Source organism: Cebidichthys violaceus, unplaced genomic scaffold (assembly GCF_023349555.1).
Source record: "Cebidichthys violaceus isolate CVI_PGR_0920_01 unplaced genomic scaffold, fCebVio1.0.p SCAF_11, whole genome shotgun sequence".
Taxonomy (NCBI): Eukaryota; Metazoa; Chordata; class Actinopteri; order Perciformes; family Stichaeidae; genus Cebidichthys; species Cebidichthys violaceus.
Window position 1 is genome coordinate 8,791,440 of NW_027176274.1, and position 142,403 is coordinate 8,933,842.

Sequence of the window (142,403 nt, forward strand, 5' to 3'; positions counted from 1 at the left end):
ATCAAGCACAGCTGTGTAAAACAACAGGCTTTATGACATACCACAATTTGACAAATGCTAAAAACTACTTCTGCTGAAACTAAACTGCCACAGCCTGGTTCTAAAAAACATAAGGCTCGCAGGTGGTGGATGTTCAGAAACGTGGACTAATAGACGGAGATTTAATCTAAGATTTTTAAAAATGACAAGAGCACGATTTAAAAAGAGATTTACATGTTTGACAAGAAGAATCAAAATCATTACAGGAATAGCTCAACAGTTATGCTGCACTAATTCCCTTTCTTGCTGTGAGTTAGATGAAAAGATAATACCGCTCTCATATCTGCATGCTAAATACATATGAGAGTGGTATACTCGGTTAACTCATCTGAGCAGGAAGACCAGAAACAGGGAGAAAGAGCTAGCATGTCTGTATGCTAAGCTAAGCTTTTCATGTATAATGGATATACAACCGACCTAGTGGTCAGATCATACCTAATGGGAAGACAACTTCAGCATCATCCAGAAGAAAGCTCGCCAAAAACTATTCTTTCTACGACAGCTTAGAAAAGTGATGTGTCAAAGGTTGCAATGTTACAGTTCTACAGAGCAGTAATAGAATGTGTGCTTGCTTTCTCAATAACTGTATGGTATGGCCATTCTACAGCCCAGGAGAAAAAAACTGATGGACAGCTTCAAAAATGATTGGCCGTGTACTCCATTACTGAACTATAACACATCCGGATCCAGCAGTAAGGTTTGGAAATGTTAAAGGACTCATCACACCTCACCATTTCAGTGGCATGGTTGCCTCTAAAACTAAAACACAGCTTCACCACGACAGTTTCAAGACAGAGTGGAGTTTAATGGGACTGGACAATGTTGGGATATCCCATTAATAAGTTCTATTTAAACAAACTCCCAGCAGGTGGGAGGATATATATTAGGATACAAACTCATTAAGGGAACAAAATCAGTTGATAAGAAGGTAAGACTTCATTTGACAATATACACACTGTCACTCTCAAAGAAATCCTCCTGTTTATGAGCAGACCCATCACAGTCTGTTAAGAGAGGCCAAACGCCAAAAGCAGCCTCACAAGGGGGGAGAAATACTGCCCTCTATCAGCCGTGCTCATTTCTCCCCCACGCAGGAGCAAACACACTCGCAAACACACACACACACACACACACACACACACACACACACACACACACACACACACACACACACACACACACACACACACACACAGAGGAAAGCATGCGGGTGGGTCATGCGCACGTCTTTGACTCGGAAGTCTTCTGCGTGTCTTCCTCTTCCGTCAGAGACAGTGTTAAATAGAGGAAACACAATGGTCGGACTGTTCTCCAGGTTGTGTTGGAGGCTCAGCTGTGTGTGGAACATACTGTAGAAGACTTGTTCTGTTGGGAGGTGGGGGGGATTTTCCCAGCTTCCGTTGGATACATATGGAAAAGGATGTAAATGGTGGCTCCAAGTGGGTTTATGAATAAGAAAGGTCACAAAAGGGCTGTGGCGGTGACATAGATGGACAGCCCACTCAGCAGTTTTCCCTGCAGCACTTGTGGGAAGAAAATGAGCACATGATGGTTTCTATGAAGCAATAGCTGTACACAGCTTTATTAAGGCACCTTACCAGGCTATAGCGTGAGCCACCAACACACAGCTGAACTGCCGTTATAACCGGTAGGCAGTTTCCACTCTCTTAGGAAATGGGTGAAAATTACAGGGTCCCAAAACTGAAAGCAGTTCATAACAAATTGAAGCTGTAATCATGGGATTCTGACAGTGATATCAAAAGATTGTATAATGATCACTTGGGTGAATCTTAGGGTGTTGCATGCAGTAAACTCAACTTTTGCATGGTGTTCTCTGTACACTGGAGGACTTTGGGTTCATTTCTAAAAACCTTCATCATTAGAGCTCTCCTCCTATAACCAACCAAAACACTCAAAAACTGGTTCCCATGGCAACGTAAAGAACCTAACCTGGAACAGTTGGGGAACTGAATACAGTGCTACCTGTAAACACACAAGGACACACATATTCACGAGAACAATGCCGCAGTTTTGCTCTAAAATCAAGGTGCTGTAAATGTCAGATGTCTGTATCTCTTTCTGCCGTATCTATTTTGACATTTGCTGCTTCACAGAGAGCTCACATAATGAATAAAAAAAAAAAAAACACCTCTACATGGGAGAAATGGTGTATACAAAACAATCCATGCATATTATTTTACATGATTACACCATATACAGATGTTCCTGGAACCAGGGGCAGGTTTAAAAAGATTTCAATGGGGGAGCCAGACTGAGGCATTGTTTTAAAGGAGGGCACGTTTGTAAAAGGAGTAAAAACGTCAGGCCTGCAAACTCTAGTGGAATAAGAAAGGTGACAGTTCTGTGAATAAGGCTTTGCTTTGCAACAAATCCCTTTAAGCATGTTGCCGGTGGGCCAAACAAAGCTAAAGCAGTTAAGGAGGAACTACACAATAAGTTATCTCACTGTACACATCATCACAAATATTGTTGTTGGCATATGATGTTAATACAGGGGATTATTTCCAACAAATTCATACTGTGTCTAAAAATGTCAAGTTACTTTGTTTAATTACAACTATGAGGTCAAGCAGGGTCCTGGGTGAAGCTTCAGGCCAACAGCATTCCCTGCTTGAGGCTCTAAGCCAGTGTAACGGAGCCTCTTTATGGGCCTCAAACCATACCACTCAACCTGCTTGCACATGATTGGCTGCATGTAAGCGTTGCGGCCCGTGGCTCACTCTGATTGGCTGTTGGGAGTTTCGCCATATTCATTTCACCTGCTCAAGACCCATCAGAGCTATAATGTTCCAGCAGGGTTATATGGTGTTGATATGGGACAAGGACGGGGTCTGGCTGTGTGAGAAATGCCACCTGCTGTGCGCCTCAGCTGCCCATCCTTCCATGGAAACCACACCCTTGAGTGCCCACAGGGAGCACTGGCACACAGAGGTGAGTAACACTAAAGTTCACATCCGGCATTTAGCATTCAGGTTGGATATTACAGTTTTTTCTGTTACTTTAGTGTTGAACACACACACACACACACACACACACACACACACACACACACACACACACACACACACACACACACACACACACACACACACACACACACACACACACACACACAGAGAGACAATGAGCAACAGAAGGATATAGAAAAGGAAGAAGAGACAGAACAGCTGTTACATCTTCAAATTACTTCCCCCAATGAGAACTTGGGTACAAACTGCGACACTCATAATCATTATTTATAATTCATTAAATATTCACATGACGCACATTTAAGATTTCAGCAATTCATCAAACCCTGCTTAGCTCAAACAGCATCCTCAAACATCTGTTCAAACCAAATGTCGGCCTGTTTGTTAGAAGACCGGGATGGTTATCACACACAGACAGGTACGTACGAAGTTATCACAGTCAGCACTGAAATGGACCAAAACAAGTGCAGAATTGGAAACTTTATATTTTATTTTCTAATAACAGAAGCTGACTTCAACAAGCCAATGAGAACAAAGAAAAAAAAATGGTCTCAGTGGTTCAATTCAAGTAGGCTCCATGCCTCTCATCTTTAATCAATGAGCATTTATTTTAGCTCTTGGGCCAGGATCAAGCACAGCTGTGTAAAACAGGCTTTATGACATATCACAATTTGACAAATGCTAAAAACTACTTCTGCTGAAACTAAACTGCCACAGCCCGGTTCTAAAAAACATAAGGGTCGCAGGTGGTGGTTGTTCAGAAACGTGGACTAATAGACGGAGATTTAATCTAAGATTTAAAAAAATAACAAGAGCACGATTTAAAAAGTACTTTACATGTTTGACAAGAAGAATCAAAATCATTACAGGAATAGCTCAACAGTTATGCTGCACTAATTCCCTTTCTTGCCGTGAGTTAGATGAAAAGATAATACCGCTCTCATATCTGCATGCTAAATACATATGAGAGTGGTATACTCGGTTAACTCATCTGAGCAGGAAGACCAGAAACAGGGAGAAAGAGCTAGCATGTCTGTATGCTAAGCTAAGCTTTTCATGTATAATGGATATACAACCGACCTAGTGGTCAGATCATACCTAATGGGAAGACAACTTCAGCATCATCCAGAAGAAAGCTCGCCAAAAACTATTCTTTCTACGACAGCTTAGAAAAGTGATGTGTCAAAGGTTGCAATGTTGCAGTTCTACAGAGCAGTAATAGAATGTGTGCTCGCTTTCTCAATAACTGTATGGTCATTCTACAGCCCAGGAGAAAAAAAACAAACTGATGGACAGCTTCAAAAATGATCTGAACTATAACACATCTGCATCCAGCTGTAAGATTTGGAAATGTTAAAGGACTCCTCACACCTCACCGTTCCACTGTTTCCCAAAAACATAAAATAAATGAAGAAAAAAAAAAAAACATGACAAACCAATTAACAATAGGCCTGATATATAAATAATGAGAAGACTGAATTTGCTTAGCTCAAACAGCATCCTCAAACATCTGCTCAAACCAAATGTCGGTCTGTTTGTTAGAAGACCGGGACGGTTATCACACAGACAGGTACGTACGAAGTTATCACAGTCACCACTGAAATGGACCAAAACAAGTGCAGAATTTGAAACTTTATATTTTATTTTCCAATAACAGAAGCTGACTGCAACAAGCCAATGAGAACAAAGAAAAATTGTCTCATTGGATGCCTCTTGTCAGGTTTCACAAAACGACAGACAAGAACCCAATAGCACGACACAGAAAACAGTTCAGGTGTAGAAACCGGGTTTAATAACCAGCAGATGTCAAACCAGGTAGAAACCCGCGTGGCAAACAAATCCAGTGGGAGCAGGCAAAAGGGAAGGTCCAAAGTCCAAAAAGGTAGGTCAATACACGAACAATCAGGATCAGAACCAGAATGACAGGTTGCTGGATAGCAAGGGAAACGCACTAGACAATCTGGCAAAGAACTGAGGGAAAGGGACCGGTACATATACACTGAGGGGCTGATTGCTGATGAGGAGCAGGTGAGTATGGAGGTGGGGCAGGCCAGGTGAAATGAAATCAGCAATTAGTACAGAGCAGGAGGGAGTGGCAGATTCTGAAATGACATGAGTTAGTGTGGCAAAACAGGAGACAGACAAATGAAAAACTAAAGCCTGGCTGAAGTTGTGACAGAACCCCCCTTCTAGGGACGGCTCCTGACGTCCCACCGAGCTGGTCAGGATGGTCCCTATGGAAAGCTGAGATGAGGTCAGGGTCCAAGATGTTACGAGCTGGAACCCATGAGCGCTCCTCAGGGCCATAACCCTCCCAATCGACAAGGTATTGAAAACCCCTTCCCCGCGGTCGTGACTTGATGAGACGATGGACAGAGTAAGCAGGACCCCCGTCAATGAGCAGGGGGGGTGGCGGGGGTCTGGAGCTGGCTCTCCTTTACGGGTTTGATCTTGGAGACATGAAAGGTGGGATGAATTCTCATGGAGCGAGGAAGGCGGAGACGGACTGCAGCAGGGTTGATGACCTTAGTGATGGAGAACGGGCCCACAAACCTTGGGGCCAACTTCCTAGACTCTACCCGGAGTGGGAGGTCATGTGTGGACAGCCAAACCTTCTGACCAGGAGTGTAGCAGGGTGCAGGGATCCGACGGCGGTTGGCATTTCTCTGGTACCGGTTGGACGAACGCAGGAGAGCAGAACGGGCCCGCCACCAGGTGCGCCGACAGCGCTGGATGAACGCCTGGACAGATGGGACCCTGGCCTCTCGCTCCTGCTCCGGGAACAGTGGAGGTTGATATCCCCGAGAGCACTGGAAAGGAGAAAGCCCTGTTGCCGAGCTTGGAAGCGTATTGTGAGCATACTCCACCCACAGAAGCTGTTTGGACCAGGAGGTCGGTGTCTGGGATGCAATGCAACGCAAGGCAGTCTCCATTTCCTGGTTCATCCGTTCCGTCTGTCCGTTGGATTGAGGATGGAAACCAGAGGATAGGCTGACCGTGGCCCCCCAACAGCTGGCAAAACTCTGTCCAGAAACGAGAAGTGAACTGTGGCCCCCGGTCTGAGACAATATCACAGGGGAGGCCGTGCAGACGGAAAACATGATGTAACATAAGTTCAGCTGTTTCTTTGGCAGATGGTAATTTAGGCAACGGAACAAACTGAGCAGACTTAGAAAATCTGTCCACAATAGTCAGAATGGTGGTGTTACCCTCTGAGGGAGGCAGTCTGGTGACAAAGTCAAGTGAGACATGGGACCATGGACGATGAGGAATAGGCAGTGGCTGAAGAAGACCAGAAGGGGCATGGCGAGCAGTCTTGTGCTGAGCACAAATCTGGCAAGCGGCGATAAACTCCTTGGTGTCCTCTTCAATGGAAGCCCACCAGAAACGTTGCTTTAGCAGAGCTAGGGTGCGCCTAACCCCCGGGTGACAGGCAAGGCGAGAAGAATGTCCCCACTGGAGGACCTGAGAGCGGAGACTCACAGGCACATACAGACGATCATCAGGGCAGGCACTGGGAGCCGGGTGGTCGGCCTGGGACTGTTTTACCTTGTCCACAATGTCCCAGGTAACTGCGCCGATGACCACCTTAGTGGGGAGGATACTCTCAGGCTGTGTGGGACAGTTGTCTGACTGGAACTGACGGGACAGGGCATCTGGTTTGACGTTCCTTGTACCTGGGCGATAAGACAGGGTAAAATCAAAACGATTAAAGAATAATGCCCATCTGGCCTGACGGGAGTTCAACCGTTTGGCTGACCGGATGTACTCCATGTTTTTGTGGTCTGTCCACACCACAAACGGATGCTTTGCCCCCTCCAACCAGTGCCTCCACTCCTCGAGAGCCAGTTTGACAACCAGTAACTCCCGGTTTCCGACGTCGTAATTCCTTTCTGCTGGGGACAACTTGCGGGAGAAAAAAAGCACATGGGTGTAACTTTTGGTCCTCAGCTGACCGCTGAGACAGGACTGCCCCCACCCCGGAGTCTGACGCATCCACTTCCACAACAAACTGGTGTTCAGGATCTGGAAAGATGAGAATGGGAGCAGAAGAGAACAGTGATTTTAACTCCTTGAACCTCCTTTCTGCAGCAGAGGACCATTGGAAGGCTATCTTCTGGGAGGTGAGGGCTGTCAGGGGAGCTGCCACAGAACTATAGTTGCGGATAAACCTACGATAGAAATTGGCCAACCCAAGGAACTGTTGAAGCTTCTTCCGAGTGGTGGGAACCGGCCAATCCGCCACTGCTTTAACCTTGGTGGGATCCATATGAATACGTCCGACTGAAATGATGTATCCCAGGAACGACACCTCAGTGGCATGGAACTCAGACTTCTCCACTTTCACGAACAGCTGGTTCTCTAGGAGTCTCTGGAGAACACTGCGGACATGCTGCACATGTTCCCGTTCAGTCTTTGAGAAGATGAGGATATCGTCAAGATATACAAACACAAACACATTGAGAAAATCCCGGAGCACATCGTTCACTAAGGCTTGGAATATTGCAGGAGCATTAGTGAGTCCGAAAGGCATAACCAGGTACTCATAGTGGCCTCTAGGGGTGTTGAACGCCGTCTTCCACTCATCCCCCTCCCAGATGCGAACAAGGTGATAGGCATTCCTGAGATCAAGCTTGGTAAACACAGAAGACCCTTGCAACAGTTCAAATGCAGAAGAGATGAGTGGGAGGGGGTACCGGTTTTTAATGGTAACATCATTCAGACCACGGTAATCGATGCAGGGTCGGAGGGATTTGTCCTTCTTATCCACAAAGAAAAATCCGGCTCCAGCAGGGGATGAAGAGGGACGGATGATGCCTGCTGCCAGTGAGTTGTTAATGTAGTCGTCCATGGCCTTGGTTTCAGGGGCTGACAGAGAAAAGAGTCTCCCCCTTGGCGGTGATGAGGTCAATGGCACAATCGTACGGGCGGTGTGGGGGAAGCGATGTGGCCCGTACTTTGTTGAACACCTCCCTTAAGTCATAGTACTCGGATGGGACACCTGAGAGATCTGGGAGCTCATTAGAGGAAGAGGTGTTGAAGGCAGGTAGCAAAGCAGATTTCAGACAGACCGCATGACAATGTTCACTCCATTGTAGAATGGAACCAGTCCCCCAGTCAATATGTGGATTATGTTTTATTAACCAAGGAAACCCCAGGATGATTGGGTGCTGAGGAGTATTTATCAGGTGAAAGGTAAGTGATTCAGTGTGGTTACCCGATATGCCCAGATGAAGAGGAACAGTGCGGTGGGTTACTGTGCAGAGGAGGCGCCCATCCAGAGCAGTAGCCTTGATAGGCTCGACCAAGGGTTCCTGGTTAATACCCAGTTGCATGGCAAGACCACGATCCAGAAGGTTGGCATCAGCCCCGGAGTCAATGAGGACAGAGACAGCGTGCGATTGTCCGTTACAGTTGAGCTGGGCGTGAAGTAGTGGACGAGAGGGCATTTCAGAGTTCATGATATGGCTCACCAGCGCCCTCTGGATTCCTGGTGAACCCTGTCTTTTACTGGACAGGAAGACACATAATGACCTCCCTGCCCACAGTACACGCAGCAGTTCTCCCTTTGGCGCCGCTGTCGTTCAGCAGCTGACAGCCTGGTCCGGCCAAGTTGCATGGGTTCAACCGGGTCTCCAGAGGCACCGGCGGGAGGAGAAAACATTGAAGTGGGAGGTGACGATGGAGGACGTGGAAGGCTCCGGGGAGTACTGATCAGCGCTCTCTCTCGTCTCCTTTCTTGGAGACGCCCGTCGATGCGGATGGCCGTGGCGACGAGCGTGTCCAAATCAGTCGGAGGATCCCGAGCCGCCAGCTCATCCTTGATGCCATCAGAAAGGCCGTTGTAAAAAGCGTCAGTCAGGGAGGAAGCGTTCCAGTCACTCTCCGCAGCAAGTGTCCGGAACTCAATGGAATAATCAGTCACTCTCCGGTTCCCCTGAACCAGGTTTAACAGTCCATGAGCAACCTCTCGACCAGGTGTAGCATGATCAAACACCTTCCGAAGACCCTCAGAGAAGGCAGTCACAGAAGAACAGAAAGTCGACTGCTTCTCCCACTCAGCGGTGCCCCAGTCCCGAGCCCGCCCAGTAAGCTGGGTGATCATGAAAGCCACTCTTGACCTCTCAGTGGGACATGTGAGAGGCTGAAGTTCAAAAGTCAATTTGCACAAAGTCAGAAAAGAGCAGCAGGTACCTGGAGCTCCAGAAAAGCGCTCCAAAGCACTTAAGCGGGGTTCTGGACCCGGAACAGTGGGAACAGAAGGACTGGTGGGTGGTGAAACCGCTGGCGTTTGTCTGGGCTGTATGAGCTGCTGAAGCTGATTGCTCAGAGCCTCCAAATGTTGGTTGTGGCATGCAGAAGTCTCCTGGAGAGCCGTCACCATAGCGGTGAATTGCTTCTCATGATGGTGTAGGGCAGCAGCTTGTGCTGCCATTTCCTGCCTTATTTTCTCAATGTCGGCTGGGTTCATTTTTGGCCAGATTGTACTGTCACGTTTCACAAAACGACAGACAAGAACCCAATAGCACGACACAGAAAACAGTTCAGGTGTAGAAACTGGGTTTAATAACCAGCAGATGTCAAACCAGGTAGTAACCCGCATGGCAAACAAATCCAGTGGGAGCAGGCAAAAGAGAAGGTCCAAAGTCCAAAAAGGCAGGTCAATACACGAACAATCAGGATCAGAATCAGAATGACAGGTTGCTGGATAGCAAGGGAAACACACTAGACAATCTGGCAAAGAACTGAGGGAAATGGACCGGTACATATACACTGAGGGGCTGATTGCTGATGAGGAGCAGGTGAGTATGGAGGTGGGGCAGGCCAGGTGAAATGAAATCAGCAATTAGTGCAGAGCAGGAGGGAGTGGCAGATTCTGAAATGACATGAGAGTTAGTGTGGCAAAACAGGAGACAAATGAAAAACTAAAGCCTGGCTGAAGTTGTGACACCTCTCATCTTTAATCAATGAGCATTTATTTTAGCTCTTAAGTTCCTTCTTTACTCTCCTAATTCAATACTGACAGGTAATGCGTAATGGTCAGGTCACAAATAAAAACAGGCAGAGGACGCATCCCCTCCATCTCGTGATTTAGTATTAACAGAAAAATGCGAGACTTGGGACGGTCAGCCGGAGAAATCCTTCTCATCTCAGCCACACCTTCCACAGCTCCTCGCCGCTGCTCATGAGAGTCCCCTCGCTGATTACTTTGCTCCTGGTTGTAATGAGTGTAATTCTGCAGTGAGATAGTACTCGTGCAACAGGTTGCAGGGGAATATGAATGACAGCTGAGAACAATTTTAAAAATTGTCCCTACAGTTGCTGCTGTGATGCACATGCAAGCGTCTGTTTGAAGAAGGAGATTCTAACTCTTGCGGAGCTGAAACAGCGATCCCACAGGTCTGACAGACACACAATACATTTACACTCTCACATCTTATCTCACCGCTCCCTTAAGCTATCCCTAAGCTAATGCAGGAGAAAAATATACTCCACTTTCACGAATAAAGTTAATAATTGCTATACAAATCTAGGGGAAGGGCTCAAATTAAAATTCAGTAGCTTGAACAAACTTAAAATAAAAGCCAATACCTGACAAGTAGATCATTATTTCTAGAAGTGTCCACGGAGAACTTTCTCACTTGGCTTTTTTTTCTTCACACTTCATGAGCATTATTTAACACAATAAGGGCTCAGTCAAAGACAATTTGTTCTGCAACAGGAAGTCTGCTTCACTCTTAAGGAGACAGACGAACCGTAAGTCGGGGAGACACTGACATGCTTTTTGAGGCATAAAATCCTGGTGAAGAGACAACTCGTGGATGTGCTCCCCTCACTCTGCGAAAACGGATTGCTTTGCGCGATTCCCTCCTCGCAGACAGGTGAGGGGAGGCGTGAGGAGTTAGGAGGGGGATGCAGCGGATGTGGCTTTAGAGGGGAGCAGTGCAGCGCCTCCTGCCATCGCTCCGGACAAAACCAGAGTCTGAATTGGAGAGCTTCCCCTACACCCAGGATCAACTGGGGAGTATTAATGGATTCAGAGTGGATCAACTGATGGCTATCATATTTCGCTGTTTTGACCCAGTGTGGACTGACGACCCAGCTCACACATGTGCATGTGCCCCACTGTGGTGCATTGCAGATGTTTACACCCATGTCTTGGTTTTGTCTCCTTTTGCGAGAAAAGGGGTCTTGCAATCAATTTATCTTCCTCAAACAACATTAGGCAGCAAACTTGGATTTATATGAAGAACACAAATAATTCAACCTGCATTTATTGGGATGCAGCCTAATGGAGAGTAACACACGCGCTAGCACTCAATCTGAAATTCATCACCTGTTTATTTGAACACATGTTAAGTCAAAGATGATAATTAGAAGGCGAAAGCTCTGGTTTTGTTACTATCACGGGCTAAACAAGCAAGTAAACAAACTTGTATACTTTTCAGGAAGCTTTAAATGTGTTAACCCCACAACAACAAGGCTGTCTGCACATGCCTGACATTACTCATTGATCAGGCTCTGGGAGAGGGATCACGTTAGTCGCTTTGTCCACACCTTCAGCACCTCGTCTATTTGATAGTCAAACAACACCGCGTATCGTTTATGTAGCACCAGTATCAATAAACACCAAGTCACACTCTGTTTCCTGGTGTGGCAGAGATTCAGCCACATGCTTTGTTTAACAAGGAAGCTTGACAAGGGTGAGAAAAATTCTAATGTAAAAATAAGCCATCATTCAAAAGAAAACTTGAGCAAAAAGATTTTTAGGTTTGAGCAAACAAATTTAATTATCTTATCAAACTAAGAGTAATTCTTCCAATCAAACATAGACGATATAAATGTAAGAAGTATTCATAATCTACATCTATTATCTACATAATCTGAATTCTACATGAGGCTACTTATTTTCTCTAATGTTTCAAGAGTTTCATTGCATTGGTTATTTCAACATCAACTTATTTAACAGTTCTTATTTCTAACTCAGGTGAATAAAACAATTAAATAACATGTATAGAAAGAATTAACTCACTAATAATAAACTAAAAATAATTGATTCATTTTGAATAACAGTTGTCTCAGCACTGAAATACAATTAATTTAACATTAAGTAGCCTACATTATTATAACAAATCAAACGATTTGACAAACGATCAAAACAATAATTTTAGTAAAAATAACCCTGATAATTTAAAAATATCTATTTGAAATACTACTGAAAAAGTACAACCAATTATTCTGTTATAACTAATAAAAATCAAAAAGCTATTTTACTTCTGCTTAAATTACTTATATTAAAATAATGTGAAAGCTGACACTTTTAAACCAATTTGGAATATCAAAATATAAATTGTATCTAAGTGAAATAACATATGAAATATATATAGGACATCAAAACTTCAACAATTCAAAGCTGCATTTAAAAAGGCCCAATCTTTTAATAAACCCATTCAAAAACGAAACACTATTACAGCGAAAGTATAAAAAACAATCACAAGTTTTGTCTTTAAAAATATACATAATTTAATGGTTAATCCCCTTATGCCTAATAGCAAACATTACACAACAAAACACAAAACAGATGTATAAATAAACTGTAATCACAGCAAACAGCAGCTGAAACTACAACAGTCTCACAAAACCATAACCAGCAGGCCTGAAGATGAACTCACAAGCTGCTTCCTAAATAACAAAACAAAAACTGGTGATTGGTTCACTCCTCAAGCTCTGTATATAGAAACCATTCATCATTTTAAAATCAAATCCTAACAATACTTGTAATTATTTTATTATCTAAATCAAATAAATACAGCTACAAAGTATTCTAAACCTGTATTATTAAATATAAAAGTTATTTCTCAAAATACCTGAGACAACCAATGGATTCAAATTATATCTCTGAGATTGAAAATGTGCATCAGATAGCTCTATAAATTACAAAATTAGTAAATGTTGTATTTTCTGCAGGAGCAAAAAAAAAGTTTCTTTTTTTAATATTTCTGCAATAATAAACAAATGCTCTAATAATGTATAGCAATGACTGGAAAACTGTAGGGAGGCTTTAACATGAAATTCAATTATCACCGTGGAAAGCATAATCACAACATGGAGTTTCACCGCCACGTGATTTCGCCCACTTTCCACGGATTCAAAATGAACACCTGTACTTGTTAAACGCTGCACTCATGTCGACCTCACAGATATGGCGAAGAAAAAGGGGGCCTGTTCAGATCGTGCACACGCTTTCAGCGGCTCCACGCGGACATATACAGGCACATGTATGGACATTTGCTCCTTCTGATTCCGCCTGTAGCTGCGCAGCGTGCAGGGGCCATCATGGCAGCCATTATGAGGCTCTCCAACATTGCCATGGCCTACGTGCTCACTCACTGTGGGGAGTGGCGCGAGCTTCTATACCGTGTTGCGCCTCGCAGCTTACAAAAACGAGAATACAGCACATCAGCTCGATCATTTAACGTCTCAAACGTACAGATTGTTCTTTAGCACAGCAAAAACAAGGCGAAAGCTGTAACGCAGGAAAGGGGGAGGAACGGTGCTGCTAGCGCATGAAGTATGGGTCACGTGTTCCTCCACAAGGGGCTTGAATATTTACCTTTCTGTCACGCAATGTAGTCTTTCCTTAAAGCCAAAGGCATTGTTTTGAAAAAGGGTGGACCTATACGCGTTGAGTGTGTAGGCTGCACAGTCTACCACAAACTAAAGGCGTTTATTACGCATTATGCCCAGGGAGGAGGAGGGGGGGGGGGGTAATTATTATTTCCATGCAATTAAAAGCTCGTGGATTTCTTTTGTTTGTACACTGTGTGGGCAAGCTGACACAACAGCACAACATATTACAGTGATGGCGTGGAGTTCAGTGTTGACCTACAGATTTGCTCACAAACCTTCAACTCGCGCTTTCCTTGCACGCGCACACACAAGCTGTGTTTCTCACATACATACACGAGCGTGCATATAGCAACCATAGAGGAGCCTCAGCTGATTGGTATGCAACTCATCGTGCATTGCAGCGTTGCAGTCAATAATGAAACCGAACTTTATCGCTTACATACAGGGAAACCAATATATATATATATATATATATATATATATATATATATATATATATATATATATATATATATATATATATATATATATGCAGCAGCCATGACAGTCTGATTACAGTATATATGAGAGATACAATTAGCATGTGATTATTACATGTATGCAGTGTGTCTGTGTGTGTGCGTAAGTGCGTGCGTGTTACAGTGGGAAGGCCTTTCTGCAGATCACGCGATATGGCAGCAGCCACCGTGTGTTCTGCGGATGTTGGGACTAAATTGTTTCTTTGTCACCGTCTTTCTCTTTTGTTCAATCGCTGTGTAAATTACATTTACATCGCCAGGGAATAAAACAACAGCCTGGGTAAAAAACCACAAACATAGAAACCGAGAGAAGAGGGGAAATCTGCGCGCTATATTTCACAGCGGAAGCCTACAGGTCACACAGTCTGCCATGGGGCACAGTATAGGCGTATGACACAATGTGTGAATGCGCGAGTGTGTGTGTGTGTGTGTGTGTGTGTGTGTGTGTGTGTGTGTGTGAGAGAGAGAGAGAGAGAGAGAGAGAGATTGAAGGCCTACCTTAGTTTTTTGGGAACAGAGTAGTCTACCTCTATCACCTTTCCGTGTAATTCAACTTTACCTGTAGGGACGAAAATGACAGTGTAACATTAGCTGTGTGCCATGAAACCAACAATGCATGCTGGTAGGCCTACACAGCAACACTTTGAATCACTTCACCAAGTAGGTGCGTCCCCATTCAAACAGCTACAAAAAAAAAGTACAGTGTGCGCACGGTGGCTGATAAACTGGGTATGTTTGTGTTAAAACAACCACTGTGGGACATTTCGAGCGTCACAATTGACGGGAATCGGCGCCAAAATGAAGCATGATAAGCTTATATAGTGGATGGGGGGGGTGGGGGGGAGAGAGAATGGGCAGCCATGCTTTCCACTCCCACAACCCTCACAGTGCAATGAGGGGTATTTGTTTCTGCTCTCAGTAAAAAAAAAAAAATGCAACATCAAAGAAGAGATGGTTTGAAAGGAGAGTGACTTGTAGCCTACTCTTTCTATTCTAGGTAGGTGCTTCTTAATTCTCCGTGTTGACCCAGCCGGGGGTGAATTTGAAGCGCTCTTCGGCGAAAGCTTGAACACGGGTTTTCGTTATTATGAGTGGCCTGGCGCAGCACGGAATTAGCGTCTCACCTCGTCCCCCCTCAGCTACCTGTTTATTAGCTCTTTCCTCCGGACCCCCATGACCCACCTCCAAGACACCTCGTAAAAACATAGCCAGACATCAGAGGAACATGGATCTGACAAGTTTTCCGCGGTCGCTTCGCTCTGCTCTCTTCAATAAAATCAAGATAAAAAATAAGTGAAAAATAATTATGCCTACCCGAACCATCAGACCATCCCATACATTCCAGCGGGTGATTGCAAAGTAGCGCACTAGACCATCGGAATCTCCAAAATATAGATTATTGTGCGCGTTTATAGCGTTACGACGGCTCGTGTTTTCTTTAGGCAAACTGGCACTAAAGCCCCAAGTGTGTCCTGTGATCGATAAATGATCCATTTTTTTTGTTGAAGCGTGCATGGCTGAGCGTTCATCTAAACTCTGATGGCACACGGATGTGATCGCAAACACTGTCCCGAGCAACAACAAGAACATATTAACACAACATATGATTACTATTTCGCATTTTGGACACCCTAAGCCATGGTGTTTTTTAACCTGATCTTGCAGTTTGACTCGCTGTGAATTTCTTTCCCCTGTCACCAGCAGCATCACTTATCAAATCTACACTTACCAGAAAGAGTCTCTATAGCCTTTATGGCCGAGTTCTGGTCGGGGAAGTCCACAAAAGCATAGCCGGATTTCATTAGGACCTGGTCGGCCACTGCCAGATTCCTCTCCCCAAAGAGCTCCTTCAAGTCCTCGACAGTAACCGAGAGACTTAAATTGCCAACATATAGTTTGTTCATGATCTGAGAGGAAAAATCTCGAAGGGGTATCAGATCTTGAGAGTGAGAGGGTGGCGATATTTAAGAGAAGTAGAAAAATAAAAAAATAGAAATAAAATAGAAAATCTGACGGGATTAAAAAAAAACAACGCAGCAATTACCCCCCAGGAAATTACTAAACTATAGGCGACCCCCCAGCACCAACTCTGGCCCCGGTCTAACTCTTTTAACAGGGACTGGGGGGAAAAAAGTGTCGTTACGACGCTACTCTGGAGCCAACAAGCACCGCCTCTAAATAAAATCTCCCTTAAAAAATCACAAGAAAAAATGTTTGGAGGTGCATGTGGGATCGCTCCCAGTTCTCCAGCGTAGAAAGGAGTCTACATTGGGGTATGAAAGTGGCATGATGATCACTGGGTACATTCAGCGAAGGGATGGGCTTAAAGGAGGCAGAGAGGTTATTTCATCAAATCATAATAAGGGCCGTGCCTTGGGTCCCTCCAGGCAGGGGGAGTGAAAAAAAGGCTACCGTGTGGGAAATCAAGTCGTTGTCACTATACTTACAATGTCAGTGATGTCCACAGTTTGCCTTTTATTTATTTATGAGAGACACAGAAATATGGATTTATGGAGCTATGGACGCAGGGGGTCCAAACCCCGCCATGGATGACTGCACGAAATATTATCCTATAATAAAAACATCTGTGAACATATTTATGATTCTAGGATTTTGCTACATTTATAAAACTGTTCAAAAGAAAAACAGACAATTAAGGCTATCTTTTTTTAAACAATACAGAAAGTGAAACTTTGAAACAGCCAGTATTGTACATTCTGTCCTCGTGTAGAAATAACAATGAAATAAACAATATTGTTTTGCATCCTTATCAGGGGCCACGGATTAGGGCCTCCGACCCGCGTCTTTACACAATGTTATTAAAGGTGATGCCACTTTCGCTTTGCGTTTAGCCCGTGAATGGTGATAATGAATCCAATTGCAAAGTGTAAAACTTAGCAAATATTTATTTTAGATGCCGATAAGGAGACATGAGGGGATTCCTGGCCCTCGGTTTTATCTTTGCATGGGGGAGGCTCCCTCTATGCAATGTCACTCAGCCAGTCTGAGCTCATACTCCAGGCTACAAACATGGTATAGCGTCTTTTTTTGGTGATGTAGGTGTGCGCATGTGGGTGTTTGGGGAAAGCAACATAGCACCTAAGCTACAAAGTAAGGAAGGAGGATTTCAAAACAAAAGCTGAAATGTAAGGGGAAGGGCTGTGGAGCTGCATGGCGATGGGGTGGGGGTGGGGGGGCAGACTGCAGTGCTCATGCATGAATGTGTACCTACACCAGTTACCAAGGGGCGGAGCCTTTTGCCTACAGCACTTGAGTGTGTCTACATGTGACTGGAACATTACTGCCACCCCAGTGTAGTAGAGAAAGTGCCAGCAGCAGGAGTGACCGTTCCTTGCCTTGTTTACGTCAGTGTGTGAACAGAGGAATGTTCAAGCTGTGGCCTATTTACAAAACAGCTCTTTAGTTACTTTCCCGATGACATGCTGACACAGTTGTTGCAGGCCTCTCTGCTGTCAGCTGAGACTAATTCACAGTTCAAATAAATGACACGATCATTTTCTTTACTGCACTTCAAATTTCTATATTAATTTTTTTTTTTAAAACTCTTTTATTTGTAAATCAAACAATACCTAGTTATGGCATTACCTGCCTTTGCATAACCATTTATATAGCATTTACATTTTACTTTTTCTTTTCTAAGTGGATAAACACAAAGCAAATAAAATTGCATTGAAAATGTCCCCTTTCCTACTGCAACCACCTAAAATGACTTCCACTCAGAAAGGAACATTAAGCAGGACTGAAGGGGATGTGACATTCGGTAACAGCGAGCGACCTGCTGACCAAAACAAACAACACACATGTAGTCTAGACTTAAAGCAGCAGAGGGAAAGAAATGAGCTGATGCTGTTTCAAAGGTGCGGTCAGTTGTGTGACTGGTGTCTTTTCACTTTCCTCTCTATCGTACCTCTGTTTTACATTTCCTGTGTTAATGATGTAACCACCTTTTACTGTCTTAACAGAAAAAAATCCCTCCCATTCTAATAAACCAATAGGAAATAAATGTTCATGAATAAAATCATGGATAAAACACACACAGCTACATTCATAAAAACTGCTAAAAAGAGTGTGGATTGGATAACAGAACAATTCATACAGCAGCATAATAGCAAACTAGTGGAATTAATAATACAGTTTACATCTTCCTAACACGTCTGGTTGTACTATGGTACCCCCTGTGGGATCAAACATGGCCCAATAACAGTTTACACATTCCTATTAATATCTAGACTGTCTCAAAGGTCCATTCTTTTGTTGTGCAATAGAACGTGTAAAGTAGTTATTTACTTGATTTAGTCAAGTATTGCACACAAGAACAGAACGGTCAGTTTCACTGTTACCTTTCTTTGTTAGATTTCTTTCCTTGCCTGTATTTCAGGAAGAAATTTACAGGCAAAACATGTACTAAAACCTTATAAAGTACAAAAGAAAGAGTATAATTGACAATATTTACATTCAACTACATCTTATAGTGCATCAATATACTACAGGATACTTATTACATCTTAATTGCTAATACTATCAGACTTTTAGAGAGTTAGTTTGCAGTAATTAGTGTGAGCACAAATAAAATCCATTCACCTGCTGTATTGGGGTGAAGGGCGGAATTTCTGAATATTTCAAAACACAGACAAATTAAACAAAAGTGAGCTGCGTTGCTTGATCCCACTAGATGATATTTCTTTAAATAATTTTGTTGAATAGACCCTTTAACTACCTGAGACGTCAACAAGTCCTTCAGTTTATCATGTACCATGTGTGACCAGTAGGGGCAGACGTGACACTTGGCACATCTTGCTTCACCACATGTTGATTAGCAGTTTAAACGCTGTACTTGGTGAAACTAACTTGTTTAGCTGCATTTACTTATAGATTACTCATCCCAATAATTTTTTTCAATGACTATAAAAAGTGACAATAAAATAACCCATATATAGTTTAAACTTGTGCTTCACAGTGACATTTAGTAAAATAGATTTAGTTTCTGGTCGGGGAGTATTAGTCTGAAAATCAGAAGAAATTGCCATTTTGTTTCTCGTCATTGCTTGAATTACTGCAAGAATCAGAGCTGTAACTACGGCTAAGTGAATATGTAGTCTAATTTTAAACTGGAACTTTATAAATGCGTTGAGTTGCATTCATTACCAGCTGCAACAGCAACACAGTACTGTTTTCACCTTGTGAGTCTGTGCGTGCAATCATGGAAAAATGTGGTTCTGGAGACACCTATTGTAGCAGGAACTACCACGGAAGTGGTTTCAGATACTTTGCCAGGTGTTTCTTCACACCGGTGGACAGATTTTATCAACGCTGTCACAACCGTGCAAGATGCTGTGGCCAAACCTTACAGGTGTGTAGTTGAGAATTTGAGAATTGTTGTTGTCCGATCAAGAGTGCTAGAAGTGGGTAAGGAGCCACCGTCTTTTACTGTTAAAGTTGAGAGAACTAAAATTCTGCAGAAGTCAACACAAAGCAATGCGATAAGATGAAGGCTTTGTATCTTTGTGTTATAAACAGCCTTGCAGCAGAAAATGGTTTAACTGTAGAAAAGCCGTAATAAAGGACACGAGTCAAAGTGAAAAAAAAATGCATCTTCCTTTTAATCTGTTCAAAGATGAATGTTCACTCGTGTACAAAAAATACATTAATAAAAACATTAATATATTTTTTTAATGGCAGTTGTTGCCTATACATTTAAAATTAAAAACATGAGGGCACAGCTTAGTCGTGTCAAATGTCACTGCTTCAAAACTGATCCCAGTGTACATTTACTGGTCATTTATACGTTCGCAAACAGAAGTATGAAGATCTCCTTAAGAAAGAAGATCTATTGTGAAATCAATCACTCCACTCAGAAACATTTCCTGTCCGTCTGTGGGAGGGGCTTGACAGCAACGTTCAATAGCGACCTGTGAAACCAAAAAGTGATTAAACCCATTGCAACCTCTTTAACACCTCGATAAGAAAAGTGGATTATTTACTAAAGAAAGACTCACGGGGAGAATAAGACCGCGATCTGGACCGAGACCTGTAAGCCCCTCTGTAGTATGGGGACGGAGATCGCCTTCTGAAACGATACAAAATTAACATTTTAACAGTTCATTTCCTGTCGTTAATGTGAACGACTACCTTTAAACAATGTGAGGTATTCACCTGTATGATCTGTAGTGGTCCCTGTCATCATAGCGATCATAGCCCCCTCTGTCGTATCCACGGTCGTACCCGCGGTCGTATCCACGGTCATAGTCACGAGAGTTGCGACGAGGACCACGTGGACCACTACTTTCGCCGCCGCCGCCGCCACTACTACCACCTCCTCCTCCTCCTCCACCACCACCGCCGCTGCTGCTGCCTCCACCACCACCACTGTACAGAAGACACACAATACAACTTATTTAGATTTAAATAAACTCAATTTAAGTGCTCCTTCACATAATCTTATTTCTTCCTGACTGAGCTCGGCATCTGGTACAGTTTCAACAAACTAACAATACAGCTTCTAAGTTATATATCTATGGTTGTAAGGGCAGTATTCTGTGTTTATTTTGTAACTTTGATTTAGATTAATTAATTAAGACAAATTCTGTTTATGGCATGACACGTACAGGTCTTGAGGAAGTGATTACTCACCTCTGATGATACACTTCTAATATATTTGTCACTTCATTTGAGTGAAATTAAAGTAACCAGAGCTGAATCAATTCAATAAATGGCAGTAATATAAGCTCCTAATGGGCAAAAGTATTTCTTACCAGTAAGAAATTATAAGCAGAGCATATAAGATGCACCCTCAACAGCTCCAGTAATAGATTTTACAAAACCTGGTATCCATTTACAAACTATGTGAACAGCCTGGCTTGGAACTATGAACTCTTTACAGGTGGTCTATCATATTTATGCTTAAAACACACTAGGAAGCACATCTTTTTTGTGTGTGTGTGTGTGTGTGTGTGTGTGTGTGTGTGTTTGTGTGTGTATATATATATATATATATTTATTTATTTTTGGGATCTGTCTGTTTCGAATGCTGTAGTGTTGTTGTTTTTTCTTTACAATATTCTTTATCTTTCTGTAAATATTTTGTCCTTGAGATGGCTTATCTCAATGTCTTATCTGATAAATGAAAACACATACATACATATATATATATATATATATATATATATATATATAAATATATAAATAAAGCATTAAAAAATACTTAAGTATTGATCTTTATCTTTGACAGATTAGAACAAAATCTAATCAAACACTGAGATGCCTTACTATGTGGGCCGACCCATGTAGATTCCAGGGGTAGGGGTGTGAGGTCTTTTTGTAATGGAGAAGTCCACTCTGATCCTACGACCATCCAGCTCCATGCCATTGGCTCGTTCCTTTGCCTGACAGAGAACAAACGTACAAATTACTTCTTTAGACCCACAACATATTCCAGGAACACTTTTCACAACTCATGTTCTTATACCTCTTTAGCGTCACCGTTGTTCTCAAAGTAGACGAAAGCAAAGCCCCTGGAGCGCCTCGACTGCTGGTCATACACAATAGAGACGTCCGCCAGGGGGCCGTATTTAGAGAAGACGTCCCTCAGATCCCTCTCTGTGGTGTACAAGCTCAGGCCAAACACTCCCACGCAACCGTTTGGATCCGGATTAGCCTGCAATTTTAAAGATATGAAGATTCTGAAGAGTGCTTCATACACAAAACATAAAAGGTAATAGTGTTTAGGATCTGAGATGAATATAGTCAGACAAAGAGCACAAGCAAAGCTGACTTTAAAAAAGGGCCATTAAGCACTTACGCGATTGCCAATGTGCCTGCGGCGGTTGGACATCGGTGAGCGGCTGTGACTCCTGCGGCGGCGCTCTCCACTGTAGGACCGACTGTGAGACCGCCGATGATAGGACCTCGAGCGGGAGCGAGATCGGCTGTAGTGTCTCCGTGAGCCCCGATGGGAGTGAGACCTATGTAGACAGAATCACTTCCAACATTCACACTGGTTCTGTGGTTATTCATCTTCAGTTTCTCTACAGCTGCTTAAAGAGACACATATGCATCTATATATGCAACGGAGGATGTATAGATGCATGTGGAGTGTTACTAAAAAAAGTCACTCACCCTGATTTTGACCTGGACCGAGACCGAGATTTAGACCGGGAGTGGCGGGAGCCTTCTTTTGAGCGGGCAGGTGACCGGGCGGGTGACCGGCTTGCCGACTTCCCGGAGCCCCTTTGACTCACACTCCTGGACGCAGAGCGAGACTCCTGAACGAACCACACACACACCAACACACCTCTTATCAGAGTCAATGAGAGGACAAACTGAGAAATTTGCCTAAATAATTCTATGTAGTAATTAAGACTATCCTGTGAAAAATACAGAAAACAGGATAGTGGATTAGGAATGCAGGTAAATGCTATATGGTTGACATGGATAATATGATAGCAACATAATTACATTAAATCAATACAATTATATTGGCAACATGATGAAATAACAGGAATTTGTCAGTTGTGTAAAAAATTGCAATGATTTAAACTGTTTGTTGTATTCAATAACAAGAACATGCACGCATTTGACAAACAGACCAGAAATTTACTTAGCGCTGTGGCCTTATCCAGATTACCAACTTCATTTCTGTAACTTCATTACTTCACATTATTCTTCTTTCTTCAATTGTTTTACTTCTTCTTACTTCCCCCATCTCACACACTGCCCATACTTCTTCCCTCCTCATGTTTTAGCATGCACTCAACAATTGAGCTTCACACATCAGAGCTTCATATTATTGAAAATAAAGTGGACTTCTTCCGCACTTTCTTCTTAACCTTTATGGAAAAGAAAAGGATGAAGAATATATGACTACAATTAAAAACGGCACCCTCATTCAACTTAAGTGTTATTATATCTTATGACATGCATGGAAATGTTTCAGACCACACAATACAATCTTTTAATGTAAAGTTCAATAAATATTTCACATTCTGTGGTTCTATATTCACTGATATGTCATATCGACCACTCTTATTTAGAACCTTTAAGAGGCATCTTGGTTGTGTTTTTTAAATGTCAAACACGATAAACAGAACATTGTCTTAATTAATATGAGCTATGTTTACCTAATTTTTTAACTTACAATTCCTTTTGCAATAAATATATTGTGTTCAAATAGTTTATGTAAAGTGGCCTTTGAGGCATCCAAATGTACGCCAAACCACTGGATGTGTGTAATACTTACTAAACATTAAACCCCACTAACAGTGATATAACAAAAACAAAACAATTCGGACTAACTTATTACTTAACGACCTCAAGATGCTTCTGCCAAACAATTGTGTTAACTTGCATCATCAGCACAGACATGACAGACATGACATCTTGGGAGTAACACGGAATAAAAATTAATTTTCTTGACATACACACACACAAACACACAAATACACATTGTGACCTTGTATTAACCATTTACTTTAACTAAAACACTATGCAGCACGAGGGCTGAACGTGTGAGTTAATGCAAATAAATAAGAAGACATCTTGAGGCCGTTTGTAAACATATTGTTGCCGTAAGCAAAATGAGAGAAACCATAATATTCAAGTTCCAGATACAGAATGAGCCTTATACCAATATAAAATGGTAGAATTAACGTTAGCTATTCAAGATATTTAGCTCGTACGTCTGACTGCTTAAATAACGACATTTGCCAACGTAATGCTAAATGTCTTGTTCCAAATGATTCATTATTTGACGACTAACGGTTTGGGTTTTAATAACATGGTTGCGGCCTAGCTAACGTTGATCAGCGAGCGTTGGCCAGCTAGCTAGTGAGCTAGCAAAAGGGTGTTAGCAGACGTTATAATTTACAGTAACGTTACATTGGCTTGCCCTCATTGAGGTATCTAGCGGTCAATATAAATTAATCAAAAATAAAATTGACATATGCATGTTTCATAAACTAATCCAGTGATATTTTGTCTGGAGAGTGTAGCTAGCTAGCTAGCTAACGTTAGTCCACACAATGTGAAGACTGTTAACGTAACGTTAGTGTTTCTATTTCAGCTGTAACGTTAGCTCAATAAAAACGCTATAAAGCCTTCACAGAGCACATACGTACCCGCTCGCCGTAACCTTTGTCGTTATCGCTCATTTTTAGTGCCACCGAATATATTACAATGTCGGGTTTTTAATGCCGCGGTGCTAACCAGCTAGCTAGCTACACTCGCGAGTAACGCGTGTGAGTGTGTGTGCTGCAGCTGCTACTAGACTAGGGTCTGTAATAGAAACCCTCCTCCTCGATGCATGCAGCGGGCACATGAGTATGATAAGCAGTTACGCTACTTTCTTCCAAAATATACGCTTATAGTTTATCTAACTAATTTTATCCTCTTAAAGAGTTAGGTCTATATTGACTATTTGACTGTGTATATCCTAATAACATAGTAAACTACTGAGAAACATTGGGAATAATGGTTGGAAAGAGTTTTTTTGAGATTGTGATTGACCCTTGAGTGATTTACAGTCAAGCCTACTGTCAACGACAATGTCATCTAAATGAAAACATTAAATGCTAGTAAACTGTTGAAATGCAGTAGATGTACTTATTAAACCATATGAAAACAAGCATATCGACCATTTTAATTTCAAAGATAATCTAACTGCATGTTTTTTTGTAATTCTCCTTTTAGCAAGGGAGTACATAAATCAGAACATTTAGCCAATGTTATATTTAAGGGATTTTTGAATTAAAATAAATCATATAAACGATTATCATAATAATAACAAGCAATGTTATGCTTTTACACAGGCGCAATTAAGACCATGTTTTCAGACATTATTGGCAATAGGTATGCATGCCATTAACATCTGACTGCTAACTGTCTGTTCCTGCTATCTATTAGTGTATCTTTACCTTTCCTCCCTTTTCTCTTCCACTACGTTATTTAGGCAGTGAAGAGCAGAACATAATAACTGGATCCCTGTGGAAGGAGAGGGTAAGATGTGGCTTTTTGTTCCAGGGTAAGAGGACTTATAGCTATTGTAAGTGGTTGTAAGGTGACATGGGTACAGGAAAGCACCTAAAAACCAGAGGTGCAAATAACATTAGTTTCTGTTTGATTTAATTATTCTGATTTAAAACTCCTGACACCTTTCACAAGGTTTAGTGCAGTGGAAGGGTAAGGTACAAATATATTATTATCTTTTATTTTTTATTTAACCCTAAATCATTCCACATGGGTAAATGCACATATTGGATTCAATCATTTACAATCTGAACAGAAAAGGTTAATTCAGTAGTATGTACGTCCACCTGAAAGCAATGCCAGACATTCCATGGACAGAGATGTGACCAAAGATGTATAAAACAGACTATTCTCCATGCTCCATTACAGTTGCACTTTCTTTATTTTAAGTGAGCAGAAGCTGAGAAGGAGGCAGAACATGGAACAAACTGATTTAATGATCAGATACAGTGATCTAATTGGCAGCAGCAGGCACATCGAAACCTATCACAGTGCTGATTTTAGCTATGTTAGAGAAAAGCAGCTTTTAATTCTTACAAGCTCCTTTTATTTATCCTTATCTTTATCACAGATTAGTAGATTGTCCTCAGAGCTGACTGAATGCAATCTAAAAGTACAGACTAGAATGTTGATGAAGATGAAATTGCTATAAAGTAATATTGCCCATCTTATCTACTCAAGACCAGAAGTTACAATGAACCACTTCACACATCTGACAACAGAATATGACAGAATATAACACTCTGGATCTGGATCCATTTACTCATTGACACCTGTAGTGGGGATTAGAGAAAAAATGTAATCAATGATTTTGAATGAAAGAAAGATTTTCTTTCAGTCAGAATATGTGTAAATTCACCTACCACAGTTATATAGGACATTTATTTTATGAAGATCTAGGTTACTGGGTCCATCTCGCTGGCCAATGGGAATGTAAGGATCTGGTCTGGGGATTATTGTTGGTCCGCCATCTTCAGAGAAGGCATATCTGTATGAAGGATACATAAAGTATATGGTATTGTGACACCTCAGCAAAAACATGCAAAACCAATCATTATGTTGCCTCAAAAAGCAGCTCACCTTCCATAATGCATGACAGAGTTGTAGTCATATGGACTATTGAGATTGTTTGTTGCCTGTTTCCTGAAGTTATGAATGCGGTCTATCAAAACATAAAAGATACAAGGAAATTACTAACAAGGTAAAGAGAAGGCTTTTCTGAATGTAACGATAATGTTGAGAGGTCATCATTCATCCAAACCTGGCATGATGTTTCTCCATACAATTGAGACATACTGGTCTCGGTCTGAGCGAGACTGCTCATGTACAAAGCCCAGGGCGTGCATTAACTCGTGGGAGGCCACTCCTGACCACATGCACCCGGGAGTCTGCAGCGAAAGGACCTGGCTTCCTCCAGTCTGCCCCAGAAACGACCAACAGCTTTGGGTACATAATCAGAAAAAAAGCATGTTTCATCATCACAATGCAAAATCACCACGTAAGAATCACATACACAGTCAATTTCAAGACGTTTAAAAAGCCTCATGTCGCTGTCATGCTCACCCATATCTAGGCTGGATATCGAGGAAGCTGGCCTCATGAGTGCGTGGAACAAATTTAACACATGTTCCAGAGGCAATGTCCTGCATCCCAGTTTCTATGGTGATTCTGTCCATGTCGTCTACCACAAAAAAAAAAACACTTGAGTTCAACAGAAAGATTTGAACTCCCAGTGTCTTTTCAACACCTCTTAAATCTGTGTATTCATACCATATTGTGGAGAGAGCATGAAGGGAACATAAACAAATCCATCAACTGATTTTGGCCACAGACAGGCATTGCCTGGGCAGGTTATGGCACTCCGCACATATGAGGTGGCAATATCTCCCTCTCTGAAGGACAGTCCTCGGGGGGCTCGCAATCCTGATGGGAAACAATAACATTGAATTAGTCCAGGGTGTGCTAAACAACTTTTACCCAATTCACATGCTTACTTACTCCTGTTGACTTCCAGGATTTGATCCATTGCATTCATTTCATCGTGGTCTGTAAATTCATCTGAACACAAAAACAGACAGATCTTACATTCTTTCTCGATTTTCCAATATGTAAAGTATTATTATTTACATTCGCGATGAAGTGAATGTAAAACTTTTTTCAAAAGAGCCCACCTGAGTATTTCCTTTTCAACCTCACTTTTCCCTCATGTAACTCAGTAGAGTTCTGTAATACAAAAGTGCATTATAATACATTTTGATTGTCAAGCATGATGAGATTAAAAGGGTTTTTTCCTCTTAAATATGTTTTCTTGGTACTGACCTTAACGGGTAGAGTGTACGCCTGGGTCAGCAAGCCAAACAAAACACCCAGAAGGATCATGGTAGAATGCATTATTGTGTTTCAGACTGGTGTACCAGTTTCAGTCTGCAGTCCTCCGATGCAAGAGCTAAATGAATTCCTCCCCTCCACTGAATCTATATAGGCACTTCTCCTCCTCTGCTCTGTACTGATTGGGCACATGTTCTGCGATGAAGCATGATTAAGACCCCTTATCATCCAGTGTGTGTAATTTACTCAAGTCCACTGCTGATCCTTAACAGGTGGTCCTGATGCTGACCTGGACTTGGGCTCTGTACTTAGTGCATGTAAGATTCAGCACTTTCAGAAATGAAGATACTTTAAAGGTGTTTTTGCTGTTGGATGTGCTACAACTCAGCAGTTGCTATCACAAGAATAACTGTCCACCCAGTCCAACAGACCAGCAATTTGTGTCTGACTGTAGCAGCAACCAGTGATTTTGCGATAAACTATCACTTGATAACTGTCTTGACAACAATCATTTTGTCGCATAGGTAAATATATAAAAACAAACCCTTATCCATCTCCAAATAGTATTTCTATTTTTTATCAAGGGGCCAATTTGAAGGGCAATGACTGATAGAAGTTTATGAAACATTATAGTACTATAATATATCTGTATCTGAGTTAAGGGGGCATGGTTTCAAGTATGGATACATTTGTGTTCTTTATTAATCCAGGTATTTGTTTTTCCGGTCTTCCTCTAATCAAAACGTACTTCCATCTAGTGCAACCATGCATCAACAACTTTCTTTTACTGCAGTATTATGTATGCCAGCATGTATGAAAGTAGTATTACATTCTCTTCACATTCAAGTCATCTGTTACTGATTCATGAAATGACATGCTGTATACTTTATATTATACACCCCCGCTCACTGTCTCAGCCTGCTGAACATCAGCAACTTGTTTGAACAAACACGACTGCATGCACACAGGGTAAATGCTGATGAAAAGCTTGAATCAATCTTTATTGAAATTGTTTCTATGATTTAACATCGTTTTATTGTATTTAGCTTTCAGCAAATTCCTGTTTCAACTCAGTACAGTTTGGTTAGTTATCATCATTGCCACCTATGGAGACAGAGAGAGAGACAGAAGAAAGTGACATGGTTGGTATCATAAGCCCATTTTGTAATATGGATATTGGCTCTGAAATAGTTACTTGAGGTTAGTTTAGGATGTTTGTTACTGACCACATTTATAAAGCTTGTTGATTTTCATCTTGTCAATGTGGCTGAGAGCTGACGCCTGGCCCAGCCTGATGTCCTTGATGTTCTGGCTGTTCTTTGGAATGATGGTCGGCTCCCCGTCCTGAGAGTAGGCATACCTAAACATATCAATAGTATGTGTTACATCATAATACATACACCACAGTATAATATATTACTGAGGGATCTACATCAAATTATTACGTACATCCCAAAGTGCATGATTGAGCCGTAGTCATACGGTAGGTCCAGACTGTCAGTCTTGAATTTCTCAAAGTTCCTCAACCGATCTGTTGGAAGTTGGAAAATATTTCAAAGTAAATATTTGTGAGAATTACTTTTGATATGTGTTGTTGTTGATTTCACATTTTTGTTTTTAAATTGGTATAGAAATACAGTTAATCATAATTGTTCTTTAATTTACCATTTGTGCAGATCTTATTCCCCAATAACCCCCCCCCCCCCCTTTCCTGCCCCTTTGAAATTACCCCTCCAAATGTTTGGCCACATGATGGTGACATAGTTGTCCCGGTCAAAGCGAGATTGCTCGTGCACAAAGCCCAGGGCATGCATGAATTCATGGGAGATCACTCCAATGCGGAGGCAGCCGGGACTCTGAAGAGACACGGTCTGTCTTCCACCACGCGCACCAAGGTAGGACCAACAGCTGGATTAACACACACACACACACACACACACACACACACACACACACACACACACACAGCACACGTCATAAGATCAACTTCAAATGATAATTCTTTCTATTTAAAGTCTACTTATATTTCTAAAAGTTGCTACATTTCACATCTCTTCCACACAGAAAAACATTTTGCCAAAGGAGTAACATTTTAAAAGCAAAGACTCTCACCCGGACTTTGGCTGGATATCGACGTAGTCTCGTTGGTGAGTCCAAGGAACAAACCGCACACAGGTACCTTTCTCTACACTTTCCATCCCTTTCTTTATGAGCTTTGTCTCCATTTCAGCTGTATATTTGTATAGACAGAGCGGTGAGGAACAGACAATTTATAAATCATCAAATACAAAGTTAGGGAATTTCAAATAGTATCAGATTGTAATGTGTTACATTTGTAAATAACATACAGTATTCGGGTGAGAGCTTATATGCAACATAGACATGTCCATCCACGGACTTAGCCCAGAGGCAGCTACGAGCAAAGCAGACTTTGGAGCGTCTTCCAGAAGAAACAGCAATGTCTCCCTCTCTGAGACTGGTTGTGCCGTCTATAATTCGGGAAGCTAAGACAAATATCAGTGAAAATGAAAGAATTCTAGACATGGCAAACAGGAGCTCATTGATTGTGTAAACTGCAGAAGAATACAAGTAAATTGTGTGAAACCTACCTTGGAACTCATTAGCTTTAATGATTTCATCCATTGCTGTCCCATCATACTCTTCCCGTTCTGAAAAAAAAATTGCTTTTAGTCAGCGTGCTGTCTCACATAAACATTTAGATCCAATATAAATTGCATTTACCTTTATAGCCAACAGGACCCCATTTTGGGCTGAACAAAAATTTCTGCAAAAAGATGGACAAAGTTGTTTGCAATTCTGTTGCAATCTGCTGCTGAACTTGTTAAAATCGCAGTCCCACTCCAATCCCATGAATATTTACCTGAGCATGTACGGCCGATAGAAAGGTGGAAGCCAGGCACAAGAGGATAATCTGCTCCATCTTTGCCAGTCAGATATGTCTTCAGTGTTGCCATTTTACCTGCACAAACACCTACGCTTTATAGGTGTTCCAACTCTCTGTCCAGAGATAATACCCATGATTATATCAGGTAAATTACTAGGTTACTGTTATTTGTTTGTGAGTGAGTTTAATCCCCATATTAGATTGATTCTTTCATAAACAACAACTCCAACAGTAGGATAATGGGAGGTCTCACTGTGGGTAATTACAGCTCCACTTCAATGACTAGCTTAAAATGAAATGGTTTAATGTTTGGCACAGGTTTTTGGGCAATTTTAGGCTTTGGGTGTCTTAACATATACCAGGAGGGCTGTTTTCTCTCTACTGAACCTAAGCTCACCAACAGTTGACATGCTATGCTGCGCTGCTAAATTCAGATGAACAATTGCTATTGCAAAACACACTTGTTAATAACATTTTCTCATTTTAAATAGGTTGTGAAAAGAAGAAAAAAACTACCGCCCGAACAGGGACTTGAACCCTGGACCCTCAGATTAAAAGTCTGATGCTCTACCGACTGAGCTATCCGGGCTCTGGCATGTCCACCGGAAGTGCTCCATATAAAGCGGCGGAAGTGAAAAGGCCGGACTTGAGTTCGACTCCCGGTATATCCACAATTTCATAACTGCATCCACGTTTCCTCTCGCTCGCGTCTTGCAAGGAAACCATGCGAAGTAGGAGGAATCGAGGAAACACGTTTTAAGAGAAATGAGACGTCCATTCCTTGTAAAGCGTCACGTGAAGCGACATCTGTTTCTGATGATATCGGTCGCAGATCACAGATGGATCAGCTGTCAGTCGGCTTTAACAGCTGTAGAGACTTTTGACAGAGTTTGTCTCTCCACATGATCACAGTAATTATTTGCGTCTGTATGTTTTGAAATTCTGATTGTCATAATTAAATAACCCATAATATGATTATGGTTTCTATTGAACACTGGAATTAATTTATTGGGCTCAATGTTTCGGGGCATTTTGAAACGACATAACTCATCAAACCCGACACTCTGGAATGATCAGCCTCACGTGACTGAATGGAAATGACAGTAAATTATGTAAAACGTGTTTCGTCTCTCTAGCTCTCTCTGACTTTAATTGTATCCATAATAAAAGTTACTGAGGGAAATATCAGATCATGGAAAGAAATTTTTTTGAGGTCCTTTTGTTGTTCAGACCAAAACATATATATATATATATATATATATATATATATATATATATATATATATATATATATAACTCCAGTGATGTTGAGAAAAATCCTATAAATCCGACCCTGGTGGGAGGGACTAAAACTCAAGGAAAAGACCCAAGTGTGAGGGAAACGTGGATGCAATTAAGAGACTTGAGGTGTACCCTATAAATACTGGCAGAGAGTTTAGGAAACACTTTCGTTCCAAAGTACATCATGCACGCTTTTTCTGATCACACATTTCAGTCACTACACTGTTCTCCCACGGTAGGTTGATGCTCTTTCTCAGAAAACTAAGCCACGGCATGTAGCTAGCTGACGTTAAACGTTGTGACTCCTCTCACTCAGCTGCAGGAGCAGATCAAAGAGCTGCAGCATGCCATCCAAGAAAACACTCGCAGACTGGCCGAGGTCAGGCTAAAAAGACTCCGTGCTGAAGAAGAAATAAATCAATGGTAACGTTACCTGTATTATAGTCCGAGTTTTTAGCGTTGGTTTGGTTAACTTGAGGTGTATTGAATGTGGTCTCTCTGGATGAAAATGCGAGAAAAACACGATTTTGTCTCCAACTGTGGCTTTTCTGTGACGTAATTGCATACGTCACTCGGTGGTTATTGTTATGGGTATAAAATCATTGTTATAGTTTTAAATAACAAGCACGGACAAGCACACTATTGACTCTAGCTTTCATGTTCAGCTTTTTGTCATATTTGGCCCCCTAAATGTTTCATGTCCTTCAGAAAAAATCTAAAATAGTATCAATTTAAACAGATACCATCTGTGGAAGGAAGTACTTTGCATGACAACACTGAAGTTATCAAATTAAACAAATGTAGGCTACATTAAAGCATTCTTTGGACAAAGTTAAGGAGCAGCCAGTAAGAGGAGTGGCATTCGCTCAAGGCTACCACTATCCACTGTCAACAAGGGGAGGTTGTACAAATCCAAACTATGCTTAAGCAAAAAACTGTAAGACTCTTAACTTTGTAAGTTGTTATCAACAAGTCAAGATGAGTTGCAGGTCTTTAAACTTGATTTTTATTTGTTAATCGAGTGTGATTGAAGTGAGTCACCTGCTCTAGTGCCTCTCTGGTAATATGCAGCATGCTTACCAAATGTAAAGACACAGCCACATGTCAATTATACCTTTTTTTTCCACAACAGACATTTTTAGTTAACGTAGCAGAGAAATGGTCAGAATGATCTCCATGAGAAGGAAGTATTGGAAGTGTTGTTTCATGCTTTAAGGAACGGACCATGGATCCAAATGATCAACCTCAGTTACTTAGTGTCCCGACCAGTTACCCAACAGTTTCTAGCTTCACTTAAGGTTGACCAAACAATACTTTATAGACTATTCTATCATACAGTTATGACTTTGTTCAATTTGTATTTGTCTTATGATTCCTGTTCTCATTTGCAGTACAGTAGAAACTGTGCTGAGAATGGATCTGACGATGGAAAAAGGTAAAGTTGTGAATAAGTTGGTGCAACTGGGTCATCTGCTGCAAGCGGAAAAGCACCTTTCTGAAGAACTGAATGGACAAGCCTCTGTGGACAGGTTAATGTGCTGTGTTATGTGCATAGAGGGAGAGAGAGAGAAACTTTGCATAAACCAAACTTGTTGCCCTATCCAGAATGATTTCACTCTTTATTGTCTTTCAGCAAAGACAGGAATGATTTTCAGGAAAGAAGTGAGCGCATCACAAACAAAGCGAGAAGCCTTGCTGCTGAAATTCAGGAGGTGGAAAAGCATCTGGCAGAGACGAAGGCTCGTAATATGGCTGGTAAGCAGTGCTTGGAGCTTACTGATCTTGGATTTGAAATGCAGTAGTTTGTAATCTTCTGTCTTTCTTTGCCAACAGCACGAGCTTTGATCCAAGCATCAACTAACAACTCCAAAAGAAATCGAAGCAAACCCGAGTGAATCAAAAATGTAACATTTTAAAGATTACAGGCATGTTTGTTTATTTTTCAATGCATTTGATATTCATAATACATTCTGTATATGTTTAGTTTCACTTAATAAAATGTTTGACTTGATCTTGTCCCAGAAGCACTTGTATTTAATAGCCCAGCAGGAAGGCTTTCTGGACATGCATATCTGGTTTGTTAAAAACAAAAAGCAAGTGGTGGTACTCAGCTGTCACAGTGGCTGTCATAAATGCATGATATTGGTAAGGGGCTTGAATACTTACAAATATGAATATCCTTCATCTAAAGGGATAATTGGGACACTGATACACCTGTTTTGTTTGTCTGTCTAACTATTACAGTGTTAAAATCTACTCGTGTCCTGTCTTAATTAGTTGAGTGGTTGTTTCACGCAAAATTTGGCCATTAGTCAGAACCCCCCCCCCCCCATTCATTTCAGACACACAATATACAGTATATTTTTGTTTGAATAGTGACATATATAAACAGCCCTGTGCATAGATATAAACTTATATTGATGACTTTTTTCTCATTGTGCATACAACTGATTATTGCTTATAAGAAATAACCACCTTCCCTTTATAGCCTACTATTTAACAAGACAGGACAGAACTCGTGCAACGACTGAAAGGTCTATGGCCACAGAGTAAAGGTAGCAGTACCACAGCATAGAAATACTCTGTTACAAGTTGAAGTCCTGCATTGAAACAATAACTAAACATACAAAGGTATATTGGCATCACAATATACTTAAAGTACCGAAAGTAAAGCACTCATGGTGCAGAATTGCCCATTTCAGAATTACTGGATTGTAATTAGTGATGCATTATGTGTACAGAGTGGGGGTGAATTACTTAACTACTGGGTACCTTAACCTATAATAAATAAAATGTATTTGTTCATCAAAAATCAGTAAAGTAACTATAACTAAAGTGATCAAATACATGTAATGGAGTGTACATATCTGCTTCTGTAATGGAAATACTCAAAGTACAAGCCCGGTGAAATTGTAGCCTTCTTACAAAGTGAATGTACTTAGTTACTTTCCCCCGCTGCGGACCATAGACTGTGCTGTGGAGCCCTTCTCGTTGACGCTATATTGTCACTTCCTGGCTTCCGTAGGTTTGTTATGGGGAAGCGAGGCAACAACGTTAGCACTGCTTTCCGAAACATATTTTTATGGTAAGTTGTTTGCTATTTTTAAGTTAGCTAATTGTAACTTACACTAGCTGTAATATACTAAATTACCTTTTAGAAAAAGGTAGACTGCACACCTTTGTAAAGAAGATAATGGTTATTAGTCACTACTAACGTTACATGTGGCGTTCAAAGAGCAGTTAATGTTACATCAGCTGAGATAACGTTAGCTTTCACAATAGGGTAAAACTTGTTTATAAGCTGTTGCCATCTCATGACAACAATGTTGTAAGGGCTAGACTAAGCTGTTAACTGCAGACTAGTAGTCAATTATTGTGTCAATAATAGGTTTCTCTACTTGTTATGTCTTAACTTGGCAGGTCGATAAGGTCCAGAACATGACGACCATTGCCGAGTACCGCTCCATCTTTCATCTGACCCCAAATGACGAGGCTCTGAGCGGACTGAGAGAAGTGAAGTCCGTCCTGAGGCAGGCGGTAAACACTCACCCAGCCTCAGACGGTGAGTGTGAATTGTAGCTTTGGGTTTCTGTAGTAAAGACGGTAATTTTCTGTCTATTTGAAGCTGATCTTAATTGCCTTCCTCACAGAGTTGGAAGACAAATCCCCAGAAGATGACAGACAGCGGGAGTCCAGTCTGGTCAGAGAGGTGTCGGACAAGATGGTCTGCTCAGCCTGCAGATGCTCCTTTATTAGTCGTGAGGAACAGGTGACAACACAACAAAGTTTGCTCTATTAAGACTGTACATGAGCATGGGTCGCCACAACAACATTGTCTTTTATATTTTAGATGGAGCACTACAAGCTTGACTGGCATCGCTTCAACTTGAGACTAAAGATTTCGGGAATGCCACCAGTCACAGCTGAGGAGTTTGAACGGAAGACTGGAGCTGGTGAGGAAAACCGGAGTCCTACGCCTAAACGAGAGCGACCGTCTAGTTTGTAACACGTGTTCTTGCTTTACAGGAGACATGTCGAGTATCTCGGGCTCCGAGTCGGATTCAGAGGAAGAAGACTCGGATAGCGAGAGCGGAGGAACGAGCAGCAATGTCACCGGCACCGATAATGAGAGCTCAGCTGAAACCAGTTTATTTACCGGCCGGCATCCCAACAAGGTGGTTTTCCAGAACTCGTCCGGAGAATATCTGTCAGTGTACCGCTGCATTCTACAGGGACAGGTGAGGCTCAGCAGGTACAGCACGGTACAGTGTGTGATGTGTATGTTAACAGACGTTTTATTTATTTCAGTCAGATGATGAGCAAGAAGCAGGATCCTTCCTGAGAGCCGTGAGTATGAAGAGCGTGTGGGTCGTTCTCATGACGGGTGGAGGACACTTTGCTGGCGCTGTGTTCCAAGGGTGAGTGTGAGGGAACAGTTGTTTTGGGTTTGTTTGCTTTCAGGACTTTCGATTACTTGTTATGGCTGGAATTATAAGTGGAAAAAGAAGAGTTATCACTAACATGAAAACCTGGTTAAAGTCATGGAATTTCAAAATCTCATTCATGGAATAAGAAAAAGAATTAATGAAATTAATTGTTACAGTAGTCTTCTGTGGATAAGCTTACACGGGATGGAACATAAAGCGGACTTTATTTTCTGTAGCTATTGACGTAACGTTTGTTTCAGTAGTGCACTACTTTAATGCATAAAGAATACAGTCGTCCTTTAAGGCCAATGCCAAACTGAAATAAGTGCTTTTTAAAGCTATTTCTTTTTTTATAAATAAAGGTCAACTACTAACCTTTGGATATACAGTTGTGTTTGTGTACTAATAGGTTGTGAATGGTCTAACACAATGTGTTAAATTGCAGAAAAGAAATCCTTCAGCACAAGACCTTCCACCGGTACACGGTGCGAGCGAAGCGCGGCACCGCTCAAGGACTCAGAGACTCTCAGAACCGCAGTCACGCGCCGAAGTCCGCCGGAGCGGCTCTGAGGCGATACAATGAGGCGGCGCTAGTCAAGGCAAGGTTACAGTTCATTTAACAGCCGCTGTCATTTCTTCCTTCAGTGATGGTTCACTTTTTTATTCACCAAGTACAAACTAGCTTCAGCTATGACGTTCTGTCACGTGGCTAAAGATGATCCATGCAACCCCTCGTGATGCTTTCTGCTGACTTCCATAATTTCTTCTCTAGTACCAAATAAGTTTCTGTTAAGTATCCATCCTCCTTTTGACAGAGGTCATTTCTATTACTTATGTGAGTGTGCCTAGGTGCTGCTTATTCACAAAAACAGTTTGCTCTCTGTGTAAAGGTTACTTATTTCAAAAGGGACATTGGATTGAGCAGTTGCATATTGTCCGAAGACAACTACCAAAAATGTCCAGCAACAATTTTCTCGTTTCACACTTTAATTAAATTGACTTTTATGAAGTTTAAAAAGTAAACCATGTAACATGTTTTGATGTAATCCATTCTTAGGAGGGTTTATTTCTGCAGCGTATTCTACAACTCAATTATAAGGTGAGGTAGTGACTTTTTCATGTGCACACACAAACACTTGTGTAACATTTTGCAGGACATCCAGGATCTTCTGGTCAGCTGGGCTGAACACTTGAAGGAAGCCTCTGCTATATTTGTACGAGCTCCCAGCTACAATAAAAGCATCTTTTTTGGTGGTCGTGCAGCTCCGTTTGACAAAAAAGACCCCAGGATCCACACGCTCCCCTTTCCCACACGCAGGGCCACCTTTCGGGAGGCAAAGAGGGTACATGAGGTGCTTTCCACTGTCCGTGTTTATGGTAAGCTGAATTATACATCCATGGAATAATGACATGTTATCTGCTCATTGTCGTACAGCTAGGGTATAATCAATACGGTGTGCAAAATATCTCGTTGCAGGGAAAGACACGGACATGTCTGCAGTCTTTGCTCCGTCTAAGAAGGCCTGGAAAAAATGTGTCAAACGCACAGCACAAATAAATACAGATGAAGAGAAAGGTGAGCTTAACATGCACAGTGTGTACACTACGGGCTTACATTCTATTGAGCTCAATGTGGGTAAAATATTGACTGTGAATTTTGGTATTTCAGCACACTTTCTTTATTTTTGGAATCAGCAGATGAAAACCACGATAGCTCTGGTGAAGACGAGGGTGGAGACATCCAGCTGGAGATGGTGGAGCTGACGATAGGAACTCTGGACCTCAGGGAGTCTGAAATCTATCCCTCCAGGCACAGGAGAAGACGAAGGAGAAAGAGGGAGGAGTCCAAACTGCAGAATGAGGGTAGGTCTGGTCCACATAGGTGTTGCCACATAGGTGGCTAATATAGCTACATTACAGAACCCCAAGATATGCTTATTTATCACATAAAGGTTCTGCAAGATTCATGAAATTTCACAACCATGTGTGACACAGAATTGAGTCACACAGAAGCAGACAATCAAGAAGAAGTACTAGAGGCTGCACCAGCAGAAGATGCCCCTCAAGAGACCCAATCAAAGCACAAGAGGAAGAGGAAAGCACAGAGCAAGAAGCAACTAGAAGGTGAGTAAGTGCTTCTTTCTCACTGATCATTATGTTGCACCTGTTACTCAATCTTACAACTTGCCACCTCTGTGATATATAATGTTTATGATACTTATTATTTAGCTTTTCTGTGTCTATAGAAAGTGTTGATGAGTCATCAGAGTATGGCCTGAGGGATGAGGTGTTCACAGCCTGTAAGGTTGGGGATGTGGAATTTCTACGTGGGCTCCTTCAGCCCCCTGGAGAAACGCCACAGAGTCAAGACCCTTCTGATGTCCCAAGTCCTCTAACGCTCCTCAATCAGCCCATAGACTCGTCAGGGTTCACTTTGCTGCATGTTGCCTCAGCTGCTGCACAGAAGGCCGTGGTCAGGCTGCTCCTGGATGCAGGAGCTGACCCAGCCTGCAGGTATAGAAATTATATTTTCAAGCGGAAAGGTTAGAATTTCAGTGTGACAATCTGCAGCAATTGTAGTGAACACAGTGATTGTATGCCCGATCTTAAACATTATTTCTGAAATATGCCTTTACAGGGATAACAAAGGGCAGACGCCATATATTGTCTGCCCTGACAAAGACACAAGGAACGTCTTTCGTAAATACATGGGTGAGAATCCGGACAAATATGACTACATCAAGGCCCAGGTAAGAATGTACAGTCTAACTCTTACATGCGTCTTTAAACACAAGCAGAGCACTCATTCTTTACACCTGTGCACCTCTAGGTCCCTGGGCCCCTAACGGCAGAGATTGAATCCAAAAAGATGGAAAAGAAAAAGGCACAAAAGGCAGTAAAAAAACAGCGAGAGAAAGACCAGAGGGAGGAAAAGAGGAAACAAGAGTTGGAGGCAGAGGAAAAGAAGAGGTTTGCATCTCTGACTGATCGTGAAAAGGTGAGTTAATGTGTATTTATACTCTGATATTCTGGTTATGTGTTTTTTTTTAGGCATCTTGAAAATGTTAACTGTTTTCTTTTTTTGTTAAAGAGAGCTCTGGCAGCAGAGAGGAGGTTAGCAGAGCAAGTAGCTGCAGCAGGAGATGGCCTATCTAATGTCAAGCAAGTCATCCTCTCATTGAGTTTAGTCATAATGTAACGTAGGACTTTGCATTAGGAAGTAATGTAAAAGAATAATACAATGTGCTCTTTGTTTGTCTTTGTCTCCAGGAGGTGCTGGTCGTGTGGAGAGTCTCTGCTCGGGAAGATCCCATTTCAGTACCTGGAGTATTCGTTCTGCTCCCCCCCCTGTGTCCAAGCACATCGAAAAGCCCACGCTCTTCCAGGCAAGACCTAACAGCCATATGTAATTAGAAGTCAACCAAAAATATTTTGAAGTTAAAAAGTGTAAGTTTAACAAAATGCAAATTGCGGGAAAAAAACAAACAGGTGGCACATTTCTGTCTTCCCCTTTTCAGATTATGATTTCATAATCCTTTGATAAACAACTAAGAATGATGAAAGAAAAGAAAATCATCTTTTGATGGAAGGAAGCTCATAAAAACTAAAGTGAGATTTGGCAGCCTTGATAGAGATCTAATATGGCTGTGTCTAGTTTAATTTTCAACTCAAAACATGGATTTTGAAATTACATTTTTTATCACGTCAGATGATCTCAAGACAACTGGGAGAATAAACCGTGTTAAACATAATAAATGTATAATTTATTCACAGCGTCTGTAACTATGAAATGGTAAATAAGCAAATGCAATAAAAAAAACTTTAATACTGTTATGTCATTGTCATTTTTTCCACAGGCGTCAATGTATGTTCATCCTTTAAGAGAAAATCCTCTTTGAATCACTGTTTGACTGATTGGCATTAACATTGGATTGCTATGATTATGAATTCAGTCAAACTTGCTTTATTCAGATATTGGTACGTAGCATTCCTTCAGCTGCATGTTGGGAAAATGCTGCAAAACTCAGTGCGCTCCATTAAGACTTTTCAGCAATGACATTAAGCTGAGGCCGGTCCATGAAAAGAACCCGTAGGTGAGCTGGGGCCCTCTCCAGCTCGAGCACTGTGATGTTGTTGGGTAGGGTGGTGCTGAGCAGGGGTCCAGGGATATAAAGAGTCTGTTGAGGGCCCCTTGCTGGCCAGTATCGTCCCAGATTCATACCATTAATCCAAACCTGACCCTGATATTAAAAAAAAAAGGACAAAATGATAAAGATACAATTATTTTTTTCCCCGTGGAATCATGAGGTAAACCCACAAGGAATTAACATCCACCCTCCAAAAAACATTCAACATTACCTTTGTCCATTCACTGAGCTTGAGGAAGGTGTCCCAGGCCAGGCCATTGGGCTGTAAGGTCCCCATGTACAAGACTGGTCCGACTGATGGGTCTGTTTGAGGGACGGGGAAGGACTTTTGACTGTCTGAATGAGGCCATCCTCCAGCGATGGCTCCATCAATGTCCAGAGGGTAGATGTTCCAGTCAGTCAGTACATCTTTACCCAGGATCAAGTTGCTCAAGAGGCCCTGAAGTACATACATTCTGTTTAATAGCGTATACTTTGTGTAGGTAGGTCAGGTTAAACACAGGAACCATCAACATTAGGAATAGTCTTCATTTTACATAATCGTTTTAGGGTTTATAGTTTGTCAGGAATGTCCCTGATATTGTTTGTGTACACCCCATCATATAAAACTTAATTTAAGAATTAAAGAAGTGATTGTGTGTGCAGACAAGAATGTAGTTTACCGTCTACAGGATAGGACTTTGTTCTCTTGCCTTGTAGTCATTGATCTTGCTGCCGAAGTTCACCCTGCCCATGTTCTCAACGAGGATGTCCAAAGTGTCCCCCTGCTGTCCAGTTACGTTCATCACCAGCACGGTGTCTCTCTGCAGCAGACCCTGGAAAAGCTGTTCACACAGACACACACTCAATGAGAATGGACATTAAAAAATAAGGACGAATTAGAATTTTCACAACCTGACATTATAGAAACAATCATGCCTGTTTTTAACCTGTGATGTTTCCCTATACCTGACCTGACAGATCTGATTGGCTAGACAACAAAAGTTCATTGTGAAGGCTTACCCCATTGACGGACACATATGCACGGTCATGAACCCCATTCAGCGGAGAGATAAGTGGCGTAGGCTCTGAGAGGTCCCAGGGCAACGTGGTCCGATAAAGCATGTATCCATAGTACTGAACACAATAGACATGACAGGTTGCAGACACAATATTCTAGAAGTTCTCCACGTTTCAAGAGGTTTAATGCCACTACAACACTAGTCCCCTCCCCTTGTTGTTTGCCTTTTGGACAGACACACTATACCTGTTTCATCTCTTCAAACGTCAGAGGATACTGGGATTTCACTGGCCCGAGGGGTGAGAGCGTGTTCAACAGGCCGCTGACGTTGCCAACCTGAAATAAGTGTCCATTATTGGCATCAGTCACAACCTCTGGCTCTTAACACCACTTCAAAAGCTAAGATTGTTGTACCTTTTTCAGGGTCACGAAGCCATAGGCAAATTTGGGAGTTGCTGGTGGCATGGGGCCAGAGGGAATATCTCTAAACTGTAGAGAAAACAGCGATGCGTTAATCATATCTTCGACATACGAACAAGTGTAATCAGGACATCGTCCTCAGTGGGTGGCAGTTGAATCGAAGCTACCTGCTTAATGACATCTCTGATGGCCAACAGCTTCTCTGTGGGGTCTCCTGCCTCAGACAGCGGGGCGTCGTAATCATAACTAGTTACTACTGAGCGGAACCTGTTGTCATGATCGGCACCTTCGGGGGAGTTACAAAGGGACGAATGAACCACAAGCTGAGCTTTTATCTTTATCTAAATCGTGTGTACAGGCATTTACACAGGCATCGTGAAGTACTGATTATGAAACCGATGACTTTACCATTCCAGTAGCCAAAGTTAGTGCCTCCTTCAAACATGTACCTGAGAGGAGAGAGAGAGAGGGGAAGAATGTGTTACTTAGTGGGGAAACTTACTGTTCATCACACAGAAAGGTGCTTTTCACCTTGTAGGAGCAGTTTCAGAAAAGGCTGGCAATATTCTAGATTCATGGGATTTGTTGATGATAAGAAAATCTGGAACAATACCAGGAATTTTTTGCAAGTTTGCTAGACATACATGTTGACGTTGGCCCCCATGATTAGCATTTCTTGTAGCACTCTGCTGACCTTCTGAGCATCAACCACAGCATGCTGATCTCCCCAGTGGTCCAACCAACCAGTGTAGAACTCTGAGTTCACCTGTAACATCATTTAAAACATGTTACCATCACATGCTGGGTTTGAGGAGTCAGTAATAACTGCATCTTAAGACAAGTGGATTACTATGCAACTAACCAGAGGCCCTCGAGGTTCAAAGCGTCTTTGCCGGCTGAAGGCTTTAGTTATGTTGGTGTCTGTATGAGGGGATAAATTGTAGAAATTGCAACTTTCCGAATGAATAACATAAAGTACAACATAAAGTACAGGGTGTTATCTTGTTAATCATTTTCATCAAATACCAACCTGTGCCAAAGTCCACTGTGGCATATAATCCCTCCAGAGTCCCGCATTTCATTTCCTTGTCTGTGTTTCCATCAGTGGTGAACAGGACGGTGTCTTCCCCAAGAAAGAAGCGGAACAGAGTCCGCAGGTGACGCATGTAGTTGTAGTCACAAGCGAAGTAACTTCCATATTCATTCTCCACCTGTGGCCAAAGAAGATGAATAATTAAAACCAATATTATAATACTAATTCATACAAAACTTAAGCACTTCATGCACTACCTGGACGGTGATGATGTTGCCCCCGTTGGCATAGAGCCACGGCTTCATTTTGGGCAGAAGAACAGCAAGCCAGTTGCTGACTGCCTGGACATAATCTGGAGCACAGGAAAACAAATCAATGGTTAGTATAACAAAATAAAAAAGCAAAGACACATACAGTAGGTGCAGTAGTCATACCTGTGTCAGCCGAGCGAAGTATGATGTTTGGTTTCTGAAGTAGCCACGCTGGCAATCCGCCCTGAGTAGAAAGACCAAACATCACTGAAAGAATGCAGCAAATTTCCACATTGTCATTCTTGGTTTAAGACACTTTTTTGATAATGTATCACTTATTGTGCTTCAGGCTTTGATGCTACGAACTCATTTTGTTACTACACATATTCAAAAGCTCAATGTCTCACCATTTCCCATTCTGCACAGATGTACGGTCCGGGACGCAGAATGACCAGAAGACCTGTCTGATTGGCCAGATCCAAAAAATGCTCTAGATCTCGGTCCCCTGTGAAGTTTTGGACCCCCTGTACCGCTTCATGGAAGTTCCAAGGCACATATCTGTGTGGAAGCAGAACACATGTCCTGTAAAGAAAGAGCATACCTAACGCAAAATATGCAATGTGTTGAACTTACACTTGGATAGCATTGAGTCCAGTCATGTACATCTTTACGAGACGGTCCTTCCAGTAGTACCGTGGGATTCTGGAGTAGTGAATACTGCCGGAGATGTACTGAAAAGGCTTCCCATCTTTGAGGAAACAGTCATTTTTGTAGTCTATAGAGAACGATCTTTCTCCAGAGACCTGCAAGAGATGGCATGGTATGTTGACTCTGTAATCTCTATTAGATACAATCAGTGGTTGAATGTAACCAGTATTTACTCAAGCACTGTACAAATGTAACATTTTGAGGCACTTGTAGTTCACGTAGCATGACTATAGTAGTTCCATTTTATTGTATTTTAAACTTCTACTCAACTACATTTTGGAGGTAAATATTAACTCCACTGCATTTATTTTGAAGCTTTAGTCACAACTTACTTTCCGGATTTATATTATTAATACAAAATATAAAATCAACTAATAAATCATGATATATTATTCTAGGTTAAGTTACACAGCAATCCAGATATATGGTAATACGTATGCACTTACTTGAGTTTAAATGCAGGTATTTTACTTGTACACTCTGGTATTGCTGTTTGATTACAATATATATCATATCTGAGTACTGCACTGCATTCAGTATGGTATTTATCACCTTGAATCTGTCGTCGGGGGATATTAGAGTTGTTCCGCTTTATAAAACCAAGGTTAAATGGAAAACTCTTTCTACTTTAACTGTTATAAAAGGCTTGAGGAACCTCGGAGCTGTGGGTAGTCAGGTGACTTTTTCTATAATTAATGTAACCTCAGTCAACTTTTAGTTTCTTTCTTTCTTACCAAGTTTCCACTGACGGATAAGCAAGCGAGGTTCACTGCAACGAAGAGTAAGACACCAGCAGCCATGTCCACTGCCTTCCTGCGATGCCCTAACCTTAAACTAGTGCATCACTAACTTGCATTACGCGAGTACTATTTCATGTTTGCTATTGCTGTTGTGCTGCATCCAGTGGTTTGTTAGCAGCGGGGGAAGAATCATCAGCAACGTCCTGCCTGTAAAGCATTGTCATGTGATTATCACTGGGCATCCACAGGGTCCTAAAGACTGACAAGTTCACCTCCAGCCTTGTCCTGGCTGCTTGTACACGTTTCTACTGCTCTGCGTGGTTGACCACATTCAAGATGTTAGTTTCATAGTCCTCTGTTTGGTATTTTGGGAATGAATAACAAAGAAATGTAATTTAAGCCCATTTCCGCCACTTTGATGAAAAAACTGTAAGTCATTATAATGAGAAACTTTCTCAAAATAATTAGCGTCTCATAATTATGAGATACTAAGTCATATTACTATCTCATAATTATGATTTAGTATCTCATAATTGTGACTTAGCACCTCATCATTATTAAAGAGATTCTACGTCATAATTATGAGATACTAAGTCCTTATTTTAAGAACGTTTCTCATTATAATGACTTACAGGATCTTTATTTTGTCATCACAGTGGTGGAAATGGGCTTCCATAGAAATGTTAGTGTTCAATTAACTTTGAAATTATGAAAATAATTTTGATTATTAGATACTGTTCACGTTAAACTGTTCATCTTATGAGAAAACATTTAAACTAGATTAAGTGACATATTAATATACATATGTTCAGCATGGTATAGAAACAATTTAAAGTTGGATCGAGTATCCATACATATCAAGAACCCAAGTTAAATAATGATGAAAGGAATAAATTGAATCAAATTAAAGTAGATAACTTTGTCGAGTAAGGAAAAAACAGAGAGCCAACAAGTGATGCTGTCACAACATGCTATGCATTATGTAGGTTTAGAACAATTCCATTGTGTTTGGCATAGCAAGATAACAAAGCAGCCAGTTCAGGAATGGTTTTGCTTTTACCTGCAGCACATGGCTCTGCCCCATCCTTCTTTTCATGTTGTTTGAATGATGGTTAAATGTCAACCCTTCATCATAAAAGTCACATATTTATTCAAAGGTTCAAGGCACTTATAATACCAGAACTCTGCGACACTTCAATTTTGTGATGAGTTGGTAATGTTGGTCTGATGATTTAAGTACATTTGCAGTTAGAATTCTGATAACAATTAAATGTGTAATAACGTCACATGCTTATATAAATCACTAGGTGGCGCTTCAATACCTGAATGAGAACTGAAGCGAGCTGATGAAAAGTGAGTCCTGATTGAGATGAGACAATTACATAGTTTCTTAAGAAAATGTGTGCTTTTATATTAAGCTTTATTTTGTAAATGCCTTTTTGTTGTATCTAAAAATATGAATATAAAAAACAAGCATGATTTATGTATAACTGCAAAGAATTCATTCACTGATCCTCAAGCAGTCAAACTGTCTTTCTTCTTTACTTTAGTGGTCTTGAATGCATGTATTACGCCTGTTTAATTGCATTTTTCCAGCAAAAAAAAAAGGTGTCTCGCCACTACAGTCATTTGTGTCCAAGAGTCCTGACTGTGATGACCCACTCAAAGAAAATGAAACTTGCTTCCAGAACACATTTGCCGCTGTCCTGCACATCACTATGGTTCTAGAGAGCTCCTAAGTGGTAGTGAAGTGGCTGATGTTGAATAGGAACAACAGTTTATCTCTGTCATTTAAACACAAAGCAGTTGATCCTGCTCATTTGGGTTAATAATGACTGTATCAGCCTGCTGGCCTGTCATTGTGGTCATATGTACACACACATACTTTTCCCAATGCGTTTACTCATTTTCCAGTCCCACCCCCTCAACAGTAATGATTGTCCATACAGCTATCTCATTTCCTGCACTGTCTCATTATTCACCAATCTCCATTTTAGGAAGACTGAAAGGGTGGGTGCTCCCAATTGCTAATGACAACTGATCTCAACTGCAGATAGGACACATGCTATGGCTCTTTGGCTCATTAGCCCACCGTCAGACGCAGTTAATTGTCCTGGGAATGAGAGGATGAACGACATACACAGGCTTGTAATTTGGTTATGAGCATGGTGGTGCCCGAGGATAGCTTTTCCGTATCCCATCTTTGAAGCCCCTGAGCTTGTGGAAAATGGATGTTCAAACCACAAAACCCAAGTGAATAATGCACTGAGGACAACACCACTTACTGAAGTACTATAGCAAGACTGGAAGTCGAAAGGAAGTGACTGAGACTAATACAAACACCACAGAGACTACTTAACTCTCATTGCTGCAGTCACAGACAATGTGAGATAAGTTCAAGTTGCATTTACTACATTATTATGGTTTTAAAAACATCTTACTTGACACTGTAGTTAGCCTTTCAATTACTGTGAACAGGTACATACCAGGCTTGCCTACAGTACTTGAAGAGGCCTGTTCCTAATGTGATATGAGACACAGAAAAACACTCACCCTAGGGTCGGGCGTCACCTCAATGAAGTCATCTACCCAGAGTCTGTAATTAGATTGAAGCACCCCCCATGCCCCACCAACCCCTGAGATAAGCCCTCTTTGTTGTTTCTGATAGAAGCAGGTGTATTCAGATCCCCCACCCCCACATACCTCCACCTCTCGGAAATACAGATTTCTTTGTTCAGAACTGCTGATGTCAAAGGCGCACTCTATCAGTTTGCCCTTCTTTATATTGAAAAGGACCGTTTACTTGTCATGAGGAGTACTACTCTCACACATCGATGGTGGCAGAGATGCAATGCAAGGTGCTCACCGGGCCATCAGGGCAAAGCTTGATGACACTTTGACATGTGGACAAGAGGAGCTGGTAATTCAACCATCAAGCTGCTGATTAATGGACAACCTGGTCTACCTGCTGAGTTTGGCTTTGTCAAGTCTAGAAATATAAGCCTGATCTAGGTTATTTTTTTAGAGCTGACAAATACAAAACAGACCTGTCTCAACATGGGCTTGAAGACTACAAATTTAAAATGTAAAGAAAGAAAAACATCAATTGTGAAGGATCTCAATACATCCTCAATACATGCAACGTCTACTTGGCCTGTAGAGATATGTATTTACCTGTGAAACACCAATGTCTGTCTTTGCTAATCCTGAACATATAAGTTAAAGCTCATTGATTAGTGATGTACTAGTTATGGGGTATTCGTCCGTGATTCACACTGTTGAATCACATGATATGAGACAGTGCTGCAGAATTCCCCACCGTTCTCCATATCAGTCCCGAGCTCAGGATACACTGAGGAATGTACCCTGTCTGTTTTCTCAGGCTCTTAATGGCCAGTGAGTCACTGCTGGGCTCACTCACGATGATACTATGGACGCTGAGAGAAAATTGTTCTGAGAAACTAAACAATAAACAATAACATCCTGGCAACATGACAAAGGCCCAGTGGCATGTTTGCATTTTACAACAGATTTAACTCAGCAGTTGTCGGCATCCTTGGCTTAATTTTCCAGGTTTCTTAAAGCAATTAATCCACAATATAGGAACCAATATAGTGAGTAGAATACAATCTTACTGTGGATGCACTGACATATGAAGCTCTATAAACAAACAGGAAGTTGACAGTGCGGGGGAGCATGGGAAGTGTGTGAGCTGGGCCCCATTCCTCAGCCTTGAGGAAGGTACGGTATGTGTTTGGGGTGCAAGCACGTCTGAGGAGGAATGTTTGTGGTGAGACATATTGTGAAATCCTGCTCCCTGCTGTCAAAGCTGATGGAGAGGCTTATTCAGCAAAATTAGTCACAGTAATGAACATATTTTTTCTGTTCTTTACCTTGTTGATCTGTCAATCCATAAGCTTTCCCATTATATTTGTAGCTTTATTTTTAGCCATACTAGCAGCAGGGCTCCATGGAAAACTGTGTTAGTTGGTCTACTACTTTCATTCTGACACATCTATCAAAAGGATTGCCATGAAATTCTGTATTTACATTAATTCCCTCACAGAGCTGCTAGCATGGCTGTAGACTATTATTTTATTTATTTTATTTTTTTAGATTATCTTTTTATTGCGTGTTTGCTTTCCTGTTAAATCCATGTATTGCAGAGTTGTATTTGTTGATTAAAGATATTTATGCAGTATTATTGAAACAAAAAAAGTTATAATTGAATCCACTGAATCATTACCAATTACGAAATATTTTCATTCCATCATCTTTTGCCCTCCATCGTGAAAACAGCAGACATTGTTGACATAGGTGTGAGTAATGCTTTCAGTTGGAGACCTGCTGGCTCTTTAGTGTTCCAGGATCAGCCACATAATTTAATAAATGTGGCACCAGGATTTGTCATCGACCATATTCACACATTAATGTGACACTACCAGCGAGAGTGATCCAATAAAGATTGAATCGCCTTTGTTTAATGATATTGTCAGATGTTCCATTTTTATCTCAATGTTCACGTTCTCTTCGCTCTTCTTGCCATCCATCTTATCTAAACTACATTTATTTCAATCAATTTCATACCCTCTCCCTCCCTCCTGCTTTGTTTGCTTTGTTCCATGGGTGTGTCCAATAAACCACTGCTCCCCGGACACAGCGGTCCCCATCCTCAAAGATGAATAAGCAATGACCACTTGACTAATCTCATAATGTGTAGCTTCAGCTTCACATATCATTCTTTTAGACTCTTGTTACACATAATATTTACTTAATATTATATATCTATACTTTATTTCCAAAATATTGTCATTTTGTTTCTCTTGAGTTTTTTTTTTTTTTTTTTCAGCTAAATTCAAAGAAAGTGTGTCTGAATTTTCAGTAGTTGGACTTTATTGAATTTGACATGTTGCCACTGACTTTGCTTGAAGCATATACGTCATAACAAAAAAAAGCAGGCGGTGATATAATGATATAACTGAGCATAGATCAATGGTTGTGCTTGTTGTTCAGAGGGCACTCGGGATTCAGGCAATAATACACGGATGGGTGCTTTTTACATAATCAAACAACCTCCAGTTAAGTGATTATCAAGGTCTGGCTGTTGAGCGACTAATCAAACAGTCACAATCAGCCAGTGGGACCTCCGTCACATGTGCTGGAGCCAGACTTCATTGTTTGACATGAGACTGAAGTGTCCTTCACCTGACCTGAATGACTTTGCCCGAGGTCTCGTCTGCTAACACAAGGGTCACCACAGACTCCATCAGCCCTCCATGTACACAGTCCCTAACAATTCATGCACTGTTTTCATGCTTAATCAGATGTGTATTTAATAGAGCCATTGATCTGAAATAGTCACATTCCCCCGGCTTGGTACCCCGGTTGGAGCAGACCATCAACAGCACCTGGCTCTGTTTGTTGGTGCCATTGCATGTTGGCACAGAGACCATTTCTGGAGCCACAGATCTTTACACAAATGTACTGCATGCTGTAAGAGCAGGAAGTGGGGGCAATGATTGTAAAGTTGATCCATATTAATGCTGCCTCTTAATTTTACAACTTACAAATTGCAATATTAGAGAGCTTTTAAAAACATTTTGATACCGTTTAATGTGCCTTACAACTCCATCTTCATGTGTCTTGTTTTTCCCTTATATAATACAAATGTGACCTCCTTACGGCGTTTGTTGCTCCTGCACGATGAAGGACTGATAACCATCGTCCATTGTGGAAGCACATGTGCTCGTGGTTTTCAATTTCACGCTGAACACAAATGTTCAGTAACAACCCTGCAGACCTGACACTCAGCTGATCATTTTGTCAGTCTTTGGTATGCCTGGCGTTCCCTTCAGTAAGTATATATAGGGTCACAGATGTGTATGCAAAAATATACGGTGTCACATGCACTTTTCAAAATACCTCCCTGACACTGATAGCAATGACTTAAAAGGCGGTAGACAGGAAGACAAATGTAATTTAGTGTTATTGGCTCTGAAATAATGCTGTTGTGCTTGGTCTTATGTGAGCAAAAATAGGTTGTTTCCCTCTTTAACATGGGGAGCCATTGTCCTGCTGCGTCGGTCCACAAGGGTTTTCCAATATTGAATCCTTCACCTGCACGGTTGTTCTCCTCAAAGGATCCTGTACTAGCAAATGTTTACTGGTTGAGACCATAGCGGAAATGAACAATAGCAGGTCTTATGATCCCCGTCCCTTCCCCCGGTCCCTCTGGGGATCTTGATGACCAAATGGATGTTTTGTTCTTGCTCTCTTTGTACTCTCAGGTAGAGTAAAAGAAAGCCTTTCTCGAAATCTACTCTCTGTCTGCTACATTTTCACATTGAGGGGTCAAATTAGTCACTCACTCAAAGAGCACTTCTTTCACCATTGTTTGGTTTTGGCAAATGTGTAATGGGTAATGCTGAGTCAGTGCAATGCTGAATATCTTTGACATCTTGCCACCCTGACTCCTCTCAGCCAGAGCTGATCCAGGATGTTATGATTAAGGTCAAATCACCTGAGATATGACGTGGACTGTTCCTGCACAAAGTTTATTTGGTCATCAAGGTGCATTCCTAATGCTGCCCAATACAATACCACTCACAAATCCTCAAACTTCCTCAAAACATACTGTGGATGTTTCAGTAATAATCTGTGGTTGTGGTTCAGAACTAAATATGACTGTAACTTTAAGCCCTTGTGAAGATAGCAACTACAAATAAAAAGCAAATGTAGCTAGCACTGCACATAATTTCCTTTTAAGAATCATTTATAAACTGTACGAAATAAACTGCAAATGCATTTTTTTAATCAGCACAGTTAGAAGAAATGTTAGCCATACTTTTTACATATTAACTATTATGCAAATGCTACTGCTATGTCCATATCTGTTATGTCCTATGATATAATGATGCTCCTATATCTGTTTTACAAGTATTGACAGGAAATTACTTAGTTTAAAAATATAATTATCCAGACAGTGAGTGTGAAAGGAGAACCTGTCTGGTCTGGATCAGAACCTTATACATCCATGGTCTGGACAAGCCCTCTTTCAGTACTGCTACAGTCAGTCCCTGAGCTTTGGCATCGGCAAAAGGATTCTCTTAAAGCCCTTACAAGAACATAAAACAATGATTGGGTTGTTCTTATTAAAGCTGCTCTTTACTTCATAACCAGGAATTACTGACTCACTACATTAAACTTGTCCAATTTTGTACTGACAAAAAAAACAAATATACATCCGTATATTACTGTCATGTTAATCTACTAACTATTGTTAATACATCCAAAAACACTACATCACCACATTTTACCATATACTCAAAACACAAATCTCAAGAAGTCCAACCTAGTTTATAGAGGAGAGGAAAAGAAGATGCATTTCTGTTTTTAAAAAGTATCCAGATGGGAGAACAAAATGCAAAAAAAAGCCACTAAGAGCTTTGGGAGCTCCAACCAACATTACCAAAGGAATTTCAGAGAATGCGCTCTGCCATGTCACTTTTATTAGTCGCCACACAGTCAACACTGATTACATAACAGCCGCGACTCAATTTGCCAGTCTGGATCTCTTGCATGACTATTGCATATAGATTAATTTATATCGGTCTACCACTGTTATCCGCAGGTCATGAGTGGGTGGCTGATCTTACTGGCATAAGGGAGCAGATTAAAAAGCTTGCGTTTTTTTTTCTCTCTGAATTGATTGTAAGCTTAAAAAACAACCAGTAAGATTCCATCTGGTGACTGTGGGGAAAGCGTACAATAATAATAAAGCTCTGTTTAGTTTAGTCTGTGCACAATTATCTGCTCCAACGCGATTGTTTGCTTCAATGCAAATACACTCACTGGATTAATTATTAGGTAATTATTAGCTTAAAAGTGAAAGAACAGAACTTGTGGCACCCTCTAAAGAATATAATGTCAGTAAATATGTTGATGTGTAAACTGCTCAACTAGTTCAAGACTCTATTTGCACAAATAATGGAATTTGCCAATTGTACCCAACAGATGTGAGTCCAATCTTTAATCTCTATTTCGCTCTGTTTTAGTCTCCACCAACTCCTGAGAAAATATTCGGTATATATATTGAGTCAATGCTAGAAATGTTTTGCCTTCTGTTTTGAATGTTTGTTTGTGTGTTGTCATTAATGACTGTACTTGTTTTAGATTACTAAATGCACTGATTTTAAGATTTTAAACTGTAGCATGACATTTTAATAATTACTTAAACTATAAATACCCATCACGGGACTGGTGTTGGAAGTTAGCTTTGGTTATATAGTACATTGGACGCTGCTTCTGCAACTGTCATTGCCTTCCTGTACTTGTCCTTTACAAATAAATAAATAAAATAAATCTGTGGGCCAGAAAACCAACAGAATTTTCAGTTGGTTCTTGAAATTGCTGAGTTCAATGTTGTCAAAATGTATGACCGCACGCACCATAATGAAATCTCAGTTTTCTCACTAGCTAGTCAATTTGTTGTATCGGTACAAAACTACTATGTTGTGTTACCAAGCATTGAATGCCATCTTTCAGTACTTGACAATTTGACAGCATAATTGGGTGCTGGAGCAATATTTAAGTACAATACCCCAGCCAGTGTACCATCTATTGGACCAGTCTCAAAAATATCAGCCTTTATTACAAAACGTCTGTATAACATCGCATTTATATAAAATAAAAAAAATAAAAAAATGTCCTAGGACCCACATTACTTGGTAAACATCTTTGACTAAGATGACTCGCTACCGCTGGTCTGCCTCTTCCTCTTCCTTCTCAGTTTATTTTTCCCCAAGGAGGAAGTCAAAGTAATGACTCTTCTCATCCTCAGTCTATAGCACACACACACTTGAACAACTGGGAGTGAATTCAGTAAGCTGCAGAAACTGACCTGTTATTCATTTTTGCAACAATTCCTCCCTCTGTACACATATTCCTGTCTTATATTCCTTAAAGTGTCAACATGTGTGTGTGTGTGTGTGTGTGTGTGTGTGTGTGTGTGTGTGTGTGTGTGTGTGTGTGGGGGGGGGGGGGGGGGGGGGGGCGTGCACATCCTTTAAAACCATCAGGCCCTTTGTAGGAATGGACACAAAAAGGGCGTATGCCGAGGGGAGGGCTGTGACCCTGCAGGCTCCGCCTCTCTGCATAATGTGCCGGCTTCATTGAAACGACTAGACAGCAGAAACACAGCAGCACGGCACCACACAGGCTTCACGGGACACTCCGTCAAAACGGGGAAGAAAACTCTCAAGTGTAAGAATATAGGACCGCAAAATGGCTCGAGTCTTCTGAGCGAGGGGACGGAGAGAATAACTTTTTCTTTATCCTGACGACGCGGATGGAAATCACTTGGGAGTACAGCTTCCTCTCCTCCTCAACCGTGGTACCCTGAACTCAGACTACAAAGGGACGAGAGGTTTGGGCACTGCTGAAAATGGATACATTCTTTTCAGAGGTACGTTCAAAATTACTTTCTCCATATAGCGACACTGTTTTTGTATTTGCTCTTTATTATAAAAGTGACTCCCAAAATATTTTGGAACCGCGACGGTCTTTGTTTTGTTTTTCTACTTGCGCTGTGCGCGTGCCTAAGTCTGGCTGGTCCCGTTTGAGCCTTATCTGTAGAGTGTTAGTTAACTTATCACCAAAAAAAGCACCACTTTTTGACACCCAATCTGCTAGGATTTTGATCTCTGTGATGTTTTCTCACTCATTGAAATCTAAATATCCCAGACTAGCACCGGGCTGGTCTACAGGATGCAGCTGTAATGGGAGCAGTAACACCCCAACAAGCTACATTTAAGGACAATATTGCTGCTGTGTGTTAGAGCAAATAAAAAAAACTATACTGCAATTATTCCCAGATAATCTTATTACTGGCCAAAGACATACAGGATCATGTGAAAGGATCTCTGCCATTCTCTGGTACCTCTTCTGTAGTTTTAGTTTATGAATCCAGTGACCTTCCAACTTGGCTGTAAAAGCTGAGTGTGTTGCCCTTGTAGGTTGGATGTGTCATCTGCAAATCAGCCCAGACACCGACTCACACGTATAGAGGCTGTGTAGAGACTGGCTGTAGGTCTGCTTTGTCACCCTCCCCTGAGTCAGAGGAGGGCACACACACACACACACACACACACACACACACACACACACACACACACACACACACACACACACACACACACACACACACACACACAGAAAGAGAGAGACAGATGTGAGTCTCCTCCTCTCAGCTCCTGTATCTCTACCATCAACTGGACTTGGTCCTCAGTGATGAGCTGTGTTGTGACTCATGTGTATGTACAGTGTTTCAGAGGGGACTCCTGGTTCATGCTGTTTCCCACTGTACTGCTCTATATTTACAACTGTACACAGAATGAAAAATTGCTCTAAAACTGATACATTATAAGACTAACTGAGGTCATCTTCATAATTACAGCAAGTGGTTAGTCCCAGAGTTTTACCAACCTTCATAAAATGCCATCATGGTGTCCAACTGTGAGTTCTAGAAACTGCTGTTTCAGTACAAGGAAATGACTGAATTCTTGTCATTTTCTGACAAGAAAGTGGTTACACTGAGTGATATTTCCTTACAAAATAGCATCTTTTTGTGACTTCAGTCTTGAATTAAAAACATCAACCATAAAAAGCCCATGCAGACTATAGTTTTAAATATTCTGTTGCATAAACCAACTGTGTAGCGAACAGATTGAGGTGAATTGGATTTTGGGTCATAATCTGATTTTATTAGAGTGATATGCTTTCCAGAGGAAGGTTATGATTTCAGATCAGATCATCATAGAGCATTGTTGTTATTTGGTGTGTATCCCCAAACATGTATTTGAATTTCAACCAGGGTGCATTTGTTTAGTTGTTGGTTATGTAGTATATTGCTTTTCATCCTGTGATATAACCAAAAAGTGCTTTCCTGTGTCTTGTGCCTTCAATTTATTTGGAAAGGACAAAGTCTTAACGTGTAGTTTGGTTAAATTACATCAATGTTTTTTGCTTGGTCAATTCAACTGACATCCAGTCAAACTCTACCTCGGATCTTTAATGGGCAGCAACTGTAGAAAAAGCAGAAAAACAGGTATTTCTGGTGGTTGTTTCACATTTTTATGAAACCTGCATCAAAATGAATGAATGCACTGTCCTGGTTTTTTAAATGACTTCTGGGTCAAGGAAAGAAATCAGCTTCCTGAACTCCTCAGTGTGGATTTAATTAAGGAGGAATTCTGGAAGTGAAGTAAGACGAGGATTAAACCAGACTCCGAGCAGCAGGATAAATCTTAGGCGTGATTCATTACTGTGCATCCAGTGGATCAGTCGGTCTGATGTTGACAGCTAACATGTTGTTGATGTCAACACATAAATTATATGATCGTCTTTTTAAACTCTTTGCATGTAACGGCATGTTTGAAATCTGCTTCTCGATCTGAGAGGAGAGTCTTTCGCAAATCTGGTTAATTGAAATAAACGTTGACCAGCCTTCATCAAAAGTCTGTTTATCTAGGCCTAATCTTGAGCTTATCCTTGCATGTTACTGGCGATGGTGAAGGTGGTGATGGAGAAAGAGGAGTGGCAGGTACGAGGGTGTGTGCTCAGAGGTTTATCCCGAAGCTCACCCTCTCCAAGCCTTTCCTCTCAGGAGCTGACACAACGCCGTAAAACCCTCAGCGACGCTGCCTCCACTCCACACCCAATCCGTCCTCTGACTGGATACGAGCCACTAAACACACACACATACCTGGAGTGCATTACAGATCTTGTCCCTGCCTTCTAACGTTTGCCTGGCTGCTGGGTTTGGTCATCATAGACTTTCATATGTCAGGAATCCCTGCGATAATATTCCCACATCTGTGGCTTTTTTTAATGCGTGTTTGAAAATAGAATCTTTACGTCTTCGTGAAGCCTCCTGTTGATGAAGTAAAATCCCAGCTATGTGAATTTTCTAAACTTGGTAATCAGTACCTTTTATAGCATCAGCTGTTACACACTGTAAAGCCACACGAGGACCTTTCTACACCCGTTAACTACTTCCCTGCACTACACACCGAATACCTTTCTCTTAAAGATACTCTGACAGAAGGAAGCCCAGATTCCCAGCCCTGACCCCTGAAATTCCCGGGTCATGGCCGGCCTGTCATCCTTGCATTGTGAAGCCTCGGTGACAAGGCTTTAGGTTTCACACCATCGCCACCGCCCCACACACACACACACACACACACAGACAGACACATTCTCCCCATCCTGATACATCGCCCACAGCCCTATGTGCTGTTTATGTCTAGTTCTTTGAAGCCGGAGCCGTGGGTCTGCATGCTCGGTAAGCGCTCTGCGTTGCAATGGGTAACGTGAGAAAGGCCAACCTGCTCTGGAGGCTGGACTATTTTTCTACCCGGGGTCTTTTCTACCCAGTTGTCACTTCCTCCAGCTGCCACTTTAGAGGGCTGAGAATCTGAGATCATCGCGAGTAAGGAAGGAAGTCAGGAAGTACAGTTAGGATGTAAGAAAGGAAGGAAAGGTACCAAAATGGCTAATGGATCCTGCCTTTTTTCCCCGTCTTAACATGTAATTATACTTGGAAGTGGTTATTGTGTGCATTGTCACATCAAACGAGGGGACTTTTTAAACAATGATGTAGCCTTGTCTTGAAGTTGTGGTGAATGAACAGCGCTGGTTGTTTATGAACAAACAGAGGGGGGTATTATTAAGGAGTTGGTTTATGTGTGTCAGCAGAACTCCTGCAGCTTTGGAACAGTCTGGAGGTGGTTTAATCTGTCGCAAGAACACTGGGACTAATTACCAACAGGCAATGTCTGACCACACGCAAAATAACATGGATAATCCGTTCTTATAATGACACAGATGCGTGCTATTAGGGGAGGCGGTTTAGGTTAATAAAAATGACGAATAATAAAAATTTGGAATTTGTTGAATTTGGATTTTCCATTTTGACATAACAAATAGTTTTCTACATTCAAGCTCTGCTTTGAAACTAGAATCAGCTGTTTGGTAATAGTGTGAATCTAGCCTTTTCCCATCGCTACCTTGCGTTTCTTGTGTCTCTATCAGTAACCTGATCCCTGTCTATCAGCCAGCTGACCGTCACACTGCTCAGTGCTGTGATAACCTCCCGCTGACACCACGCTGTTGACTTTAGCTTCAACCTGCTACGTTGCCAAGCTTTTCAGACAAAGCTGTCTATTGGTTGTGATAAAAGGAAAAGAACACCTTTCCACAGTTTGTTCACAAATGACAAATAATGCAGCGCAGGAGCTTGTCTTCCCGTCTATGAGCTCATGATGATGGACAAACAGTATGAAGTGCTGTGACAACGTTTTTCATCATCTAATTCTTGGCCAGAAAGAGAATTATTCTATTTCTGAATAAAATTGTCCAGCTGACCTTCACTGACATCCTTCATGTTCACAAGACGCAGCTCATGACACATATTAGTAAGTTAATGTCCAATCTACTCTGCATCTCCAACACCCATCCTTCCTGCCCTCCCGTGTGTGTGTGTGTGTGTGTGCGTGTGTGTGTGTTTGTGTGTGTGTGTGTATTCATGGTGCGTATCAGGGCAGTCCTGGGTGTGTCATCCTCTGAAATATAAATCATCATAGGTTACTTGGAGCACTTGCGCAAGTTGGTAACTTTCTGTCATCTCAGGTCATGGTGAAAGAGAACATCCTCAACTATCGTCTGCTATATCTGTGACTTTAGAATGAAATGAAGAAGTCTTTGTACAGTCATGCAGAGTTACGTCTGGGCTTGTTTAAAGCAATAGCTCTTGGTCTGATGTACTCACCTACAGTGTCAAAGCAACAGCGACATGGAAGAGTACAAAGGGCGTATTTCTTCAGGGGAGTTAAGAAAAACAACAATTTGAGAGGAGGACACTGTTTAAATTATAATCCAGCTGTAAACACGTTGGAACTAATTAAAGGAATAGTTTGACATTTTGACATTAAAGTTAAATGAGTTAAATGAGCAGATTGATGCCACTCTACTGTCTGTGTGGCTAAATTAGCTGAGGCCTGTGGTCAGTTAGCTTAGCTTAGCACAACTACTTCAAAAACAGCTTGGCTCTGGCCACAGGTAACAAAATCCACCTAAATAACATGCTATGTCTCATTCGTTTAACTTCTTGCTAAGCTAAGCTAATCGTCTGCTGGCTCTAGCCTCATATTTATACATACAGACATAAGGGAGTTATGGATCTGTTTATTTTACTGTCAGCAAGTGTATTTATCATGTTATCTGTTTGGCCACTGTCTGTGTTTAGTATGCTGCTCTGTCTCTTCATGTCTCGATAAGATTTCCAGTAATCAGGTGACTCTTTTAACCAGAATGGCGTGCTTTGTATTTTGTGCAACAGGATTTCTTTACGTAAAGAAAATTAAAGTTGCCTTTTATCACTGCTTAAACCTCACAAAATAAATGTCTGTTGGCCTTCACCTTGGCCTCCCTACCTGACAGACACAGCGAGTTGGTAATAAGTGTATAGCTTAAATCCTCTGAGTTCAGAGGTCTCGTCTGGAAGCTTAATAACAGCCAACCTGTGATTACTGCTCCCAGGCCAGATGGTGACTTTCCCTTTTTAGCCCCACTATGATTACTGCGCTCAGAGGCAGCCTATTATGGCATGGAGTATGTCTCCACACACTTGCCTGTATATTACATTTTCCTGGTTAAACACATTGCAACATTCACGAGGGAATATACTGTAAAATTGTTGACTCCCTCGTGATGAGGTGACTGCTACAGTTGTATTTTCAGAACTAATTGCAGGAGGAACACCCCGCTGGGGCCGGCTATACATCCCACACTGCATGAGCCTTTACTGACATGGCCTGAAGAGTCTAACTGGCACCTTGGTGCTTAAAGAGGCAAACAACGCAGCATGGCACAATCCACAGTCATGACCGGGTAGCTTTCCCATCCATTCCCATGTTTGTTTTATTAGACATGAGTGTGTGTGGTTTGGCCCGAGGTTGTTTGTAGGATCGTACACGGAGATACTGAGACGGGCATGTGGAGCAATGTTCAGTGTTTTATTTCTCCCACTTAGGCCCAAACCTTCCTTCACATCCGCATGCTATATATAAAATGCTCCCCACATTCCTGAAAGCACACACATTTTCAAATGCTGCACAACCTCATGCATATCTCCACTGTGTCCAATCAATATGTCACCCTGACCACCAACGCTCCCTCCCTGCTTACCATTATACATGATGCATGTATTAGAAGTAGTTTCTATATTTTCATAATTTTCATGATCTATTAATCTGCCGACTTGTTTTTTTTTTACATGGATTAATCATTTGGTTTATAAAATGACAAAAAAAAAAAATTCCTGTCAAGTTTTCTGACATAACTTCTTCAAATTGCTTGTTTTGTCCGACCAACAGTTCAAATCCCAAAGATATTCAGATTACTTTCACATAAGGAAATGAAACAAATCTTAACATTTAAGAAGCTTGAATATGTTTGGCATTTTTGTTAACTTAATCGATTAATTGCTTATTAAGAATAGCAGTTAATCTACTGACTAATTTTCTTTCTGTTTGAGTGTGTAAATGTATTGCTACCAGTCAACAAAATGGCAAAAAGGATGAGCATGATGAAAAGCAAGCACATCACATATTTGAGGAACTGAGACAGTCAAGAAGTCAAGTTTTTCGTCATTTGATTCATCAATAATTTGTGTTAGCAAGAAAACATGTGTCCAAAATGTATAAACTGTGTAAGACAGGACGGTCTCCATGAGCCATGACGATCAATCCGGGACAATGTGAGGTATGAGTGAAGGTGAAAGTCAATGTAACAGGACCCAGGTCCTCCAGCGATGGCTCCACTCAACCTTAACAACCACTCCCCCCACTGGTCTGTCCCCCAGATGACTCACAGAGTCAAACACAAACAGTCCTGACAGCAGCATTCCTGGCATATCTCTTGGGATTCCTGCTGTGTGACCCCACAACAGTCCACAGATGAGTTCAGAGGAGGCTAGATATGTAGATGGCTGACAGGAGGAGGAAGGCCAGGTGGCTGTGTAGATATTCAAAGTCATTGAAGCTTAGCTCACAATCCAATCAAACCTGCAGCAATCGCATCATTTTGTTCCCTCTTCGTCTCCAGCCTGGAACCCATTCTGCTGTTAGAAAATGTATCATAACCCTGAGCACAGGATCACACTAATACTTTGATCACTCTAGCTCAGTAGTGAAAGGGAAATACGTGCTCGCGGGATAAGCATGTAAAGCAGGACACTGTGACAGAAGCTTGTGTCAAGTGCTCCTCTTCTTCATGTGCTCCTGAAGACTGAAGATTTGTTATGCAAATTCTCTTCAGTAAACTCATTAGCAACATGGCAGATTAGCTGCATCAGACGGTGACAGAGGGGAGGTGCTATTTAACCCCCAGACACACACTGACAGAGACAGACAGACATACACACTACCAAACACACACAGACAAACACACACAGACACACACAGACACACACAGACAAACACACACAGACACACACAGACAAACACACACAAACACCTGCACGTAAACCTGCACATATTTGCTTACTTGCTCTTGTGATTCCATTTAGTATGTTAATGAAAATAGCTTAAAAGACAGCGATGGCAGCAAATTGCTGCTGTGTTGCATGTGTTTGATTTCCATTAACCCAGTGACACAGTTGCATTCATAACTTCATCACCCCCAGAGCTTCTCCTGTTACAAAAACAGTCTATGAATATGCAAATGAAGCATGGGTTTAACTGGTGAGGCTGCTGCCTCCGGGGCCCTCCTGCTTTAAATTTTGTTTATAGCTTCCTCAGCAGGGGGTTCAGGCAGCTCCTCGAGGAGTCGAGAACAATTGATGAACTGCACCCTTTTTTTTTCTTCTTCTCTCACTCCCCCTCTCCACCACAGACTAGGGGGAAGCCCTGTTCCCCTAAGGGACTCCTCCTCCTCCATTAGCTAATTTCTGATCAGCTGCTCCCTCCATCATTAATTCATACGTCTTCCAGCACAGATGCTGACGGTTGCCTTTAATCATATGATTTCTCCCCTCGGTCACACTCAAACCTGCCCTTCCCCGCCCTCACCTCATGCTGGTCGTGGGCCTCAGCAGGCAGACAGTGGAAACAAAGAAACAAGAAAATGTTTGAGGGACACACAGAAGCACAGTTGTATTACGTCACTGTTATTTATTCTTGATTTAGTTGTTATACTGGTCAGTAATCACATGCAACGTGATGAGACGGTTGCCTGATGGTTACAGAAGATAGCATGTTGCCAGAGGGCTGAATCCTTGGAAAACTGATGCAATAAATTATGCTCAATAACTGCTACTAATGAGCTCTTGAGAATGACACTTAACCCTTGGTTGGCCCAGAAGAGCTGCTCAGAAGAACAGTAGAAAATATAAAAGTATATTGAAAATGTGTAGATAACACGTAGGACGTTCCTGCTTTTGTCGCACTGGGAAGTTTGTGGCCAAAGACACAAAGGGATCTTTGCCCAGATTCCCCTCCCAGCTGCAGTCAGCCCATTTCTTTAATCTCACCGGCTACTTGGCCGTTTCCTCCTCATTCCACTCACTCCGCATTCGGGAGATTTGGTTGCAATCCCTGAATTTGGCTCGTCTCCCTTTTGATGGACAAAGCGATAAACTCCTGCATTGTAACTGTTGTTTACATTTATTCATGTGGCTTTGTTATTCCTTGCAAATACTGATTATGTTATATAATAATTTTTCCTACAAAATAGTTATTTCACACACACACAGAGGAAACATGCACGTGTCAATATGCCGTTTGACCTTTTAAAGGCAGACTATCCGTCCAGCCAGTGTTCTGGATTGCACATCTGCCCAAGTGAAGTCACAAAGGGTCTCGGCCTCATGCCTCTCTATTGTTATGATAATGCTGTTACGTCTTGGTATTTGAAGTGTAAATGACGTGCTGGACGATGGTCCAGATGTGTTTTTGAACATCTGTTTCTAAATGAGATGCATTGAGAAAATTTGAGTTTACGCCAACAAATTTAGACAAACACAAGTAATCCTGAATGAACACAAGAAAGCACATTTGAGAGACACAAGTGAAAGCAGCTACAGCTCGAGTTTCTTTTAGACGAATACGTTCCTGGTAGATACGTTCCGGTGTTACGTTTATCTTAGCATAACAAATGAGATGCTGGTCTGAATCCAGCTGGATGTTCTCGTCTCCTCAGCCAGGCACCAGTCCTGGCCAGCAGTCAGCTGAACTTGCTGCACTGCTGGTTCCGCTGGGCAGGTGTTCACTCGCCGCCCCTCGAAACCATGCTGTGATCCAAGAAATTGGCTTGTCATAACTAACTGTTCAACCGTGTCCAAGTCGGGATGAGTTAATTAGCTTTTCTTTTGTTCTGGCTGATCCGATCACCCGATACCCGTCTGTGCTCACGCTACGCCAGACTGCATCGAAAGAGCCGTGGCACCTTTTACTGTGTATGCCCTTAAATATTTAACGCTCCATTCATTAGCAAATCTCTGAGCTGGATGTCATTATACAAGCTGCAGAAACTCAAGCCTCCAACTCCAACCGGTGGTTTCCGTGTCAGAGAGCATGATGGGACGTCAGTGTGCGGCCTGTGTTGGTGGGTTGGATTACTGTTGTCAGCTGGGTTCTGCCTTTATAGTGCTACGCAGTCTCAGTGACATGCAGCATTAGGAATTTTTAAATGAGCTTGGGCTGGAAATGTCACAGCAGCCGTTCAGCTTTACTTTTTAATGGAGCTGTTAAAACATCTGGTTACCAGAGGCATGGGAGTGGGGGTTAACTCGATAATTAAATCCAGCGAAGGATGTGTTTCATTATGAGATTAACGCTGCACTTTTCAATGATGCTTATGCAACAAGAACATTTCCGATTCACTAGTTTAGTCAGAAAGGTTAGTTGTGCGGCGGCAGGTGATTCAAGTTTAGGGGACTTAACAGAAGCTGATACTCGTGCCCCTTTTGCGTCCCAGCTGGCTTTTGTTTGGGATATTTCCGCCTGGTTAACCTCTGAGCTCTCAGTCAGAGGTGGTTGCCTTTGTCCTGACTTTAGTGACGGAGCTCCTGAGGATGGAGGGGACAAGGGGGAGGAGTTCTGGTGAGACCATCTGTTGCTGAGACCATTCATCTCTACTTTATACCCTTCAGCTTCGGACTCATTTGGCACACACACACTCACAAACAAAGACGCAAACAAATGGACAAACACGTCTGGTGCTGTCTGTCTTGAGCGCTGAGGTCACTGGAGAACCACACCACTTCTTCTATCCAGACACATCTTCATCCAGACACATCCCTGCATTGGAGGAAGACCTAGATATCCAAATGTTTTGAAGATAGACTGTTTTACAGTACATGATAATTCCCCGCAGCTGATGATGCTTACTCCTGAGATAACATGATGTTTCTGATGACTTTCACTAAAACGAAGCAATGAATGCTTCCTCATTCTGCGATGGCTTCTGGCAGCCGTGCACATTTTGGAGTTGAAATGTTATAAATGTGAGCTATAATTATAATATATATAACATTTTGAAAATCTTTGAATCACGAAGCCAGAAGACTGTATTTTGTATGTGGTACAATGTGAACAAATGTTAAAATGAATAAAAAAGTAAATGTGAGCTACAAAGGATTGGTAGAATCGGATACATGTGCAACTAGCACAGCTTTTTGTTTGTTAGGCGACTACTGATGTGGCTTTTTCAGCACAATTTAGATTATAGTGCCTGGTGGGCAGTTCTCCAGAGAGCAACTCACTCTGCACAGACGCTGGTGCAGCAAGCCAAGCCAGAATTGGCATCTTTACGGGCCAGCTTGTTGCTGACTTTTGGTTCACCATATATTGTTGACTCATTTAATTAACCAGATATTATGTGACTTATTGGGTTTCTTAATTCCTGAACTGCGTGGAGAGTTTTATCTGACTTCATCCATAAAATTGTCTCTGGGCCTCTCTTAGTTCACATGAATGGAAAACCTATGAGACTCTGACTCGGCAACAAAACCATTAGAGTCTTGGAAAATTTTTTTTTTATATTTGCGTCACTGAAAATGAGGCAAAACCACGATTTGGTGTAGAAAAACACCGCATTATGAGCCGTCTCACTGCTTTCCATGTCCTTGCCTGTCTGCTGCTTTAGTCTGTGTAACATCTCATATAATCTACCTTTTGTTAAAACCCACTCCCTGCATGTTTCTTTCCTTTGTCAGCTCCACTGTTGCAGTCTTGAGTACAAACAACCTCTACGAGACGACTAGTGCCAGCTATATTCTGCTGATTTCAAGTCCCTGTGATTTGCAGTTACATAACAGAAGTGATCTTCTTAAAATCTATAGAGTAAATCTCCTCACTGGACCTCAGCGAACTCACGTGAAGCAGCTTTTCCCTGAATAGGCCGTGCATGCCAGGCCTGTACCAGGCAGACACGGTCGGCCGCTGGTATGGACCAATCGTGTCATATTAAGTAGAAACTGAGTTATTTTTGTGGCCACGTGTTGGAGAATACCTCTGTTATATTTGATGCCCTGATGTTTCTGTTTGTCTGCCTCTTTCTCCAGACAATGGGAGGCGGGACATTATCAGGTGCCTGCACCCTTCCTCTTTCCCCTCTCGCCCCCCCCCTCTCAGCCTCCTCCTAATTTACACGACCCCCTTTTATCCCACTCACCACCCTCCCTCGTGGTTTGAGAGAGCTACATTTAGCTGCGCTCCATTAGCCGACTGAAAGGGAAAAAAAAAAATACTTGATGATGGAAGTAGGTTTGCAGACGGCCCGGTTGGACTGACTGACCCTTTGTCCAAAAAGGAAAGCTAAATCACAGAATAAAGCAAAGAATCGAGACCAATCATCACTCTGAGCGGTGGAGCAAGTTAAATTAATGGACTCTGAGTAATTCTTTACTGAACCAATTTCCTCCTTGTCTCTGTGATTCAGCACTGTTACAAGCAGATTGCATTTCACTATTAAAACAAAAGCATCTCGATATTTGCGCTGACCCTGGTGGCAAACACATTTGTGTTCCACGTATGAGAGTATGCACACGTTGGCAGCCTGTTGTTAATAGTTAATGAGGATTGATGCCTGGATGTGGTGACCTTGTGTAAGGTTTCCTAGAGGAATCCATGCATATTGATCTCCTCAGTTTTATGCTCTGTTGGACACACAATTCCCTTTTTTGCTGCGTGTGTTCCCCGGCCACTTCAATGGCGGTGATGATTAATGTGTTTAGTTTGTCAAACAAGAGAGGGTGACTTACAGTCCGAATTTCTTCAAAGTGCACATCCTATAAATGTTACACTGAAAACCAAAATATTCATGTTGTGTGTGTTTATAGTTGAGACCATAAACCGAGGAAATAAAAATAAAGTTTGACATTTTTTAAAGCACGCTTTCTCGCAGTAAGATAAGTTAGAGGATCACTTTCATAATTGTCAGTTTTGCGCATCAGTTTTTGACTGTTTAAACAAACCAGATATGACTTGTTCTTTGGTAAGCTTTAGAGACGCTAGCGAATTTTGTTACCTTCACAGTAGCTAGGCTAGGCTAGCTGTTTCCCCCTGTTTCCAGTGTTTATCCTAAGCTAAGCTAAGGACATGCTAGTTCTAGCTTTATATTTAACGGACAAACTTGTGTGTGATGTCGATCTTCTCGTTTAACTCTCGCCAAGCAAGCGAATAAGCACATTTCCAAAAATGTAAAATGTTCCTTTAAAGGAAATACGTTCATCATCGGATGGTTTACAGTCATTTATGTTGTTTAACCAAAGGCCACCTTTATTGTTTTTGAACGTGACAAGTGTGGATTTAGTCATCCCAGAAGATTTACAATTTAGACCGCACAGGCGTTCACTCTCCTCCACTACAGTCATTAAAATGCAGCCGGTTCTATAAATGTATCTTCCAACACTGTGAGGAAATGACAGTCAGTCTGAGCAACCAGCCTCAGATTCCTGTTATTGCTCCTGGTTACTGAGCTGCTAACAAACATGTCTGAGAAGGCCAGTGACTTCACGTGGATACACAAACACAGGAGAACAGGCCGCCCAGATCAGCTGGTGCTGGTGATAATCTCCACCTGGAACTAGGACTTCATCCGGGATGGTGGCAAGAAGCGTGATGTGGTTTGCCTGATTGAAGTATAGAAAAAAAATGAAAGAATGGAGGGCAAGGACACATTTGTTTTGATTGCTTTGCTGAAGTGGCAAATGCTCATTTGGGTACATATGCTTCTTTTTTATGGAGTAAAGTAGCCCTCACAACCCAAAGACTGAAAGCCTTTTTGATAGTTTTACTGAGTGTGTGACTCTGAGTGGTAGTTTTAGTCTCCGACACACCCTCCGCATGCAGGCCTGGGACACATCTTTCCTCTGCTAAAAGGCAATGACACTCTAATAAGAGGATACATGTGCCAGTTTAGTGTGGTGAGGGAGTTGCTGTGTGGCAGAGTGGTGAGTAATGCTGGGAAAAAGAGAAAATGGTGGAAAGACAGAGAAGGAAGAAAACTAGAAGATGTAATCTCTGCTTAGAATACCTCTCCTGTCTCTTCTGACTGAACTTTGCCTTTTCTTGTTCCTAAAATTTGAATGCAAATGTCCAGTAATTTCTTCCTCAAATTGATGACTTCAATATGACTACTGGATGTGTCCAGATGCTAATGGTGTTTTTCTGGCTATTGTGTTGCAGGGGGCCGGTGTCTGGCTGAGACACAAAGAACAGCTCCTCCCCTCCACCGTCAGCTCTTGTGATGACTCGTCCTTGGTCCTCACCACCGACTATGGGAAGGTAAGAAGACTTGTTTTTTGTTGCTGAAGCGTTAATGCTTCCTAAGTCACTTTAAATCATCCGAAAAGTCCCTTAAAGTCAGGAAAAAACCCCACTTCTTAATCAAGTCATATCTATACATATCAATACATTTGCAGGCTTTAACTGATGTAATGTACCTGTGAAGCCTCCCCTTCTTTTTAATTTATACTTTAAAAGGTTGTAGTATAACATAGGAGAGGAGTGGCCCGGTGTGCATGTGAGAAGGTTAATTGTTTGCACACGTGTTTCATCTCAAAGGCTCAGCGGTGGAATCAACACCTTTTGTAATAAAATAAGAATGACAGGAATGGGCTCCTTGTGTCAAGTCATTGGCCCGAGCTTATCTGTTCGGCAGTGCAGGGTGGTCTTTGTGTCTGGAGGAAATCCTGTCAGAGAGAGAGAGAGAGAGAGAGAGAGAGAGAGGCAGCTAAAAAATAGTTTCTCAGTCAAATGTCGAGTGTGGGTCAAACCCTAAAAGCAGTGCATCTAATCGTCCTTTAGTTCCTGACTGTCTAAAGTCAGCTGCAGGTCTTTGGTCAGGTCAGGGCTTCGGGAAGGAACAGGGTAGGGCCCAAGGACGGACTCCTTCGGCAGGATCTCAACTTGCAACATAATTTCCACACCCAGACAGCCATCTTCCTAACCACAAGCTGAAGTCCTGCTTTATTCCTTCACTGGAGTCCTTGAATGCTCATATGAAGACGGGTGGCATAGGAAAGAGAGGTCGCCATGGCATGTTTGTTCTCTCAGTTGGTCTGCAAGGCTGGAGCTGAGGCTTCAACTGACGGTGGTGGGTTGAAGGTGGAGAGTGAACATATGAACTCATCCTGAGCATATGTGTTTGATGTTTCCATAATCAGTACTGGGGATTCTTGTAGTGTGAGAAGTCAACCATGTGTTCTCAAAGGGACGGGGATAACTCAATGGAAACACCATCTATCAAAGCTAGAGAGGATCCACAGCACCAGGTTAAAGGTTGAGAAATTAATCTGTCTTAATAAGACCGGAGGATACCACTCACTGGGTGCTGCTTTGACCACCCTCAGTAGGATTAGAAAAAATAACATTTGGTCGATGTGACATCACATTTTATGTGACTGGGTGTAGCTGAGCTGAAGCCAGAGTGTCTCATATGATCCTCACGTGCAAGCTGGGGATGTGTTGGTTCATCAGGCCAGGCATATGGTCTGAGGCTCTGCAGTCAGAATGACAGGAATGTGAGACTGAAAAACAGCCCGTCTCCACCTTCAGGATCACCAGCTGACCTCATATGATCCCCTGTTTCTGAATGACGCATCTGCTGAGGTTTATTTGCATTTATTGATGAAGTTGTAATTTCTATTTAAAGGGATAGTTTGGATGTTTTAAAGTGGGGTTGTATGAGCTAATAATTATCCATAGTCGGTGTATTACCTCCTGGAGATGACAGTCTGCACGACCCCAGTTTGGAGACATAGACAGGAGTACCAGCTCGGAAGCAAAGCAATGAACTGCTGTGGGCGGGGAAGCAGCCAAACGTGTTTTAGCCACCTAAAATAAAGGCTCATTAAAAAAAATGAATCTCAATCTATTTAAATGTTTGCGATACTTAGCATGTTTTCACAGTTTTACCGTGCTGTCAGAAAGCCCTTTATGACGAGGAACGTGAAACTTATAGATTCTCTCTTCAAAGCAAACACACTCCGTTGACTAAAACAGTTTAAATAAGTTCCGCTTTCAGTTCAGTTCCCTTACGGAAAATAAAATGTTATCATGCACTTAAACTGATAATGATTTTATTTAGGTCTGCCTTTCTTTTTGGTGACTAAAATACATTTCAGCTGCAGTACACTGCTGTGTCCATGCTGGTGCTCCTGTCTGCTTCACCAAACTGAGGGTGTGCAGACTGCTGTCTACTGTAGGTAATACGCTGACTATGGACCCCATACAACCCTACTTCAAAACAACCAAACTATCCCTTTTATTTAACCCAGCTCAGTAGGGGTATTATGTGTGTGTGTGTGTGTGTGTGTGTGTGTGTGTCTGTCTCTGTCTCTGTCTTTGTCCTGGTGTCTTTGCTCCTGTGTGCCGTGTCAGAGGTGGTTTGGTAAATGTATCCTGGCAGCATTTTACCTCAGGGTGGGATATATACCATTATCCATTGCTTCGGTGCTCACACTAAGGTGCAGCTCCCTGCCTGAGTGCTCATCTTGCAGACTCAATAGTGTGTCTTTACCCACACTGCATCGGCTTTTACAGGCTGACCTGGCTGCTGTCACATTAGCCAACATATCAGCATTCATCACTGTCTCATCCCCGGTACGCCACAGACCTGAGTGGACCAGTATCATACAGCAGACACACTCAAGCTGAGATAAATGTCTTGTGGCTTTGTGTGTGTTTGCGTCTGTGTGTCTGTGTGTCTGTGTGTGTGTGTGTGTGTGTGTGTGTGTGTGTGTGTGTGTGTGTGTGTGTCTCTTGACCAGATGGCACCAGCTGGATTAACAGTGTGTGAGTTATCCCCAGAGGGGCGCACATGTAAAGAAAAGCAGGAAGAGTCTCTGTCACCTGAACTGAATAGCTGCTGGTGATGTCATCTTTGCCTACCTGAACGATAGAATTGGGATTGAACTTTGTCTGTCTAAGAGCCACACATACCATGTTTACGCATTAATCATTTGACACATACAGTACATATTATTGCTAAAGCTCATATTACATTTTTGTTGTAAAAAAAGCAGCCATATTATGGCCAGACATTGATTTGTAATAAATGCAAAGCAGAAACAATTTGTCAAATAATCTATTATTAGACAAGTATTGATAATCGAATCATCAATTAAGAACATTTTCAATCAGAAATTCCATGAATTTCCTCCAGTTACAGTTTCTAAATTTTGTCTTATTTGATATTAAACTGAAATTCTTTTCTGACTGTTTGTCGGACAAAACAAGCAATTTGATGATGACAGAATTGGCTGGGAATGGTGATGGCCTTTTTTGTATTTTTTTTTTCTAAAATTGTAATCAGTTAATGAAATGAAGTGTTATTTGCAGCCCTTAATAAATTCATTCATTCAGTCACTTTGCTAAAGAAAGACACCACAGATAAAAGAGCTCCTTGGTTTTGGTTCTCATGTTGATCTTGTGCACAAAATAATATTTACACAATAAACAATACTCTTTGGGTCGATGCCTTGCAAAATGTGTCTCTCACTAAGTGTGCTGTCTGAAGTTGTCCACGGCCTGCAGCCAAACAGTCTCTGAGCTTTAAAATAGGTCTTTTATGGCGCCTCAGTTTTTTTTCTCGAGATTATTGGTCAATGGAGCCATTATGTGAGTCTTTATGCGAGTGATGTGTATTCTCAGGAAATAACGTGCACTCTCATACGTTATTGTGAGCATCTGTGTGTGTGTGCTAAACAAATGTTATTAGGTTTGGGGCTTGCTGTATGCCATGTTTTCTGATATTGTCTGATTTTTGAGCAGGATGCAAACTCTCTGTTATTTGTTTTTACAATTTTCCCCATTAATAAGCCTAACTCCTGTCTCCCTCCCCCATGTCTCTGGGATCTGGGTGGGATCTCCCATCAGCAGATGGATTCCCTGTAAGACAGAGAGAGAGTCAAAGTAAAAATAAAAAAAAGCTCAATAAGACAGTGTTTGTGTTCACAAGCCTGTGATTCTGTATCTACCCATGTGTCGTTTCTAAAGGCTTGAATATATCTGCCAGTAACAGGCCACAGAGCGACAGAGCCTGACGCCGCCCACATGTGAATATTCAGCAGAGCTGGTCGAACAAAGCAGCAGCAGGGTGTGGTTTCAGTGAGGAGGGAACAAAAGGGAAGAGTGTTACATCAGCAGCAAAGTTTAAAATGTATATTTTTTCATCATTGTCATCAGGAAAACTGCTCCAACTGAAATCAAACTGTTATAATCAAATAAGAGTGATGCATGTTCACAACTGAGAAGCTGGAACCAGAGAACGGTTCATGTTGTTGCATGAAAAATGACTTTGGTGATAATTGCTGATTATTTTTGATTTGCTATTTATTTTTCAGATCAAACTTTAATACTAATAGTGCTGGAAATACTTAATTTCACTAATTGTTTTATATTTAGCATAATTATTTGTCCATTGATTTCTGTTACAAAAATACATGTATTAGATTAGCCCTCTGCATGCTGTGTTGAGGCTGTGGCTTTTTGTTTTCTTACAGAAGGAAGGAATACATAAATAAAGAAAGCAAAAAGAAAAGGAATTACCAGCAGAAACAACTGTATGTCTCTCACAGCTGAGACGCTTAAAAACCTTCATCACAAAAATCTAAGAGTAAAAGAAAGTTATGAATTGTATAGCAGCAAAAGTTTCAGTGAGTGGTGTTAATTTGTCTGCTTTGTGTCCAGCCCTGTGGCCGGCGGCGTAGCGGACTAGTGTCAACACCAGGCTCCATTTGGAGAGGATTGATTTTTACAGTGAACATTTTCACTACTCAATCATGAGTCACATGTTGTTATAAGTGGCATGAAATTATCTCCAGCCATCATTACTCCACTCAGATCATTAACACTGATGAGGCTGCAAACACTGTGATAATTGCCTGCCGTGCACTGACTGAAATCATGGGCAGAAATGAAACTTCGAGCCAATGTGTGCTCAAAGTAAACCACATCTGCTTTGTGTGTTTTGAACATGAATTCAGAGCAATTCCATAGATCCAAAGTGTGATTTGTTTTTTGGGGAAGTTTTAATTCAATAACAGTAGACACATTGTTACATCACTGTTGGGTTAGTCAGGCTTTTGTTCCACAGTCCCTGTATGGAAAATGTTCCAGTGTGTCTAATTGTTTTAATGGACACTAACAGAACAGTATTGCACCTCCTAAGGATTGAAATGGAAATAGTAAAGAGTATCATCTGCTCTCATATTCCATCTTAGTTTCCTTTTAGCCGTATCTACCGCTGTTTGCTATAAGTGTTGTAAATCATTTGGAAACAAATTTATGAAGACAATAATGGATGTGGATGAGAAATGCTTTGGGACAAAGCTCGGTAACTTATCTCACAGGAATAACACTAACAACGAAACCAAAAACTGAGGAATGTGAAACCTCTTTTGAAGCTGGAAACTCTAGCTTAGTTTTTTTTTCTCTGTGCATCTCTGACGTTCCAGGCATGAAAAAGTCGCTCGAGGCATCTGAACAGTAAATTATCCAGAATGGATAAAAAACAAAACAAAGGTCACATCATATAATGTTGAGACAGAGACAGAAACAAGACACATAAAGATATGACGAGACATTTCCTCTCTCTTGTGTTGTATATTTTTCTGCAGCCGTATTTGTTTTCCTCTTGAGAAACTTGAGGTCGAGAGTGTACCATCTCCTCGCTGCTTGTTATCTTGTAATATCCTTTTAGCACAGCCACCTCAATGTAACTTTGAACCTGTGCTTTTGGGAATGTGAAGAATGATAACACTGGCAGAAGAGTGTATTGAGTCTCTCTGTCTGTCAACAGAAAGTGAACTCACACCTGGAAGGTCGGTGGTATTTTTAAATAAATTAAAGGGTGAAGAGTTTAATTCATGTTCCTTATATATTATGTATAAAAGAAAATATGATAAACAGTGTATTATCGTCAAATGTACTGCAACAACATATCTAACAAAGCTACAAAACAACTGCAAGTGCTTTTTGTTTCTCTTTAAAAGCGACACTGCTTTTAGAATGAAGAAATAACACATTCTTCCTCTTGCAAATTAAAAGTTGAATTCATAAGCAATAAAACCAACAATTTGTCTATTCAGGACTCTCATGGGTTTTGCTGCAACAGCCTCTCTTGTTCTGGTATGACCACCAGCTCATGGTGGCTAATGTTAGCAAACTTTAGATAGACGTTGCTGTGCTATGACTCTTCTCTTGTGCTACTTTTATGTTTTATATTTACCATTATACAGCAAGTGCCACTTACAAAGTGACATAGTCCCGTTTTAAATGCACAAGATGTAATTTTCTGCTGCTAGGGGTCTCTCAATCCAAAAAATAACAAAATACGATATTGTGTTGTTGATATCGTGACGTAGCGTGGGATCATGGGAGTTGTTGTCTTCACAACAATTGTCTACATTGCAGTCAGTTTCTGCTGTTTAGGATTCCTTCATCATTTAGGAGGTTTTTACCTGGAGCCGAGTGATTAAACCCGATAAAGACACTGAATAAAGCAGTTTTCGGTGTCTCTCCGACACATGCCGTCCCAGCGGTACTGCGAGCCAACATGTCACTGAAACTTTTGCCCTGCTTGCTTCTCTTATAACTTAAGATCCAGATGTTTGATGACTAACATCCTTCATCAGGTTAAAATACCGTCTATGGTTTTTAATGACCAATGATCTGAAAAGTGTATCATAATAATGTGGCTTAAAAAGTGGATTAAAAATGAAAGCTTTGAAAGACATTTTAATGTGAAAGAATTACATATTATACCTTTAAAGATCAGGCGTCATGAGCAAAATCCTTTGCTTTTAATTGATATTCTATCCATTTAAAATGATGTAGTTCAGATCAAAGATATAAAAGTGTTTTTTTTGATGCGTTTGTCAAATAATGTGCAGATTTTTTTTAAAACTCTGAAATAGACTGAATATGGATTCGTATGACGTCAGTAATTCTCCAGAGCCCAGGTGCTGATACTGACATCAATCACATTAAGTGAGCGATGTTATTGGATGTAAAATGATAATACTGGTTAAGGACGTAAAACAAGTGAAAGGCCTGTTTGATTTATCAGTTCGGCCCTGCCTGGTGAATCGGGGCCAATTTGTCAGAGAGAAGAGGGTGGGGTTAAAGCTGCATGATTATGGACATCTGGCTGTAAATCTGCAACCTTCTGCTCGGCAGATGACATCACTGCACGTGCTGCTTGTCTCCCCGAGGTCCTCTTCACCCTTTCACAAACATTAATACCACAAAAACATGTAGCAACCCACTGATGACTGCATTGTTATTGTGCTATGGCCCCAGCGTACGCCCATACTCTAATGGCCATCAACTCACATACGTGAGATACACACTTTTATACAGATTCACAAAAGATGGAATCCACACGTACATATCAATGCAATTAATCACTACTACAGTTTTTAAAATACAAACCGCAGCAGCTTTTCCCAGCAGCCCCCCCGTGCTGACTCAGCACTTCTGTGAAAACCAGTGTCTGCTCCCAACTGGGACACAAAGAGCCAGAATTAATGCACTCGGACACCACAACCCCCAGCTCCTTGTCCATCAGTATTGATCCAAACAGTGCTTCCCATCAAGTGACCAGCACAGTTGTAGTGTGTCTGTTCTCTTCTCTCGTGTCTCTTCCATTAGATTTCTGATAGCCAGTAAGTCTGTGAGGCTCTCTGTGGAGCTATGTTGCTATGGGGGGGGGGTGGTTCTCTAGCTGTCAGGTATGCTTTGCAGCACGCACAGACAGGCACACATCAGGGACTCCACCTGTCATTTTGACCCCAGTTATTTCTGTATCATGGGTGGAATCTGCTGTCAATTATGCATGCAGCGCCACGGCCACAGTACAATAGAACAGAAGAGAGATTCATATGTGTGTAAACGTGTCGACCTGCCCTTCTTCTGCATACGTGCTGTTCAGACCCTGAGGCTGTGTGACTGTATAGTAGGACTTGTCAGCTGTGATGGGAGTTACTAAAAGTGAGCATAAATTCATTTTTTTAGTATTTAAGATATATATACGGTGCAGTTCACCTTGACTGTGGTGTTGTATTGAAATTATATGTTGATCTGTTGATCGTCAACAATTTTGATAATTGCACGGCTGGCAGGCACCGCATCGCGCTGCAAAGGTCATATATTTCATGAGCGTGGCTGCTGTTTATGCCGTCATCCTCTAATTACATTGATCACTTAATAATATGTGCCAGGATCTGGTCGGCGTATCACTATGGCGAAAGAGTTTCTTGGTGGAAAGCTTAAATCGATAAACCGTAGATTAATTTATTAAATAAAAACATGAAATCACTTAAAACTGAATATTTGGGTATTTTGGATACTGGAACATTGTTATGGTCTTTTCACTATTTTCAGACATTTTATACACTAGACGATGAATTGGCTGAATAAAAACAACAGATGATGGCTCATAAAATGTTAGTTACAGCTTGAATGTATTCAACTGCCGTCCTTCCATTCCAGTCTGTTAATTGTTAATTGTACCAAATGATGCATGTTCATGCTATGCAGACTGCCGGTTCAGCTTATTCAAGCACAGACATACAGGGTTGTGAAAACTTTTTGGACGTGTGTGTTGTTCCAGGTGATCTACCTCCAGACGGCGGAGCTGAACAGGGAGACGGTGTACCCGATGCACCCCAGCAGCATCCATGGAGTTGAGGACATGTCCACACTGGCAGAGCTGCATGAAGCTGCCATCATGCACAACCTCTTCCTGCGCTACCAGAAAGACAACATCTATGTAAGGCACCACACTGTCTTGATCTGTGAGCGCATTTACTGTGTACCACCATGATGTACCTGGAAGCTGTGGGCCTATTGTTCTGGTCAGGGGTGTATTTTTCATGTTTCTGGGAACCTGGATGTTCAGCGCAGCTAGACAGAGATTTCAAAGTGTAAGAAATCTAAAATCAACCATCAAAAACATCAACCGGAGATATCCGTTTATGGTGTGAATTTTTTTTTAATTTCAAATGCAACGCAACAACAACATGGTAAAAGAAGTTTACACACAGTTTTTGGGCGGCTTGTCAGAGGGCAATAAGTTATTAAAACTAACTTTATTGGAAGCAAGCGAGGCAGACCAAAGATAACAATACTAAATATCATAATTATGGAATGCACTGAAGAGTATTTAGATTTCAGATGTGTTTGTTTGACCCTGTCTCACTCCCAGGATTATTTTCACAGCAGGGTACTGAGGTCTTCTTGAAACACTACCCAGGCTTTATTAAAATAATCATTGCACACAGTCACATGGTAACTATTTTTTTTTTTTTTGAAATCCTATCTCCTAATCTGATCTCGGAGGGTTTGTGCTGGTCCGTCTGCATGGCGTCGCAGAACGATATCATTGTGGAAAGATGACCCACAAACACACTTTTGTTGAGCACTCCCCAAAGCGATTACCCAAGCGAAGCGATGGATTCTAAAATACTACCAGCCTCAGTGCAAACTAGGCCATCTGCAGTATTTTAAGATTATTACACAGGAAACTAGGTGAATCTACAGAACTTGTAGTGTTAAATAATTATACTGTAAATCTCATGCAGAAGTGCAATGTTTGTACAAGATGTAAAAGTTGCAAATTCTAGTGTAAAATACAATTGATCCTTTCATACTATGTGTGTATTCTGTCATCTTTCACTGATAATCTGTGTCTTCCTCTCTCATTTCCTCTTCCTCCCTCAAACATCTGTCTGCTTTATCATTTCCCTCAGACCAACATAGGTTCGATCCTGGCGGCAGTGAATCCCTACAAGCAGATAGTGGGCCTGTATGACGGCACCGCAGTCAACCTGTACAGCAAACACCAGATGGGGGAGCTGCCTCCTCATATCTTTGCCGTGGCCAACGAGTGTTACCGCTGTCTGTGGAAGAGACACGACAGCCAGTGTGTTCTCATCAGGTGAGGATCCACATTTAATACAATTATGACAAAAGTATTAGAAACAAATCCATGAACATATAGCATTTAGAAACTCCTCGTGGACATCAGAAGTTAAACGGGTTTGATAGATCCTTCTTTGTCTTTGTACCTTCAGTGGGGAGAGTGGAGCCGGGAAGACGGAGAGCACCAAGCTGCTGCTGAAGTTTCTCTCTGTGATGAGTCAAAACTCAGCAGGCACTCCTCTGTCAGAGAGGACCACCAGGGTGGAGCAGGCTCTCGTCCAGAGCAGGTACTGTTTGAATAGAGTCAACGCCTCCTATCTTTACATTATAAAAGTGTAAGAGCAATAACCATGTTTACTTTGTTATTTTCCTGCATTACTTGCATATGTTGATATGTTTAGGCGTTTGTTTAATGAATCTTGTTACTCTTTGAAATTGAAATATTTTTGTTTTACATTCCCATCAAAACCCCTGAATTTAGTAATTTGCATTTCCACTCTCTGCAGTCCCATCATGGAAGCCTTTGGGAATGCAAAGACCGTGTACAACAATAACTCCAGTCGCTTTGGGAAGTTTATCCAGCTTCACTTTTCCCAGAACGGAAACATTCAGGGAGGATGCATCATTGACTGTATCCTTCAACGGTTCACTTAGATATACTTTAGAGAAATCACATGTCCATAGTGTCTGTTTCAGAGGACGTGTTGTACGTTTTCATTGTTCTCCTTGACTTTTAATTATCAGATTTGCTGGAAAAGGTAAGTTTGTGTTGAAACATTTGGTAGCAGCGACTGAGATCAACAAGTTGAATTTTTCATTCATCATCAAAATCTATTCTCTCATGACATACTTTTAATATTTTCTTCCAACCTTCTTCTCTTTTCAAGAACCGCGTTGTTCGACAGAATCCTGGCGAAAGGAACTACCACATTTTCTACGCTCTGTTAGCAGGAGCAGACAAAGACCACAGAGGTTTGTGTAAAAGAATACACAGTTTTTGACCAACATAGACTCCAAAAATCACAGGTTTTCCTGGGTACTAACACTTAAACATACACTCAACCCCTTATTACTGATAGCATGTGCCTAAAATATCAGAGTTATACAAAATAGCTCTTAAGCTCTTAATAAAAGCTCTTAAGGAAATGCTTTATTGTAATTTAATAGGCATTCCACCTGAAGTTTTATAAAAGATTACATATAAAATATGATAAAAACAAATCCACATTTTGAACAAACAGATACAAAAGGAGAACCTTTTCACAGGAAAAGGTTGAGGTTAGCAACTAAATAATTTGTGCAGCTTAAGATCATTATGCAGTGACTAGAATTGTTTATCTTTTGAAACATATTTCTCTAGCTGTGATAGAAACCTCTGCATCTATATGATTAAATGCTTTTTCACACTGTTAGGCATGAATGCGTCACATATTTGTATTTTAGTGTGAGTTTCCTCGTGTCTGTGTGTTGCAGACATGTACCTCCTGTCAGAGGGCCCTGAGTCGCATCACTACCTCAGCCAGTCAGGCTGCGTTCAGGACGGCAGTCTGGATGACAAGCAGCTCTTTGAAAGTGTGATGGTAAGGACAAGATGAGAGGGAAATCTGGTTAGTGTAAGTAGTTTGTTTGAACCCCAGAGGGCGCTATAAGTCTTTATCATGAGTGTGATAACGTCTCATAAGACAGACTCTTTGGCTTTGGAGGAACATTATCTGTTATGTTCATATAAGTGTTTTAAAAAAAGATTTAACTGCTGTCACATATTGCATGGGACGAGTGTGTTTCTAGGTAAATGTTGTCTAACTTTGTCTGTGTTGTGTTGCAGGAGGCCCTGAACGTGATGGAGTTCACTGAGGAGGAGATCAGAGACGTGTTCAAGTTGCTGTCGGCTGTCCTCCAGATGGGAAACATTGAATTCATGACTGCTGGTGGAGCTCAGATCACTTCCAAAGGGGGTAGGAGAAGGAATTAAGAGGATAATAGATCTACTACACAGAGTATGTTATATTAATCCTGGTATACACATCTTCCATCTGTACCACTGTTAAAACTGTGGAGACAGAGACAAAGGGGACAGATAAGTTAAAATAAGAAATTATGAGAATGTTTTACCTCTGTAATTTCTGAATTATTTCTTAGTCATTTCCTAGGAAATTGTTATTAGTTGAACTAATAATATATTATTAGACACTGATTAAAAGATTTGTCAACAGGTATGAAAGTTTTAAGTACTAAATGTATATTTACTTGGGTTTAAATGGAGCAAATCCTAGAAGGAAATTCCTGTTCCCCCTGTAATTAATACTAAATGACTAGTTATTTATAGGACACTAAGTAGGAAATCATTATGAAATGATTTGGAAATTACAGATAATCTAAAGTTACTCATTCCCTTTGAAAACCAAAGTATTTTTAATCGTGTGAGCACGGTGCTTTGGTAACCAGACAGATTTCTTTTAATTTAACCGAACGCGCTAAACATAATGGCAATGTTAGGGAAATGTGTGTTTGAGGAAACTGGATACATAGCTTTGAAAAGCTGGATACAAAATGTATCCACGGACAAACAGGGAACATTTGGGTTTTAGTGGGAAAGCAAGGTCCAGTTAAAATAACCAATCATTCCTGTTGGATTATTGTAAAAAAACTAAATTTTCTAAGCCGATAATTAGATGTTGGGCCAACTCTGCTGTACTCCTCATGCCCCTGAGTTTGATTGACATTGCACTAGCAGACAGCTCTGAACAGGCTGTAACATGAGCTCAAGGCTCCTTTGTTTGCTGTGTCTGACCTCTTTTCTAAAGAACCAGTCAACTACAGTGACAGCAGAGAACTACAACCCAGCCAGCAGAGCAGAGTTACCTATAGACTGTATAGGATCACAGGCTATGTGTCACATCTGTTGTTTGACATGAATAGGAGACACCTGAACGCTATATATACACTACACCTGAGACATTTGTTTATATATGTGTGTTTCAGTTGTCAGTAATGTCAGCGAGCTGCTTGGCCTGGACTCCTTCCAGCTTTCAGAGGTGTTGACCCAACGCTCCATGATCCTCAGAGGAGAGGAGATTTGCTCACCGCTCACTGTGGAGCAGGTAACGACACATCCAAACTTCTCGTTTCAGGAATCAAACAGCATAGCACAGCTCCGTTATATCCCAGAATTTAGGGATTGTTCAGACGTCTACACTGTCTTTTTTGCTTGAATTAAAGACACTGAAACATACAGTAGATGCCTGTTTGTTGCCCCCTCTCCCTCCCCTTGTCTTGGTGACACACACACACAGCCTTTCTCCGTCGCTCTCCCCCCACATGCTTCTCCAGATCCCTTGCGTGACTCCCAGCCATTTCCTGCTTTTTGTCTGCCAGATTCCTGGCACAATAAACCCATCGTGATAGCGATCTGAGTCAAAAGCACAATAGAGCCAATGACTGAGGGTGAAGCGAGAGTCTATCTCCTCTGGAGGCAGCGCAGCCGAGCACCAAGACGTCGGTGTAATAACTCTCTCCCAGCTCCACATGTCCACGTCGTGCTCTGTAATTAATGTGAATATTTCACAAGTCTGTATCTGTGTGTGTTATCCTATTCACCATACGCCACAAGAACATCCTGACGCATGACACAATCCTTTTTGGCTGAGCTCAAGCTTTCAGCCACCTCATATGCATAAATATCAGCGAATATGCAGCAGACCTTTACTTTTCATCACCAGACAAAGACCTTGTGCTGTCACCCTTCTGCTGCTTGTTCTGCCTGGCCTTTTGAAGCAGCTTGTGTCTTAATAGAGTTCATTATTCCAGTCCTGGACTCTGTAAGAATGGCTTCTTCTCACAGCGGCCAGGGGTCACTCACCCCGCGACTGCCTGCACTAGCCCCTCTCCCCCGCCATCCTAGACAAACAGCCATTCTTCTCACCGCTGTGACGGAGATCCTGGAGCCACCAGCGCTCTGTTCACACCCATTAGTTGCAAGAGGTGACGGGGCATGATGGATTACTGAAAAAAGCCCAGGAGCATTGTTGCCCCAAATACTGTACACACCGCGACAGTCTTGTTTTGTTTTCAATTCAAGCACAATGTCCGTGGAGGAAGTGTAGCTGGCAAGCTCAAGCCTTTTTTTATGTTCGCACACGGATGCTGTCTGGCTGAAAGGCCGACTTCACGGCAGCTGGAGAAAATCAGAGCTGTGTCTAATGTTTTTTTTGTTTTTTTTGGTCATATTTTCTAATTTGTTTGTCTTGTGTGGAGAGCTAAATTAGGGGAGTTTGTCACAAATTACAACAGCTACCTCATTAATCAATCAAGTAGAGTCGATTAGATAGATTATGATGTTATAATTATTACTCAAAGTCCACTTACTCTCTTTTCTGGAGTTTGTAAGAAGAAAGTTATATGTGTCATCTCCTGGTGCAGAGTTTAAAAAAAACAAAAACTAGAGACGATCATCTACAAAAGCATGTTTGTACATTTGTCTTTGTTTTCACTGGATTTGTGAAATAGAACAACAAATACTGCCTCTGGTGCGTCACTCTTAAGATATGTAGGTGATGAACGACGCCGTCTATTGTGACAACAGACCGTTCCTTACCTGCCGTTTGCAGACAGACGCTGACAAAATACACTTCTTGTTTTATAGACACCCGACCGAGGCCTCACACACCACATCACATTCAATCATGTTTTTATCTGCCATCTGACAGAACTGATGAAACCTACACAGTGATGAACTGTATGTTGTGTTTAAGACACATACCATGTCATGATTTGCAGGCGGTGGACTCGCGGGACTCGGTTGCCATGGCACTTTATTCTCAGTGTTTCTCCTGGATCATAATGAGGATCAACCAGAAGATCAAAGGCAAAGACAACTTCAAGTCCATCGGCATCCTGGACATCTTCGGCTTTGAGAACTTTGAGGTGAAAGTTCACTTGTCTAATTTAAGCTTTTAAAGAGGACACATAATGAAAACAAATCACTTTGTCAGTGCTTAAGCACTTACATTTGGGTATCTGTAGTGCCTACCAACCCACAAACTGTGAAATAAGTCAACCCAGTCCGTTTTTTGTGGTTTGCCTGGATCATAAAACATGTGAGTCAACAAGCCATTCAGATTTGGATCCCCTTCCTGTGTCACATGCAGGCTCATTGGAATATACAGAGTATCTCCACACACAGCTTCAAAACTACCTTTGCAAAGGTGCACCATATTTTCCACACAAGCCAATCAGAGCAGACTGGGTTTTTTCAGGAGGGGGCTTAAAGAGACAGGCGCTAAAACTGAGCGTTTCAGACAGAGGATGAATACAGGTTTATTCAGACAGACAGTAGGAGAACAATAATGTGTTTTTTGAACATTAAACATGTAAACATGTTCTATTAGAATCCCAAAATACAAGTATGAACCTGAAAATTAGCATTGTATATTGTTTTTAAAAAATAAGAAAAAATGGGAATGTCACACTCGTTTACAAAAATAGCACTAGAATATTTTGATAAATTATGAAGCCGCACAGACATTGTCTGCTTTGATAGTGTGCCACTTTTTTTCTACTTTGATAACAGGATTAGGCAATGTTTTGAGTCAAAAATCTGATAACAGTTGGTGTGTTGTTTTTCACTGTCAATCAAATCTGATCAAACCACACCACAGAGTCCTGATCAAGCAGATTAATTGTAAAAGTTATGGGGGGTTAAACTACTAAATAAATGATACGTGAAGATGTTTTTGTTAAATTTATAACTTTAAAAGAGAAGGAGATCACTTTACCGGCAGGGTTTTGTGACATCAGAATATGCAACTTACAGAACTGTGGTGTGAAAACGCAAAACTTCCAGTGCATAAACACTGAGGATGGACTTTTCTCTGAAACAGGAGAAAAACTTCTGTAGAAAAAACATTTGATGTTCATAGATTTTGGATTTTTCAATTAGGGAGACAGAGAAGATGTGATTTTATGAATTTTTATCACAATAATTGAATATTACAGTGGTAAAAACTAACTATTAATCAAAGCAGAATATTTTATTTGTCTTAAAGCATGTCTGAAGGGGATCTTTAAGTGACAGAACTGTCTTTTAAATCGTGCTCTTCCATCCTGTAGGTGAACCGGTTTGAACAGTTTAACATCAACTACGCCAACGAGAAACTCCAGGAGTATTTCAACAAGCACATCTTCTCGCTGGAACAACTGGAGTACAACAGGTAAAGATGTTTATCCATAACTAAACAATTAGAGACATCCATGTCTTCAGATGGGGCTTGTTTGCTGGTGAATACAGTGAAAAACAAAACAAGACTGCTGGAGACTGTCCCACAGACAGATACAGCTGCGGATGGGGGTCGGGGGTTGGGCCTCCTCACGGCGATACAGGCAGACTGCCAGAGTTTGGGGATCGGCTCAGTTTCTTGCCCAGACAGTTGTTTTCTTGTATAATGAGCCAGCAGCTTGGACATGGCTCATTTCATCACATGCTCATGCTGGACAATACAGCCATTGTGTCTTCATAGTTGTTTATATTTGTATATATACATGGTGAGTGAGTGTGTGTGTGTGTCTTTGTCCTCTCAGGGAGGGGATCCAGTGGGAGGCCATAGACTGGATGGATAACGCAGAGTGTCTGGATCTCATAGAAAAGGTAACCCAGAGAGAGCAAAGTCACCACCGGAGTCGACCGCTAACCGCCAGCCAGAGCGTACTGACCTAGATGCCACACTGTGCTTACATTGACCTCCATCTCCTACTCTGTCTTTATACAGTCTCACTTTGCATGCTGTGTGCACAGTAATGTACACCAGTCAGTGGCTGGAGGTATGGTTGAAGTGAAGCATGAAGACGTTTTGTATTATTTTACCACCATAGTTCTAATGATGGTGAAAAATGAGCGTCTACAGAGGTGGGCTTTTGTCTGAAAGGTTTCTGGGTCAATATCACAAACGTTGGGGTAAGGTTTAGGGGAAGCAAAAATGACTACACTAGAACATTTTATCCCTACTTATACTTGATGGCCCTTTATAAGAGGATTTCTGCTGTATTAGTATGACTATGTGTAACTGTTTGGTGTTGCTGCCAAACACCATGCCTGCTCAGTGAACCTTCTTTTCGTAAATAAGAAAGAAAATTGAATGAATTCTTATGCTGTTTCCTGTACGTATTGTTATGATAAAAGCTGCCAGATGTGCCCCACTAGGATTATAACTAGTTTCATCATGACTGCGTTGTGTTTAACCCTCCCTGCTCCTCTTGTCTGTCTCCCCTTTAGAAGCTGGGCATGTTGGCTCTTATCAATGAAGAAAGTCGCTTCCCCAAAGGCACGGACTACACCCTTTTGGAGAAACTACACAGCCGACACGCAGTGAGTCCACACGCACACGTGAAAACATCTTTCACACATGCCGAGGAGACCCTCACAAAGACATAAAAATGACCCATAACCCTCCACCGAAGCTGAAGAAACGCCTCCACCCCCCACCAGCTCGGACAACCCCAAAGAGTTAAACCTCTCTTTGGGCCGATGAATCGCCTGTTGACTTCGGTGAAGGGTTGAACGTCTGTGCAGCACTTGTACACGCCCCCGAGCGCTCTCACATGCAAACACAACAATGCTGAAATGTGATCAGCCATTCTCAGGGACTGATGAGCATTGTGTGCAGGAGAAAAGAGTGTCCTCAGAAAACCCAGCAGGGATTTCTATGGTTCATGGAAAAAACAGAAGAGGTCTAAAGTGAGACCTAGTTGGAAGGACTAGCTTTGTCACTTCATGCAGGCAACTTGATTAGTGCTGAAATCATTAGTCAATTACTTGATTGGTTGATGTTTATAGAAAATGTTAAAATTAATTGACAGCAATTCTGATTATTAATGCAAAAATTATCTAGCTTTTTCTCAGTGTTGCGTAATTGCAATTTAATTTTTTTTAAATATTTAGTCAAATTAACAGACACAAAAGCACATTCAATTAAAATGTAACACCAAATAAAATAGAGTGATAGGCAGCTGTCAAAAAGCTATAAATCAACCCTCATTTCTTTGGTCTCAAACTAGTGCAGCAAAGGTGCCCAGGAGGCAGTTCATGTTATTCAAACAAAGTTTCTCCACATTTCTAAAATGCATCAGTTTAGAGAAATAAAAATAAGTTATAAAAACGAGGGTGATTTGATGGCAATCTTCATTAGTTGTCGCCCTCAATGTGTTACTGACCTCACAGCTGAACTCCTCCTAGCTATGTACTCTGCTTGATTTGATTATCATTGATTAAGCACATGAACAGCATTTCTAAAAGTCAGTGGTCTCTTTGTCTTTTTTTTCCCTCAGACAAACCCATACTATGTGAAGCCCAGAGTGACCGTCCACCAGTTTGGCATCAAGCACTACGCTGGAGAGGTAATTAGCAACACTCGCACACACGTACAGAAAAGCACAGATACAGGGCAAAAACCAGGTTCCCACTGCTTCCTGAACAAGTGTGTTGGGGACGTGAGGTAGCTGTTGGACGGGCAGCAGAGCATTCTTTGCCAAAAAAAATCAACTTTTCCCTGAGTCAGGAGAAACTGCTTCACTGTCGTCCTCTCCTTCCTTTGCTTACACGATAAGCAGAGATTACTCCGAAAGGAAGTGTAGAGCAAGTCAAAGAGATCAGGGAAGAGAGAGAGAGAGAGAGAGAGAGAGAGAGAGAGAGAGAGAGAGAGAGAGAGAGAGAGTGAATAGGGCAGGGGGGATGTCGGTGTGTGTGTGTGTGTGTGTGTGTGTGTGTGTGTGTGTGGTGGGGTGGATGGCCTCATGAAGCCCTGCTCAGACAAGGTCTCCTCAGTGTGAGTGTGGCAGCTCAGTCACAAGCCTGGCATGGATGTTTATGGTAATGACTTGGTCCAGAGAGGACAGGCAGGCCAACCAGTTGTTCTCTCTCTCTCTCCAGTTTGTCTCTCTGGGGATTTCAGTCGCCTCTCTGAAAGCTCCTTCTGTTATCTGAAACTGTGCTGTGAGTTCAGCGGGAAATAGTAGCGTCCTCCCATTGATTTGATTATCAGCGTGGTGCCGGGGATGCTGGGGGGGGGTTCTCATTGTCGGACGTGAACTTTAACAACAACAAAAAAAACTCACCACACCTCGTGAACTCAGGAGTTGAAAAGCAAGAATGCAAAGAAGCCACTTTGCAAATACAGCATTTCAGATGGACTGTATTTTCTTTTTGAGGATTCAGTGTTTGCATGGTTTGTGCACCTGTAAGATTTTGCGCTTTTTGTAAGGGTAAATCCTCATTTCCTTTGTCTCATTGTTGCATCATGAGACCATCCTAGTTAACTGAACCTGAAAGTGACAAACACAGACAGCCTATTGTACAAGTCCAATGTGAGGGGAGTGGAGTGTAATTAGTGTGCCTGTAATTTATAAATACTTGTGTTGTCAAGTTCGTATCTCATGGCTTCCCATGAGCCTCAAGGCTTGGGAATGGGGGGGTGGGGGTTGTTATCAGATTATAGTTTACCCACACACAGCTGTGAATACACAAGCTCATGTACACATATGCACACAAATGTTTCTGTGATTAGATTACAGTTGTTTTTTATTATTATTTCCATGCATTTTCTTGCATAAAATACTTTATTTTCCTTCAAACGTGCAACCAGCAACAAACACAAACTCAGAGTGCATTACATGTGGGTCAGGGCAATGCAGAGGAATGCCATGTCGCTAAGATGAAGGCTGAACAGAACTCAACAGGTGATGCATTAACATAGAGGCTCTCTGCTGGCCCGCCCCCCTGTGTCAAAACATGCATTTACAGCCCCCACTCGTGTCACAATTTGTGAATATTATCATCAGAAAACATTAATCACCCAGTCTGGATAATGAGCCTCCAGAAGATAAATATAGTGCGTAATAATTCAGACAAATGAGCTTCATTTGCTTTATTGTGTCCAATCTGTGCTTGATTGACATTAAACTCTGTAAGCATTTGAAATTATGACATCTTTGAATACAAATAGTTCTAATTAAAGTTTGAGTCATCATAAACTTGGATTATATTTGGATAACACTGCAAATCAGTCTGAAACAAATTGCAAATCCATTACGTCTGCTCATGTAGAATATTTTATACTATGTTGTTGCATTTAATATTTTATATAGCTCTCTTTTTTAACTTTATTTCTAGTACTGCTTATTTTAAATGTATACACACTCTGCGCTTACTCACTTTTTTGTTTTCATGTCTGTTGTAGGTGCTTTATGATGTGCGTGGGATCCTGGAGAAGAACAGAGACACTTTTAGAGACGACATCTTGTTTATTCTCAAAGACAGCAGGTGAGCATATCTTGTCCTCTAGCATGCTGAGCACACGCCTGTATGATTCAGTTCATATGCAAGTTTTTACATTCATGCCTCCTGTTCTGCACCCTGTGTGTCTGCAGGCTTGACTTCATCTACGACCTCTTTGAGCGCGTCGGTAGCAGAAATGGAGACGAGACCCTAAAGATGGGCACGGCCCGACGCAAGCCCACCGTCAGCTCTCAGTTCAGGGTGAGACCGAAGCTTCAGTGATTCAACTGTCACTCCCAGTTCAGCGCATGATTGTGTCATCACAGACAACGAGTTAATAGTCTCCCATGTGCTGCTGCATATGAGGATCACTTAACCTGTTAACTCTTGGCTGTCTATCTTGGCATGATGAGTGTGAGCGCGAGGGCACAGACGAAAAAAGGAGAACAGAAATCATGGAGAGACAGAGGGGGAAGGAGAATGCTGCTAGTGTTTTTGATCTGCAGAGAATGATGGGTGATGGGATGTATAAAATATGTGGTTGTGGCGGTGTGGGGGGGGGGGGGGGGCAGTGGAGGGCTTATCTAAGCATGTCCTAACTGCAGTGGGGAGAGAAGGAGCAGGGGAGGATTTGGCAGGCTGCCTGGGCTACAGTTCCTAAAGCCAAGGGATTAGGGTTGATGGCTGGGCAGAGAGGGGCCAACCAGGGGCCAATCATGCTCAGTTCTGCCAGGCCAGGCCTCGCTGGAGACAGCCTGTCTGAGGCAGCGAGGAGAGCGAGGCTGACATAGCCTGCAAGGTTCAAGGGTCCTCGGTGTGTGAGTTTGTGCATGTGTATGTGTGTGTGTGTGTGTGTGTGTGTGTGTGTGTGTGTGTGTGTGTTATGGTTTATATGGACTGAGTTGGACTGAGTAGTAAAGAAACAGAAAGTAGCAAATCACATTTACTCTGTACCTTTTTATACATTTTGTCAACAATACTTATACACGTTTATTTTAACATTTCTTGTTTTAGGACTTTTTATATTGTTTTATTGGTACTTTTACTCAAGCAACGTCTGAAAATGTATTCTACAATACAATAGGCCTTGTGACAGTGGCGGAGTACATTTACTCAAGTACTGTACTTAAGTGGAATTTTGAGGTGCATTTATAGTGTCTGCTACCTTTTATTCTACTACATTTCAGAGAGAAATGTACTTTTATTTCTACTTTGTAGATTATCATGCAACCACTGCAAAAATCTTCATGTTACCATGTAATTTGTGTAATTTTATCCTCAAAGTCTTACTTTCTTAAGGTGACATTTTTCCAGATTCTAAAGCAGCAATCTCTCATTCTGTCTTCTTTCAACATTCTCACACTCACGCAAAGCACTGAACAAATAATAAAGTCAGGCCTGTCTGGATTTCAACTTTTCTTGGTTCTTTTTATTATTGTCCACAAGATGAGAAGCACATGCATAGACATAAAGTAATATATCTGAATTGAATGACTTAATTACATAGAATCTCTGCTGTCTTGATCTTAACCCTCTTGTTGCTGATGTGTTTCAGGACTCTCTCCATTCCCTGATGGCAACACTAAGTTCCTCCAACCCCTTTTTTGTACGCTGCATCAAACCAAACATGGACAAGGTAGGTCATGCAAATTGCATTACACAAAAAAAAAAAAAAAATGTGAGAAACCCTGCCAGGTCTCGTCAAAGTCAGCGCCTGCAAAGTTAAACCTCGTTGATGCTATTCATAGCTCCCATTACCCAGAGCTAATCTTTAGTCAGATACATGTTCCACTTGAAAAGCAACTATTCTTTTTATTTTTGCTGCAAATTATCTTTTCTAATAAACTGATACCGCTCTCATGCTTTGGTGCAAAGACTCCCATTGTACTTTCTCTAATAAAAGGGCTGCGTACCAGCACATTCCTACCACTTTATCCCTTTTACCGGAGGTCAGAGGTCACAGTTGGCCACTCCAGCTGCAGCAGCTTGGCTGATGCTCTGCTGATCTGGCTGCATCAGTGGAATGCCAAGATAAGACCACAGTGCTGTGGCTGTAGTGAAACCATGGAGGACGTTTATTTAATAGGCCTCTATTCCTAGACTGCTCTTTACCAGATAACTACAAACCCTTTCACTGTTATCCAATTTTCTGATATTAGATGGTTGGTGAATTGGTGAATTATGTTCCTATATGTTTTCTCTGTGTAAGATACTGAGCTGCCTGCTCGTAATCCAGTGGCATTTTCTCTGCCACACTTCTCGCTGACGTATTATCATTGAAACTGCACAGTCTTCTTCTCTCACCTCTCTCTCTCTCTCTCTCTCTCTCTCTCTCTCTCTCTCTCTCTCACCCGTCCCCTGCTCGCACTGGCTCTGCCTTGCATTCGCTCCTCACCTGGCCTCAGTCGGTCAAGATGGAACAAGCCGTGCCTCTGCTAATCCTGCAGAAATGACAGGATTGCGTGCATGCAAACAGACACCACGGACAATGTATTTGTATGATTTACATGCACCCACCCTCCTTGGAAAATATGTCACTGAGGGAAGGGTCAGCTTGTTGTCGCTCAAACAAGTCAACATGCCGTACCTCTTTCAGCTGCCTAAATCCTCTGCTAAAGAGCAGAGTTCAGAGCTCAGAGTGGTGCACATTTATGTGTGTGTGTTTGATTATGAACATTAACACATACAAGCTTGCCTTTGTAGCCAAGTGTCTGTTTCCATGCATAGTAGCATTAGCCCGTAATTAGAGTGACACATTTGGGGAATGCTGTGCTCCTATGTGGGGCTTATCCAGCACTGCGTGCCCTCTGGGGGACAATGGCCTTCGTGCGATCCCTGTGAGCGGTCAGGCAGCCTGTGTAGGAGTGTAAGTCGGCAGATATCACAGATGCTTTCTGATAAGCAGACCTGAGGATCATCTGTAACACAGATCTGTGAACAATGCAGCTGATTATTCCAGAAAGAAAGGCCTACCCGGTTGGCCAGGTCTCGTTTAACACTGTTCGTGTTTATCTCTTATGGGGTGTGTTTTCTTTGCAGTAACCTGATTGTTAATGTAAAATGATAGTACTCCCCATGGCAATTTACTTTTTAGTTCAAGTTAAACATGACTCAGCAGAAGAATGGTTTGTGTAGGTGTGTGGGCTCAACAGCGGAGGATTATATTTGCCTTAAGTGTTTTTCTGTCTCGTATCTTCCACACGCAGATACTCATCAAAACATCAATTGTGCTGAACTTTCAATGCATAGCTGAGAATGACTTGTAAGCATAGAACTGTTTGTGTTGTTCTCATTTGAGAGGAACGAATAGGCATTTTGGTTGTTTGTAGTTTTCATGTTGTTTGTCATCTACAGAAGGCCAACCGGTTTGATCCTGATGTAGTCCTGAACCAGCTGAGATACTCTGGGATGCTTGAAACTGTAAAGATCCGTAGAGCTGGATTCCCCGTCCGTAGAACCTTTCAGGACTTCTACAGCAGGTCAGCAAAATACCAAGAAAATACTGTACACACTGAGGCTGACGAGTCATCTAAAAAGTGATTGAATTATGTTGGACAACTGGAAAAAAACAGCAAAAGCCAAATCAAAAATCAATCTCTCAGGTGCTGAAATTCCCAATATTTGTCTTCTGCTGTTAATCTAAATGTGTGTGTGTGTGTGTGTGTGTGTGTGTGTGTGTGTGTGTGTGTGTGTGTGTGTGTGTGTGTGTGTGTGTGTTTCCACAGGTACAAGATGATCCTGAATAACACAATCCACTCAGACGATGAGAAGCAGAGCTGCTCGGAGCTTCTCACACTTCATGACAGAGCCAAAACAGATTGGCAACTGGGGAAGACAAAGGTGGAGCACACACACACACACACACACACACACACACACACACACACACACACACACACACACACAGACACGCACACACACACACACACACACACACACACACACACACACACACACACACACACAGATATGCCCCAACTTGTTTTTGTCATTTAGGAGGACATTGCTTTGACTTACTATCATGCCCTGGATACTCACAGCAGTAACCATAACCACTATCCAAACCCAGCCCCAACCCTTAACCCTCAACCATATCCCAACATTATCCAAAAACAAAGTCTTAACCCTAAAATGTGATGTGGAAGGACCAGCATTCTGTCTCCAAAATGGGAGACGATTCCCCATAATGCAACACATGTGAACAGATATTTGTCCTCACAATGTAATTAATACAAGAGCAAACCCACACATATGTTTCCCTGTAAGATGGACCAGTCAAGCTCTTGAAAACGTGTTCAACTGTTTTTAAGCATATTGGGTCAATCTGGTGATTTTTCCTCAAGAAGTCATGCTGCTGTCATTCCCAAGCTGTTAATGTGTGCCACAGTTTGGACAGCCCAAACTGTGACTCATGTCCCAAACATGTTTCTGGCTGGTTGTGGTCAATCTTCTGCTCTCCTGTTGACAACTACAGAGTTACATGACTACTCCTTAAAAAAAAAACGACACCAACAACTGTTACTGTAACTGTAAACCAGCACGGGGCTTACGGTAATCCTGAGGCAGCATTATTGTAGCTGGAAGAGCGTTGGCCTCCTGACACTCGTTGAGCTGTTGATTTAATAAACTAAACTCCCAGCGAGTGATTTGGAGGCAGTGATGAAGTGTTGCAGAGGTTAGAGGAAAGTCACGCATTCATCTTTTAGAAAAGTTATTGTAGCGTTCTGATCTTAATCTGTTGCAACACAGTTTATCTTCTCTCGTTTTCTCTCTCGGCCTCTTTATTTCAAACAATCATCAACTCCCCTCGGCAAAGGCCTCTCTTTTTCTCTGCGCTCCCATTGAATGATTAACCTTTAATGACTAGTTTGATTCTGGACAGCGAAACCTCTTTTCTTCATGTTGAACTCAGCATCGATGGCCTCTACGCCGCAGAAAAAGGGGTTATAAATAACACGGTTTTATAGGCTTTCTTGAAATCAGCTAAATCCACATTTGTCCCACTGTTACTTCCTGCTCTAAGTTGTGGTTCCTCTGCAGCCGTTAAATCACTGAGACATTCAAATTTGTCCGACCGATTTGCTGTAATACCCCATTTGGCTGGCACACTATGAATAGTGTCTGCTGCACACATGCTGAAATACACGTCGAGACCAGAAATGTTTAATGTGTTTGATGTGTTGGTTCTTATTGAGTATACAACCAGAGCATAACCACTAATGTGCACATGCCTATCTATATTACATTTTTCACACATGCACATAGTATAGAACTCGGGAGTCACTGTGTATCACAGACTTCAGAGAGATAAATACGTGTTTCCTCTGTGTGGATACAACTTCATTACGCATCCAGGGTCAGAATTTTGACCTTTTGCTGCCTCTGCTGATGTTTCACTTTACACTCCGTAAACTATAGAAATAGAAGGAGAACAAGACTATTTTTTTTAGTCTGTGTCATTCTGTCCACATGGTTGTGTTTTTGATGGCAGCGTAATATTTTTGGGCTCAGGGAGCTAGGGTAGTGTGGGTTGTGGGAAAGGGGGCTCAGAGACAGATGGGGGCTACATTTCCTTTGGAGAAACAATCTGTGTGTAATTATGTACGTTCTGATTGTGTGCAGAGGAAGTGTGTTGCCCAGAATTAGGGGCTTGGGTGACGTTGCACGACCTGCGTGTGTGTGTGTGTGTGTGTGTGTGTGTGTGTGTGTGTGTGTGTTTGCAAGACATTTGTTTTACAGAAAGGATGTGGACGAAGAGGAAGCTTCCTCCTCTCACAGACTTTGCAGATGCAGGCAGGGCTGCAGCTGTGGGATCCTTTGATTAGTGGAACATCTGGGGCACAAACACACACAGTCACTCAAACCCCCCCCCCCCCCCCCCCCCAGTTGATCCTCCAGACTAGCAACAGTTATCGCATTATCACATAAACCCAGATAACACAGCTGGTTGGTTCTCCCAGCCTGCTAACGTGGTCAGACATTATAAATCTGATGATTTATAATGTTGTGTTACCATTCTTTGTTCATTTCTATGTCTAAGTGTTTTAGTCTAGGAGGAGCTGTAGGCTGTCATTTGTCCAGCAGTACCAACTTCAGGTCTCCAGGAGTGAGGAAAGGGTTAACTAAACTTTTTCTCCTTCCTTCACGAGAGCAAGGAGGGGTGTGGCCTTCTATCTGGACACCAGCCACCATCCCTCCCCCTCACCCCTCCATCCCTCCTCTCCCTACCTCTCTGTGCCTCTCTGCCTGTGCACGTCAGTCGTGCTACCAACGCAGCAGCAGCAGCAGCAGCAGTAGTAGTAGAGAAATATTCAGGAAGGACGCCTGAACACAATGAGGCTCTGCAGCAGCAGCGGCATTAGCAGCAACACTGCAGTCCCCGTGCCAGTTTTCCCCTCTGCTCCGCTTTGCAGTCAGGGAGAGCAGCAGCTAGCCACCTAGCCTTTAACTGCACCACAGCTTCCTCTGCAGTGGGCACAGGGTGCTGCCAACAGACAACAGGGGGGGGGGCCCTTCACATCTCTGTTGGCCCTCTTTTTGCAGCCCTTACCAAGAAGAGGAACTAACCCATCCGGTTTCCTGACCTCCCCCCCTCTCTGTGTCTCTCTGTCTCTGTCACTCCCTGTCGGCCGTGGCGCTGCTCGTCCCGCAGGTGTTCCTGAAGGAGGCCCTGGAGCAAAGGCTGGAGAAGGAGAGGGAAGAGGTGCGGCGCAGGGCTGGCATGGTGATCCGCGCCCACATCCTCAGCTATGTGGCAAGGTGAGTGAGTGGAGGAGGGGGTTGGGGGCTGAGTGGCAGCGACAGTTGTCATTGTTTAGTTTTGTAATAGAGGTTTACAGGCTGTGTGTGCGTGGTTTTTGAAGGGGGGTTAGGTTCATATGTGCATGCCTTTGCATACTCTTGTCAGTGTGCGTGTTATGTGGGTTATACAGGATCAGTGCCGAAGTTGCTTCCCAGATTCTCAAGTGCAGTAAAGATGTACAGTTATTTCAACTCATAAAACTTGTTGACTTGCTGGTGGGCCGGTCATTAATAAAAATGCATGCATTACATTGTTCATATCTACAAAACATTAAAAAAGTTTCCTATGATACCAGATTTGTCATGCAAAATGTTGGAGGAAATTCCCTACACACTTCTTGTACTCCAGAAAGTCTTATAGCAGGAGTGGGGAATCATAAAGTCTGATTGCAAAATAATAATTCTGCACTTTGTATCACTTGATCTCAGTTTATCAATAACGTATAAGGTACAATTTTATTTTGAAGGTCTGTAATTCCTACACAGTTGGAGGAATGTGTATAAAATGATGCACATAACATCTAGAATATTTCCATATGATGTAATGGTGCAGACATAAAAAAAAACATAGAGGCTTGGGCTCAAATATTTCACTTGTGTAAAGATATAGTGCAGATGGATTCCGTGCGGTCGATGTTGTTTTATTCACAGAATAAATCTCAGTTTTTTCTGCCTGAGCGGCAAGTTTTCCCCCTCTCCACTCTTCCTGTCAGACAGGAGGGCATCCATCTCTGTTGCGGTTCAAAAATGTGCACATGCAGACACCCTCAGGGATGTTAATTGCGCCTGCGTGCTACAACATATCATGTCACATACAGTCCTCTGAAGGCTCCGTTGGGAGAGTATAATGGGACTGATGACAGTGTTCAGGTTGTGAGTTCCCTTCACTTCAGAGGCACTCATGCTAAAGACAGAGGCAAGAGATGTTCACTAAAGACCCAAGCAAAGCCTTTGTATTATTACATGTAACATTATCTCTGTCCTGAGACCAGTCAGAGGCCACGGAGTGATTACTGTGGAGACTAGGCCAGGCTACGGGTCAGAGAGTCAGAGCAGTGTGTGTGTGGTCCTTTTTCAAGTTACTTGTATTTGTGTGTGTGTGTGTGTGTGTGTGTGTGTGTGTGTGTGTGTGTGTGTGTGTGTGTGTGTGTGCACTGTTATATATGTGTGTGTATTCAATGCATCTGCAGTGTGTGGGTGATGGGGCTGAGTCACAGGGCTAAACACAGCAGCCCACACGGCCACAATGGATCAGCACAAGCCCATCAGACTCTAAACATTGCACAGTTCACAATGTACAGACGTTCTTACCAGTGTGTTTATTTAAACAGAGTGAGCTCCTTTGATGCTGTGCAACGTCACAAATAAGTTTGTGGTGACACACAACATTGGATTAAATATGCGTCCGCGCTTGACTTGAAAGGTGTGCGTTTGATTTTCTCCTCAGGAAACGATATAAGAGGGTTCAGTCCAGCGTCGTCACTATCCAGAAGAACTACCGCGCTCACTTTTGGAGACGCGTCTTCCTGCGGCTGCGCTTCGCCACCATCGTCCTGCAGAAACATCACAGAGGCCAGCTGGCCCGATCTCTCCATCGCCAACTCAAGGAGGAGAAACAGAAGCGAGAGGAGGAGAGGAGGCGAGTAGAGGAGGAGGAGAGGAGGAGGAGGATGGAGGAGGAGAGGAGACAGCAGGAGGAGAAGAGACAGAGGGAGGAGGAGGAGAGACAGAGGCTCGTGGACAAGGAGATGAAGAGGCGGGAGGAAGAGGAGGAGTCGATGAGGAAAGAGACGCTGAGACTGATGAAGGAGAAAGAGGAAGGGCAGAAAATGGCAGCTAAAGCAGATGAGAAAAGGTAGTTATTTGCTCTTTGTGACATGTTGATGATGCATTTATTAAGATCAGATGATCATTCCTTTTTATGCACATTTGTCATCCCAAATGTTATTTCATTTTTTAGGAACTCACTGGTAAATGGTGTTTGTCAGAAGGTAAATCCTTTTCAAAAACTTTCATTCAAATAATAAAAACACATTATGAGGTGCGTATGTGGTGGCATGACGTAATTAAATTAGCTCTTTCCTTGTCCATTTACAGAAGGAGCTGTCTCCGACTCTGTCCCAAAGTCACACCTCTGAGGAGGAGAGCCGACAGATGGAGGAGATCCTGCGGCTGGAGAGGGAGATCGAGCGTCTGCAGAAGCAGCAGGAAGACGGCGTGTCCCTTCTCGGGGACGTCTCCCACGAGGAGCTGCGGCAGATGAGAGACGCTGAGATCTACAGACTGGAGAAGGAAGCTTCCCGTGTGGCTACTGAGTTTCTGGAGCTCCTGGACTTTGGCGGTTTAGAGCCATCCCTCTCGAGTGAGGAGAACCTCCACGACCCGACTGAGTCTACAGCCCCTCTGGCCGAGGAGGAGGTGGACGAGGGTTTCCACGCCGAGGACGAGTGTGTTCCTTTACCCGACTTCCCGCCTCCGGCTGCAGTTCCTCTGGACAAGGAAGTATTCCGAAGTATTCCCCCTCCTCCGCCTGCCTTTGCAGAAGGACTAGTTGCCACTCCCTCCTTTGCCTCCTCTCCTGCACCGGCAAAGCTCTCCCCACTCACCCCCAACGGACTGAGTCATGGCCCAGCTCTCACAGACTCCCGAGCCTCCAGACCTCCTTCTCCTCCTCCTCCTGTGGTCACTAATGGAGAAAGGGCACTGCGCCACAGATCCAGCAGAGGGTCAGACTTTGAGCCTGCGAGTGAGGAGCCGTCCCACTCAAACCTGCCAGACGCTGAGTCGGACTACGACCAGGAGGAGTTTGAGGAGGCTCATGGGAGCTCCGGTGCTAGCACCAATGACGGCCATATCACAGATGAGGAGGTGTTGCGAAAATCCTCCTGTACCCAAAACAGCCTGGACTCCTTCAGAGGCAGCTCGGACTCGGTGAGAACTAACTGAGAATCCTTTCTGTCAAACGCTACAGATCCAATCCTGATGGGTAATCATTCAGAGTATCGGTGTTTACCGTAAAAAAATTACAGGAAGTGCTGTTGAACCATAAAACAAATGCGTTTTGCCCTCAAATTGAACCCAAACATGGAATTGCTACATTTTCCATTTTCCCATGTCAGATCAAACTGTGAAAGCCATTGTTCACATATACACTGACACACACCCCCAGCTTTCTTCTGGGTATATTAATTCCCCCATGCATTGACTTAACACTTAAATGCATATGCAGTTGATGAATGCCTGCATGTGTGCAAGCCTGAATCTCCTCTCAACATATCAGAAGGCTCCGCTCGTGTTAGAATCACAATGAAACACTGTTGCAATTATTTGTTTTGGCCCTGCTGATGAGCGTGTGAATGTGAAGCAAGTCAAGCAGAGAGCTCAGAGCTAACACTGTCTGATCAGCAAAATGTCAAAGGGAAAAGAGGGAATGTGGGTGTATGTTTACAACAACACAAAGGTCAAGACAGATTTTGGGCACGGATTTAAGTAGTGAAACTAAAAACTTCCAGTCATTTTCAGAAAAACAAAAAAACAGCCGACTTTCTTGAAATTACCTTACTAATGTGCAGGTTATATGAACTGTAATTTATATAAATTGCTTGTGAATGACATGGTATTCTCATGGAGGACAGCTAACGTCCTGAATGTTGGTGTTTGTGTTTCAGTTCATTGACAGCGATGAGGACAACGATGGCTATGTGGACACGGACGAGGAAGTCTCCAATGGGAGAGTGAATATGCTGAACGGCAGTGGGCCTCCATACTTCCACGGCTACCTCTACATGAAGAGTGAGTAACTTTACCAAATCACCGCCCAGCAGGCATGCAGATGAAAAGCTGAACGCAGCTCGTCTCGTTTGCTGTCTTTATTTATGTTCTAGTACTTACATTGTCTGCATATACTGTATTTTTTTGTTAAATGTAGTTTATTGTTGTTTTGCATGATTGTGTTTCGTTGCCAGAGGATGCATGCATATGTGTGTGAATATCTGTGTGTACGTGTGATGGTGGGAGGTGTTAAAGCTGTTTTTAAGGTGTTTAATGTGTCTGTTTTTACTACTCTCATCATACTGAGATTCCACATGATTACATTAGTAATTAAGCATGCTTTCTGTCTCCCTCTGCTCTCCACACCTTTCCCTCTTTAAGGTGGTCTGATGATCCCGTGGCGTCGCCGCTGGTGTGTCCTGAAGGACGAGACCTTCATGTGGTTTCGGGCCAAGCAGGACTCCCTCAAATCCGGTTGGCTTTACAAGAAAGGAGGAGGAATGTCCACTTTGTCTCGGCGCAACTGGAAGATGCGCTGGTTTGTTTTGCGGGAGTCAAAGCTCATGTACTTTGAGAGCGACAGCGAAGAGAAGCTGAAAGGAACCATCGATATCCGCACAGCCAAGTAAGATCCTGTTCTCAGTCATTGGGGTATTTGAGGGTCTAATTATTGCTCAAAAGAGACGGAAAAGTCTGTGGTTCACTAAGTTTTGTTCTACTCTGTCTGTAGGGAGATAGTGGACAATCATGAGAAGGAAAATGCACTGAATGTTGTGACTGAGGAGAGGACGTACCACATCTATGCAGAGTCTCCAGAAGATGCCAGGTACATTATATCCATAGTAGCATAGAAATCATTGACTAGATGTTGTGTTTTGTAGGCACTGTCTGTAAAAGTGATGTGTGGAAATAAAGTTCCCCCTTGTGGTTGCCAGTGGAAGCTCATGGTGTAATTTTCAATTATATGTTTGCTGACTTTCACTTTCTGAACTCCCTCTGACCCCATCCAGTGGTTGGTTTAATGTGCTGAGTCGGGTCCACAGCGCCAGCCCAGAGCAACTCATGGAGATGCACCACGAACAGGCCAACCCGAAGAATGCAGTGGTTAGTGCTGTTTTACCTCTCCGCTGCCTGGGCCCCGGCCTCAACTCGGATTTTCAGCAGTAAAGATGAAGCGCATAATTGAATCAGCTTCAGTATGACGGTTCAGATGTTCAGATGTCATTTAGTAATTTAAGCTGAAGAAGCAGAACACACACAGTGGTTTGTCATTTTTATGGTCATTGAAAGATCGCAGTGGAGTTAATGGCATTTGCAGATTTATGAAATCAAATGAGCTAGAAATGTGATTTAACAAAATGATGGAAAGACAAACATGCAAGCCAAATGTCATAGAAAGAAGTTATATCCTGGCATTTACTCTCAATAAACCAAACTCCCCCTGGAACCTCTTCACTATCTCACCCCGACTCTCAATTATACAGTATTATACAGTAGTAGTAATCTCTACTTTACAGCAAGAAGTGTTATTTTTAAGTGTATTCGTGAGATGACAGAAGAGGGATGACAGGAAATTATAGGAGAGAGAGAAGGGGAATGATATACAGCAAAAGATTACATTTCATGGTCGTCACCTGAAACCACATCAGGCCAGTAGGACACCCTAATCAAATAGTGGACCACTGTTGAAATAGAACTGCTTGGAGTACCAGGTGGCAATGTTTACTGTGTAAGTTAGCTAGGTCTTAATCATGGAAATGTAATGCATGCTTATTTTGGACTTCAATTTCACTTTAAGAAAGGGATGTCTTGAGAAAGGTCCTGTGACCAAAATGTTGATTCTTTTTAAATAAATCAATGCAGAAGTGTGAGGAAATCTTTTTTCTTTGAAACTGGATTCTGGGGGTTGAGATTGATTTCCTGCACCACTAAGGAGACCAAACAAGCGGTGTGCTTGTTGCCTTCAAGAAAATCCACGGGGAAAATATTTGCAAATGGGCGACCAGCTACTAACATTTAAATATTTGCATCCTCCCCTCTTCTCTCTGTCCAGGGCACACTAGATGTGGGCTTGATTGATTCTGTTTGTGCATCAGACAACCCCGACAGGTGAGGAACGGCTAACAAACCTGAAAGATCCATTTAAACTGCAATCTTAAGTAGTATGACAACATCGGTGTGACTACACGTGTGTGTTTTATGTGCTCCGTCCTGCAGACCAAACTCGTTTGTGATCATCACGGCCAACCGGGTGATCCACTGCAACACAAACACACCAGAGGAGATGCACCACTGGATCGGCCTGCTGCAGAAATCCAAGGGAGACGTCAGGGTTGACGGACAGGAGTTCTTAGTCAGAGGTCAGTCAGTTGAGACACACACTCTGGGATGTTTAGGATTTTAAGAGTTGATTCATGTACTTGAGTTTGCGGCGGGATACCTCTGGTTAGCTCCATTAATGGCCGATGAGGTTCTGCGCAGAAGAAAAATAATTAGTTTGAGAGAAGGAAATATTGAAAAAGGATTAACAATTCATATTTTTCCATAATTATCCTCCCTCAGGCTGGCTACACAAAGAGATGAAGTCGGGAGCCAAAAGCACTTCTCTCAAGCTGAAGAAGCGCTGGTTTGTTCTCACCACCAACTCTCTGGACTATTACAAGTCGTCAGAGCGCACCGCCTCCAAACTCGGAACTCTGGTCCTCAACAGTCTCTGCTCTGTGGTGCAGCCGGACGAGAAGGTCTTCAAGGACACCGGTTGGTTCATGGTCAACGTTATTCTCAGTCGTCTCGAGCAAAAATATTTCTCATTTGTTCAATTGTCTTAAGCGAGATGTTTAGCCTCTACTTACCGTCTGTCTTGTTCACCCAGGTTACTGGAATATAATCGTCCATGGACGTAAACACTCTTACCGTCTTTACACCAAAATGCTGAATGAAGCCATGCGGTGGGCGAATGCCATACAGGGAGCAATAGACAGCAAAGTTCCCATTGAAACGCCAACACAGCAACTCATCAGGGACATCAAGGTATTAAAGGATTCATCTGCCTGTTTCTCCTTGTAATGCTAATAACTGCTAGTCTGTGTGCAATGTCTGACCATGAAGTTTGTATGTGCCACACTAAAAATAATGTACAAAAAAATTGCATGCAATGTCATTAACACGTTGATATTATTTGAACTCCAATTCTTTTCAGTCATGCAAACCTTTGGCAGGGACACACACTGTAGTGAAGTGAGGTACTTGTACTCACTGAGTGTGTGCTGTGATCTTCTTTTAGTATTTTGTTACCTTTTTTTCCTCACAAATAGCTGTTTCCTAGCTTTACTGCAATATTAATATCCATCACTGATATTGCTACTCTGTTATTTTTCCCACACTGACTTGATAAAGTCACCTAAATACAAACTTCTGCCTATTTAATGGTGCTTTCCTTTCTTGTAAAGATAAGTCATGACATCTTTACTTTAAGATCGCTGACCCAATTTTCTGTCTGTCCAGGAGAGCAGTTTGAACGTGGAGGCTGTGGAGCAGACATACTGGAGGAACCCCATCTTGAGATATACCCAGCATCCTTTGCACTCCCCTCTTCTACCTCTGCCCTATGGAGATGTCAGTGTACTCTGTGAGTGAAGTGATCTATTGAAATTGAATTAATACTGGGTATAAAGTAAAGAAAATATGTTTATGTAGTTCAAAAATACTTTTAACTGGTTGGACTTACACCCTCTCTGTCTATCTCTCCCAGTGCAAAAGGAAAAGGGTTATACCAGCCTGCAGGATGAAGCGGTGAAGATTTTCAATTCGCTGCAGGAGATGGAGGCTGTGTCAGACCCTGTCCCAATCATCCAGGGAATCCTACAGACCTGTCAAGACTTGAGGCCATTAAGAGATGAGGTTTACTGTCAGCTGATCAAACAAACCAATCACGTCCCGCACCCAAACAGTCCCGCCAATCGCGCCCACTGGCATCTCCTGACCTGTATGTGCTGCACCTTCCTGCCCAGCCGAGGGATCCTACGCTACCTCAAGTTTCACCTCAAAAGGTGCCGTCTATTTCTGGGCACGTGCCGTGATTCAAAACAATCCCATGGTGGGAGATTACAACGGGTCGGAACTTCTTCAAATTTTACTGTCTTTGTGGGTTTTCAGGATTAAGGAGCTGTTTCCCGGTACAGAGATTGAAATGTTCGCCCATTTCATCGGTGAGTCTCTGAAGAAGACCAAGAACAGGGAGTTTGTTCCCTCTCAAGAGGAAATCGTGGCACTGCTTACCAGACAGGAAATGACCACCACAGTGTACTGCCACGGAGGAGGCTCCTGCAAGATCTCCATTAACTCGCACACCACCGCTGGAGAGGTAAGAGAGCCGTCGTCATTGCAACACAAGCATCTTTTAAAATATCCCTCTGCAAGATATCGCTGTGATTACTTTACACAAACGCTGACACAGATGTTTTGTTTTATAACGAGGTAAGAGGAGGCGCTGTGCTAATACGTACTCAGCGTTGTGATTGTTGTCATCTTGGCTTGCTCTGTCCAGGTGGTGGAGAAGCTGATCCGAGGTCTGGCTATGGAGGACAGCAGGAACATGTTTGCACTCTTTGAACACAACAACACTATAGACAGAGCTGTAGAAAGCAGGGTTCTTGTGGCTGATGTTTTGGCTAAATTTGAAAGGTATGTTACCTGTGATTACGGGGTTACTGTCCATTACATATTATATTTGATAATGTTAATATAAATGCAGGGTCCTGACACATAGGATACCTAACACCCGTTGATAAGAAAAGACCAAAATCAATATGTAAGTGACAGGTTTGTGGCTTTTCCCACCAGACTTGCTGGCAGTGAGGAAGCTGAGGATGAAGGCCAATGGAAACTCTATTTTAAACTCTACTGCTTCCTGGATGTGGAGAGCATGCCTAAAGAGGGAGTGGAGTTTGCGTTTATGTTTGAGCAGGTGTGTTTTACTCATCCTGTTGCACTTTATTGACTATTTTCAATCACAATGGTGCTCATGATGATAACTCTTATGCTGTTTCTCCAGGCCCATGAGAGTCTGACCCGGGGCCACTTCCCTTCCCGCGAGGAGACCCTGCAGCACCTGGCCGCTCTACGCCTGCAGTTTCTGTTTGGCGACAAGTCGAAGGTCACCTGGAGCCTGGAAAACGTCTACCCCGTGGGACGTCTGCGCAGCCGCATCCTCCAGTTCACCAAGGTTAGTGGCGCCTCGGGGTCAGGCCAAACTCTGGAGCGTCGAAGGACTAGCTTCCTGGACGGGACCCTGCGACGGGGGTTGAAGACGGGCTCAATGAAGAAGCAGCGCATGGAGGAGGAGCAGATGTTGGAGATGTGGATAAAGGAGGAGATGTCTGCCACCAGGGCGAGCATCGTGGAGAAATGGTCCCGCCTCAGTGGTCTGGACCAGCACCAGGCCATGCTCGGGTACATGACCATCATCAAGGAGTGGCCTGGATATGGATCCACGCTGTTTGACGTCGAGGTAAGCTTACGCGTCTTTGATCGACGCCCGATCCAATCAACTTGGTGAATATCAGCCTTGATACTGACACGGAAGATCAGATCAGTGCGTCCCTAGTTGTGACTCCACTGCACACATTGGATGATGTTTATACCTCCCTGTGTTTGGGTCTTTCTAGTGCAAAGAAGGAGGCTTCCCTCATGATCTCTGGTTGAGTGTGAGTGCTGAAAATGTGTCGGTCTACAAGAGAGGAGAGCCCAAGCCTCTGGAGACCTTCCCGTATGAGCACATCATCTTCTTTGGCGCTCCACAGCCCTGCACCTACAAGATCACCGTGGATGAGAGAGAGATGCTCTTTGAAACACCACAGGTGCGTAAACTTTTGCTGTAGATATCAGTGTTTGTTTGTCAGAGGAAACAGGATGTCTGCTGACTGTGTGTTTCATCTGTACATTGCCAGGTTGGAGAGATCACAAAGATTATGAAAGCCTACATCAACATGATTGTGAAGAAGCGCTGCAGTGTGAAGTCCGTGTCCAGTTATGGAACCAACTGGATCCGGTGATTCACTGACAGGACTCGACATGTGCTCTACTACAGTAGAAGATGTAGAGATGGCAAGAGGAACAAAGCACCTCCACAGAGATTGTGTTTCAGAGCTTTGACTGGCTACTTAGCAATGCAGACAAACTCCATCCAGACAGATTCCTTTCAATAAAGACACACAAAAAAAGGAACTACTGCTTGTGACAAAAGTAGGAACATTAAAGCAACTTTACCATTTTAAGCTTTACAGTCATCCAAGTGTTGCTGCCCTCCATGCAGTCTCATTAGTTACACTGCTCATATTTCACATCTTACTTGAAATGTATTTCAGGCATATTTTTTAAGGATTTTTTTGCTAAATATCCAAGAAAATTAGACTCTATGTCTCAAATTTCCAAACAGACATTTATTCAACATCTGAATTAAGACTTTTTAATTTCTAAAAGTGTACATTTTCTTTAAACATGCACCCAAACTAGAATGTGTTACAGTGGCAACTGACCTTTTTTTGAAGTGTTTTTCCAAGAGATTTTGCGCCCCATTATAATGAATGTTCTCTTTAATGGAGATCCCCTCAGGTTTATGTGTCAGAAACTGCAACTGTCCCAGGGAGATATCCCTCATCTTGCCTTATTTAAGATTTTATTTGAGCTATTCTGGACTAAAAGATTCAGTGTATATGCGGCCTTTCAGGAATGGAATATAAATTTTGGGGTGTTCAGTATCGTGGTCAGTGGTAGGTATGGCCTCCATTACATTTGCTACAAAAGCACGTCCCTATCTTTTAAAAAAGAAAATTCAACATGAATAACCACTGCATCAGTGGAGATGCATCGTCTATAACCACTGCAGACCAGTATTTTCTCAAAATGCACGATTACTAAAAATCAATCCAACCAAAATATACTTCTCTACTAGAACAAGTACTTTTTGTTGAGCTGTTTTTATTGTGTACTGACTTGAGGGTATGTAACTCAAACTGATGTCCAAGGTTGTGTTGTTAGAAACAAGCAGGATAGTGCTTGTTGAGTGTGTCTGTGTCTAAAGACAGTTCTACTGTGTTTTTCTCAGTGATGTCATAAGCCTTGTAAGGGTGGGGTATTTATTTATGAAAGTGTCAATGGATTGGGAGAAAATGCAGAGGTGAACAGAGTGCTGGAAACTAAGTAACTTTTGATTTTTCTCCATTTTGTGCCCTGTTTCTGAGCTTCTATCAACATAACATAACCGAAGTGTGTTGCCCTCGACACCCAACATGCTCAATTCCTTTTATTGATCTAATAGGATATTTCTCTCCTCCAATGTAAATGAACACAAAGGATGCCTATGCCAGTTGACTTACAGTATAGTTCATGTTATGATCCAAACATATTGAGCTTAGTATTTACCTCACTTCGCATCACTGTCTTCCATCGCTCTCCAATCGTACTCACGTAGGCGATCTGGTCAGCTGCCGGCGGCCACACCAGAGACTGATCTTGCCATTGACGATGACTGTATTTCTGAGATTTCTGATTGTTTTGAGGAAGAAAAATCAGAAAATGTTTTATATCAGAATTTAAAGATGCTCTAATAAATTATTGTATTTCAAAATGCTGTTTTGTGTTTATTACTATCTCATTGTCATGTCTCACAGGGGACAAAATGGTACGTCCAGTAAATCTGTGGATGTTAATCTGTATGCACCAGAGGAAAAATATTAACATATTACTATGGCTGATACCAATGTTGGTTGAAACATTGAAGCTGGAATTGGTCCATGTGCATTTTTTGTGTATAAAATGAATTAATTAATAAACAATCAAATTAATGCATTGCTAAATTTTGCCAAAGCTAACTGTTTGGGCGTTAACAGTCTGTGCTTGCGTCTGTTAGGGTTGACCAATTACACCTTTAGCAATCTTATTAGCGTGACTTCTTATAATCATCACAGCTCTGCCATCATCATGCTGCATCATGTACTGTTGGCAGAATTGGAGGAACAGAAAAAGCTCCATTTATTTGAACTTGGTGAGGTTCATGTATTTTTCCAAGATGATCCCACCGCTGCTAGCCTTGTAGTCAAATCAAATTAACAACCTGATTAAGCTTTTCTTAAATTACGTACTCGATAATCTGTGCTATCGATCAGTCTGTGGAGAACTCATCTGGCATGTGGTTACAGTAAATTAGGATAAACACTGTTAGAGTTGATTTGTTTCCTTTAGGGTTCTGCATGGTATGTTGGAATGGGCTGGATATTGAATATTGTGGCTCTTAATTTATTGTGAACTAAAATAATTTGGATTAATGTGGATTAATTGTGAAGGAAGGAAAAACTTCCAGGTAAATACGTTTCTTGAACAGGCACCTTCAATAAAGTTTTTTTCTTCTTACAACTTTATAATGTTAATAAATGAGTCACTGATGTTTTATGGATCAGTTACAAATTGTAGAAAATTATATTTAAAGGGTAATGGATGTACTTCTCCAATCCGCCATTATTCTGCTGTCAAAAATATCAAAAAGGGCCATTAATAAAAGATCAGCTTTCTCCATTTCAGTTAGTTCTCTAAAACGACAGACGGGATTAAGCCACTAATAAAGGGCTTTTACAACCACTTGTCTGTAATTGTCTGACAAAACAATGTGTCGTGCTGAAAGAGGAGAAACTGCTCGAGATTTTTCACAACCTGGCAACCCAAAACGTGTCGTTATTATCGTTTCTTTGGACAGTTTTTTTTAATACAACATGACAGAACGGACACTCTCTGTGACCTACATCAAACATGTTCTGGCTTCACAAAAGACATTATTTGGGGTAAAATGTTTCATGAACAAGCGTCAGGAGCGCGTGACGTCCGCCCTCGAGGAGGTCCACCCTCCAGTCTGACTCCTCGGAAGCGTTAGTTCGGTCGTTACTTCCATGCTGTTGGTGGTTTGCACTCGTCTCACAATGTCCGGAGTTTACAGAGCTTCAGCCTTTGCTTTTGTCTTGACTTTCTACGGAGTGTGTATGACCGCAGAGGCGCAGGCACCGACCCCTTCTCCAGCTCCGAGTAAGTGTGTGTGTGTTTTTTCTCCAGCTTTTAGCTGTTGTGCTTTGTTTTGTATTACCAGAGTTGGGTCAGGAGGTGGTCACATGACGGAAGAAAAAAAGTGGATTTCCACTAACCAGGGGAGGAAAAGATAATCATCTCAATTCATGCTAATGGTTCGAAAACAAACACCGTTTATTGTTTGTTCTTGTTGCACAGTGTGTCTTAATAACTGTAAACTCTGTTTATGATTTGTCACTGTGGGCATAAAGTTAAACCTCTATTAAGATTGTATTTCCTGTAAGGCCATTTATACAACAGTTTGAACCAAAGTAAAAATAGGGCCAGAATGCCATAAAACAATATAACACACTGTATTTTATCTCAGTTTCAGTTCCTTGTGCCTCGAGATCGAACACCAGTTGTGCTGAATGCCTGCAGAATGTGACAGTGAGTCTCGTGAACTCCAGCCAAATAGAAAAACTGTAACGGGTTTCAGCTTTGGTAGTGGTGTGTTACTGTGAATAACAATACTAAGCCCAGTGTTTTTGTTGCAGTGTCTGTGGTGCTCACCAACCAAACAATGCATAGACTATCCAGTGAGGAACATCCTGCCCCCCAGCAGTGTGTGTCCATTGAGTGATGCACGATGGGGGATGTGTTGGGGTAAGACTGACTGATTTAGGAAATAGTATAAAGTATTTTCTGACTTTCAATTTCAATTGTTTAATCCATTGAAACAATTATCAGCAGAATAATTAATAATGAAATTAATTCCAGAACATCTTAGTTTACTAATGATCATGTAATTGACTAGTTGTGTCTGACTAGTCAATTACTTAACTTAAATGACTGAATGACTAATTATGGTGCTTTTTCTCCACAGAAAAAAAATGTTTTGGTCTACCAATAGTTAGATTAAAAAAGGGGTAGTAGTGTCTATTCATTATGATTCATAATATGATGCAAGCCTCTTTTTTCTCTCTGTGTCTGCCTTTTGATTTCCAGTAAACTTCCAGATTTTGATCATCACCATGTCAGTGCTGGGTGGCGTCATCATTATTGGCCTTCTTGTTTGCTGCTGCCGCTGCTGCAAGTGTGAAAGAATTGGGTGAGCATGGAGTCACGTGAAGTGTTGACTGGGAAATGTGGTTTAACATGGAAGGAGGAGGACGGGGAACACAATGGGTCGTTTTTGTGCGAGGCCGCGCTGATACCGCCGTCTCCAAAAGCCTGCCAGAATGTGTAACTGCAGCTTAGCTCTGAAAATAATAACATTGATCTTTCTATTTAACCGTGGTCTAGCCTCTTTTTTTAAGAACTTGCTAATTTCAGACACGTGTGTGTGTGTGTGTGTGTGTGTGTGTGTGTGTGTGTGTGTGTGTATATATATATATATATATATACACATATATTAGACTATGAGACTGATTAACTGACTGTTACTTGTGTTGTATGAGGCTGAAAGAAAATCACATCACACTTGTGGTCTCACTATTTATATTACAATGTAGGCTTTTATTTTAACTATGATGAATAATAATATAACTGTTTATTCTAGGAACAAGAAAGAAGACGCAAAAGTGGAGCGACAAACCCGTGCGAGGAAGAGCCGTCAGAAGGCAAAGTAAGTAACTGTTAAGGAGGGGATCTACAAAAATAACAAATATAACTATATATATATATATATATATATATATATATATATATATATATATATATATATATATATATATATATATTCAGATAAACAAACTACAAACCCCTATTTGTTTATATAAGTGTCATTATAACAATAACCATAAACTAACATAAGAGGGAGTCTCCTAAATGTAAAATGAATAAATGGGTTTTGTGGTATTTACCGTCAGCTTATTACAGCAGTACTTTGTGTTGTGAGGATTCAAACAGTGTAGGCGTGAGTGAGTCCAGTGTTCTCTGTTGTCCAACAATTTGTCTTTGTGTCGTCCCTTACAGGAGTACAGAAATGCAGCTGAGACACGATGAAATCAGGCAGAAATATGGTGAGACTAACTTCTTGGTTGTGTGGTTTAAGTGGGATAATAATAAATGTAAATGCTGGAATATCAAATGTGCTGTTTTCACAAAGCTTTGCTTACATGCACAGTGCTAAAAGAGTTTCAAAATGAATGCATAACGGGGTATGGGAACGATAACATAGGTTATCTATATAAGCTAAAGATAATGGAATCTGAGCCGAGGAAAGGAACAACATAAGAAAAGTTTTCATAAAACAAGAAAGAGTCAAAATATAAACCACAATTTTGATCAAGTAGCCCCATCTACTGGATACAAACGACACTGTACAAAGCTGATACGCTGTAATTCAATTCTAACGCTTTTTACTTTGATTTTTGGAAGACAAGGATTTTAGAAATACAGTGATTTACTTGCATTTAACCCACAATTTAAATTATATGCAACCAGCAAACACTCGCTAACTAGTCTGGATGTGTTGTATTTCTAATCCAGTAATATGCCATAAAATGGGTTATAAGATTTGTTCTCCATTGTTTTTTACAGGTATGGCAAAGGATAATCCATACGCCCGTATGAACGATCATTAAGAAGAATTTCAGCGATGATTCCATCAGCAAATCCCTTAAGTTGATTTTATTGATGCCAGTAACATTGAGATACATTATGTAGCATATAAGAAACTGTGATTATCTGATTTGATTTCTGTGTCTACAAAAAAAACACCAAGATGTTCTGAAATGATTTAGTGTGCACTATATTTCAAACACGGCCTATTCACCTAATGTTTCATATTTTATACACGTTGCTCTCTGTTGTTTTACCAGATTCCTATTTGTTATGCCTTAATTAGATATAAATGATTATAGGAGAATGTGTTCAGTAACTTGTTTTTCTGTCCACACAAGAAACTTAGATGTAAGGGTAAATCTGTCAAAACATATTGTCCACCATGATATACGAACATTACTGTGTCATTTTGCATAACATGCACTATTGTTAGATTTCTATAACTCAAGAGTTGATCAGAGTTTGTGGTGCTTCTTTTAAAACCAGCAGTATCGTTGTCATACTATATCAGTAATACACACTATTTTACTGATCGCCATTCATGTCTCAAGTACATTTATTTTTATATAAAAAGTTAATTTATCACATGTAACTCATTTTACGCTTATTGCTTTTTTATCTGTGAATAAATATCAGGATCAGAATTTTCCTGGATAAACAAAATGTAACTACGAGTGAGGGATTTGATTTTTGTGCAGCTTTCGTGAAAAACAAATTGTGACCATTTAAAAATAAAATGGAGCACATTTTTTGTGTGACTTTAATTGTTAATCAATTTCCAATTTCCCCATTTACCTCATGCCCCAATCTACTCAAACACAGAAACAAGAGATGGGAAAACAAATCTATTCAGAACTGAGAGAAAGTATTGAAACATAATCCCCATGTTGGAATCAATGTTCTCTGTGTGCTTCCATCTCACCCTCCTAGATCTATCACCTTTCAGAAAAGGAGACAACCAATGCATGTTGCAGTGCCTGAGTATAATTTTCTATTCAAATAATAATAATACAGTCTCCTGAAGACTACAAGTGAGATCCAAACTGATTTCAATCCAGAAATGTTGTTTTTTGGTGCATGTCTGCAAGTTATAAATACTGTTTTATAACCAACTGAGGGACTAGTTGTGACCATGTAAAATCCTAAATTGCTTAAATTTCATCCCATGACTGACGTGTTTAATATCCTGAGACTCTTTTCTTATTCTATTTTAATTCTGGTTGATTTGTTGTTGTTCCTGACTCCCACTGCAGATTCAGTGTAATGCTTTTTACCGACCCTGGCCTGTTCTGAAGCCTGGCCTTGCAAAACGGCCCTTTTGTTTTACCTATGTCGCGGGAGTGCGCAAATTGACTTGCGCGCTCACGTATCCGCGGCCCCGAAGAAAAGGTGGAGCACGTGACCCATTTCGTCGAATTGTATTTTAAATTTCAGTGCGCGCTCCTGGTCCAAGCGAAACGCCGGAGGAACCGATAACCCGCTTCACCGCAAACAGTCTGCCTCTTTGCGTTATTAATAAATTCCCCGGGAAAATAGCACAATGTCTGAAGAAAAGCCAAAGGTTGGTAACGTTACTGAGTGTATTCGAAGCATCATTTTGTACATGTTTGCCGTTAGTTGCTAATGATGCTAGTTGCAAGTTAACGTTAGCTAGCACGTTCTGCTAAGCTAGCTGTGCTTCCAGGCTACAGTTACCGCATTTTGAGCGGGTCGACCGAGAAAACAAAGGTTGACCAATTTGCGGATATTTTGGCTTTAGACGCACATTCTTGTGTTTACAGAGTCCCACTAATACAATGCTAGTTACTCACTAGTTTACTTTAAAAATTAATATGTTTGCTAACGTCGGCATCAGCGATTTTTCAATGAAATGCACGTTTTGCGTTTTTCCATTCATTTGCGCCATTGTGGCTTTCTGCGCCAGTTTGAACACGGACTAGCTTGCTATGCTAACCAAATGGAGAACCGAAATGAGTGCGAGTGTAGTGTTTTGGATGGTGAAGCCTGCCCCCACGGACTCCTCGTGTCTTGTTAAATGTAACGGTAGCTAACTGAAGTTAGCCGGCTAGTTAAGTTAGCTTGTTTGTTGTAGACGAACGTCATTCTACCGGGAACTGGTGTTCCAGATCAACTTGGGTCAGATTAACTGATGGCCTGATGTGTGGTAGCTTGTTGTGACGGCAGATGTTGAGAGCGTAATGAGGAAGCAGAGCTTTCTTCCCGAATGATCTGTATCTTCTTTGAATAACATATCCAATACACTCATCTTAGACGTGTAGGTGAGTGAGATTGTGTAACCTATCTGCAGGACTGACTAGTTGCAGTTAGAATGTTGAACCCCCCCACAACATAATCAGCATATGGGAGTCATTTGGGACCAGGCCTTTCAGGAAGGAGCCAGCTATATCCTGCCCAGCGTGTGTGTCTCCTCATCGTTCAGCCACCTGACTTGTTTACAGCATATTGTTTGTTTGATTAATTTGTGACACAGTGCACTACTTGCAGCAATCCCCCTTTTCAAATTTTGAATTCACAGATGGGAATAATATTATCATAACGCAGGTATGTTGCTTCCACTGATGAGTGTGTTTTTCGTTGCAGGAGGGAGTGAAGACGGAGAACGACCACATTAACCTCAAGGTAGCTGGTCAGGACGGGTCAGTCGTACAGTTCAAAATCAAAAGGCACACTCCACTCAGCAAACTAATGAAAGCATACTGCGAAAGACAGGTACGTCATTCTGAAAGACTGACACATAAACATGCTTTTTCCCGAGATAACAATAGAACAAAGTCTCACTTAAATGTTATTTCTGTCTGTTCTGTCTTTTACAGGGATTGTCAATTCGTCAGATACGGTTTAGGTTTGATGGACAGCCAATTAATGAAACGGACACACCTGCACAGGTTAGTGAAAGCTGGTCTCCTCATAAAGCCCCAAAAGGGGCAAACTGTTCTCAGGTCAATCAAGTCTTTTGTTATTTTATTTTGAGGCACCAATGGGTAATGCATCAGAACATTAGTTGTCATGTCATTGACCTTTTGTACACTGTCCAAATTGGTGAAGTGTGTATGCTGTTACTCCTCTTGATCTGTGCGGTAGAGAGTAGATGTGTAACAAGACATAAATGAAATGGTAAATAATGGAAAGGGTTCTGGTTAGTAGAGTATACATTGATTCAGTCTTGGTCAGTATTGTAGTATTTTATATTTTCATCAGGTAACTCTCAGTTCTCACTTCAGGATTTTGTTTCATTTGGACAGACCAAGGTTAGCATTTTGCCATTCATTCTGGTTTTGGCTAATCACCAGATGGCAGTAGCTTAATCTTTAGTTCACAGACATGATACCGTATTGATCTCCATCTAAAATTTGGCAAGACAGCACACATGGGTGTTTTTCCAGAATTGTTTCTGCAAAGCTGCATGAATGCTCACACCTGTTTAGTCAGTGTAAAAAGTGCATGTAGCTGGCAACAAAGATCATGGGATGGGCGTCATATTTGTTGGATCACGGTGAAAATAAGAAAGAACCCAGTGTAAAGATGGTTGTCCATTTAGGGTTGGATATTTTTTTTTAATTGTCAAAAATATTGATATGAATCAGGAACTACAGTAGATCTAACAGGACATGTAATGCTACTTTATGGTACTTTTTAATACTCAGTGCAAGACACATTGCAAGACACAAGGTATTTAGGCTTCTCTACTCCTATGAGGATAAATATTCTATATTTGCTGTAGAATAATATCTTTTTTTTGTTTTGTTTATTTCAGCTGGAGATGGAGGATGAGGACACTATTGATGTATTTCAACAACAGACGGGAGGAGTTTCTTCTTAAGTTGGATGTGGACTCTTGGGAGAACATCCACATCATTATTTTCATGTTGTATTTGTTTTCTCTTAATCCCCCCCCCCTCCTCCCACACTGTGCTTGGTCAGGCTGTTCGCAACATAAAAGAAGGTAGTGTTTTTCATTTGGGGCCAAATCCTAACTTTGAGATGCAGGGTAATTTTTTAAAACGTGTTTTATTCACATAAATGGATGATTTGTAATTGTCCAAGGCAGGGACACGCCTCAGACAGATATGGCTTGTAATGAAGAAAAAGAATAACACACCGTGTTCTTTTGATGTTGAAATGACCACATGCATGTCTCATAAACCATAAGCTGAACTACATGCCAAAATCCTATTTTTTTTCCCCCTCTTTATGTTTAAGTTTTCCAGATTGTTGTGAGCATTTAAATTCAGGGTGGGCTCAACTATTTTTAATTCATGTACTTGGAGGAAAACTGCTAGATGGCAGCCTGTGGTTTCTCTCTGTAGTTGGGAAAGACATAATGACAACTTTCTCAAGTAATACACTTTTAGTAGTCTGTTGTTTTTTTTTTTGTAGGAACATTGAAAAATTATTTGATGTATCCCTGCCCAAGAAATAATGGTTTGTGTTGAGAAAGATCCATGTGGCTGGTGTACCTCAATACTGTCACCCTTGACTCATTAGTAAATAAAGTACAGTCATGTTTCTGGACCAAAAAGCTAAATGAATAGTGTTCTTTTATAAAAAGGGTTTGGTTAATATATAATGTGTAGATGGAAAGGGTTACTGTGACTGTCTTTGTCACGCAGCAAAACAGTTCTCTTGATGTGTTGATTTCTTTTCACCTTTTCAGAACTTCAGAATAAAAATAATTAATCTTAACCAGTCCAGAAATGGAGTGTCATCTGCGGTTATATAATTCAGTCCGTGTATAAATATATATATTGAGTTAATGTTGTGTTGCCAATTTGAATACATTTGTTCAACATCTATCCAAACATTCTTTAGTTTGTTTGACTCTTGTGTCGGTAAGTAGAAATCTTGTTTTAGAAGAATGTCCTTCATTTTTGTGTCTTCATTTGTTAGATTTGCAGGGTGACATTGGCAGATTACCCCCACACACACACACACACACACACACACACACACACACACACACACACACACACACACACACACACACACTTTTGTTTTGGGATTTGTACATTTGTTGTCCCTATACTGTATACAATAAATATAGTTTGATACTCCGCCTCTTGCATTATGTATTACCTTCCATCTGTGTGCTATAAGATTAATCTTTTAGCATGATACAGGGCAAGTATTTTGAAATATTCACTTCTTGGGTGTAAATAAACATGCAGTTGTTAAAGGGCTGACTACACTCCTGGATAGTGGCATGATTCATGTAACAATAGGTGCAAATATATTCTGGCCTCCTAATTAATGCTATCATGGAAACTAAAGAGCGATTGTTTCCATATTTGAAGCCGTGGAACAGAGGTTCATTTCACCAAGCCCAAAATTATGATTAGTTAAGTGTCCTCTGAAAATGTTTGTGTAATTAAGCTGAAAAGAATGTTAATAGTAAAGTAGTTTGATCCAGTGTAGGCAATACTCTTTACATACATCAGAGGGCGTTGTTGTTCTGAAGACTCGGGATCTCTGCTAGATCTGCATTTCTACTTGTTTGAATCGCTGACGTCTCCAGCCCTTAAATTAAAACACAAAGACACATTTGTTGCTCCACTCCAGCCTTGTGAGGGCCATAACTCCACGGGCCTTCTTTTTGCTGAAGAGAACTTCATTTCACAGATGTTACTTAACTGAGCAGCCAAATGAACTCCCTGTGTGCCTCCTCACACAGTGGTTTGATTGTGCTGCCTTTATTTCTGGCATCTTCTTTGCATTTTATATTTCCTTGTGGATATATCTGGAGTCTCTCATATTTCCCCCAGACGTCCCTGAGCTGCAGCTGAAAGGTGCCCCCTCCACCCATACATAAAATAAAGACTCCTTGAGTCTGCGTACAGTATGTATGTTATATGAAAGTACTCAGACGTTAACTAACATTCAAGATATTGTCAGGGCATTACTGTTGTTGGTGTTGTGAGTCACCATCAGCTGTGTCAGGAACCACATGTCCTCAATTGTTTTTCCACTGCAGATAATGGGGAGAAGCTTTGTATTATCGTTATTGTTTTAACGCTCATTCATAGTCTGTCGTACGTCATGCACGGCTCTGCTGTCACAATACAGTGAGGATTGTTTGTTTACTATTGTGACAAGATAATAGGTGGAGTATTGAGTCCAACTACACAGTCACTTGCATGTATTCTGAATAAAAAGGAATTATTTTCATATGGTCATATGGTTTCTGTTCATATGAATAATGAATATAGGCTTCTGTGTATGAAAGACATATTTGTATGAGAAATTGAAAACAAATATGCTGGTGAATGAAACTTGGCCCTCCTTCACAAGTCTTATTACCAGCTGGGCCCTCAGACCCCCCACTGCCCCGGAAGCACATTTTAAACTGATAAGATAAGAGCCTTCATGTGGGCCCTGCTTTAAAATGGCTAATGTGAAAAGAAAACTAATTCATTTGTGTTTAATGAGATTACCGCACAGCAAACATGGGGCCATGTAATAATCCTTTGTAGGAATACTGTACACGCGCACAGAGTAGGGGAGCAATAGGGGGTTAATATGCCCACCTGCTCCACAGTTTCTTCCTTATGTTGTGATCAGTTACCCATTGTTTGTTATATTTTTGATGTCACTTTAGTGTACACATTCTACACAACGCTTTGGCTGTAATCTCTAACAAAGTAATACACATGATGAAAGTACATTACAGGCCAGCTGCTCTAAATACATAAACAATACTCATTAAGTTAATGCCATTCAATTACTTCATTTTTGTACATTTTCTTGAATTGAATAACAGTTGAATAATAAATTCCACATTATCTGTCTCCATTGAAGCTAATGTGAATACTCTTCTTTATTTTTTTCATCCAAACACTGGTGCTATATGTATTTGTATTTGTCAGGCTGAATTCTGAGCGTTCACTTCCTTCCTTCACAGTGGTAGTTGAATTCTTGATGTGTGATTCGAATGAACATCAGAATGAGCAGCGTCCTCTCAGTAAGTAAAATCCAATAAGTGCATTAACATGTAGTACACACGTACATACATTACACAACACAAGAGGAGGGGTCTTCAGACAGAGCAAATCAGCTTAACTTGGAACATATAATGATCGTATGAGGTCGCTCAGCCGTGTTTCGGATCCTCAATGTGTCCAGCCAGCATCGTCAGATGTGACACCCTCCCTCGCTGAATCAGTCCAGCAGCCTGAATGAAACCACTGTGCATCTGGAGAACCTCTGGATCGTCTCCAGAGCGCTGCATGCTGATGTCACCCTCTTGTGTGTAATGTGGTCCCCACCCTGTTGGCAGATCAGATTTCCCTCCAATGCATGTAGAGATCTTGAGGGAGCATAAACGTGTCAGTGGCTGTGTTATCATAAAATTGTTGTTGTAACTTTTTAACAGTAGAAATTTTGACTTGTCATAGAAAGAAAACACCTGTTCTTTTCATGTCAAAATGTCTTCGGTAAAAAAAAAGGCACATTGCTCTCACTCAGAGAATATTTGAAAGTCATAAATCCTCAGATAGAATGTGGACAAAAGACCTGTCTGTATTTGCTCAAGGCTTTGTCCCGTAGATAATGGCTGAGGAGAGATGTTAGAGACAAGAGTAGGAGACAGGAAAGGTTAAACTAATCACAGGTTCCCTCCGAGTATAGAATTCAATTCTAGAAAATAGATTAAATAAACAAAACATGTTTCTCTGTTTGTCACTGAAAACCTCTCTTGGAGCCCTGTGAAGAAGTAAATTATATTACAATACTTTATTTACCCGTGTAAGAGCAAACGTATTCAGCTTGCCACAACCCAGATAAACAAATACACACAATAGATAAGAAAAGAAGGTTAAAAACACAAGCCATATCTGTATCTGCAAGAATAAAAGGCTCTGTAATATTTGCTTTTCATGCTTTGCTTTGTTTTTCAGACATGTTTTAACTCAGGATACCAATGTTAATCGTGCTCTTTTAAGACACATGCACTTAACTTACAGTACTACAGTAGTTACTGAGTGCAATGTACCAGACGTTTTCACAGATCAAACACAGGTGTAACCAATAATAATAATAATAATAATCGTTGCATTACATCCAGGTGTGCCAGTTCCAGGATCTTATTGACTGCAGTGACCCTATAATCAAGGGTACCTCAATCATACATTGAGGAAAAAAACACATACAAATAGTAAATAGTTTATTCACCTATAGCGGCCAAGTTTGTTGTCTCTCACAATGGACTCGAAGTACCACAATGCAACACAGACAAATATCATTTTCTTAGCTACGGGCTTTTGGGAGCTACGCCCCAAGAAGAAGAGGGAGTCTTGCCCCTGAAAGAACTCATTGTAGGGAGGGATGGGAGTGTGTGCAGCCGCGGTGTGAGCGTGCATATGTGTGTGTGTGTGCGTTTGAGAAGCCCCCTCCTCCTTAACTAGCTGGTCAGCAGCGGAGGGATTAGTGAAGCACAGCTCCACTCACTACTAACAGGGGGGGGGGAAATTGCAATAAGCGTGAATCATGGTCGTCGTCATTACTACCGGCTGGGAGTGGAGCCGAAATTGTGCAAGATACGGATAACGGAGAAGAAAGGTCCTTGCGGATCGAGTCAAGTTTCCCCAGGTCTCCTCGTTCCGCCGTGAAAATGCCTCACCAGAGGCTCCGCTGCTGCTGCACGCCGCTGCTGCCTCTTCTCGGACCCGTCGCCTGCCTCCTTCACATGTGCTTTATGGTGAAGAAGTGACCAGGATACAAACCTGTACAAGGAGTCAGTGGAAGGGCGACACAAACCAAAGGACGTGCGGATATTTTTTTTTTTTTTTTTTTTACTTTACTTTTTCGCCGTGCGGAGATTGTCTCAAGTAGGAGAGAGAGAGAAAAGTTGTACTCAAAGAGGAAAACATGGGGAACGCGGGGAGCATGGACCAGCACGCTGATTTCAGAGGACACAACATGCCTCTGAAACTCCCCATGCCCGAGCCGAGTGAACTGGAGGAACGATTTGCAACCGTTTTGGTAAGAGGAGAGAAAAAAAACCCCAAGCATTTTTCATCTGTCTTCTCTTTGTTCCCCTCCATGCTTCGATGTCCCGGGACGGGGACAGCTGTGTGTGTAGGTTGGACCTCTGTTTGTCCAGCACGCCTGTCCTTTGTTGTTCAGGGGGAAAAGGGGTATTCCGAAGAAGAAGAAAAAAAAGGCATTTGTGTCAGAGGTACAATAGATATGCATCTGTTGCACTGCTAGAATACAACTGTGAGGGTGAAGTAAAGTCTATTCAACTCGTATCAAAGTAGTGATGAAGTTGCAGCTGGACTGTTTGCACATTGACACTTAAATGTCTTTTTTTTTTTTTGACTCATTCAGTTTCTGAGCCTTCTGAACTTTTGGCCACACATTGCGGAAATACATCAAAACACAAGATAACAAAAATGTTTTTACAGCACAGTGATGTTTTCATTCAGCAGCCCCGGATTGCTTCTGTAATAGTGGTACCCAGACACCTGCAGTCAAATTATTGTTTTTATGGCAGTCTTCTTTACCCAACTTTATGAGTCCAGGCACTGGCTCACTACTGAAGCTCTAAGTGCCCAGCATGCCAGCTCCTTTCCAAACATCTGTCACATCATAAAGCGTCAGCAGTGCCTGTCAACAATTATGTTACCTGGGAGTGAACGCCGAACATTCCTGGTGTTGTTGACAGATCCTCCAGACTTTAAAGTGCCTTGAGGTCAGTTTATAGGTGGAGGAAAGGTGTTTATGTTGATGGTTAACTAAAACTTCATTTCGCAGATCTGTTGACTGATTTGTGGGAAGGACTAACGCGTTGATTCACCATGTTCTCTGGTGCCCTAAGAGGCCATTATTGTGAGTAACAAATTGCTGATGAGGAGCATTTCCAGCACACTGCTCCTCAGTCAGTGGATAAAGGCCTAAATAGAAGACCAGTGCAGCGATGTTGAAATTTGAGAGCTGGCAAAATGTGGGTCAAACGTGATTGTCGCCTGGCCCACTGCTCTCATAAACATGATCTGCTCAGTAAGGGGAATTTGACTTGAGCAAGCAGGTTCTCACGGCAGCGTGATTTGAAATGTTTCATGTTATATCTGTTCCCCGTTGCTGCTTTTGGTTCTTTAATGGGCACAGATCTTTTAGCCTGTAAGCCCATCACAGAAAAGGGGATCAAGTTTTGGTGGAAGTTAAATCATCGTGTCCCACCGGGCTGTGTTGGGTGCGATTGCTGCTTGTCAGACACTGATGAATCCCGCTCTGCGCCTGGAGGCAGCAGTCTTTGGTGTCGAGAGGTTTGACGTCACAACACAGAGGGATTTGGGCCTTCTTCTTAATCACGTCCGCTTTTAGAATCACCTACTTTTTGTTTTTTGAGCATCGAGGTTTTCCTCGCTTGCATCTGGGTTTATAAACAGCAGTAAATGTCTGGGATGAGAGAACGATTAGGATCCATAAATGTGTTGTGCAAAACTAATCCATGTTGTGCTTATTTAGAAAAAAACCCTACCTGTCTAACTCAAGGATTTCGTGGGCTGGCTGGCAGAAAAGCCGATCCTCACAGCACGTCAGGACCCCCCCCCCCCCCCTCACTCCCTCCCTTGCTCCCCCCCTACTGCTGCCAGCATGATGCCTCAGCTCTTGGCGGGATGGAAGCCCTCCAGCATTAGAAGAACTTAGTGCTATAATCACAGCATTTAGTGTTATTTACTGCCATTTAAACCCTAATGTGTCTCAGCCGTGCCTGATGGCAGTTGGCTCCATTGATTGCGGGAGCGAGTGGCACTGAGTGACTCTGATGACCTCACTTTGGTTTGAATAGTGGATGATTAAGATAAAACCTTGTCTCGCGTCTCAATTGTCTTTGTATCCCAACCTATCCGTTGCTCCCAGACCTGATGAATCAATATTTAAAGTGTGCTTGGCTGCTGATTAGTGGTCCTGTCACCTACTCGTTAATCAACTGTTCCTTTATCAACTCTGACACACTTAACAGACAATTTTAGTTTGACAATCACATATATTTTGGACTTAATGCTAGTTTTCTCTCAACATATTGTTGACCTAGGTGTGATAGAGTAGCAGCAGGACCATTTACCCGCCACCCCTCATATGTTTGATCAACAGGGAAGTCCTGGATCCCAGTGGGGAGCCGTTTAGATTAAAGACTCGTGCTGTGTGCCACCTCATTCACGCACTCGCCTCACTAAACCCTTGAGTGTTCTGATCAAGGATGTACGGTATATGAATTTGGGTCCATGCTGTGTGATGTGAAAAGGCTCCTTTCAAATATTGACTCATGACCTCCATCATTTGAGCAGACCAGGTATGTGTGTAACCACACATATAGAATACAGGTAAATCCTAAAATAAGAATTGTCATCAGCTATACAAGTTATTTGATTCTTAGCGAAATAAAATACAATCTAAAATGTTCCTCATTTAGATTATAAAACGTCCTATCAAAGAATAAATCAACAAGGTCAAGAACCCCTCAAAGCATTTGTCGATGCCCAAACCCAGCCCCATTTACTGGTTTTGTCTGCTGCTCAGAGTAATAACTGGAGATACCAGGGCTGTTTGTTTTCATAGAAAAGAAGCCAACCACTCCCATTACCTTTTGTACATTATAAAAAACTATTTCCACCAACTTGTCACCCGTTTAATCCCAGTAAACTAGGGCTGTCCTCGACCAAAGAAATTATTAGTTGACTAATGCTCATACGACTCTGACGACTGAACGATGAGTTGATTTTATCGACAGATCTGTAGAACTCCACAAAGAATCCTGTGAGATCTTGTGTTTACCAGAGATGCGCGCATACGTTTCTAGGAACTAAGTCATTAAGAAGCATTTTCTTGATCAAAGAATTCTCAGTCAACTGAGTCCAAAACGGCCAATTAGTCGACTGATCGACAAAGAGGTGGCAGTCCAACGGTAAACATAAGAAAAATGTGGTCGACAAAACCGTGTCCGCTGTAGGCCAAAAGCTCCAGGAACTTGTGGACCAGAGTGGAGATTGTCAGCTGCTGTTGCCACGGTCATCTACTTCCAAACTAAGTATATTTAACATAACCAAACATAATTTAAACTGACTTCAGCTCATTCAAAGCTGTTAACACTGTGTGTGCTATCGTACCAACATTCTTCAGCATGCGTATCAGTATTTCCAGTCTGGTATTTGAACTCGGTCTGACTTAAAGTCATGGTGAGTGATCTGGCTGTATGACTGTAGTACTACTTTCTTTCGTTGGGGTTTACTGCTTCCTGAGTCGGCGTTTTCTACTAAATGAAAAGCTCCCATTGAAGTCTCTGTCTCATGAATCCCTTGAGGCACGGGCTGATCTTCGAAATAGACTCGGGCCTAATTGTCATGCACGGCCTCTGCCGCGATAAGAGGGGCTAATTCACATGTGACCGTGGCTATGAAGTGAGGTGTAGTTTAAACCTAAATATTCATTGTTTCAAGTGCGATCGAGGAAGGATTACCATGCAGGTGGAAGATGGAATTCATTCATTGTCAATGTTCACACGTTTTTCCATAAGCAGTTGCTGCGTGTTCAATTCCTGCTCTTTGCTTTGTGTGTCTTGTAAATGTTGCTGGTTGGCTCCGTACTCTGGAGAGCATGTTTGCAAGTCTTCACCTCTCTTGTGTGTTGCCATAGTGTTGGTGAGACAAGTCTACAAGAAAGAAGATGGCTCACACATGATGATGAGCCAGGATCAGGGCAGCCCTCTGGATGTTAACTCTGCACAGCGCTGATATCCCAGTGAATCTACCGGTCATATAAACGTCCCAGTAGATCAATCTGCTCTGCACTTACTGTCTTAATCCAACACCGTCACTCAGCCAACCATTAGAGGGTATAAGCAACGCTTACAAAGTGTCTCGGCCTATGAGTGCACGCTGGCTGAAAGCATGTGAAATGACTGCAGTCAATCTCAGTGAGTCACATGTACAGTATGAGCTCCTCTATATGCTTAATGCTGAACCACAGGAACATGACTCTGTGCAACAGGAATCCAGCTCAGGCCTCATGTCTGCTCCTCTGCCTCAGCTGACCACAGAGCTGACATCAAGTGAAATTGTAGCCGCATCCAGGACACCGTCCGCTTCAGTCTCAGGGCCGTCGGTGTTTGCTGAATATCATTGCTGCTGTCAGGGAGGCAGAGAGGTTTACGGCCATTATTTGCTCAAATGCCATATGGGGACTACAGGCTTAGCTGTTGTTCTAGCTGCTCTTCTTAATAGTCTGTCCAGATTACATCTAAGCTACTTTGTTGAAAGGCCGCTGAAGCACCCTGAACTGCTGTTCTTTGTGCCGCGAGGCCCTGCTTCTGAAATGTACTCCTCGGATCAATCACACGAGTATCTGTCACGTTTAATTGAAGTGTGTTTTGTCACACTGACCGTGTGTCAAATGTGTGTGTGATGTTCAGCTCTGTGGCTCGAGGCAACCTGAAACATCAATTAATGCTGCTTTGAATATTTGCTTTTTCATTGTTTCCAACATTAAATTGTTGTGGAAACATACATTTTGTTGTTTTATTCATACCTTGTCTAAAATTGCCATTTTGTTATTCGATATCTACATATTATTATTCCCCAAAGTGAAGTTTCACAGACATGAGAAGAAAAAGATCAATGTGTAATCAACTCAGATAGTGGCATTATGTACACTCATTGAGTTTATTCTGAGTCTGTTATCTTGTGATTTGTCTCAATGCTACTTACTGTACTTTTTAGCCTTTTGTGCGAGCACAGTGGTCCATCCATCTCCTACGCTGCTACATGGATCCCAGGAAGCGACTAAGCTAACCCTATAGTTTTTCCATGTCGACTCTTCTTCATTAAAAAGCAAAACAATGGGTATTGTCTGAGGAGCAGAGGGTGAACACTGGCTGAATCCCGTGCAGCAGGCCCGGGAAACAGAGCTGCTCTTTATTCTGTGGAGAGCCCAAGACGGAGCCTGGCACTGGACCCAGACCCGGCAGGCTGCAAGAGGCCACCACACATACCCAAGTGTGTGTGTGTGTGTGTGTGTGTGTGTGTGTGTGTGTGTGTGTGTGTGTGTGTGTGTGTGTGTGTGTGTGTGTGTGTGTGTGTGTGTGTGTGCGCGCGCGCGCGCGTACATGCATGCGTGTGTGTGCTGTAGTCAAAGCCCCGGGATGCTCACCCACCAATTAGCCGTAACAGAGCTGAGCATGAAATGCTTGGGGAGCGATGAAATGTACTTCTGCAGCCAGTGTGCTGCTGGGCTCTGCAGTCTCTCAGAAGACATGCGAGGTGCTGCGGCGTTGAGCGATAATGTGCTGCTCAAAACCCAGAAGCGTAGCCTGGAGGCATCAGATGATGACGTGGGGACAGGTCTCTCTTGGCTGTGTGCAGGCACCGCTGAGTTGAAACCACCGGGGCTTCAGTCACCATTGTTGTTCCCGGTTCATTTTAGACATGCGCACTTTTGGGGGTGGTTTGGTTTTCTGCACTGCAGCGTGGGTGGCAGCGGGTACTGACCGAGCGCAGCGATAAGATGCCGTTTAAATCAGAATGACCATACCTGATTACGACAGTCCCTGACCCTTGTTTGGGTGCTGGAGTAATAAGAAGAGTCTCCAGAGGCTTAGCGGCCCTCCGTCTCAGCTGCCGAATAACAAGAGCAGTTGAGCTTTTTTCTTCTTAACGTTACTGAAATGTTGTACTGAATGCCAGCTATGAAAAGAGACTTTTTTGAAAGAAAGAGCGTTTTTGTTGTCACTCCTTAGTAAGGCTTTAGTGGATGTAGCTTCATACTCTGCCATGAATATCGCTGCTGTAGGTCTTCCTGCGTAAGGAGCAGGTGTACGATGATGCAGCTTGGAACAGGCCAGCTCTGTCCTTTTCAAGTCGGTCACAGCCAGTTTCCAGTGTTGTCCGGCAGGACCGGTCCAAGGGCCACACAAAAGAACAGGAGGGTCACCACTCTGTGGAGAAGTGCATTATGGGCAGGATCTGTCCCGGCTCCAAGATGGCAGCTGTGGTAATAAAATGAGATCGCTCGGCCAAAGTGCTGCACAAGAGTGGGTGTTGTGTTGTGAACTGTTAAGAATCAGATGTTGGTGTTCATTGTGTTGAGTTTTTTTTTATTTTTATCAGAAGCCAATTCCAGAAAAGCCTTCAATTGTCATTGTGACAAATTAGTAGTGTGTTGTGGCTTCAGGGTCAGCTTTATCTTGTGGTATTAACATTGTTTTCTTTTTCTTTTAGGGGCCTTGAGCCATATTGAGTGTGTTTACAGTCTGGTATTAAGCCTCCTCTGATCTGCAGAAACCTCATATTGTTTTCATCTGTTGACTTACTTACTGCTGTTTGTTGTATCTGCATAATGTACATTTTTGACATTAGTAAAATCACATGGGCTAATAGTCTCAGCTGATGTTTGTCAGTTGTTGGAACCCGTTGTTTATCAATGACATTTTACAACCGTGTACATTATCTATGCTATATCTGAACACTTTCTTGCAATGTTGCATTTTACCTCACAGTATAACACCATACTCTCAGATCAAACTTGTGGTCTAGTAGTTTTGTAGTTGAAAAGACACAGAAGTTCCCTTTAAAGTAGCCTAGTTTCTCTTTGGGCTGTTCTTCCTGAACTTTTTTTTTTTCGTGGCACATATGCTGCTTTTGACACTGCCAGAGTCAAAAAGGCAGGTTTTGTCGGGTAACGACTTGCCAGAATTAACATCTGCAGAACAGAATGGGAGGTGCTGGTGCATTTGAATACACGATCTCTGAAGTACATTCACATGCAACAGGACCTCGCCAGAGTGTGATATAGGCCTCATCACAGCTCCGGACAATGCAGCAGTCTGTTGTTTCAGGCTTCAATGGCCTCTCACCCTGGACCCCCCACAACCAAAGCAGAGTGTCATGAGTTAGGATTTAGATTAAGTTATTATGTATTTCCAGTAAAACTCAAAAGCCGAAGCAGGGACCTGACCAAATGTCTTCCTGAAAAGAAAGAGCATTCATTCAGAGCACCTTGTAGGCACCTTGTAGGCTTTATTTTATTTTTCCTACAGTGGGGGGCTTCAGACAGTTTATTCAACTGGTATGTGGTTAAAAACACATTTATATAATTATCACACAAAATACATCAGATCACAGAAGTTACTATGACAGGATCTCCAAAGTCATACGTCACATTCAATGAAAACCCTGTAATAACTGGCAATGAGTCACAATGCAGAAATGAATAGACATATCTGTCTGTTATAGACTCGTGAGGAGGTTCAGTCCGACATTTAGCTTTCACAAATATGACCGTGAAGACACAAATTGGAATTGGGCCAATCCTAATTTCTAAATGGGCACTTTGTCTTCTCTGTATCTGCTTGATGAGCTTCTGCCTAGCCCTAAGGACTGCAGTTGTTCTCTTCATTTGTTTGTTGACAAAAAGGTAGTAATGTGATCAGCGACCACATCTTTTTTTTTTTTTTGTCTTATAAAGCTCCCATTCAGCCATTCTTCATTTCATCACGATACAGAAGCACATTTCTGTGTTGGCCACCTGTAATTCAGCTTGCATTAATTATGTCATTAGAAGAAGTGCATGTTCCGTTTGTGTTGGAGAGATTGTTTTCCGATGTCAAGGAAATGGTCACATTTTATTTTCCACCCTTTTGTGAGACGTTGTATTGAGTCTGTTTATAGTTATTTGTTGTAGTGGTTGTTTTCTACACGTACTCTACTATTCTATTGTTATAAGATATTTACTTTATGGGTTGTATTGAGGGGACAGTCTCTTGATTGTGGTCTCGATGCAGGAGGAGGTGGACCACAGAAACCATTCCAGTGTGATGAGTCTAGAATACATCTCATTATAGTTGTTATGTAATGTTGTGCTACATCGAAACGTTCCCATAACAGAAGAGAAGATACACACACACACACACACACACACACACACACACGGACACATATAGGATCACTTTATTACATATCCAAAAATAGTGAAGGTTGACCATTATCAACACAACTTCAATAGATGATAAAACGTTTCAATAGATGCATATTGAAACGTCACAACTTCACAGTTGACTGTGTGGTCGTCATGGGATGTTATAGTTAATAGAAGATGGTTTAAAAGCCTTAAAGGATTAGTCAGCCTCCTATTTGTGAGCTCATAAATGTCCTGTTCATCCCACTGCCACCTACTGAAATACAGTTTTATGGTTGTGCAAATAACAAAACTTTATCTGAAGGTGTTTTCTTCCAGCCTCTATTTACCAAATTCCAAGTAAACCAATGATTTCATTCAATAGCCCACTGCTTTCACGCTCCATTGTTTATCTGACAGATAAACAACTTCTCTGATTCGTATTCTTTTTTTCTTTCACTTGCGCTAGAACATGGACTCCACCTCAGTCCAGACACTTTCGCAACCTTGCAACATCTGGCCTGGCTGGAACTCATCTGTGTTCATGTATCACTTGTTTTGTTTGGACAACTTCCTGCTGCTCCAAACCATCTCCATAAGGTTTTCGTTATTTGGATAATGTCCAGCACGAAAGCCATCCTGTATCGAGCCAAAGTGTTTTTACCCACAATGTAAACGTTGCACCAGGCTTTTTACAATGTACTGTGTGTTTGCAGCCAAGTAGTGTTTTTTTCTTTATGCCTTCTTACAGTGAAGCTTGGCTTTACACCAACATTTTAATATTTTTACACAGAGGAAGTTGTATTTGATTCCTCCCACTTGCAGCTGCTGTAATCTGTGGTGCATCTCCATTGATTTCACCGTGTAATGAATCATAAACACTATGATGTTGCATGTCGAGGCTCACTGAATGATGACAGTAGGAACGGTGTGTTGAGAAAATAACACCAATGAGGTGATCTCTTTCACCAAGAGTAGCTGTTGATGAGCTCCTGTTAGTGGGTGTGATTTTGGCAGAAGTACAGAGTGATCATACTGTCCTCACACTGAGGTAAATGAAAATAATTTCATTGGAATGTGCTCGTAAGGGGGGGGGGGGGGGTGAGAGGCCTCAAACATTTGAACTCACCATTTAGTCGAAAGGCATTCCGGAGAACAGCTTCACAAACAAACACTACTGTCCTGAGGGGGGGGGGGGGGGGGGGGGGCTGAGCCTGAGCAGGGGGTCCTGCGGATTACAAAACTAATCTGAGAACAGACAGGGGACACCTGTGCCCTCAAAGAACGCCAAGGCTTACGGATCCACGCTGTGCTAATGAGGGGAGGACAGCAGGCCCCAGGGCCGTCCTACTCCTTTCTCCCTTATGGAGGCACTTATCGCTCACTTCCTCCACTGTGAAAATGATTTTGGTTCTTATATGTGTGAGCTGCAGGGCTCCTTCACTTCCCTGCAGGGTGAACAAGAAGAGAAACAGTCACGTATTGGTACACCTGTGGAGGTGTTTCACAACTCACAGAGTGGTCTGCAGAGCTAACGTCATTATGACTGTGCAGATGCCTTGAGAACGTACAACACCCCAGTGACTGATGAAGCAAGCCTTGAGAGAGATCAGTTCAGCATCCAGTCATTTCCGGAGTATTGAGCAATTTGAAAATATTTGTTATGACTAGTCATCAATAACTGATGCAGTCAGATTGCGGTCTATAGTTCTTTGTCTGTAATGCTCATTTAAAAAGATAGCGGGAGGCATTACATTAGAGGTTGGAACATTGTTTAGAATGATGCAAAATGGATGTTGACAACAGGAAGAAATGGAATCCTCTGAGGTTATTAGTTGGATTTTCATCTGTCAATATTGCCTATAAGAGAGGAGAAAACATACTACTGGGTCTGCTGACTCAGTCTGAAAGATACGGGGTTCTTCCTGGTTGTGGTGCATTAGCAGAGAAAAAAGGTAGAGCTGGAAGAAAGAGGAGAGCGTGGGTGTGCCTCAAAGTCCCCAAGGACGGATCAATCCGTGCTCTGAGAGATATCTGAGAGGAGGCTGGGTGGCTGAGAGGCGCTGCACTGCACACTTTTGTCTGTTTCTGTCTCTTGCTAATGTTTATAATACGTATATTGGAGAAAGTTAACAGAGTGAAGCATGGGCCTGTTTTCAATCACCTGAACTACTTTTCTTTGAGGCAGTTTTTAGATTGCGTTGGAACAAGAAGGCTATCTAATGGGGCATGAGCTGGGAGCTAATTACCTCACTCACTTTCACCAATCAATACATTTTTTTACTTTGCTTTATGTCATCAACACATCACATTTTTTTTGCAACTCCACCCCCCCCCCTAAAAAACTTCTGTTATTGGCTCTCAAATTGAAGTTGATTTTATGTTCAAGAGCACTTATAGACAGTTTTCCTCAAGAGTCAAGTGACGATGTGGAAGTTAACTAACCGTCCGCTTTGTTCAGTGTACTAGAGTTTCACTCCTGGTGATGTACACACACTGTCTGCAAGAAGATGAGAGGCACGACAGCGTAAAAGTGAACTTGTGTTCAACAACCCTGAAAATGACCATTTGTGTATCAATTACTCACGGCATGTTGAATTCTTAAAAAAACAAATCCTTGATGAATCAAAGTAAATAGAGGCTAGGTTTAACAGCAAGACTACTATATATCAAAAATGTTTTTATGACGTTTTGCAGATTCTTCATTCTCCATGGAGGCGTGCACAAAAAATGTATATACAAATATTCCTTTAAGACTTGGGACTCACTTTTTGGCTTGTGCGTTTAGTGTGTACCGGTTGTTTGACAGCTTGTTCTGAGCTGGTCTGGGAACAGTTTAGGAGGAACACACACGTATAAGTGTGACTGTATTCATTTTCCAGGTTGTAAAAGCTCAGATCAGGCCTGTTAACACACCTATGCTTGTAGAATATATTCCATTTAGACTATTCCAATGGATAGCTTCTATTTTTTGTTAACATCGTCTACATCTTTTCACAGCAAGAGCACCCAAAGCAGGCCCTTCATGTGGGCTGTGTGTTTGCTTTTATAGCCAGCTGTGCTGTGAAGGCTGTGCCTCCGCAGACCTCCTCGAAGGTAGCGGGTGGTTGGTAGGCTTTGAGCCGGCTGTCTATTTTTACTCTTTTTATGACTCAAACTGCTGAATGAGAGGATACATGCACACTAATAAGTTCTGTCCATATGTCTCAGCCTCGTGGCCCGATGTGAAGTTAACCACTGACATTTATTGATATCAGTTGCAGCTGTTAAAGTTAAGCTACTGATTGTAGTATTTACACATTTTGGACTGGTCCAGTGTGGCTTGTTCCAATGTAAGAATAGGGTGAAGAGTTTTGGGTTTCACTTTCCTCAAACTGATTGGCTGTGTGTGTGTGTGTGTGTGTGTGTGTGTGTGTGTGTGTGTGTGTGTGTGTGTGTGTGTGTGTGTCAAAGGATTTGCTGATGTTCAGGTTTGTTTGGCTGAACACACAAATGTTTGCATGTAGAGTGGTGCTTTTTGGATAATTGGTTGTGACTGATTTTACAACATGCACTGTGACTAACAGTATAGTGCATCAAATGCTGAGTGTCTTTTTTTACGAGCATCCTTTTGCCAACCGCTCAGAGATGGCTCACACACACACACACACACACACACACACACACACACACACACACACACACACACACACACACACACACACACACATGCCTCCTAAGTCTGCAGCAATAACTTATGTCTTATATTCCAGTTTATTATCCATGCCTTTTAAGATATGCAGCACTCTCTTTGGCCGGGTGTCTTTGTAATTAACTTGTGTGGCTCTCCATTACTCAGCAAGATTTTTGCACACTAAAACTAAAAAGGCTAGAACTACTTAGTTAAACTGGCGAGAAGGAACCAGATTTAAAAAATATTTCTGATAAAATACTGCAACCATAATTATCTGCCGATAATTCACTAATCAGATACTATTTTTTCCTTTTTTAATATACAAAGTTCTGAATTAATAAGAAAAGAAATGCACTTCGCTTAAGATGGCTATCTATAAATAATAATTTTACTTTGTGTTGCAATCTGACATGTCCTGTGGTGTTTTCTGTTTGCCATGCGTCGGGGGAGTCAACCATGTGCGAGCCCCAAAACTGTAGCCTGGAGAGGTTTAAAGTCCAATATAGGATACATGTTTGAGCTCAAACTCCCAGTTGTTGCCTTTTCCAATTATTTTCCAAAGAACTTCACCCACTAGCTGTTACAGATGCTCTGGAGATAACATGTCCGATTGGCAGAGAGGCTGGAGATGTGCACGTGTTGAAACCCCACATTTCACAGAAAGAGGGTTGCTCATGATTCCCCCCCCCTTAGAGTTAAATCCATATATTTACATTTGTCACTAGTTTTATATCAGACTGTAACTATTTATTCTGATATCAGATTTAGTGTTCATGGCTTGTTACAGAACAATACTGATACTGCATGTTGGATCAGTGCGCCCCCAGTTACTGTGGGCAAACCATGTGATCATTTTGGATCAATTCGTTGGTGCCTGTTGAATGGGTCAAAATCCTCCTAATGCGTGACATTTCGGTGCGTGTGGATTTGTCAGGGTGGTCGACCATCAGGTGTTGGTGAAAAGCTGCCACACCCTCCTCAACATCACCCCATTAATGCCACCGATGAGCACACACACACACACACACACACACACACACACACACACACACACACACACACACACACACACACACACACACACACACACACACACACATGCAGAACTACTGTGGTTGTAGACGTAGGGTAACTTGACCCCAGCGAGCTGAGTGCCTGTCACAGCTCATTAGCGTTGGGATGAAGTGAAGGCTGGTAGAAGTGGTTCTTTGCTTTAGTTGGAGCCTCACCAAGCAGGAAGCCCGCAGCTCAGTGCACCCACTGCGACTCAGCAAACCACCAGTCTGCAGAAGCACAGCACCTAAATCCAAGCACCTACATCATTACCTCAAACCATTTGTCTCCAGGCCAACAGTTCTCCAATATCCTAACATAACAACACAGAAGTCTAGAAATAACTTAATGATTTACCCTCTTTAATCTGAGCTCGCAACCCACAAAATGTAAGTCTGTTTTTACTTTTCTGTGTAATGTAGTGAGACTGTTGGTGGCTTTCTGTCATTAAACGTCACGTTGTACTTGGGTATCAGATTGTGTTTTAATGCGTTTAGGGAAGGAGAGTGGGTACTAACTCTAGTCCTCTGGTTAGCATCCAGAGTGAGTCAACAGAGCTTCTCCGACTCCCAGTTCCCTGCAGTCAGCACAGCAGCAATCAGCCGGCTGGCAGCATCTGCTGAATACTAATGTAATTCCCTGCTCGCTCTCGTAGAAAAGACTGGACGGGCTACACCCTTTTATTTCTACCAAATAAGACATAACTGCTCTGCTTTAATTTGATTTTGATGCATCTGAAGACATCAATAAACATTTAAAGCAAATTATACTCTTATATTTGGATTTCAATTAATTTAGCAGAGTTATTGGCAAACCTGTGGAGGGAATCGATTGAGCTTTATCAGGGTCTATTTAGAAGAGCAAACAGGAAGGGACAGAACATGATATCATGAACATAATGACATTATCAGTTAGCTTAGAAGTCTACAAACTTGGTTAACTTTTAATCCTAAGGCTTCACTTGTTATCAGTTATCTCATTTGTATGTATCTAGTTTTGTTTGTCTTAACATTCGTCTGCCTTTAGGGGCAATTAAGAAACAAAGATGTGTACTAGCCCTATCCCTGCTAATACACACTAAGCTGCTCTCTCTGCAGTGATTTGCTTCTACAAATGCACTCTCTTAAAATGATGAATGATTGCATAGATCAATAGCCAAGCCATATGGTAATATAAAAAAATGAAACACTTTGAAAAAGCAAGTTGGGGATCAGACCACTCGGTCAGTGTCAGACTCTGTCCTGGTCTTACTTGATCATGGAAATAGGCTGGATCCCAGGATATTCCTCATCCATCTTCCTCTCGCTCCCCCTGCGAGGAAAAAGTGGAGTCTGAGCACTGAATGCACACTGATAAATGATCCAGCCCATCGAATGTGGAGAGGAAAAGAACCTCAAGCCGAGCGGTGCATGATGGGCCATATTTCCCCTTTTTTTCTACACTTAAGCAGTGGAAACATTCACACTAAAACCACGTCTTTTATAACTGAAAACTGCAGATGAAGGACGCAGATAAAAGACTTAGTGTGTGTGTAGCCTTGACTTGACAGCTTTTTCATGTTTTTAATGTATATTTTTTCTCTCTGGATTTTTTTTGTCTGTTTGAAGTGTTTGTTGGCGAACCAATCTCCAGCTGTGACACACGTTTTATTTCCTTTTTTTTTTGCTGACATATTTGTTTGTCCTGTGCTCTCCATGCTGTAGGTGGTACGATTTTAAGTGCCGGTTAATTGTTTCAAGCTTCTTTTAATTCACAAGTGGGCGAGGTGAATCATACAGGATAAAGAAAGGAGTTGTGTAACACGTTTTTTTGGATGATTATTTTCAGACACATGGGTCAGATTAGATTTGTCCTGAACAACACACTTCTCAGAAAATCACTCTTGCATCATGAAAGAGCAATATAGTATTTATTATAATCAGGAAAATGAGAAAAGGAAACGAGTAGAATGTACAACGCCGACAAACATTTGGACATTCTTTCCTTCAAAGCCATTCATTCTTGGGATTTCTGCTCATCTGACGGGTGTTGAGTGGTACATGTGATGCAGTTTAGTGTGCCGGGGTCGAACTCAGTCGCCTGGTTGTCAAATTCAGAGCCTTGACTCAGAGAGCAGAGCTTAGATGTTTCTCCTCTCTGCGTCTGTGTCACAACCGAACTCTCATTAAGGAGACGCCTCCTTTTCCCAGCTGTGTTGTAAGTTTCCTCTGCAGATATTTTGGGATTGTCTCATTAGTGGCTTTTGTGTCAACCATATATGTGGTAACTGGGTTGTATGAAAGGGAAAATAGTTATGTAAGATGTTTTAACCTGGAGGAATATGAATCCTTGACTGTCGGAAAATAACCACAATGAGTAAAAAATAAATAATAAAAAAAGAGATTTCGAAGTACGAAGTTGTTTCTTGACAAGCCAAGGGTGAGGAACTGTAGGAAGAAGGAAGACACTTCATTTAGATGACCACGTAACCTTACCCTCACTTTGGCTAATAAAGCACCTTTTCTGATCTACACATATCAGTGTTGGGTGAGAAGATAGAGGAACCCAAAGGCAGACCTGCATCAGTTTATGCTCTCAGTGCCGTTGTGTGGTCCTCATTTTGATGTCTTTAGTGCGGTAGATTCCCTGATAATGTGAGTGTAAATCCAAAATGTCAAAGATCAGCACTCTTTACGTCAGATGAAGAAACATGCATCTCACTAATAATGACAGACATTTCTCCTGCATACGTGTCCATCCTATGTATGAGCTTCATTGTTTTTAGTTAATCTGGGATGTCAGTTTATACCGGACTCATGTGACTGAAGCCGTTTCATTATCCACATCCAATTAACTGTGACCTTTTCCTTCCCTTTCAGAACTCGATGAATCTTCCTCCAGACAAAGCGCGACTGTTGCGGCAGTATGACAACGAGAAGAAGTGGGAACTCATCTGCGATCAGGTGGGCATCAATCTCTCCTCTGTATGATATGGTGCCATGCAGTGCTGTGCAAGTCAATGCACCATGGCGGCATAAATACCAGACTCAGGAGCAAAAACATGTGGAATTAATTAATTTCACAGTTGTTTGGCTTTAAAGTGGTGAGTTATTACACTCATCAGCCTTTGATGCAGTTTAACAAAGCGATCCTTGTATCTACTATCTCACCTGTCTACTGAATATGTAATCCACTGTGTGTCGTGACCACAGCACCCATGCTCCATTGCCCTGCCTTCATCCTTTACACACTGCCCAGGCTTCCCCGGTCAAGAGAGCAAAGCGACGCAGCAGGGCGCAAATATCCGTTCGCCAGTTAAAGCACTCAGTCGGTTATTGGCGTTGGCTCTGCGTGTCGGAAATAACAGAGGGTGCACGTTGTGCAGCGAGCTGTGGTCTGAGCGCTCCACTCAGCCTGCAACCTCCATGCTAAAGAGTTTTTCTGCCTCTCTGAGCAGAGAAGAAAAAACTGAGACGAGATCAAGACCACCACCCACTCAAACTGTATTGATGGCCACTGACCCTGAAGGGAACGGTGCAGGCTGATGACCTGCAGTCAGAGATCCTCTTTCAGTTTGAAGTGGACTCTATGTTCCTCTGTCAGAGCTGAAGTGAAAATAATTGGTTCCCTTTCATTGTCAGTAAAGCAGTTTCCAAAAACACTTCTCAGTGATTTATGTGACAGGCATCTTGGTTTCTTGATCCTCTCACACTTACTGAAAGAGAACAAAATGCAAATGAAGTGTGTCCGTGTGAATCAGTGTTATCCACTTTAAAATGACCCGTACTGTAGGTGTGACGTTTCTTAACGACACAGCATGATACATGATTAGCCGGTCGATAAAGTGCCAGAGAGAAGTTGACATTTTGGTGCAAGACAATCCATGTTTTTACATAAAAAAACCAGAATATTGCCAAACTAGTCCTCCAATGTCTTTATTCCTTTTTTGTTTTCCCAACATGCCTAAACTCATGACGGCACACACAGCTCCTGGAGTAAAGCACGTTCTGTGTCATAGCTGCAGTCAATCTTTTTATGTAACCATGGCAGCAGTGATGGAGGGAGGGAGAGATGACAGGTACGTCCTCTTTGTAAAACAAGCCCCGCAAACCTCAGTCAGAGGTTGAAATATTTTTTTCTGGCAATTATGGGGATTTTTTTAAATATGGAGGATGTGAGCAAAAGGTTAAAACTTCAAAATGTCACAATGTTAGATTTCAGGCCTTTTCCAACCAACCGTTTTTGTAAGTTGATAGTTCTTCATGCATACCTGAAAGCATCCTAACCATGTATATGCACAGTGAATGGGAAACAACTGCTTGTTGGCTGATTTCCTTCTATTGAGTCTGTGCTCAGAGGGGGAAGTGTACCTCACCTCTCAAATATAATCCCAACCAGCTCCCCCAGACAAACTCTTTTATGGCCGTGTAGCATGTTGGAACCTGTTTATATGCGCTTCTAAAATACAGACGTGCGTTCTCTATGATTTAGTCTCATGCTCCATGTATTTACTGACATGCATTCCTCACATATCTTTGCAGGCAACAGGATATGTACAGCACTTGTCAACTCATTTATTTTGCACACTCACAGATAATTCTTTAGCAGAGAAACGTTCAAATAGGGTTGAGCCGTCTGTTTCCTGACGCCACTGTTGTCTTTCCTGTTTTTCTGAGACAGACACTCTGGCAGTGACAAATGTGATGTTTCTAAAAGTGCAGTGTAGTTTAGAGATTTGGTCTGATCTCAGTATCTATATATAGAGGGCGATACAACTATGTGAACACGTTACGATACAAAAGCCTTGTAGCAAATGCTAACTTTTGTCTATATTTTCAGAGAGGAGTTTTTATTTTTCAGCTGTATTTTTGTGGCGCTCTTGTGTTAGATTTCTGTTAGTTGGCATCCCTTACATACAGTATACAGAGGGAACACCTTCCAAATAAACATACCTTTCGTCAACTGAAAAACTCCTTCACCCCTCTCCTCAACAAGTCTTTGGCCATTAGCTTAAAATGACCGAATGCCTTCTAGGAGTCTCTAACTCATGTAGAATGTAGATAAAGACATGGCGGGTTAAAAGGAAATTGTTGCACTAAAAGAGTCAAAGTGGAATAGTTATAGCACTTTATGGTGCGTTATCAGGTTTGTCATGAGTAAAAATATTTTTTTTTCAGCAAATTGCACACACATTTTCACCGACCCCTGCAGAGATTCAAGGCTCAGTTATGGCACTTTTGCGATCCATCCGAAGATAGATGGTTCAGTGAAAAGAGACAAAGGACGAGAGCAGAATAGGACATCCCAGAGTATCATAAAAAATCCAGCCAACACCAGATTGTGAAGGTGGCACAGAGTACTTTCTAATCTCAGGGGAGATTATCTTGGTTTCAGGTTAGGAGGCTCACCTCCACTGTAAAACACTGCATGGAGCTTTGGTGTTATTTCAACCACAAAATGTAGGAAATACACATTGACTTGGAAAACCACAAAGTTAACAGCTTTCCTTGAGATGAATGTGTGACTTCCTGCTGTACTTTCCTTTAGATGTGCATCTGAGATCCTTGCATACTCTGGTATGCATTGAAAATCAAAAATGGATGATATGTAACAGTATGTTGCCTAAATCAGGAAGTCTCTTCGGTGTCTTTGCCCACATTATATAAAGAATACATTTCCTCAATGGCATGCTCTCCAGTGTCTCACTCTCTGGTGCAGTGTGGTAAATAACGTAACAGAACCATTCACGCTGCAGCGATGTGGCGCTCAGCCTGATCCAAATACTGTTTCCCGCTCAACTCACCGATCTAAATCCAGCACTAATCTCTTGTATTTATATTTACAGCACAAGCGAGAGGGGATTTGACCTAAAACCTGTTCCTGGCTGTGAACACATGACATGTACGCACACAGCCACGCACGTTTAGGCGCAATCCCCAGGCAGGTCATGCTTTACAGCACGTTAAAACTCATCATGATCATCCGCTTCAAGATCGTTCATGATCTCATGTCGTCACATCTGAGGAGTTCATCTACCTGTCTGTCGGCTAAACAGAACTATTGACGTTAAGCTTTTGAATATTTTGCTAATTGAAGAATGGAAATATGATGACAGTTCGTGTTGTGCCAAACTCCTCCTCTAACAAACATTACATTTGCAGTCACAGGACAGTAGAACCGTCTAAAATCGAACACAATTATCATTGAATGCTTTCCTGAGAAGCAAAGTAATACTGATCTCCAGTCAGATCTTCGTCATACAAAGGCATGTCATGTCCTCCATAGAAGACAGGGATCATTGTTGCCGCCTCCTAAAGTAGAACATAATCTAAGGCTCTTGAAGAATGACTCATGATGACTGTAATTTACTCAAAGCCTGTTCAGTTTCAATCTGATGACTTTACAACAGTTTACCTAATACTGGTGAAATGTAAGACTTGTAAGGCTGTGATTTCTGTTATTACCTTATGTGTGGCCACATTGAATGAACAAAACGTCATTAAAAAAGCTGCATAACTGCCTGAAATTAAAGCTAAATTCATGATTTTACAGTAAGTGTAACTTCTGTCCTTGTTACTACAAAGGTTTGCAAATGTTTAACTCTCTCCGTCATTGTCTTCTTTCTCTCGTCTTGTGTTCCTTTTCTTTTGACAGGAGCGATTCCAAGTGAAAAACCCGCCTCACGCGTACCTCCAAAAGCTGAGGAGTTATCTAGACCCCGCAGTCACAAGAAAGGTGAGCGCCCTCGCTAACACGCCATCCTGTTCCACTGCCACAGCTTTTCCGTCCCCTCTGAAACTCTACTATCACTTGTCCAGGATATCCTTACAGCTGAGAAAAGATCGCACACATGTCTTCTGGGGCAGACAGCTTGGGAACTTAACAGTCAAACAGTGTGACTTAGTGAGAAAGAAGACAGTTGTTTATCTGGAACGCCCAGGTTTGTTAAACCTCTGCCCAGTTGATGTGTCATTAAATAAGAAACTGAAATCCTTACCGATCCCTTGTGGGGCTGTTCTGTGGCTAACATGCTTTGAACTCACTGTGAGGAAGAGCGACGTGAAAAACACACAATAAGAGTTACTTGAAGACAGAGGAGAGAATGCTAGTGTTGATTCTAGTTTGCTAATTTCTGCATTGACATTGCCTTGCAGCCAAGAGATATCAGAAGTGTCTTAGCTACATGATAAATATGTTCTTATGTCATCGGTTTCCCTGGCTGCTTGGAAGGGATCAGCAAAGACTAAGAGGCGGGGCTCCATGAAGCATCAGCCAGCCTTCAGGCTTTGCCAAAGTGAAGTCTTTTTGGCCTGAGAGAGCTGTGGGGGCAGTGCTGGGAGACCAATCTCTGTGATAAACAAATCAACCAATAGAATGTGCCAGAATAACAACAAATCGCTGAATAATTCAATTGGCACTGACTGGAGTTAAGATTTACACAATATGCCAGCTAGAGCAGCTGAACAGAGCTATAGTGACACACAAGCTACTGCTAATCTCAGCACACATGCAAACACAGAGTTGTTGACTTGCAAAAATGTGTCGGCCAGCATATCCTGTGTGTGATATGGTTCACAGCTGCTTTATTGATGTGCAGGACAGTGATTCCCAAATGATGTCACCTCAGTTGGGTTGTTCTGCCAGGGGTATGTGGAAAGATTGAGGAGTAACTTTACTACAATAGTTAAACAATGCTTTTCCCCTGATCATTAATAAAGTCATTCTTCTTCTTTTAATTAAAAAAAAAAGGTATCTACATATTAGGTCAGCTATAACATTTGGACACCATGTGTTGCTATATGAGTTTATTGAGTACGAGTACAGTCCAAACATTGACAGTTCAACTGTGTGAACTTATAATTAATAGTGCCAAATAACATATGGTTTAAAATGAACAAATTTGGAACATAGTGACAAAGAAGGGCTACTTGAGTTGATGCGACAGGCCTGTGGGGCATATCACCTGAGAGATTATACACATGGAGCTGATAAAAGCAGGAAGTAAGAGCAGACTGATGCAGGTTGAAGCAGACAAAACCCTGTAAAGTATCAAGCGTGGCTAAAACAGTTTGTGCTGGGGCAGCGATAGTCTCAAGGTTATGACGCAGGCGTGTTGACAGCTGAAGTATTCCTCTTCCCTGCTTCTACGCCTACTGCTGAAGTCCTTTTGAGCAAAGCACGCCCAACTGCCCCATGGGAGACAGTCGGTGGCCATATTATGGAACACGAAACTTTTGCAGATTTCCTGTCTCAGTAAGAGATTTAGGGTGGGTGCACTGGATATATGAAGTAGATGGTGACCACATTTAAAGCTCTCTGGGTGTAAACACTCAACGTGTTTCACGGCTGAAAGACTTTAGACAGACAAGACGGCGTTTACTAATGTTTGTTTGTCTCTAAGAGCTGATCTTAATCACATTTCTTTATTTAACTCATCTGTGGCTGCATGACTAACTGGTTGTTGGGTCTATATTGAACCACTCTAGATGGCGCAACTTTTGAGAGACATGCCCAAACCTCTTTTGGTTTATCCTTCATCCCGCTCTCAGAAATACTTGGTATTTTGAAAAAAATCATTGTTTTTTGGTGGGAATTGCTGCCTCTGCCTATTCCTGGCCTTGATCAAAGATTTGAAGCAGACAAGGAAACAGGAATTTCATGAGAGAGTAAAGTGAGAAGGGCAAATGAGAGGGAGGGAAGGAGGACGACTGATAAATAATGGTGAGGGGTTGGAGGGGGAGAAAGAGATGGACAGAGAACGAGAGAGAGACAAAAAAGAAGCACGAGAGAGCACGGAGGAAAAGAGAGAGTTATGGGCTTCTTTCTACATTCCTGCTCCATCCCCCTTTTCTTCAAGCTCAAAACAATTGCCACTTTGTGCCGCTGTGTGAGAGCTGGAGGTCATTGCCTCTGCTTTCCATAGGCAGACTCCGGTGCATTCCTCTGGGCAGCTCCCAGCCAATAGGCAGCCAAGGAGGAAGACCTGCAGTCCAACTAGTCCCCGAGAATGTATCAGCCATAGATTTGTTTCCAGGATGACCCCTCCTGAGCTCACACTCCCCAAAAACCTCTCTTTTTTTCCCCCCCCTCCCTCCTGTCCACACTGTCTCTTCTCTCACTTTCCCCTTTCACTGCACCCTCCCCGTCTCCTCCTCCTCTTCTTCTTCTTCTTTCCCTTCATGCCGTCCTCACCCTCTTCCCCCACTGTCGGCTAGTCTCTTCCGTCCTGCTCTCTCTGTGTTGCAGCTGGTAGTACTTAAAAGTGTGGAGTGTAGGGCGTTTGGTGGGAGAAGAAGAAGAAGAAGAAGAAGGAGAGGGCGGGCAGGCGGGGGGGGGGGGGGGGGGGGGGGGGGTGCCTCTGGGAGCCTGCGCAGTACCCCTAAATATGCTCTGCTTTCCACACAAATACACAAAGGGCTCCTCCCTAATAAAAACACTCTGTTTCTCATCTCGTCATGTGCCAAACACACACCGCCCAAGCCCAAAGACACCGCAGAATAGAGAGAGCGACCCTAGCTATGGGAACAGCTCTCTTCTCTGTGGATGTTAATAATAGGCTAACACGGGGCTCAGCGCTGTTTCCTCCCTCATACAAATGCATCATGGAAAGTGACCAGGCCCTCCAACTCTGGGTGGATCCTCTTCTTTTGACTGTAGCTAGAAAAAATGTGCAGAAAACCCCTGAACAAAAATCAAAAACCTTTTTAATTTTGATGTAGAAATGTTGATGTGATGTAGACGGGGAACTCACGATTAGAGCTAGTCCAGACAATTATTTTCCAGATTCATCAATTAATCGCCTGGTCTATTAAATGTCAGAAAACAGTAAAAAAAAAAAAAAAAAGACAATTCAATTTACAATGATACAAAACAGAGAAACTCAGCGAAGATGTGAATCTTCACATTTGAGAAGCTGACTGTTCAAATAGTTTAAGATAAATTTTCCGTTCATCAACTAATTGTTTAATCGTTTCAGCTTTTGTCATGATTATTTAAATTGTTTTGTATTTAGTTTGGCCTGGGGCTCAATAATGTTAAGAAATAGTTAAAAAAAAAAGTATATTAAATAAGTCTTCTCTTTATTGTTATATTTTCCTTTTAAAAATATATGACACATGATTTGTTTGATTGGCATCGGAACATTTTCTATGAACCCTTCTCTCTGATACCACAGTTTGAATCCCTCTCATCAGAGATTCCTCTCTCCTGTTTGATCTCCACTGATCGCTCACTCTGCTCGTCTTGTTGCTGCGGTTGTGTAACAGCCTGAAGGGCCTTTTGTTCGTTTGGTCTCGCAGATCACCTCCTATCAGAAGCTGAAATCAAAGAGCAACCCGCTCATGTTCTGTTGTTTTCTGTTTCATTTATTGGCAGTTCATACCTTCATGCATGTCGCTCACACACGTTTTGCTCTCTTACAGCGGTAGCCACAGTAACGGAACAGAGAATGTGTGTGTGTGTGTTTGTGTGGCTGCTGGGAGGGCTTGAGAGGTAACCAATTAGGTTACTTGATTTTATCACAGTGCTACCAAGAGGGATTACTGCTATATAAAGAACCAACGTGAGCAAACAAGATAACAGGAACTACTACATATTCACAGTTTCCAATGAGTCAGCTCGCCTTCTCTGTTAGCCTGTTGAACAGTTACTGGCAAGTAAACGGCCCACTTAAAAAAGCGTATGAGAACAAACCCGATCCCGACTCTTTATTCTGTGATCAGTGCACGGCTTGCCTGCTTTCACATTTGAATGCCACTGTGGTCGTGTCCGTGTTGTCTGACCTTTCATTCAGGAAAAGTTTTCTCCAGCCAAAACATCGCTGGGCTTCCACTTGATGATTTACAGTACTGGTATGATGAAATATTACACCCCCCCCCCCCCCCCCCCCCCCCCTCCCTTCTTTCCTTCAACAGAAATTCAGACGGAGAGTTCAGGAGTCCACTCAAGTCCTGAGAGAACTGGAAATTTCGTTGCGGACCAATCACATAGGGTGAGTCACTCTTGTGTGAAGTGTTGAATGTCCTGAACCTTGTTATATTAGATTCAGGGGGAAAAGTCTGACATTCCAGACACCCGGAGACGCAGACGTTGACACTAACCACCACCGCCATCCCCCATTCTTCTCAGAAGGCCATGTGGCGATGGAGGAAAGATGAATCGATTAATTGTTTGAGGCAGTTGACATATGAACGGCCTGTGGAAGGAAAATACATTTTTCGTGCTGCCCATCTTGACATTAACGTTTCAGAGGCCTGACTGTAGATGTAACTGAAGAGATCATGATCTCACAACAGATTAAATCCCCGAGGTATTCATGTGTAATTACAGGTATTCCAGGACAACAAGCCTCAGCCTGCTGCAGTTGGTATTGATCGAGTGTTGTACAGTCATC

The 142,403-nt window shown here is 42.0% G+C and overlaps 10 protein-coding genes and 1 non-coding gene across 20 annotated transcripts in view; 5 read left to right on the top strand and 6 right to left on the bottom strand.

Moving 5' to 3' along the window:
- The window catches only part of igf2bp2a (insulin-like growth factor 2 mRNA binding protein 2a), a 47,264-nt gene extending 30,851 nt beyond the window's left edge, over positions 1–16,413 (bottom strand). For both annotated transcript variants that reach the window (XM_068703483.1, XM_068703473.1), the window contains exons 1-2: positions 15,909–16,413; positions 14,678–14,738 (exon numbers count right to left, since the gene is read on the bottom strand). In XM_068703483.1, coding sequence (XP_068559584.1) covers positions 14,678–14,738; positions 15,909–16,083 — 236 coding nt within the window. In that variant the 5' untranslated portion in view covers positions 16,084–16,413. The remainder of the gene's footprint in view (positions 1–14,677; positions 14,739–15,908) is intronic.
- Positions 16,414–19,776: 3,363 nt separating this feature from the next.
- tra2b (transformer 2 beta homolog) lies at positions 19,777–24,449 on the bottom strand. Of its 2 annotated transcripts, none has more exons than XM_068703501.1 (8): positions 24,313–24,449; positions 22,316–22,461; positions 21,999–22,161; positions 21,666–21,854; positions 21,467–21,582; positions 20,354–20,566; positions 20,197–20,264; positions 19,777–20,109 (listed from the first exon to the last, which is right to left on the bottom strand). In XM_068703501.1, the coding sequence occupies exons 1-8, from the start codon at positions 24,343–24,345 to the stop codon at positions 20,099–20,101; spliced, it is 939 nt and encodes a 312-aa protein (XP_068559602.1). In that variant the 5' UTR covers positions 24,346–24,449; the 3' UTR covers positions 19,777–20,098. The 2 variants fall into 2 exon arrangements, with proteins under 2 accessions (XP_068559602.1, XP_068559596.1); XM_068703495.1 differs by having other exon boundaries at positions 20,197–20,267; positions 24,313–24,448.
- A 1,206-nt stretch (positions 24,450–25,655) lies between these two features.
- On the bottom strand, positions 25,656–27,610 carry hce2l1 (high choriolytic enzyme 2-like 1). Its single transcript, XM_068734906.1, has 9 exons — positions 27,539–27,610; positions 27,391–27,442; positions 27,218–27,277; positions 26,990–27,142; positions 26,783–26,900; positions 26,481–26,659; positions 26,300–26,381; positions 26,083–26,207; positions 25,656–25,992 (listed from the first exon to the last, which is right to left on the bottom strand). Exons 1-9 carry the CDS (start codon positions 27,608–27,610, stop codon positions 25,979–25,981), a joined length of 855 nt encoding a protein of 284 aa, XP_068591007.1. The 3' UTR covers positions 25,656–25,978.
- Positions 27,611–28,519: 909 nt separating this feature from the next.
- On the bottom strand, positions 28,520–32,246 carry hce2l2 (high choriolytic enzyme 2-like 2). The gene is made up of 10 exons (XM_068734895.1): positions 32,167–32,246; positions 30,429–30,527; positions 30,290–30,332; positions 30,157–30,216; positions 29,896–30,051; positions 29,660–29,777; positions 29,277–29,455; positions 28,997–29,078; positions 28,774–28,907; positions 28,520–28,651 (listed from the first exon to the last, which is right to left on the bottom strand). Exons 2-10 carry the CDS (start codon positions 30,486–30,488, stop codon positions 28,632–28,634), a joined length of 852 nt encoding a protein of 283 aa, XP_068590996.1. The 5' UTR covers positions 30,489–30,527; positions 32,167–32,246; the 3' UTR covers positions 28,520–28,631.
- Positions 30,969–31,041, bottom strand: trnak-uuu (transfer RNA lysine (anticodon UUU)). Its single transcript has one exon. It is a non-coding gene; the product is annotated as a tRNA-Lys (tRNA).
- Positions 32,247–34,728: 2,482 nt separating the features above from the next.
- Positions 34,729–39,991, top strand: ankzf1 (ankyrin repeat and zinc finger peptidyl tRNA hydrolase 1). Of its 2 annotated transcripts, none has more exons than XM_068703514.1 (16): positions 34,729–34,818; positions 35,154–35,295; positions 35,384–35,502; positions 35,584–35,686; positions 35,760–35,971; positions 36,042–36,151; positions 36,606–36,759; positions 37,315–37,537; positions 37,638–37,736; positions 37,856–38,023; positions 38,156–38,284; positions 38,407–38,674; positions 38,799–38,910; positions 38,991–39,158; positions 39,252–39,322; positions 39,431–39,991. In XM_068703514.1, exons 1-16 carry the CDS (start codon positions 34,816–34,818, stop codon positions 39,555–39,557), a joined length of 2,208 nt encoding a protein of 735 aa, XP_068559615.1. In that variant the 5' UTR covers positions 34,729–34,815; the 3' UTR covers positions 39,558–39,991. The 2 variants fall into 2 exon arrangements, with proteins under 2 accessions (XP_068559615.1, XP_068559623.1); XM_068703522.1 differs by having other exon boundaries at positions 37,859–38,023.
- On the bottom strand, positions 39,967–44,638 carry glb1l (galactosidase, beta 1-like). The gene is made up of 16 exons (XM_068703533.1): positions 44,455–44,638; positions 43,646–43,815; positions 43,420–43,570; positions 43,196–43,256; positions 43,019–43,113; positions 42,759–42,939; positions 42,591–42,649; positions 42,373–42,494; positions 42,137–42,177; positions 41,896–42,014; positions 41,723–41,797; positions 41,555–41,644; positions 41,311–41,424; positions 41,001–41,132; positions 40,520–40,747; positions 39,967–40,401 (listed from the first exon to the last, which is right to left on the bottom strand). Exons 1-16 carry the CDS (start codon positions 44,518–44,520, stop codon positions 40,198–40,200), a joined length of 1,908 nt encoding a protein of 635 aa, XP_068559634.1. The 5' UTR covers positions 44,521–44,638; the 3' UTR covers positions 39,967–40,197.
- An 11,385-nt stretch (positions 44,639–56,023) lies between these two features.
- On the top strand, positions 56,024–105,403 carry myo10l3 (myosin X, like 3). The gene is made up of 41 exons (XM_068734035.1): positions 56,024–56,059; positions 67,206–67,304; positions 75,637–75,795; positions 76,775–76,962; positions 77,099–77,233; positions 77,453–77,577; positions 77,691–77,704; positions 77,834–77,918; positions 78,420–78,526; positions 78,772–78,901; positions 79,929–80,047; positions 81,723–81,869; positions 83,055–83,155; positions 83,523–83,589; positions 84,214–84,306; positions 85,266–85,334; positions 87,173–87,255; positions 87,363–87,471; positions 88,766–88,846; positions 90,565–90,689; positions 90,936–91,050; positions 93,863–93,969; positions 95,459–95,866; positions 95,972–96,002; positions 96,109–96,942; positions 97,680–97,803; positions 98,164–98,407; positions 98,513–98,608; positions 98,793–98,886; positions 99,836–99,891; positions 100,000–100,142; positions 100,345–100,539; positions 100,655–100,812; positions 101,287–101,410; positions 101,534–101,831; positions 101,938–102,145; positions 102,329–102,465; positions 102,625–102,748; positions 102,836–103,291; positions 103,449–103,640; positions 103,731–105,403. Exons 1-41 carry the CDS (start codon positions 56,024–56,026, stop codon positions 103,833–103,835), a joined length of 6,321 nt encoding a protein of 2,106 aa, XP_068590136.1. The 3' UTR covers positions 103,836–105,403.
- Positions 105,404–106,672: 1,269 nt separating this feature from the next.
- Positions 106,673–110,152, top strand: pttg1ipb (PTTG1 interacting protein b). Its single transcript, XM_068703544.1, has 7 exons — positions 106,673–106,854; positions 107,222–107,283; positions 107,391–107,499; positions 107,842–107,944; positions 108,395–108,460; positions 108,811–108,857; positions 109,378–110,152. The coding sequence occupies exons 1-7, from the start codon at positions 106,722–106,724 to the stop codon at positions 109,419–109,421; spliced, it is 564 nt and encodes a 187-aa protein (XP_068559645.1). The 5' UTR covers positions 106,673–106,721; the 3' UTR covers positions 109,422–110,152.
- A 670-nt stretch (positions 110,153–110,822) lies between these two features.
- On the top strand, positions 110,823–114,473 carry sumo3b (small ubiquitin like modifier 3b). The gene is made up of 4 exons (XM_068703557.1): positions 110,823–110,962; positions 112,003–112,131; positions 112,236–112,307; positions 113,177–114,473. Exons 1-4 carry the CDS (start codon positions 110,942–110,944, stop codon positions 113,240–113,242), a joined length of 288 nt encoding a protein of 95 aa, XP_068559658.1. The 5' UTR covers positions 110,823–110,941; the 3' UTR covers positions 113,243–114,473.
- Positions 114,474–117,723: 3,250 nt separating this feature from the next.
- Positions 117,724–142,403, top strand: part of fmnl2a (formin-like 2a) — a 45,563-nt gene continuing 20,883 nt past the window's right edge. For 6 of the 7 annotated variants that reach the window (XM_068703565.1, XM_068703572.1, XM_068703604.1 and 3 more), the window contains exons 1-4: positions 117,724–118,395; positions 133,891–133,974; positions 137,666–137,746; positions 141,925–142,001. In XM_068703565.1, the coding sequence (XP_068559666.1) occupies positions 118,282–118,395; positions 133,891–133,974; positions 137,666–137,746; positions 141,925–142,001 (356 nt within the window). In that variant the 5' untranslated portion in view covers positions 117,724–118,281. The remainder of the gene's footprint in view (positions 118,396–133,890; positions 133,975–137,665; positions 137,747–141,924; positions 142,002–142,403) is intronic. The other variant, XM_068703596.1, reaches the window with a different exon arrangement.

Coding starts and splice junctions, on each gene's coding strand:
- glb1l (XM_068703533.1), bottom strand. CDS start 44,520: ATGGCTGCTGGTGTCTTACTCTTCGTTGCAGTGAACCTCGCTTGCTTA. Junction 42,495..42,590: donor TTGAACCTCGAGGGCCTCTG/GTTAGTTGCATA, acceptor ATGATGTTACAG/GTGAACTCAGAGTTCTACAC. Junction 40,748..41,000: donor GCAAGATCAATGACTACAAG/GCAAGAGAACAA, acceptor TATGTACTTCAG/GGCCTCTTGAGCAACTTGAT.
- tra2b (XM_068703495.1), bottom strand. CDS start 24,345: ATGAGCGATAACGACAAAGGTTACGGCGAGCGG. Junction 21,855..21,998: donor GCAGGCACATTGGCAATCGC/GTAAGTGCTTAA, acceptor TTAAAATTGCAG/GCTAATCCGGATCCAAACGG. Junction 20,268..20,353: donor GACCACTACAGATCATACAG/GTGAATACCTCA, acceptor GTATCGTTTCAG/AAGGCGATCTCCGTCCCCAT.
- hce2l1 (XM_068734906.1), bottom strand. CDS start 27,610: ATGCATTCTACCATGATCCTTCTGGGTGTTTTGTTTGGCTTGCTGACC. Junction 27,143..27,217: donor AATCCTGGAAGTCAACAGGA/GTAAGTAAGCAT, acceptor GTTTCCCATCAG/GATTGCGAGCCCCCCGAGGA. Junction 26,660..26,782: donor GATATCCAGCCTAGATATGG/GTGAGCATGACA, acceptor ATGTACCCAAAG/CTGTTGGTCGTTTCTGGGGC.
- sumo3b (XM_068703557.1), top strand. CDS start 110,942: ATGTCTGAAGAAAAGCCAAAG. Junction 112,132..112,235: donor AAGCATACTGCGAAAGACAG/GTACGTCATTCT, acceptor TGTCTTTTACAG/GGATTGTCAATTCGTCAGAT. Junction 112,308..113,176: donor AAACGGACACACCTGCACAG/GTTAGTGAAAGC, acceptor TGTTTATTTCAG/CTGGAGATGGAGGATGAGGA.
- ankzf1 (XM_068703514.1), top strand. Junction 36,152..36,605: donor GCTGGCGCTGTGTTCCAAGG/GTGAGTGTGAGG, acceptor GTTAAATTGCAG/AAAAGAAATCCTTCAGCACA. Junction 37,737..37,855: donor AAATACAGATGAAGAGAAAG/GTGAGCTTAACA, acceptor TTTTGGAATCAG/CAGATGAAAACCACGATAGC.
- hce2l2 (XM_068734895.1), bottom strand. CDS start 30,488: ATGGAGCAGATTATCCTCTTGTGCCTGGCTTCCACCTTTCTATCGGCC. Junction 30,217..30,289: donor GGGTCCTGTTGGCTATAAAG/GTAAATGCAATT, acceptor TTTTTTTTTCAG/AACGGGAAGAGTATGATGGG. Junction 29,456..29,659: donor GATATCCAGCCAAAGTCCGG/GTGAGAGTCTTT, acceptor GTGTTAATCCAG/CTGTTGGTCCTACCTTGGTG.
- myo10l3 (XM_068734035.1), top strand. CDS start 56,024: ATGGTGAAGGTGGTGATGGAGAAAGAGGAGTGGCAG. Junction 99,892..99,999: donor GCATCAGACAACCCCGACAG/GTGAGGAACGGC, acceptor TCCGTCCTGCAG/ACCAAACTCGTTTGTGATCA. Junction 103,292..103,448: donor CCACGCTGTTTGACGTCGAG/GTAAGCTTACGC, acceptor GGGTCTTTCTAG/TGCAAAGAAGGAGGCTTCCC.
- pttg1ipb (XM_068703544.1), top strand. CDS start 106,722: ATGCTGTTGGTGGTTTGCACTCGTCTCACAATGTCCGGAGTTTACAGA. Junction 108,461..108,810: donor AAGAGCCGTCAGAAGGCAAA/GTAAGTAACTGT, acceptor CGTCCCTTACAG/GAGTACAGAAATGCAGCTGA. Junction 108,858..109,377: donor TGAAATCAGGCAGAAATATG/GTGAGACTAACT, acceptor TGTTTTTTACAG/GTATGGCAAAGGATAATCCA.